Source organism: Pituophis catenifer, unplaced genomic scaffold (assembly GCF_029215685.1).
Source record: "Pituophis catenifer annectens isolate HBS135680 unplaced genomic scaffold, rPitCat1.0.hap2 SCAF_4, whole genome shotgun sequence".
NCBI lineage: Eukaryota > Metazoa > Chordata > Lepidosauria > Squamata > Colubridae > Pituophis > Pituophis catenifer.
The window spans coordinates 127,183,528-127,327,706 of record NW_027256884.1 but is presented as its reverse complement, the minus strand read 5'-3'; the positions used below and the strand labels follow the sequence as shown (position 1 = coordinate 127,327,706).

Sequence of the window (144,179 nt, the reverse complement as noted above, 5' to 3'; positions counted from 1 at the left end):
ACTCTGTACACACGAGAAAAAAACAAAACAAAACAAGTTTTTAAAAGACTTATAAGGAATCTGCAGGCTGAAAAGAGATCCGTTTAATTAAATCTGTCTTGAGGAGGGTAAATTATTCCCCACCCCCCACTTCCCACATTCCTGGATGGGAAAATAGGATTCAGCCCAAATAATTACGGTGAAAAAAAAAAATCTAAAATAATGCTACAGGGAATGCTCAGAAAAGTGTCTGCAGGCTGAAAAGGTGTTTATTTTTTCAAGTAACAATTTATTTATTTATTTATTTATTTATTATTATTATTTATTGGTCATATTTCTATGCCACCCACTCTCCGAGGACTCCAGGCGGCTTATACCAAAGACAGTATACTAAATAGCATATTGCCCCCAACAATCTGGGTCCTCATTTTACCCACCTCGGAAGGATGGAAGGCTGAGTCAACCTTGAGCCGGTGAGATTTGATCTGCTGAACTAGCAGTCAGCTGAAGTAGCTGCAGTACAGCACTCTAACCACTGCGCCACCTTGGCTTGGTGTCTCCTTTATACCTATCAATGAAGACAGAGTAATGAAAGGCTCCATAATGTCCATATCTTGTATATCCTCAGTCCTCAACTTACAACATTTTGTTTAATGACTGTTCAAAGTTACGACGACACTGGGAGAAGTGACTTATGACCGTTTTTCATACTTATGACCATTGCAGCATCCCCATGGTCACCTAATCAAAATTACAGTCAGCAACTGACTCGTATTTATGATGACTGCAGTGTCCGGGGGTCGCGTGATCCCCTTTTGCGACCTTCGGATGAGGAAAGTTAACGGGAAAGTCAGATTCACTTAACAACGGTGTCACTCATGTAACAGCTGCCATGATTTACTTAACAATGGGGGCAAGGAAATGTCGTAAAATGGGCCGGATTTTACTTCACAACTGTCTCGCTTAGCGACAGAAACCTGGGCCGCAATTGTGGTCGTAACCCAAGGACTAGCTGTATTGTGGATTTTGGCAAACAGGTCCATGTTCATGGAACAGTGTCTGAATCAGAATCAGAATCGAGCTGGAAGGGGCCCTGGAGGTCTTCTAGTCTAGCCCCCTATTTAAGCAGGAGATCACAGACAAGTGACTGTCCAGTCCAGGGGTGAAATCCTCCCGGTTCGCACTGGATCGGGCGATCCGGTAGCGATCGTGCCGGGTGGTTTGGTGATACGGTAGCGATGGTGGAGCAAACCTCCGCCGGCCCGCCTAAGTGTCATTAGTAATGTGTTCTTTACATTCTGTCCATGCGCAGAAGGTCTGTGCGTGCATGGGACATGCATGCATGCGAGAGCAAAGTGAGCACGAGCACGGGTCGCGTCCACTTCCGAACCGGTAAAGAAGATAAGTAGATTTCACCCCAGTCCAGTCTCTTCTTAAAAACCTCCAGTGATGAAGCCCCCCATGCCTCATGTATTTAACATACCGTGGTTTGTACCAGAGGTGGGATTCATATAATTTATCTACCGATTCGCCCAGCACCAAAAATGTGAGAGCGCGTGCTAGCTTCGCTTACACTCACCCGTACCCTTTATGCGCACAGGCTTCCGTGCATGCGCTTTTCTTGCATGCACGGATTGCCTGCATGCATGTGTTGTGGCTCCGTTACCTGAGCCTGTGTCATCAGCAGGAGAGGACTCCGAGAGTGAAGGAGAGGAGTTGGCAAGGCCTCCCTCTCCAGGACCCTCCTCTCTGGCAATGCCTTCGGTGTCCGCCGAAGGGCAAGAGATAGGGCCGGAGCCAAGCACGTCCACGCAGCCACAGGCGGACAGTGATGAGGGTAATGAGTCTTGGCTGGATCCTCGGCAGCGTCGCAGAGATAAGCGCGCGCAACAGAAGAAAAGGTGTGCCAGAGATTAGGCTGAGTCACTGGACCACACCCCACAGGATATAAAAGGGGGTGAGGTGGCCATTCAGACTCTGTGACGGACAAAACTAACTACTATCGAGTCACATTGCATCTGTGGAAACAACATTATCGGCCTTGGATTTATTTTACAAAATGGACAATTCTTGACTGTGTGTATTTTGTTTATGAGTAAAATTCTTGGCAAGCAGCTACTGGGTTGCTGCCAAGAGTCTTATGGGAAGAATTGGTTGTCTGCCAGTTTATTTAACCCCCGGCTGTCTGTTTGTGTGTGTGTGTGAGACGGGGACAGAACAGCATGTGGCTTGAAAACGTGGATAAATGGGATGGCTTAGCGCTGGGGCAGGTGGGCGGGGGCGGGCTCACCCACCCCCACCCGCAGGTCGGTACTACCGGTTTGCCCGAACTGGTACGAACTGGCTGAATACCACCATGCTACATTAAATTACATTGTGAGTTGCAGTGGCAATGCAGAAGACCATTGCTCTTCCAAGGATTTGAGTGACATAATTTGATTTCTATTCCCTAGAAATACTGCAAAAAAGTATTGGGCCAAAATTAGGAAATGGTTGGAAAAAGATAACCAACTAACCTATTGATTGGAAACATTTTTGTTGGAAATACTCAATAGAAAATATACTAAGGAAATAAAATATTTAATTCTACATATAATAACAGCCGCAAGAATATCATATGCACAGAATTGGAAAAAAGACAATACACCAAGAGAGGAAGAATTGATAAAGAAAATTTTAGATTGTGCCGAAATGGACAAATTAACAAAGGAAATTAAAGAAAAGGAAGATACAGAATACTATGCAGTACGGAACAACTGGTACAACTGGCTGGAGATTAGGGATAGTGGATAAAAATGGTTGGGGAAAAATTTCAAACGGAAAGCGTTTGTAGGATAATGTATACAATTAATATTATGTGTGAAGGAAGTTATAGAGCAATAAAGGATAAGGGGACAAGAAGGATATGTATATTATAAGTAGAGTGTTGTGGCCCGTCAGCGGCCTGCGCAGCTAGTAGCTGATTCCGACAGCGAGGAGGCTGGTGTGGTGATGCGCCAGCAGCCTGTGCAGCTGGCGCTTGAGTCAGACAATGAGAAGATGTGGTGCCAGAGGCGGGGATTCAGCCAGGACCTTCAGAACCTCCAGAAACTCCCTTAAGTGAAGAAGAAGAAGAGGAGGAGCCTCTTCTCGATGCACGAGCGCGCAGAGCTGCCAAAAGGCAGGAGTGGCTCCTGAGGAGGAGGTCTCCTCGAGAGTAAGGCTTGGGGCTAATTGGCCACTCCCTTAGCCTATTTAAGAAAGGACGACGACTGATGCAATTTGCAGGAAACAACTTCGTTCATATTCCTTTGTGTCTTGATTCCAGAAACGTCTGATCGGCTCTTGCTCCTTTCTTTGTCAGTTTTCCTGCAAATTGCTTCTGGGCATTCTGCCAACCACAGTAAGATTACGGTTATCTGAAATACTGTGCCTCAGAATTGAGTTATTATTCTTTGGATTCTTGTTGGCTGTTAATGAAGTTAAATTAACAGCCCTTGTTCAGAAAAGGCTGATTTAAACTACACTTGTGTTTGAACAACTACTAAGAAAGCTCATTAGTAGTCCTTAATTAGTAAACTAAGGTTTGTATGGATTTTGTGTGTGCTGCGTTCTTTGGGGTCCGTAGCTGGGGCAGAACAGTGGTGGGATTCACATACTGGATCACCCAGCACTGGAAATGTGAGCGCACGTGCGGACGCTCACTTGTGCGCCATCTGCACATGTGTGCGCCATCAAACGGCACGGCAATTCCCGCTCGTGTGGCCGTCTGCGCTTGCATGGGGTGTGAAAAACACAGCGATATAGGACGGGATTGCGCCCGGGCAGGTGGATAGTTCGCCACTATCGATTCACCTGAACCAATCCAAACCGGCTGAATACCATCTCTGTCTTAAACCAAGTTTAGATGCAAGATTTAAGCCATGGTTTTTTGACTAAGCTCCAAGTGGTTATGTTCACAGAACCATAGTTTCCAATCAAAGTTAGGGTCACATCGCATCCGATTTCAAAACCCAATAGCCCCCCCTTTTTTTTTGCTAAAACCGGGATCTCCAAACTTGACAACTTTAAGACTCGTCGACTTCAACTCCCAGAATTCCTCAGCCAGAGCCCTGTGCTACCGGTAGAACATGTCCCATGAAGCCATGAGAGATCCTCAACCATAAATGATGGCCATTATAGCTTGTTCAATAAACTACACTTAGAACAAGTCCTCACTTAGCACTGTTGAACTCCTATCTGAACAAAAACTGGAGGTCACATCCCACATCATCATCCCAGATGATTGAGGGAAGAATTCCCTGGAAATACCAAACTTCTCTCCAATTGGATGGACGCCTTCCAAAATTCCTGGAAGTCAAATCCAGAGAACTTCAAGTCATCCCTAGAAATTCTCTCTGTTGAAACTCCAGCACATTTGGAAAGCGAGTGACTCATGTTCCTGGTGATGTGTGCAATTCACCAGACTCATTTATTTATAATTTAGATTTAGAAGGCTGCCTCATTCCACACTGATGCTGTAGATATTCAAAACAAGCTCAACACTTAAATTAAAAAAAAAAACACCAAAAACCTAGAAGCAAATATGGCAAGGAACAGCAATACACAGTTAGTTCTCAACTTACGACTTCAATCGAGCCCAACATTTCCTTTGCTAAGTGAGACATTTGTTAAGTGAGTTTTGTTCCATTCGGAATGGGACTTTTGTCAGCGTTTCAACGCTGGCATGGAGAGCAGAGGAGAGCGAGAGATAAACTCTGGAACTTTTGCCTGCTAAATCCCTTTGAAGTCGGGTTGTCGTGGAAATGAGGGGAGGGGGCACATTCCTGGCGAATGAAGTCTGAAGAATGACTTGAAAGATAGCCAATGAGAAGCAGAGATTTGGGGATCGGAAAGGGAGGGATTGGGGGGCAAAAGGTCAGTCTTGTCCACGCAGAGTCATGATCCAGTGGCTGTGCTCAATTAAAGAAAGATTTCCTTAAAGATGGGCAGTTTGGAAATTCATTTAATTTTGAGATAGCATCGTAGTCTAACAACTTTTAATTTCCTACCCTTGGCTATGCCTCCTTCTCCCCCAACGTTACTCCTCGGGCAATTCTCCTCTGATGTTTCTCCTCGGCTGACATGCCCCTAGCTGTTCGCCCTGGCCAATGAGCCACGGCCCCTTCGTCCCACACGCTTCGGCGTGGCCGATTCGCAGAAGGACGGTTCGTCCTGGGTTTTTCACCACCTGGGACAGTTAGCCGCTGGCAGCTATAAGCCAAACGCTTGTTAGGAGAAGGAACGGGAGGGGATGGAAAGTAACAGGTTCTTATTTCCCCTCCCTTTGGATGAAACTGGGTACTTACTGCCCCTCCCCCCAGGGGTAAAATGTAAAATTTGTTACTACCGGTTCTGTGGGAGTGGCTTGGTTGGGGGGGGATAATGTGACTGTGCCTGCCTGCGAGTGTGTATGTGAATTTATTTCTAATACACTGATATCATGCTTTTTTTTTTAACCAACTGAGTTCTGTAAAAATGAATCCTATATTTATCCGTACAAAGGTTATTTATTTATTTATTGGTTCGATTTATATGCCGCCCTTCTCCGGAGATTCAGGGCGGCTTACAATGCTTTTAAGCAATAGCCTTCATACTTTTGTGTATACCTGCTTAGGGGGGCTTTCACCCCCCCCCAAGCGGTGTTCTTTTTTATACAAAGTCATCTTATTGCCCCCACAATCTGGGTCCTCATTTTACCTACCTCGAAAGAATGGAAGGCTGAGTCAACCTTGAGCCTTGGCGAGATTCGAACCTGCAGTAATTGCAGGCAGCTGGTCTTAATAACAGGGTTCCTTAGACCACTGTACTACCAAGGCTCTTTATGCATAAGTCTGCCTCATTCAACGGACTCTGTAGATATTCAAAAATAATGTTCGACGCTTAAAACAACAACAAAAAAATAATAATTTATATTTTTTTATTTTATTTATTTTTAAAAAGAAGCAAATACTGTGGGGAGGGACAGACACACACAGTACTCTAAGGAGAACAAACTTTGTGAGGGCAGACGGACGCATCTTAATATTTCCCAGATTTTGGAGGCGTGGAGGGCGGAACAGGTTTCAATGAATCATTTAAATGTTGGCAGGGCAATTGGAACCAGTTCTGTGGGACAGTTTGCCCCCTGAGATTTGGATGACCCCAACTAAAAGTCCTTTTATAAGACTCCGAAGAGCTGACTGTTCTTTCGGGGCACAAGGCCAGCGTGAGTCCATGTTTAGAGGGGCATAAATTCAGATCTCAGCTGCCACTTTGGTTTATGCTGGGATGCCGTTAGATTTTTATGATTTGTTCTTAATTGGTTTCAAAGCCACCCAGAGTTGTTATGAGTGAGGATGGAGGGATTAGAAAAAAGTTATTCTTCAGTCTTACAGAATGAACTTGTGTTGTGGTCCGCCAGCAGCCTGCAGAGCTGGCAGCGGAGTCGGACAGTGAGGAGGCTGGGGAGGAACATGGGCCAGTCCTGGAGTCAGGGGAAGGCCCGGATGAGGGCTCTGCGTTGGAGGCCAGGGCCATCTGGGAGTGATACGCGGACTCCGGAGTCTCCAGAGGCGGACAGCAGAGAGGCAAAGGAACAGGAGGAGCCTCTTCCTCGTGCATGCAGAAGGCAAGAACAGTTAAAACAAAAGGGACGACTCAGGAGTAAGGCCAGGAGATGACTGGCCCCTCCCATAAGGCTTAAAAGAGAAACAAAGGCACTTGGGCCTTTTGCAAGAAAGCAACGTTGCTAACTCTGTTTCCAGTCGGCATCTCTTGTTTGTTTCTGAACTTTGTGGGGCTTTGCCAAATAAGGCCTTTGGCAGGGTGTCAAAGAAGATAAAGGTTGGTGATTATCCCGAAGGACTTCTTCCGAAGGACTTGTTTTGCAACTAATTGGGACTCAGGTGGGAATGAACGTAATTCTCAGCTGTTACAATAAAATAAGTTTTTTGGGGACTAATTGTGTATTGCAATGACTTAGTAAGCCGAGGTCACAACAATTTGTGGATTTCTTTCCCACTGTGGGAAGCTATACCCTTCCTAGAAGAATGAAATATTTTGAGACACCTTCTGATACCGTCAGTGGGGCATCCAGATTCACTTAACAACCATTCCCAACTTAACAATGGGCGTGATTCGCTTAACAAAGGGAGCAAGACAGATCGTAAAATGTGGCAAAACTCACTTAACAATTGTCTTGCCTAGCAACAGGAATGTTGGGCTCAATTGTGGTCATAAATTGAAGTCTACCTGTAATCCAATCAATCAGAATAGAGCTGGAAGGGACCTTGGAGGTCTTCTAGTCCAACCCCCTTCCTCAAGCAGGAGACCGGGCCTATACCATTTCAGATAGGTAGCTGTCCACTTGTCCAGTCTTTTTTTAAAAACCTCCAATGATGATCCATCCTAATAATGGTTTATTCGGGGAAAAAAGTTACCACATGTGTTAATTCTGAGGTAAGGCCTACCTTTCTCAGGTATTCGTATTCTTTCGAACTACACACTTATTGCCTGGAAATTGGATTTAAAAAGTGGATTTTTCCCCCATTTGCCACTTAGTGCTAAAAGATATACGGTATTTTTCAGCGTGGAAAGATAAATATATGGATCCAATTATTTCACCCACCACAGAGTTGATGGGATTAGCAACCTACGAAGGAATCAGTGCTCAACATACTTCACTGTAGAGAATTGCAATGAAACACGGCTACTGGTTATAATGCCTGTGTAGAATTTTTATGTACATATATGCACCTGGCAATTATATGTGCCTATTTTTTGTTCTTTCCCTCCATAACTCTCTATTTTTTAGTATTATCATTCCTCCTGTTAACTATTTCGTTACTAATATAATATATAGAAGACAGATCAATAATTTGCAAAGGGATTGATTCGTTTAAGAATCTTATGGTGGGGGGGCTATTTCACAAGAGATGGGAACCAATGTTGAAGTAATGTATTAATCAGGATTCAATTAAGAGGGAATAATGTGCATATGCATTGGTTTTTATTTTTATTTTTATTTTTTTGATGCACCTTTTCCTTTTTTTTTAATGTTTCAATTGTTTTGTGTTTTTTTTTTTAATTTTTGGGGAGCTTTGTATTTTGAATTTTAACTTTTGTCTTGAATAACATATTCAAGACCAATTCAATAACATATAAATATATATTCAATAACGTATAAATATATATTATTTTGGGAAGCAGTGGGTCAGTGGCTAAGACGCTGAGCATGTTGGTTGAAAGGTCGGCAGTTCAGCGGTTCGAATCTCTAGTGTTGCGTAACGGGGTGAGCTCCCGTCCCTTGTCCCATCTTCTGCCAACCTAGCAGTTCGAAAGCAGGTAAAAAATGCAAATAGAAAAATAGAGACCGCCTTTGGTGGGAAGGGAACAGCGTTCCGTGCACCTTTGGTGTTGAGTCACGCAGGCCACATGACCACGGAGACGTCTTCGGACAGCGCTGGCTCTTCGGCTTTGAAACGGAGATGAGCATTGCCCCGTAGAGTCAGGAACGACTAGCACGCATGTGCGGGGTAACCGTTACCATTACCTTATATATTATTTTAACTTTGTCTTGAATAACATTATATATATATATATATATATATATATATATATATATATATATATATGTATGTATGTATATATATATATATATGTAGGTCTTTGGTTATTCGGGTTTTCTCTCGTGTAAAATTGGAGGTGTCTTCGCAACGTTTCGATGAAGTCTCATTCGTCATCTTCAGGCTGGTGTTCTCGGCTTCGTGCTTCTAGGAGCAATGTGTGTGATCGCAGCTGTTTCTTCCTTTTAACTGCCAGTGGGGGTGTGAACTGATTGGGTGGGAGCTTGGCTGTGTTCTGATTGGATGGGGGGGTTGGCTGTGCTCTGATTGGCTGGGTGTGTGTTCTGTTTAGGTGGGGGCTTAGTTGTGCTAATATTATATACAGGTAGTTAAAATGCAAAATACAAAGCTCCCATAAAATAAAAAAGACCAAAAAAACCAACGGAAAACAATTAAAACATTAAAAAAGGAAAAAGTGCATTTTTTAAAAGGGAAAAGGTGATATATTTGTGTGTGTGTGTACATTCAGTACACATACATATACACACACACACATACCATATTTTTCGAAATATAAGACGCTCCAGACTATAAGACGCACCTACCTTTTTTGGTGAGGAAAAGAAGAAAAAGAAATCTCCCTCTGCCTCTGAGCAATTTTGCCTCTTTGCAACAAACAGCCTGCTTTACTTTCATTTTCATTTTCAGCATAGCTTGATTAGCACAAGGGAAAAAAAAATCTGCTCCCAGCAATTTACCTCCTTGCAGCAAGCAGCAGAGCCCTGTGCAAAACAGCTGAGAGTAAAACAGCTGAGTCGGGAGGCCGATCCAATCAACTTGTGTTAATTAGGCTGTGCTGAAGCTGAAAGGAGCTGTTTTTTCTTGCTGTTTGCTTGCAAGGAGGTAACTGCTTGGAGGCAGAGGTCAAAGGGTGGGGGCCAGTGGGTGGACGGGGCTACATTCGGTGTATAAGACGCACCTAAATTTTCACCCCCTTTTAGGGGGGAAAAAGGTGCATCTTATACTCCAAACAATACGGTACATGGATACACACACTATTTTTAATTTTTTAAAAAAGGAAAAGCTATTCTATATGTGTGTCTGTGTGTGTGTCTTACATACACACATATACATATATACGCACATATATCAGTGGTGGGTTTCAAAATTTTTTACTACCAGTTCTGTGGGCGTGGCATGGTTTGGTGGGCGTGGCTTGGTGGGCGTGGCAGGGGAAGGATACTGTAAAATCTCCATTTCCTCCCGATCAGCTGGGACTCGGGAGGCAGAGAATAGATGGGGGCGGGGCCAGTCAGAATTTTTACTACCGGTTCTCTGAACTACTCAAAATTTCCGCTACCGGTTCTCCAGAACTGGTCAGAACCTGCTAAACCCACCTCTGACATATATTCTCCAGGCTCAAGGTCGACTCAGCCTTCCATCCTTTCTAAGGTGGGTAAAATGAGGACCCGGTTTGTGGGGGCAATAAGCTGACTTTGTATAAATATACAAAAGTATGAAAGCTATTGCTTAACGCATTGTAAGCCTCCCTGAGTCTCCGGAGAAGGGCGATATATAAATCAAATTTATATATATATATATATATATATATATATATATATATATATATATATATATATACAAACAATACACAGACTATTTTTAATTTTTTAAAAAGGAAAAGACGCATCAAATACACACAAACACACACACTATTTTTTCGTGTTTTGTTTTTCGTGTTCCGTTAATAAAAGAAACAAAGGGAGAAAAAGATTTTTTAAAAAATCAGGCTTTCTTCTTACAATCTTACAATCTCTGGTTTCTTTCCAACTCAGCTGCTGAATGCATTTGGATGCGGCCGGTCAGCAGACTAAGTTTTGATCTATAATTGGACAGGGTGAGTGCATTCTTTCTCTCTCTCTAAAAAAAGAAAAGCCTTGATGAATATAACATGTTTCCAAAAAAGGAGATAGCAAAAATATTTTTTTTTAAAAAAACCATCATTGTTAAACTGAAGAGCATTTTGGAGAAGTAAGGCCTGTCAAAGCATTGACGTCAGCCCGTATTTCTTGACCTTGGCAACTTGAAATCTGTCGACTTCAGCTCCCAGAATTCCCCAGCCAGCTAAATCCTGCCTGGGGAATTCTGGGAGTTGAAATCCACATAGATTGAGTCATATTTCTTTCTCTTGAATGCCATCACTCTGCAAAACAACTAATTCCCACAACACTGTCAAATTATTTACTATGATTCAGGGGTGGGTTGCTGGGGGTTCACAGGGGTTCGGGAGATAGGGTTGCCAGGTCTGCTTCCAAAAAATAGCGGACAAGCGGGGGGGGGGGGGGGGATTAAGTAGTAAAAAAATAAAAAAAAAATTACAATTAAATTATATATTTTCTTACAAACATTTTAACACGTATTAAAATAATCACTTCAAAACTTTACTTAAAATTCAAAACATCAAATATTTTTTATAATAATATGTAAAATATTAAATTGCATTTTACTTTGCTGTCATGTGTATTTTTTATTTGACTGCGCAGCTTTGATCAATTCTTTGTGTTTAAGGAATAATTCTTTAATTTCAGTACAACATTGAGAAATATTAAAAAATATACAATCAGAAAGCTTTTGAATAAAAAAAATGTCCACTATTTTGTGAAAAAAAATGTGAAAAAAGCAGACTGTCCGCTCAAATAGTGGACACCTGGCAACCTTATTCAACCCGAGAACTTCTAGCTAAGATTCTGTGCAGTTCGGAGAACCCCTGAATCCCACTCCTGGCTGGCTCCGCCCACCCCACCCTGCCCCTCCCAGGAGTCCCCACGCGGCCCGTTTTGGATGCAGGTAAATGCAGGGTGAGCACGGAGGCTCGGGGAGGGCGAAAAATGGGCCTACTGAAAGTTCCTGGTAGAGGGCCCCTGGAGCCTGGGGAGGCTGTTTTCGCCCTCCCGGAGGCTCAAGAAAAGCCTCCGGAGCCCAGGGAGGGCAAAAACACCCCCGCTGCCATGGTGCAGGAGGCCGACTGGGCCACGCCCACCATGGCCACGCCCACCCAGCAACTGGGCAGAGACCCCCTTGCTAAAATTTTTGAAGCCCACCCCTTCTAAGACTGTATAACTATTATTCTTCTCATCCTTCCTAATACCTATCTCTTCCCACTTATGGCTATAACCATGTTGCTTGTATCTTTACAATTTATATTGTTTTATAATATATGGTATGATTCGATTGCTTATTAGTATCCTATGACTATCACTAAGTGTTGTATCTTATGATTCTTGACGAATATATTTTATTTTTTCTTTTATGTACATGCACCAAAGACAAACTCCTCGTGTGTCCAATCACACTTGGCCAATAAAGAATTCAACTCAACTCAACCCAACCCAACCCAACCCAACGCAACTCAATGCAACTCAACTCAACTCAACCCAACCCAACCCAACCCAACCCAACCCAACCCTACTCTACTCTACTCTACTCTATTGACATAAACTGAGTTTCCATGGTTACAAATCGCACATAACACCACACCTTTGTCTCATTTCTCTAGTTGGGGCTGAATCAAATCAAACCTTTATTGTCAATGCACAACATATGTACAATCAAATTGAATGAAGACTATTTCAGCCAACGGTCTCCAGGATAAGTTTAATTAAGAATATTCTTAAGGTGAATACTTATGGCATGGCATTTCTAATAATAGAATAACAGAGTTGGAAGGGACCTCGGAGGTCTTCTAGTCCAACCCCCTGCTCAGGCAGGAAGCCCAATATCGTTCCAGACAAATGGTTGTCTAATCTCTTCTTAAAACTTCCAGCGTTTTAAGTGGGGCCACAGTGGTTAGAATGCAGTATTGCAGACTAAGGATAACTCCACAGCCAGGAGTTCAATCCTGACCGGCTCACGGTTGACTCAGCCTTCCACCCTTCCGAGGTCAGTAAAATGAGGACCCAGATTGTTGGGGGCAAGAAGCTGACTCTGTAAACTGCTTAGAGAGGGCTGTAAACCCTTGTGAAGTGTTATAACACATTGATTCAATAACAGAGTTGGAAGGGACCTTGGAGGTCTTCTAGTCCAACCCCCTGCACAGGCAGGAGACCCTATACCATTTCAGATAAATGGTTATCCAATCTCTTCTTTAAAACTTCCAGTGTTGGAGCAGTCACAACTTCTGGAGGTAAGTTATTCCACTGGTTAATTGTTCTCACTGTCAGGAAATTTCTCCTTAGTTCTAGGTTGCTTCTCTCCTTGGTTAGTTTCCATCCATTGCTTCTTGTCATGCTTTTGGGAGCTTTAGAGAATAGGTTGATCCCCTCTTCTTTGGGGCAGCCCCTCAAATGTTGGACCACTAAACTCTGCGGATTCCTACAAATTCACTCTTGACTATATTCAGAGAAAAAAAATTACTTGGTCCTTTCCAGGAAAAGTGCCTTAAAGACCAACAAATTTACAGTCCGGGCATATGATGAAGAAAGTATGAATTGTAAATATTTATGGCAGGATAAATGTGTTAATTTTTAAGCTTCATTGCCCTGTCTGGATCATATAGAGAGAGAAACAGAAGTGTTTTCCGTGAGTGTGAAGTGTTTGTGTATGGAAAAAACTTGTCCAAATAGTGGCTTCGCCGTAGTCCTCAACTTACAACCTCAACTGAGCTCCAAATTTCCATCGCTACGCAAAACTGTTGTTAAGTGAGTTTTGCTCCATTTTACGACCTTTCTTGCCACAGTTGTTAAGTGAATTACTTCGGTTGTGGTTAGTAAGACATTTGTTAAGTGAATTTGGCTCCCCCATTGACTTCGCTGGTCAGATGGTCGCAAAAGCGGATCATGTGATCCCGGGGACACTGCAACCGTCATAAGTACATGCCAGTTGCCAGGCATATGAATTTTTATCACGTGACCATCGCGGATGTTGCAACGGTCGTAACTGTGAAATGATGTTCATGTCACTTTTTTTCAGTGCCATTGTAACTTCGGACGGTCACTAAACGAATGGCTATAAATCAAGGACTACTGTATAATCTCTCTCTTGACTTTAAATTAATTCCTCCTACTTAATTAGCCAGGAATAAAATATAAATCTTTTCATAATACATAAATAAAACTTCCTAAAATACTGTATTCCCCACTCTCCTGAATGTTCAACTAATATATATATATATATATATATTTGCTTGCACTAACCTCTAATTATATTTAACGCTTCCTCATTAGCATTCTGCTGGTTTATGAAAGGACCTGCCAAAGAATTTAGCCTTTGCTGGTTTTATTTAGTAGCTGAAAGAATTTGATGCTATCAGAAAATGAAGGCTTTGAGAAGATTATGAGTATTTACTCTGAAAGTTGTATAAATTAATCCACACAGCCCAAACTCTGGTTATCGGCTCATTTAACCTAGCAGGACCAGAAAATTTAATGCATTGGAGCTGGATATTTACCAAAGCAGCTGATAAAGTGAAATTTTTGAATTAATTAATTAATTAAGATTAACAAGAGTTGGAAGGGACCTTGTAGGTCATCTAGTCCAACCCCATGGAGGAGACATATTCAGGAACGGGCAGTTGATTTTATAGCAATATTTATAAAATTGCATTATAAATAAATAAAATATGGAAGGCGTTTGTTACTGCCTTTTTCCAGATGTTTCTTGATTTTCCAGTCTGGCCGACAAAGCCTGGGATTTCCTGATGGGATTTCCATCCACATACAGGTTGTCCTTACAATAATTCATTTAGTGACTGCTAGAAGTTACAACAGCACTGAAAAACATGGCTTATGTCCATTTTTCACACTTAAGATCATTTTAGCATCCCCAGGGTCACGGGATTATCTCACATTTATGACGGTCGCAGCGTCCCCTGGGTCACGTGATTCCATTTTGCGACCTTTTGACAAGCTGTGCCCCTGGGGAAACCTGATTCACTTAACAACTGTGTTACTAATTTAACAACGGCAATGATTCGCTTAACAAATGTGGCAAGAACAGTCGTAAAAAGGGGGCAAAACCCGCTTAACAAATTCCTCACTTAGCAACATAAATTTTGGGCTCAATTGTGGTCGTACGTTGAGGATTACCTCAGAAGACCTCTGAGGTCCCTTCCCACTCTGTTCTCCTGTTATTAAGAATGCCACGTCGTAAGTACTTACCTTAAGAATATTCTTTTTTTTTTAAAAAAAAAAAAGTTTTTTATTTATAATACAAATTAAAAACAATGGACATAGCGTGACATCTCTGGTTGAAACATTTTCATCAAATTTTGACATGTAATTGATACACTTCTTTGTCTCTATACATATGTACACTAATGATCACAATTCGAAGACATATATTCTTTCATCCATTCTTAATTAAACTTATCCCTGAGACTGTTGGCTGAGGTCAGAGGTGGTATTCAGCTGGTTTGAACTGGTTCGCACGAACCGGTAGCGGAAATTGCGGGTGAGGTAGGCCCGCCTGCCCACCCGCCACGGCTCTATGCCATCCTATTTAGGCATGTTTTTGAAGCTGGGCGCATGCACGGAACGTGTGTGCGCGAGCAAAGCACATGCGTGGAAGGCCGGGCGCATCTATGGAAGGCAGGCACATGCGCAAACCGGGCTCCCGCGCATGAAGCGAGCATGCACGCAGGGGGCGAACCGGAAGTAACATAAGGTGAAAGCCACCGCTGGCTGAGGTAATTTCTATCTCTGTCCCAGTGGTGAAATCTGAACCGGTTTACCACTGGTTCGCTGGCTACGCATGCGCAGTGCGCACCACGCACCAAATGCGAGGTGCGCGTGTGCAGTCCAGGCCAAAAGGAGGCATGCGGTAAGTAGAACAGCGCACGAGGGGGGGGTGATCAGCTGTGGCGCGCAATCTTTTTTTTTTTACTTTTAAAAGCATTGCTTTTAAAAAAGTAAAAAAAAAAAAAGCCTCTGACGATCGTGCGGCTCAGCTGGGTATTGGGGGGGAGGGGCAGGGATTTTTGCTTCCGGTTCTCCGAACCACCCGCCGCCATCGCTACCGGATCAGGCGATCCGGTCCAAACCGGAAGCATTTCCCCCCTGGTCTGTCCCATATGGGTCAAGCATATGGTGTTATAAGTGCAAGGAACATTCACAAGTCACTTTTTTCTGCACCATTGTAACTCCAAATGGTTGTTAAATGAATCATCATCAATCAAGGTCTATTTGTACCTGGGACTTTCCCAGATCTACAGGTCGTCCTGAATGTACGACCGCAACTGAGCCCAAAGTTTCTGTTGCTAAACGAGACAGTTGTGAAGTGAGTTTTGCCCCATCTTACGAACTTCCTGGGCACAGTTGTTAAGTGAATCACTGCGGTTTGTTCGCTTAGTAACACGGTTGTGAAGTGAATCTGAATTTGGATGACGTGCCCGAGGGGATGCTGCAAAAGTCGTAACTATGAAAACAGTCGTAAGTCACTTTTTTCAATGCTGTTGAAACTTCGAACCGTCACTAAATGAACCGTTGTAAGTTGAGGACTACCTGTCATTGCAGTCCGATTTCGTGGTGCCTTTACTTCAAAGTAAATCTCTGTCCTCTGTAAGATTTACTAAAAGCAAAATTGCAGGGGCCTCAGCCATAATTGCACCGTTATGAAGCTTTCAAGGCGTAAATCTCCTCCTGGTTTTGTTGTGCAAACTTTTTTCCGCACGGATTAGCAGGTCGCGTAAATCCCTCGCTCTCTGCTTGCCTCCAGTTTCCCCTTCTGCAAATTTATCTTAATTAAACTGCAGGGAAGTTGAAGTCTAATAAACTAGCTCTTGGTCTGAATTCAAATCTCAGGCCAAGCAATTTAAAGAGCCCCGTAAATCAAATTGATGAAGCCTCTGCGAGAAACACTTCATTATGCTAGAGAAATGTCTTGTGTGTTTTCTATTTAGCAGCAACAAACCTGAAGCAATTTAAAAAAAAAAAACCCAGCCACCTCCCCTTAATGTGGTTTTAATTTTCTCTCTACAGGTCGCGATGGAGACCTGTAGCTTTTAAAACTTATAAAATGCCAAGGACTGCTTCCTGCATAACTCCATTAATTGGTGATTTATAGTTGCATGAATGCTAACCTCCTGTCTTCGCCTCTAGATCGGTTTTCAAGTAGAATGAGAGTAGAATAGAGACCCATTTATTTGTCTGGAAATAGAAATAGAATAACAGAGTTGGAAGGGACCTTGGAGGTCTTCTAGTCCAACCCCCTGCTTAGGCAGGAAATCCTACACCACTTCAGACACTTTACTTTTACTTTACTTTATTTTGGATTTATATACCGCCCTAGTCCTTTGGGAGCCAAAGGATAAAACACACAGAATACAAAATTTAAAAAACAATGTAAAAGCACATTAAATAACTTGGTCCATACAGATTAAAACACCCCTATTGTTTTAAAACAAATTTAAAATTAACAATTAAAAGGAAGTTAGGCCAGGCCAGCCTGTTGAAATAAAAAGGTCTTGAGGGCACGGCGGAAAATGCGTAAATCTGGGATCCTCCATATCTCCGGGGGGGGAGCTCGTTCCAAATGGCAGGTGCCCCCACAGAGAAGGCTCTCCTCCTGGGGGCCGCCAGTCGACACTGTTTGACCGATGGCACCCTGAGGAGCCCCTCTCTATAGGAGCGTACCGGCCGGTGGGAGGCTACTGGTGGCAGAAGGCGGTCTTGTAAGTACCCAGGTCCTAAGCCATGGAGCGCTCTAAAGGTGGTAACCAAGACCTTGAAGCACACCCGGAAGACCACCGGGAGCCAGTGCAGCTCGCACAGGAGAGGTGTTACATGGGAAGTCCACGTCGCTCCCATAACCACCCGCGCGGCCGCATTCTGGATCAGTTGGAGCCTCCGGGTGCTCCTCAAGGGGAGCCCCATGTAGACAGCATTACAGTAGTCCAGGTGGGAAGTGACGAGGGCATGAGTGACTGCGTAAGGAGTCCCGATCCAGAAAGGGACGTAACTGGTGGATCAGACAAATGGTTATCCAATCTCTTCTTAAAAACTTCCATTGTTGGAGCATTCCCAACTTTTGGAGGCAAGTTGTTCCACTGATTAATTGTTCTCACTGTCAGGAGTGCTGAGCTGCCTGATCGTCAGAGGCTTTTAAAAGCATTTTTTTTCTGCAACCTCTCAAGGTTGTAGAAAAAATGCTTTTAAAAGTTAAAAAAAAAAAAAGTTGGCCACGCCCACCCAGTCACATTAACCCCCACCCACCCACCAAGCCACGCCCACAGAACCGGTAGTAACAAATTTTACATTTCACTACTGGTGATACTCATTTCACAATTGCATTGATTCACTTAACAACCCGGGCACTAAAAGTCGTAAAATGGGGCAAAACTCACTTCACAATTGTCTTGCTTAGCCACGGGAATTTGGGGCTCAGTTGTGGTCATAAATTGAGGACTAGCAATAGTCAGACGGCAAGAGACTTGTACGGATCCTTGAAGACAAAACTCCAATATCCCCTTTATCTGTTTTCAAGAGAAAACATTCCGCTAATATAAAATGTTCCCATTTCGGCACCGCTGCTGGGTGAAGCGTGTTATTTGCTCGCTGAAAACATAATCCTTGTTATCTCGTCAAGAGGACGCGATACCTACAGTTGGAAAATAAATTTCTTTGCCTCAAATCTTACAAGCACCATTCCCAGACCGTCCTAGAAGAGAGAAGCAAACGTTTTGGCCAAGCTTAAAAAAAAGAAAAACAACTTTACAACCTTGTTACACATTGAAGAAGTCAGACAAACACACCAATCGTTCTTCCTCGGTTTTTTGGGGAACCGTTGGACAGCTGTGCTAATTGGGTTTCATCGTTTTAAACTGGGAATCCTGTGATTATTATCCACGGCGCGACAGACATCGGGAAAAGTCAGTAAATGAGGAGCTCTTGGTGCTCTCTGAGCTTGGGTAGACGTTTCATTACCCAGCTAAGTAACATCATCAGTGCTTGTAAGGAATGGGATTTTCTCTCAATTTATATCCTAATGCAGTGATGGTGAACTATTGTAACGCTCTCTACATGGGGCTCCCCTTGAGGAGCACTCGGAGGCTCCATCTGGCGTAGAGTGCAGCCGCGCGGGTGGTGATGGGTGTGACGTGGTGCTCCCATGTAACACCTCTCCTGCGTGAGCTGCACTGGCTCCCGGTGGTCTTCTGGGTGCGCTTCAAGGTTTTGGTTACCACCTTTAGAGCGCTCCATGGCTTAGGACCTGGTTATTTACGGGACCGCCTGCTACCACCAATAGCCTCCCACCGACCAGTACGCTCCCATAGAGAGGGGCTCCTCCGGGTGCCGTCGGTCAAACAGTGTCGACTGGCGGCCCCCAGGGGGAGAGCCTTCTCTGTGGGGGCACCTACTATCTGGAACGAGCTCCCCCCGGAGATACGGAGGATCCCGGATCTGCGTACCTTCCGTTGCGCGCTCAAGACTTTCTTGTTTCATCAGGCTGGCCAGACCTAAGTCTTTCCCCCTTTTTTAAATGGAAATTTTAAATTTGGTTTTAAATTATTGGGGTTTTAAATTTGTTCAGCCAAATTATTTAATTCATTTTATTCTATTTTAAATTTTGTATTTATATTGTTTTATTTTATGGCTGTTCACCGCCCTGAGTCCTTCAGGAGTAGGGCGGTATACAAATTTAATAAAACTAAACTAAACTAAACAAACTTTTGGCACCCAGTGCTCAAACCAGAACGCGTGTGCGTGCGTGCGCACCAGAGCACCGGAAACCCGAAGACCAGCTGACTGGCTCACACATGCCTGTTTTTTGGCTGGTTTTGGCCATTTTTCAGGCCGATTTCAGCCCGTTTTTCAGCCCATTTTGGGGCATTTTTCGGGCCTGGAAAACAGCCCAAAAAAACGGCCTGAAAATGACCCAGAAAGTGACCCAAAAAACTGCCTGTTTTTTGCCCATTTTTGCTCATTTTTGGGGTTGTTTTCCGGTGCTCCGGCACCCGTGAAGACCAGCTAGCTGGCGCACTGGAAACCAGAAGAGCAGCTGGCGACGGTGCAAGTGACTGTTAGGATATGGTATAAGTCTAACAAGTTGTCCAGGCATTATATGTGTTCTATAACTTTAAATGTATTCTGTAATTGTACTGCTGAGTCATTGTGATGACTAATGACTGCTGACTGACTGCTGACTGCAATTATACTAATTGTACTGTTGAGTCATTGCACTGCTGGCTTCACTTATCTTAAGTGGATAATTACTAGTGTAAACTGTATATAAGGAGGAAGCCGAGCTATAGTCATTGTTGGATCTGCTCTCATCATTGCTTGGCTTGCTGCTTGACTGGAACTGTTGATTGGAACTGTTATCGTCGTGTGTGAAGAAGTGGATGGATCTGCTACCATCGTGATTTGTTACCAGCGTTGAATTGCTGTTTCTCTGGTAAGAAGATATCTGTAACTTCGGACTGATTTGAATGGCTAAAGACTTGCATTGATTAAAAGACTATGCAATTGTTTTTCACTACAAAGTAAAAGCTTTGTTAAACCAGTTTGTATGTATTGTATTCATTGCTCTCAGTACCGTTTCTCTGTGCACTTACTCTGCTGGTTGGTAACACAACAATATCCTTAACAGTGACCATAAAGAGGGGTCTGCGTGCCACCTTTGGCACGCACGCCATAGGTTTGCCATCACGGTCCTAGTGGCTTTCCCTGTCAGCGTTGATGAGAATGGTCTTAGAATTTCTTTGGCTGGAATATAACCTGAGAGCAAACCCTACTCCTTACTAGCACTGATGATGTTGCCTAGCTGGGTAATGAAACCTCTGCAAGAAAACCACCAAGCCCAGAGAGCACCAAGCAGTGGTGGCTTGCCCCCGGTTCAGATCTGTTTGCACGAACCTGTAGTAAAACCGGCGGGAGGCTCTGCCCACTGACCCGGACGTCATCATAGGTGATTCTGCGCATGCGCAGAATCTTCTGCGTGGACGCATATGCAGAAGAGCGCGGGGGCGCGCAATGCAAACTGGTAGTAAACCAGTAGTAAAGGTAATACCAATAGTAAACCGGTAGTAAACCAGTAGTATTTATTTATTTATTTATTTCAAACTAGTAAAGGGATGCAAACCAGTAGTAAAGGTAAGTAGAACCCAGCCCTGGCACCAATGACCCACAATTGTCCTCCTCCTCTTTCTCCTCCTCCTCCACTCCATAAACCCCACTCCTTTCTAGCACTGATGACGTTCCCGAGTTGGGTAACGAAACGTCTGCAAGAAAACCACTAAGCTCAGAGAGCACCAAGGACCCCTCACTCACTTCAACCCTGAGCTATAAATATTCTCCTTTTAAAGTAAAGTAAAGTAAGGAAAATTTGACATTTGGGCACCCTGGGAGAATATTTACTCAAGATGCAACAATGGGTAGAGAAATTTCTGGTATACATAACCGTCGTGGGAAAATTTTGGGTTCGTTCTGAGGAATGCAGAGTTGTCAGAAAAAAAGAGACAAAAATATCAGAGGGTAACACCATGTCCCTGCTCCGTTTGTTATATAAAAGAAGAAAAAGAAAAGTGAGTTGAACGAAGTGGGAAGGAGGTTGATAAAAACGTGTATCAGAACAAGTGGGGGCTGAATAATGTAACTCAGTGTTTCTCAGCCTTGGTAACTTGTAGGTGTTTGGACTTCAAGTCTCAAGAATTCCCCAGCCAGTTGTAGCTCAGGACTGAACTGTGGGGTCCTTGGTAATCCTTGAGTTTGTTTTTTTTCTTGTAGACATTTCATTACCCAACTAGGTAACATCATCAATGTTAGGAGTGCAGTTTGTGGAATGAAGGATGGAGGATAATGAATGACAAATGATGAAGGGAAGGGGAGGAAGGATGGAGGATGGAGGATGGGGAGAACTAATGACAGATGATGGAGGGAAGAGGCGGAGGAGTGGAGGATGGAGGATGAGGGGAATGAATGACAGATGATAGAGGGAAGAGGAGGAGGAATGGAGGATGGAGGATGAGGGGAATGAATGACATGATGGAGGGAAGAGGAAGAGGAGTGGAGGATGAGGAGAATGAATGACAGATGATGGAGGGAAGAGGAGGAGGAGTGGCGGATGGAGGATGAGGGGAATGAATGACAGATGATGGAGGGAAGAGGAGGAGGAGTGGAGGATGGAGGAGGAGGAGAATGAATGACATGATGGAGGGAAGAGGAGGAGGAGGAGTGGAGGATGGAGGAGGAGGAGAAGACAGATGATAGAGGGAGGAGGAGGAGAACTGTGGGATCTTCAGTGCTCTCTGAGTTTGATTTTTTTCTTCCAGACGTTTCATTACCCAACTAGGTTACATCATCAATGCTAGGAGTGCAGTTTGTGGCGTGGAGGATGGAGGAGGAGGAGAACGAATGACAGATGATGGAGGGAGGAGGAGGAAGAGGAGGGGAGAATGGAGGAGGAGGAGACAGATGATGGAGGGAGGAGGAGGTGGAGGACTGTGGGGTCCTTGGTGGTCTCTGAGTTTGGTTCTTTTCTTGCAGACTAGATGTTACTACATGTTACCAACTAAGTAACATCATCAGTGCTAAAAGGGTTTGCCCTTATTTTCATATCTTAGTGGCTTGCCCTGTCAGTGTTGGTGGGAGCGTTCTTAATGGTTCCTTGATTAAGTGGTTCACTGTTTACTCAGTACACCCACTCTCCCTTCTAACACTGATGATGTTACCTAGTTGGGTCATAAAACGTCTGCAAGAAACCCCCCCCCCCCCTCGAGCTCCGAGAGGGCCAAGGAGCCCACTGATAGAAAATTATGGAGGGATATTATAATAAAAAACGCTGCTGTAGAATTATTATAATTTCCTTTTCTCATCTCCTGCTCTTCATTTGAAGGGGGGGGGGGGGTTCTTTCTTACTCTTGCTGGCTAGGGGATTCTGGGAGTTGAAGTCCAGACAGCTTAACATTGCTAAGATGGAGAAACATGATTGTATGGGTTACGTAATCTTGCCTCCCTTCTCGAGTGCCTGAGGGTTTTTTTTTAAAAAAAAAACCCTTTCGCGAAAGTTTGTTCTCACATCGTCAAGACGAAGGGCAGCAAATCTGACTGTCACAAAAACAAAAGGCAGATGGAGTTTGGGAAGGAGTCTGTTATGACAGGTGGGGAGAAAAATAGATGCAAAAGAGGTTGAACATGATTTCTATATTAAGGGATGGGCTTGAATAATAGCAGCTGCTGATATTCTCTACCACGGCTTCTTTCTGTCTTGAGTAAATCTTGATTTAGAATAGAAATAGAATAACAGAGTTGGAAGGGACCTTGGAGGTTGTCTAGTCCAACCCCCTGCTTAGGCAGGAAACCCTACACCACTTCAGACAAATGGTTATCCAAACTCTTCTTCTCTATGGGAGCCCCAGCCCTGTGGAATGAACTGCCCCCGGAAATACGTAAGATCCCCGACCTCCGGGTATTTCGCTGTGCACTGAAGACCCTGTTGTTCCGCCAGGCCGGGCTATCGACATGATAATTTTTAAATTGGGGTATTTTAAATTTCTGGGGTTTGAAATGGAGCCAAATTTATTTAATAATTTTAAATTTTAAATTGATGTTTGTCTTGTGTTTTTAAATAGGCTGTACACCGCCCTGAGTCCTTCGGGAGAAGGGCGGTATAGAAATAAAATAATAATAATAATAATAATAATAATAATAATAATAATAATAATAATTATTATTATTATTATTATTATTATTATTATTATTATTATTATTATTATTATTATTATTATTATTATTATTATTATTAACTTCCAGTGTTGGAGCATTCACAACTTCTGGTGGCAAGTTGTTCCACTGATTATAATTGTTCTCCCTGTCAGGAAATGTCTCCTTAGTTCTAAGTTGCTTCTCTCCTTGATTAGTTTCCATCCGTTGCTTCTTGTCCTGCCCTCAGGTGCTTCGGAGAATAGCTTGACTCCCTCTTCTTTGTGGCAGCTCCTGAGATATTGGAAGACTGTTATCATATCACCTCCTAGTCCTTCTTTTCATTAAACTGGACATACCCAGTTCCTCCAACCGTTCTTCATACGTTTTAAGCCTCCAGTCCAGGAGTGAAATCCAGCAGGTTCTGACAGGTTCTGGAAAACTGGTAGCAGAAATTTTGAGCAGTTTGGAGAACCGGTAGCGGAAATTTTGAGTAGTTCGGAGAACTGGCAAATGCCACCTCTGGCTGGTCCCAGAGTAGGGTGGGAATAGAGATTTTGCAGTATCTTTCCCCCAGGAGTGGGGAGGGAAAGGAGATTTTGCAGAATCTCTCCCCTGGATTGGGGTGAGAATGGAGATTTTGCAGTATCCTTCCCAAGCCGTGCCTACAGAACCGATAGTAAAAAATTTTGGATTTCACCACTGCTCCAGTCCCCTAATCACCTTGGTTGCTCTTCTCTGCACTCTTTCTAGAGTCTCCACATCTTTTTTACAAAATGGCGTCCAAAATTGGATGCATTATTCCAAGTGTGGCCTTACCAAGGCCTTATAAAGTGGTATTAACTCTTCACGTGATCTTGATTCTATCCCTCTGTTGATGCAGCCTAGAACTGTGTTGGCTTTTTTGGCAGCTGCTGCACACGGCTGGCTCCTATTTAAACTATCCACTAGGACTCCAAGATCCCTCTCACAGTTACTACTACTGAGCCCACCTATACTGTACCTGTGCATTTGGTTTTCCTTGCCTAAATGTAGAATTTTACTTTTTTCACCATTGAATTTTATTTATCTGAAGTTCTTGGTTTTTTGGGGGAAATCACCGTGGTGGTGATTTCCCGCCTGGTTTACATTATGCCATTTTAAAAAAAAAAAAGCTGAAAGAAAAGTGATGTTTTTCTTTTTTGTGTTACTTTTTGTTGTATGTATATATGTATGTTTGATTTTTAATGTGTTTTTAAATGTGTTTAAAATAAAAAACTTTTAAAATAAATTTTTTTTAAAAAAAATATGCAGCTAGTCCTCAACATACGACCACAATTGAGCCCAGAATTTCTCTTGCCAAGCGAGACACAATTGTTCAAGGGATTTGGGGAGAAAAAAAAGGGGACTTATGACTGTTTTTCACACTTATGACCACTGCAGCATCCCCATGGCCATGTGATCAAAATTCTCCTGCTTGGCCACTGACTCGTATTTATGACAGTTGCAGTCTCTTGGGGTCACGTGATCCCCTTTTGCGACCTTTGGACAAGCAAAGTCCACGGGGAAAGCCAGATTTACTGAACCGTCCTGTCACTAACTTAGCAGCTGACGCGATTCGCTTAACAACGGCAGCAAGGAAGGTCGTATAATGAGACGAAACTCACTTAAGGATTGTCTCACTTAGCACTGGAGATTTTGGGCTCGATTGTGGTCGTACGTCGAGGACAAGCGGTATGAGGCTTAACAGCAGGAAAAACAGGAATTCTATTCTCTATAAAGCTTTTTTTTTTTTTCGTGGCGCTTCTTCGAACTTCGAATTTCAGCCACGTAAGAATAAACTGATTTCATTGCTGATTTTTATCGCAGGCGTAAATGGGGAAAGTGAAAAAAAAACAAGAAAACACTTGGGTTGGTTGCCGGAAAAAAATAATTACTATAGCTTGCAACTGGTTTTCCTCTTGCAGCAACCTGTGTGGAGTGCTCGGGGGAGAAAACAAAACTACAACTACACACAACTTTAGAGCAGCTTTATGGTAAACATCCTGATGGGAAAAGGAAACACTTCCTCCCCTATAGAATGAAAGATAAGTTTCCTGACAGAGGCAAGAGATAGGAATAGCAACTGGACTTATGTGGTTGCTGAAAATGCGGGAATTGGATATGTCCGGTTTGATGAAAGGAAGGACTTGGGGTGACACGATGGCAGTCTTCCAATATTTGAGGGGCTCCCACAAAGAAGAGGGAGTTAAACTATTCTCAGTGGTGGGATTAAAAAAAAATTAACCACCGGTTCTCTGCCCTAATGACCGGCTGGGTGGGTGTGGCCATAGTGGGCGTGGCCAGGGGGTGTGACAGACAGCACTCAGCCTACTGCGCCCCTCTGGGAGCAAAAACGGGGCACGGGAGAGGCCATGATACACCCCCCGTGCCCCGTTTTGGGCCTAGTAGGCCTCCCTGCACTTACTTGGGAGCCAAAATGGGGGGCATGGGGACTCCTGGAAGGGGCGGGCCGGGGCGGGCCTACTGAACAATTTAACTACTGATTTGCCCGAACCGGCCTAAACTGGCTGAATCCCATCACTATTCTCCAAAGCACCTGAAGGCAGGACAAGAAGTAATGGATGGAAACCGATCAAGGAGAGAAGCAACTTAGAACAAAGGAGAAATTTCCTGACAGTGAAAACAATAAACCAGTGGGACGATTTATCTCCAGAAGTACTCCAAACACTGTAGGTTTTTAAGATAAATATTTGTCTGAAATAGGATTTCTTGCTTCAATATGGGGCTGGATTAGAAGACATCCAAGGTCTGTTCCAACTCTGTTACTCAGTTCTGTTATTCTCCAAAGCATCTGAAGGCCAGACAAAAAGAACTCGGAGCAGTCTTCCAATATTTGAGGGGTTGCCACAAAGAAGAGGGGGTGCACTTATTCTCCAAACACCAGAAGACAAGACAAAAATGGATGGGAACTAATCAAGGAGAGAAGCAATTTAGAACTAAGAAGAAATTTCCTGACAGTGAGAACAATTAATCAGTGGAACAATTTGCCTCCAGAAGTTGTGAATGCTCCAACATTGGAAGCTTTTAAGAAGATGTTGGACATCCATTTGTCTGAAGTGGTGTAGGGTTTCCTACTTAAGCAGGGGGTTGGACTAGAAGACCTCCAAGGTCCCTTCCAACTCTGTTATTGAATCAATGTGTTATAACACTTCACAAGGGTTTACAGCCCTCTCTAAGCAGTTTACAGAGTCAGCCTCTTGCCCCCAACAATCTGGGTCCTCATTTTACTGACCTCGGAAGGGTGGAAGGCTGAGTCAACCTTGAGCCAGTCAGGATCGAACTCCTGGCTGTGGAATTTTCCTTAGTCTGCAATACTCCATTCTAACCACTGTGACCCCACAGCTCCTTCCTTCCTTCCTTCCTTCCTTCCTTCCTTCCTTCCTTCCTTCCTTCCTTCCTTCCTTTTGCCCTAAGTGGTTTACAGAGTGAGCCTATTGCCCCCAACAATCTGGGTCCTCATTTTACCGACCTCGGAAGGACGGAAGGCTGAGTCAACCTTGAGCTGGTCAGGATCGAACTGCTGGCAGTGGGCAGAATTTGCCTGCAATGTTGCATTCTAAACGCTGCGCCACCAGGGCTCTGCATGGAAAGGCCATAGGTTCCACTCATACATGGAAGCTAAAATCCAATCTTTATTTCTGCACACATCTTGGACTCCAATTCCCATCCTCACCCAAGTGGAAATTACTGGGAGCCCTCAATTTACAACACTTCGTTTACTGACTCTTCAGTGTTACGACGACCCTGAAAAATGATCCTTTTTCACACTTACGACCACCTCAAGCGTCTCCACGATTGTGTGATCAAAATTCAGACGCTTGGCAACTGACTCATATTTACGATGGTGGCAGTATCCCTTTTGCAATCTTCTGACCAGCGAAGTCAAGGGGGGAAAGCCAGATTCACTGAACGACGGCGTTGCTAATTTTACAACTGCAGTGATTCCCTTAACAACGAGTGGCGGGAAAGATTGTAAAAGGGGGCAAGGTTCACTTAACAACTGTCTCGCTGAGCGATGGAAATGTTGGTCTCAATTGTGGTCGTACCTCGAGGACTTCCTGTACTTAGGACAGTGATGGCTAACCTTTTTGCCATCGCGTGCCAGGAAGGGGCGGGGACGGGGGGTGTCACGCGCGCACGTGCCCACACCCATAATTCTATGTGACCCACCCATCCCCCGCTCACGGCACGCAATGGCCCGGTAGGCCTGTTTTTCTTTCTCACCTGGCTCCACGACCTCTCTACGCGTCTGGGGAGGGCGAAAACAGCCTTCCCCATCTCTCCGGAGGCACTCCGGAGGCCAAAAATGGCCCGTTTGACAACTTCCAGTCCCATCGGAAGCTGAGCTTGCGTGCCCACTGATATGGTTACGTGTGCCACCTGTGGCACGCGTGCCATAAATTCGCCATCACGGACCTAGAAGAACTTGCTATCGGCCTACCAGTATGTAAGGCAGCAACGGAAGATGGCTAACTGAGAAATATTTCGCGCCCGGCACGTTTCAATGTTTTCCTGATAGTTTCCTAACCTCCTTTCCCTTCCTCTCCCGCTGCAATTATTACAGACATTAAACATGCAAGTTTTAAGGGGTGGGCGGCTTTCAGCTGTCACAAGTGTCACATTATTTGCACACACCCTTTATGGCGCATGTAGACATTTCCTTTCCAAATCACCACCAGGCTGACACCAGAACTCACCCCCCAAAAAACCAATTAGCTAATTGACCGATCTGTCCCCAAGGAGCAAAAAAATTCTTGCAAATAATCCTTCTTACAGACATGGCACGTTTTTAGCTGCTGCTCTTCTATTTTTTTTCCCCATCTCCCCGAGGTCGTTATTTAATTAGAAAAACTCCTCCAATAAATGAAAAGCGTGCCTCTACTTTTTTCATTTTATTTCCCCCCCCCCCCTGCACATCGCACCAAGTTTAACTTGGCTGGTTGAGAGGGTTAGAGAGTTAAATAGGAATAAACGGGGTGCAGGATTTGAGAGCCAAAAGGGACGAAAAAGGCCTTCTCTTTGCACAATGGCCAGAGTGAACCCCCCAATTTCAAAGGAGCGAAAAGTTTCGACGTAGTGATTAAAGTTTGAGAGCCAATTTGGTCTAATGGCAAAGGCACAAGACTAGAAACCAGGAGACTGTGAGTTCTAGTCCCGCCTTAGGCATGAAAGCTGGCAAGGTTACTTTGGGCCAGTCACTAGGAGTTGGTGAGTTCCAGTCCTGCCTTAGGCATGAAAATCGGCTGGGTGACTTTGGGCCAATCACCAGGAGACGGTGAGTTCTAGTGCTGTCTTAAGCATGAAAGCTGCCTGGGTGACATTGGCCCAATCACTAGGTGATGGTGAGTTCTAGCCCCACCTTAGCATGAAAGCCGGCTGGGTGACTTTGGACCAATCACCAGGAGACTGTGAGTTCTAGTCCCACCTTAGGTATGCTGGATGACTTTGAGCCAATCACCAGGAGATGGTGAGTTCTAGTCCTGCCATGGGTATGAAAGCCGGCTGGGTGACTTTGGGCACAGTTACTCTCTCTGAGCCCAGCCCACCTCACAGAATTGTTGTCGTGTGGAAAATATTTATCGCTTTGCGTTATTTATATAAATAACAAAGTCCTTGACTGTGCTGGCTGGGGAATTCTGGGAGTTGAAGTCCACTCATTTTAAAGGGGCCAAGCTTTGGAAACACTGCTTTAAAATGTCCTGCTCTTACGAATCCTGCTTGTAGCCTGTCCCGTGTTTGGGAACCGGTGGCTGGTGAGAATTGTAAATAAGTCGAAGGAGAGACGTGTGCATTAAAGCGGAGGGACTCCAGCTGACAACTTTAGGAGTTGAGTAAATGTCAAACAGGCCTGGGGATTTCGTTTATTAGGCGGGTTTATTCCTATCACGGAGGAGATTTTGCATCAGGGTGGTTTTAAGTGGCAATGCTTCATTCTGGCTGGTCGCTGCGACTTATGGCCTCCTGCTCTCCCGTGGCGCTAAGTGGAGCGCTGCTTTAAAGGTGGAAGGTATGGACAGAGACAATCATCCACAGCAGCTTTCTTTTTTTTTTTCCCTTGTGGAAAAAGGAAAGAGAGTAGGCGGATTGGGAAATAAGTGTTTTCTTGTTCCTAGAAAGGTGGGGGAAAAACCGTGGCAGTGGACAGGTGAGCAGTTTTGTTTATTTGTATCCTTCCTTTGTTATTTTTACAAATAAGGTGGCAAACATCTCCAATATATCCATCATCCTATTTTCCCTACAACAACAACCCTGTGAGGTGGACTGGGCTGAGAGAGAGAGAGAGAGGGATTGGCTCAAAATCATACAGCCACCTTGCATGCCTAAGGTGGGAGTAGAACTCATCATCTCCTGGTGATTGGCCCAGAGTCGCCCAATGTTGTGGCCCGTACGCGGCCTGTGCAGCTGGTAGCTGATTCTGACAGCGAGGAGGCTGGTGTGGTGCTGCGCCAGCAGCCTGTGCAGCTGGCACTCGAGTCGGACAATGAGGAGGCTGGAGAAGATGTGGTGCCAGAGGCGGGGATTCAGCCAGGGCCTTCAGAACCTCCAGAAGCTCCCTTAAGTGAAGAGGACGAAGAGGAGGAGCCTCTCCTCGATGCACGGGCGCACAGAGCTGCCAAAAGGCAGGAGTGGCTCCTGAGGAGGAGGTCTCCTCGAGAGTAAGGCTTGGGGGTAATTGGCCACTCCCTTAGCCTATTTAAGGAGGAACACCGACTGAAGCAATTTGCAGGGAACAACTTCATTCGCATACCTTCGTGTCTTGTCTTGCTTATCTTATCAGCTTCCTGCAAATTGCTTCTGGGCATTCTGCCAACCACAGTAAGCTTTCAGTTATTATTCTTTGAATTCGTGGTGGCTGTTAATGCAGTTAATTAACAGCCGTTGTGGTAAAAAACTGGTTTATTTAGTAAACTAAGGTTTGAACGGACTTTGTGTGTGCTGCGTTCTTTGGAGTCCGTAGCTGGGGCAGAACACTCAGTCGGCTTTCGTGCTTAAGGCGGGACTAGAACTCACCATCTCTTGGTGATTCGGCCGAAGAGGTTGTAGAAAAAATGCTTTTAAAAGGTTTTTTTTTTTAAAGGTTGACCACGCCCACTCAGTCACATTACCCCCCCACCAAGTCCCGCCCACAGAACCGGTAGTAACAAATTTTACATTTCACCACTGAACGGCGGGATCGTCTTTTGATATTTCCAGGCCGGCCCCGCCGGCCAGATTTATGCACCCCACGAGACGGACCCGGCCCGCAGGCCTTGAGTTTTGACACTCCTGGTTTAACCGGACTCACATGGCATCCATCAGATGAGTCCAGTGGTGGGTTCCTCCCGGTTCGGTCCGGTTCGGCCGAGCCGGTAGCGGTGACGATATGACGTCACCAAACTGGTTCTCCCCACCCACCTACCCTCCCACGTTATTCTTACCTTTTATTTGGTCCCACCCCCAATCCATTGCTTCCTCCTGAGTCCCAGCTGATGACTAGAGGGAAAAAAACTGTTTAAACTCTTGCCGCGGGGCTTCAAAGGGCCGCCCTACAGCTGATCAGTATTAAAAGCAAACAAATGAGTCGGGTCGTAAGTGCGAGGACTGGTCGTAAGTGTGAGGACCTTCCAGAAATGACTCTGACCAGCTAGCCACACCCACCTAGTCACATGATCTCCAAGCCACACCCACAAAATAAGCCACGCCCACAGAACCGGTAGTAAAATATTTAGAACCCACCCCTGGATGATTGTGGAAAGCTTTTTTTCACAAAATCCACGGTTTTTCGATCCCACTATAACAGATCTGTCCTGTGCAGGTATTTTTTTTTGATGCTGGCGTTTCTCAATTTAATTCATCCCCTAATTGTTAAGCGTCGGCTTCCTCTTCTTTTTTAGCACCCCGAGATACAGCGATGTTTAAATTGCAGAGACAGACGTATGTTTTACAGGTAATTAAAGCTAAATGTAATTGGGCTGGGTTGATTACTTATTTTTAGCTATCCTTTTTTTTTCCTTTTCCAATATATGGCATTAACATGTGGTATTCATTAGCAACTTCCTGTCAAACTCATCCGATCTTAAAAGAGTAAAGAAGAGTTCGTAACCCGGTTAGGAGTTGGGAAAAGAGACCACCGGGAGATCTGGGAAGTCAGCAACTTTCCCTTTCTGGACTATTTCGTCTTCTGCACTGTAGCAAGTTGATTCCACTGGAGGGCTTTTCTCTACCAATTTTGGGGTTTTGAGTCATCTATAGAAATGCCCCTTGCTGTGCCCTTGTAAGTTTGTTTGTCCATCGGCTTGGAGCTACAACGTAAACTTTTTGTGGGAAAGTTGTGTTGCTTTGCAAGATATGTGCAAAAATTTCCCTATCTAGGGTGCAATGCTCAAATCCGTTTGTCGGCTGAAGGACCCCAGCATTGTCCAAAGCCCCTTCTGTGGTCCTGTGGCCAACACGCCTCCAGAAATCATGGGCGCTCCTGTTGTGACTCCGACCTCCGAGGCCGACTTATCGGAGGGAGAAGGCTCCAAACTAGAAGGAGAGGAGTTGGCCAGGCCTCCCTCTCCAGGACCCTCCTCTCTAGCAATGCCTCAGGTGTCTCCCGAGGAAGAAGAGATTGGCCAGGAGCCAGGTATCTCCTCGCAGTCGGACAGTGACGGAGATAAGTCTTGGCTGGATCCACGCCAGCGTCGGAGAGACAAGCGCACGCAGCAGAAAAGGAGGCGTGCCAGAGATTAAGCTGAGTCACTGGACCACACCCCACAGGGGATATAAGGGGCTGAGGTGGCCATTCAGACTCTGTGACGGACAAAACTAACTACTAGCGAGTCACATTGTATCTTTGCAACAACGATATCTGCCTTGGATTTAATACGGACTGGACTTGACAATTTTTGAACTGTGTGTATCTTGTTTGGCTTTATCTGTTGGAGGAACAACCCCTCCCTTTATGGGTAAAGTTCTTGGCAAGCAGCTAGTGGGTTAGTGCTCTTATCGAAAGAATTTGTTGTCTGCCAGTTTTATTTAACCCCTGGATATCTGTTTGTGTGCATGTGTGAGACGGGGACAGAACAGCTCCATCACTGGATGTTTTTAAGATGAGACCGGACAGTCACTTGTCTGAAATGGTATACGTTTTCCTGCTTGAGCCGGGGGCTGGACTAGAGGACCTTCCAAGGTCCCTTCCAATTCATTCATTCTATTCTATACTATACGCCGAGATGCATGGAACGCTGTGACGTTCCCATTGAAGTGGTACCTATTGATCTACTCCAGTGGTGGGTTTCAAATTTTTTTTACTACCGGTTCTGTGGGTGTGGCTTGGTGGGCGTGGCATGGCTTGCTGGGCGTGGAAGGGGAAGGATACTATAAAATCTCCATTTCCACCCCACTCCAGGGGAAGGATACTGCAAAATCCCGATCAGCTGGGACTCGGGGGGCAGAGAATAGATGGGGGCGGGGCCTGTCAAGAATTTTTTACTACCGGTTTTTCAAACTACTCAAAATTTCCGCTACCAGTTCCCCAGAACTGGTCAGAACCTGCTGAAACCCACCTCTGATCTACTCGCATCGGCATGCTTTCGAACTGCTAAGCGGGTAGGAGCTGGAGCAAGGAACGGGAGCTCACCCCATCGGGCATTGCTCGGGTCTTGAACCCGGCTTTTCAAACTGACCCGGCTTTAACTGCTGAGCCATCGTGCCCCCGACCTTTTCGTAGTACGTGGATGCAAATTCTTTCCTGTAGTTCATATTTCTCTCTCCTTTCCTTATTTTTGCTTGCTTTTTTAATCCAGTCGTCTTCTTTTGGATGTTTGCTGAGATTCGATAGATAAACATCTAAGCTTTGTTTTTGCGAGCTGAGCCGTACTGGCGGGTGTAATCTGGATCTGGATAAAGGGGTTTTGGCTGGGAGTGGGCTGGGGGCAAACCAAACTGGAATTTACACGCTGTATCACTGCAAGAAAATTGCACCTGCAAGCTAAGGGACCCAGCAGCCAGAGCAGCTTACGTGACGGAATGTGGCAACTCCTACGGCTACTCAAACAGCTGTACGCTGGACCAGCTGGAATCTTCTGGAAGCTTTTCAAGGGCAGCCCCAGGGAAAGAGTGAGGGAATTGCAATCCTCCGCGACTTAAAACGCTAAGAGGAAGCTACTAACCAAGGGCCAATTTCTAAGCATCGTCCGTCGTTCCCAAGGAGCTGCTTTTAAAAGGCATTTTGAAAGTTTCCAGCCCAATGTGGCTCCTTTGCAAAGTTGGGAAGGGTTGCAAATTATGCAAAGATAGGACGGCAAAAAGAAAGAAAGGAAAGGAAAAAAAAGAAAGAAAGAAAGCATAAGGAAATTAACCCTGGTTGTTTTTTGGAAGGATCAATAAAGTAAAAGGTTCCCCTCGTACATATGTGCTACTCGTTCCCGACTCTAGAGGGCGGTGCTCATCTCCGTTTCAAAGCCAAAGAGCCAGCGCTGTCCGAAGACGTCTCCGTGGTCATGTGGCCAGCATGACTCAACGCCAAAGGCGCATGGAACACTGTTCCCTTCCCACCAAAGGTGGTCCCTATTTTTCTACTTGCATTTTTTTTTACGTGCTTTCGAACTGCTAGGTTGGCAGAAGCTGGGACAAGGAGCGGGAGCTCACCCCGTCACGCGACACCAGGGATTCGAACTGCTGAACTGCCGACCTTTTGATCAACAAGCTCAGCGTCTTAGCCACTGAGCCACCGCGTCCAGCCGGAAGGATAAATACTGAAGTTCAAATACTTTGGCCACCAAATAAGAAGAGAAGACTCCTTGGAGAAGGCCCTGATGTTAGGAAAGATGGAAGACAGAAAAAGTTTCAGAAGAAAACAGAACATTTAATTTGACTATAGATGCTAGTTTTGTGCCGCTTATGAAATAGTCAGGCACGGGAAGAGTTTTGTGGCTCCCGGAGTTTTCTTTTCTGTGGGAAACGGACCCAAATGGCTCTTTGAGTGTTTTAAGGTTGCAGAGCCCTGGTCTAGTTTGATGAAAAGTAGAATGAGGGGAGACATGATAGCAGTCTTCCAATATCTCAGGGGCTGCCCCAAAGAAGAGGGAGTCAAGCTATTCTCCAAAGCACCTGAAGGCAGGACAAGAAGTACAGGTAATCCTCGACTTACAACGGTTCATTTAGCGACCGTTCAAAGCTACAATGGAAAAAAAAGATTTATGACCGTTTTTGGCACTTACGAGCATTGCAACATCCCTATGGTCACATGACGCAAATTCGGACGCTTGGCAACGGGTTCATATTCATGACGGTCACATGATCTGCTTTTGTGACTTTCTGACAAGCAACAGGGAAGCCAGATTCACTTAACAACCATGTTACTAACTTAACAAGGGCCTGGATAGCTCTGCAGACAAAGGCACTGTAATTTAACACCAGCTGTCTGCAATTACTGCAGGTTCGAATCTTATCAGGCTCAAGGTTGACTCAGCCTTCTGTCCTTTCTAAGGTGGGTAAAATGAGGACCCGGTTTGTGGGGGCAATAAGCTGACTTTGTATAAATATACAAAAGGATGAAGGCTATTGCTTAACGCATTGTAAGCCGCCCTGAGTCTCCGGAGAAGGGCGGCATATAAATCAAATTAAAAAAACAAAAAACAAAAAACAACTGCCGTGATTCAACTGTGGGCAGAAAGTTCGTAAAATGGGACAAACTCATTTAATAAATGTTTTATTTAGCAACATAAATGTTGGGCTCAATTGTGTTCGCAACTGGAGGACTATCTGTAACGGATGGAAACTAATCAAGGAGAGAAGCAACCTAGAACTAAGGAGAAATTTCCTGACAGTTAGATTAATTTAACTGACATTAATCAGTGGAACGACTTGCCACCAGAAGTTGTGAATGCTTTAACACTGGAAGTTTTTAAGAAGATATTGGATAACCATTTGTCTGAAGTGGTGTAGGGTTTCCTGCCTGAGCAGGGGGTTGGACTAGACGACCTCCAAGGTCCCTTCCAACTCTGTTATTCTATTCTATTTGAAGGAAGGAAGGAAGGAAGGAAGGAAGGAAGGAAGGAAGGAAGGAAGGAAGGAAGGAAGGAAGGAAGGAAGGAAGGATGAAAGAAAAGGAGGGAGGGAGGGAGGGAAGGAAGGAAAGAAGGAAGGAAAGATGAAAGGAAGGAAGGAGGGAGGGAGGAAGGGAAGGAAGGAAGGAGGGAGGGAGGGAGAGAAGGAATGGAAAGAGACTACAAGGAAGGAAGGAAGGAAGGAAGGAAGGAAGGAAGGAAGGAAGGAAGGAAGGAAGGAAGGAAAGAAAAGGGACTGCAAGGGTAGGACAAGAAGCACTGGGTGGAAACTAATCAAGGAGAGAAGCAACTGAGAACTAAGGAGAAATTTCCTGACAGTTAGAACAATTAACCAGTGGAACTACTTGCCACCAGAAGTTGTAAATCCTCCAACACTGGCAATTTTTAAGAAGAGATTGGATAACCTTTGTCTGAAGTGGTGTAGGGATTCCTGCCTGGTTGGACTAGAAGACCTCCAAGGTCCCTTCCAACTCTGTTATTCTATTCTATTCTAACAATTATTATTCACTAAACTTGCATGCCAGTCAACAAGGGTCTGCCTTACAACGATCAAAGAAATTATAATAAAGTGAATAAAAAGACAAACGATGGGCAGTGTGAGGAAGCAAGGGATCTAACGTCCAGCAGGCTTACTCAGTGAGTAAACTTTTTCTGTGCTGGATACCGTACTGAGCTTAATGAAATATATGATGGGTGTCTGAGTACATACAATCCATCTGAGCGCACGGGGGCGTGAAAATCCAATCGCACGCTAGGTGCACTAACAATTAGGCGCCCAAGATCAAGAGAAGATCAAAAGGATGATTGATGAATCAAAATACGAAAAGCCAGCCAAGTTGACTCAGGCAACGTCCTTGACCACGAGAACTTCAAAAAGAGGGAGTCGAGCTATTCTCCAAAGCACCTGAAGGCAGGATAAGAAACAAGGGATGGAAACTCATCAAGGAGAGAAGCAACTTGGAACCAAGGAGGAATTTTCTGATAGTGAGAACAATTAACCAATTAACGAGTGTCTCACTTCGCAAGAGAAATTTTGGGCTTGATTACAATCGTAAGTCGAGGACTAGCTGTGTTGCGTACCGCCAAATTCGGGGGGAGGCTTTAACCCCCTGAAACAAAGACCTTGAGGTAGAAAGGGGAAGGGTTTCTAAGTTCTCCCCCTCCCTGGTATAAATATTTTTTTTATATCACAAATTCCATTTCTATATTGAACAGCGTGTTTTCTAGGAGTCCAAAGTGTTAAAATATAAACATCATCATAGTCACTATAACCCTGTACATATAAACATATATTCGATAATACCAATCGTTATTGAAAAGTATACTATCTTCCATTATGGTATCAAATAATAATAATAATAATAATAATAATAATAATAATAATAATAATAATAATAATAATAATAATAATAATTTTATTTCTATACCGCCCTTCTCCCGAAGGACTCAGGGCGGTGTACAGCCTATTTAAAAACACAAGACAAAACAGCAATTAAAATTTAAAATGATTAAATAAATTTGGCTCAATTAAAACCCCAGAAATTTAAAATACCCCAATTTAAAACTATTATGTTGATAGCCCGGCTATTATATAACCATCAAAATATTTACTCATCAGTTTTCCTTTCTCATGTAGTCCATATTTCATATAAATTCACTCCTCTAACCTCTGTATCGGGGGTGAAATCCAGAAGGTTCCGACAGGTTCTGGAGAACCGGTAACGGAAATTTTGAGCAGTTCGGAGAACCGGCAAATACCCCCTCTGGCTGGGGTGGGAATGGAGATTTTGCAATATCCTTCCCCCAGGACTGGGGAGGGAATGAAGATTTTGCAGCATCCTTCCCCTAGAGTGGGGTGGGAATGGAGATTTTGCAGTATCCTTCCCTCAGGAGTGGGGTGGGAATGGAGATTTTGCAGTATCCTTCCCCTGGAGTGGGGTGGGAAGGGAGATTTTGCAATATCCTTCCCCCAGGAGTGGGGAGGGAATGGAGATTTTGCAGTATCCTTCCCTCAGGAGTGGGATGGGAATGGAGATTTTGCAGAATCCTTCCCCTGGAGTGGGGAGGGAATGGAGATTTTGCAGCATCCTTCCCTCAGGAGCGAAGTAGGAATGGGGATTCTGCAGTATCCTTCCCTTGGAGTGGGGAGGGAATGGAGATTTTGCAGCATCTTTCCCTCAGGAGCGAAGTAGGAATGGGGATTCTGCAGTATCCTTCCCTTGGAGTGGGGAGGGAATGGAGATTTTGCAGCATCCTTCCCCTGCCACGCCCACCAAGCCACACCCATAGAACCGGTAGTAAAAAAAAAAATTGGATTTCACCCTTGCTCTGTATCTGTCAGCTAACCGTTTATAGAAAAGTCCCCATGTTATGAAATATTCCGATTCTTCTTTTTCTTTGATTTTTAGAGTTAATATATCCATCTCTGCACATTCCAGTTCTTCCCACTCCTTAAATGAGCAGCCATACCCGGCCAGTCCCAAGTCTTCCAAAATTACATCCGCTCTCTTGGCACGGACTCGCAAGGCGAGAGACATGTGGTTTGATTCAAAGCCCATTATCAAAATTGCATTAAACCCCGTTGTGTGGCATCCTTAATTAAGGCCAAGCTGCCTCTCCTTCTGTGGTACACGCAGGTTCCTCACTCAGCTGCCTTTCAGAGAAAGAAAGAAAGCAGATTAAAATCTCTCTGAATCCCAATCACTTTTTTCCTTTTTCTTCTTCTGCGGAACTGGCAGAACAGATCAGGTTCGAGCCGTTACGCCGTTTCTTCCTCCTCAAAATTTCATCCCTTCTTTTTTTTTTTTTTTTTTGGCCACCGTTCCCGAAAGGCCAAAACGCACCGACAAGAAATGCCTTTTGGTTTGCATCACACACCGCTGAGACAAAACAGACACGCAGGAAAGACAACGGGGGTAGGGATGGGTGGGTGGGGAAAGGGCCTTGCAAGAAACACTGCAAATTATGTTTTTTTTTTAAACTCATCCCAGGAAATGATATTTATAGCTCCGGAAAAGAATAGGAGAGGTCATTCCTATTGCCGCGAAGAGGTGAATATCGAAGGAGCGGCTTTGAGACAACTGTGAGCCAGTGGTGGGTTCCTCCCGGTTCGGCCCGGTTCGCGAGAGCCGGTAGCGGTGATGATATGACGTCACCGAACCAGTTCTCTGTCTTCGGGAGCTGGGCCCTCCCGCCCGCCCCGGCGTTATGCCGACCTTAAATTTCTTCTTTTTTCGCCCAGCTGAGAGGTGCAGCAGAGCGGATTGCCGCACCTCAGCTGGGCAGATTCACAACGTGCTTGCGCAAAGCGCAAGTTTGGCACGCAGGCGAGCAAACCGAGCATGCGCACGGCGATCGCGCACAAAGTGTGTGACCGAAGAGGCGATCACGCGTGAAGTGCGCGCACAAAGAGAACCCGTAGTAAAGCCGGTTAGAACCCACCCCTGCCGTGAGCCCATTGGGTCATATCTCAGGCCTGATTCTAGAGTCCTCAACCCTGCCCAGCCCACCTCACAGGGTTGTTGTTTTGGGGGAAATCGGAGGAGGAAGGTGCGTGTTGGATACGTTTGCCACCTTGTTTGTAGCAATAGCAATAGCCCTTAAGACTTATATCGCGCTTCACAGTGGTTTACAGCCCTCTCTTAGCGATTTACAGAGTCAGCCTCTTGCCCCCAACAATCTGAGTCCTCATTTGACCGACCATGGAAGGATGGAAGGCTGAGTCAACCTTGAGCTGGTCAGGATCGAACTGCTGGCAGTGGGCAGAGTTAGCCTGCAATACTGCATTCTAACCACTGCGCCACCACAGCTCCTTCCTTCCTTTCCTTCCTTCGCAATAGCCTTTAGACTTATATACCGCTTTGCAGTGCTTCCCAGCCCTCTCTTTCTAAGTACCTTCTTAAGATATACGATGTTCCAAGTAGCGCAGTTTTTTGCAGTTCCGCTGGTGTTATTGCAGGAAGCTGCAATTTGCTGATGTATCTTATAAAATCCTTGGACATGGTACCAAGTGCCCTGATGACAATGGGTATCACTGTCACAGGTTTCATCCATAATCGCGTAGTTTCGATGGCCAGGTCGCGATATTTCGTGATTTTTTCCAGTTCTTTTTCTTCGACTCTGGCATCTCCTGGTACCACAATGTCAATAAATTGTACGTTTCGTTTTTGGACAACAGTGATATCTGGCGTGTTGTGTTCCAAGTGACGATCCGTCTGTATTTGAAAGTCCCACAAGATCTTCACCTTCTCATTTTCTATAACATTATTATTATTGGTTAATCTGTAGTGAGATTCACAGCCTTTGAAGCTGGTTAATAGCTCAGCAGCTCGAGTCCTAACCAAGGACCTAGGAACTGTTAAGGTATCATCGGAGGATGTAAGCTGTTCCGAGTATAAGGTGGTTTTTTGTAGAGTCAAAATGTTCAAGTCTGGCAAATTTAGAATTGCTAAATAGCGGGGTAGCCCTTAGGGTATTGCTCCAAGGGCTCCAATTACAATCGGGACAACACACGATTTCTTTTTCCACAGTCGCTCAACTTCAATTTGCAAGTCCCGGTACTTTGTGATTTTTTCTTGCTGCTTATCTTCAATCCGTGCATCACCAGGTATTGCAATGTCAATGAACCATACTTTTTTCTTTTCAACTATTGTTATGTCAGGTGTGTTGTGGACCAAGTGCCTGTCAGTCTGAATCCTAAAGTCCCACAAGATCTTGAGTTTCTCATTCTCTAAAACTTTCTCAACCTGATGTTCCCAGTGGTTTTTGCTGTACTCAAATCCAAACTTCTGGCACAATTTCCAGCGAATGATCTTAGCAACACGGTCATGGCATTGTAGATAGTCAGTTTGTGAAATTTTGCTGCACCCACTGATCAGGTGGTCGACTGTCTCATCTTTCTCATTGCAGAGGCGGCATTTGCTGTTGGTGGTAACATGTTGAATTTTTGCCTTCATGCAGTTTGTGGCTAGGGCTTGTTCTTGAGCTGCCAAAATAAAGCTTTCGGTTTCTTTTTTCAGTACTCCTGATCTTAACCAGTTCCAAGTTAGTTTCTGGTCAGCTTTGCCTTCAATACTTTTCCAGTATTGGCCATGCAGAGCTTTGTGTTTCCAATTTTCAGCTCGCTGCTCAATTACTTCTTTCTTATATTCTGCTTTTGTTTTAGTTGTCTTTAAAAGGCCTCCTTTATTTACTTCCTTAATCATTGGTTCTTCACTTTTCTGGATGTAATCATTCAAGCTGCATTTTTCTTCTTCCACAATCTGCTTTACTTGTAGGAGTCCTCGACCACCCTCTGCTCTTGGTAAATATTATTATTATTATTATTATTATTATTATTATTATTATTATTATTATTATTATTATTGCTATTTGTATCAAAATGAATTATACCCAGTGGCCACGCTGTTCATGGATTGATATTGATGTATATTTAAAAATAAAAAATCCAATAAAACTTTTTTTAAAAAAAGCCAGTTTAGCACTGCCTGTGCCGATAGCTAGCTAAGGCAAAAAACATTGCTTTGTTTATCTAATGCTTCGACAGCATTGCTCTGTTTTATGACGTTGTACAGAACAGGGCGACCCTGAACATTCTCCTCTCGTTAATTCTTTCTCTCTTCTTCAAAGATTGCAAGCTGGTAGCAATCTCTTGGGAGTCAAAGTCAAGTTTACAGGACAAATGCAAAAGTTCACAAATGCGCACTGAAGAAAATCAGGAGGCAAATTAACACCCTCCTTCTGCCTCCCTTTTCCTTCTCAAGCAACCAAATGCCTTTATTGATTTGAGTGCAGAGTGAATATTTCTTGGTGCGGGAAGATGCTCTCCCTCAGCGGCAAAAGAATAAATAGATTAAAAGGTAAAATGAAGGCCGCTGGATCTTAGGCAGAGGATTGCAAATAATCCATGCATCCTTTTCGAGATGATATTTTGAGATTCCAGAAAGAATAGAGTAGAGTAGAGTAGAGTAGAGTAGAGTAGAGTAGAGTAGAATAGAATAGAATAGAATAGAATAGAATAGAATAGAATAGAATAGAATAGAATGGAAAGAATGGAATGGAATGGAATGGAATGGAATAGAATAGAATAGAATAGAATAGAATAGAATAGAATGGAATGGAATGGAATGGAATGGAATGGAATGGAATGGAATGGAATGGAATGGAATGGAATAGAATAGAATAGAATAGAATAGAATAGAATAGAATAGAATAGAATAGAATAGAATAGAAGGAATGGAATGGAATGGAATGGAATGGAATGGAATGGAATGGAATGGAATGGAATGGAATGGAATGGAATAGAATAGAATAGAATAGAATAGAATAGAATAGAATAGAATAGAAAGAATGGAATGGAATGGAATGGAATGGAATGGAATGGAATGGAATAGAATAGAATAGAATAGAATAGAATAGAATAGAATAGAATAGAATAGAATTTTTTATTGGTCAAGTGTGATTGGACACACAAGGAATTTGTCTTGGTGCATATGCTCTCAGTGTACATAAAAAGAAAAGAATGCAGAGAAGAGCAACAAAGAGGATTAGGGGACTGGAGGCTAAAACATATGAAGAACGGTTGCAGGAACTGGGTATGTCTAGTTTAATGAAAAGGACTAGGGGAGACATGATAGCAGTCTTCCAATATCTCAGGGGCTGCCCCAAAGAAGGAGGGAGTCAAGCTATTCTCCAAAGCACCTGAAGGCAGGACAAGAAGCAATGGGTGGAAACTAAATCAAGGAGAGAAGCAACTTAGAACTAAGGAGAAATTTCCTGACAGTTAGGACGATACATTCATGGAATGAGTTGTTATCAGAAGGAAGAGAGGAAGGAAGGAAGGAAGGAAGGAAGGAAGGAAGGAAGGAAGGAAGGACGGAAGGAAGGAAGGAAGGAAGGAAGGAAGGAAGGAAGGAAGGAAGGAATACATTTATTATTCCTTATTTATTTCAAGGTTAAGATGATAATCTTGGGTACTTTTGCATTTATCATTTGATTGGGCACCCTCTGATTCTGGGCATTTGCGCTTTTGTGTGAAAAAGATTTACCGTATTTTTCAGAGTATAAGATGCACCTTTTCCCCCAAAAAAAGAGGGTGAAGATCTGGGTGCATCTTATACTCCGAATGTAGCCCTGCCCAGCTTCTCAAATGGAGGCTGAAAAAAGCATCAGAAACGAAGCTTCAGAAAATAAACCCCCAAACAGAGTTTCAGAGGCTTTTTTTTTCTGAAGCTCTGTTTTGGAGGCTTTCAGAAACAGGAAAAAAAGTTTTTTCTGAAACAGAGTTTCAGAAGTTTCAGAGGCAGAAAAATAAGCAAAAAAAAAGCAAGGCACAGAGCTCACAACCAAGGAACCTGTTGCTAAAATTCACCTCTGGGAACAGCTGATTGGGGGTATTCCAGGAGGCCGATCCACCCGCCACTCAGCTTTTTTCTTATTTTCCTCCCCAAAAACTAAGGTGCGTCTTATACTCCGAAAAATACGGTAAGTTTTAAGAAGAGACTGGACAGCCAATTTGTCTAAAATGGCACAGGGTTTCCTGCTTGAGCAGGGAGATAGACTAGATGACCTCCAAAGCCCCTTCCAACTCTGTTATTCTGATCAAACCATTCAAGCGTCTTCGGGGACGGCCAATTTTTGCTTCGCAAATCAAGTTTCTTTCTCGCCGCACGATTCCGACACTCGGGTGATTTGACGGCTTCTTTAAAAACCGATTGCTTCCACTGCTGGGGAGAATCATGTTGCCGAGTGGGCAAGAATTCCACATGACAGCCCACGCCCCTCTGGGTCATCTGCATCAGTCTGACAAGCTATCATCCGCTTCCCCGTTCCGGCAAATTATGACTTGTTTCTTTCCAACGAGAAAGCCGTTTTCACGCCTGCTCGGTGGAGTGAGAAGGAGAAAGGGGGAGAAAGGAAATGCAGGAGGAGAAGACAAGGATAATGGTCTGCTGATCGTGACTCTTTGCAAAACGCTGATGGGGGTGGGGGCGGAAATTATCTATGGATAGTCCTCGACTTACGACTAAGGCAGGGATGGCTAACCTTTTTGCCATCTTGTGTCAGGAGGGGAGGGGGCAGGGGAGGTTCACGCGTGCACATGCCCACACCCATAATTCTATGCGCCCCACCCTGTGCATGCACACACAACCCCCCTCCTCCCCGCTCCTGTCACGCGATGGCCCGGTAGGCCTGTTTTTCTTTCTCACCTGGCTCCAGATCCTCTCTATGCATCTGGGGAGGGCAAAAACAGCCTTCCCCACTCCCTTGGAGGCCTGAAACGGCCCATTTCCCAACTCCTGGTTGGACAGGAAATGACATTTTTTGCTGTCCCCAGCCTCCAGAGCCTCTCTAGGAGTCTAGGGTCTAGACTGGACCCTCCCCAGATGCATAGAGAGGATCTGGAGCCAGGTGAGAAAGAAAAACGGCCCTCCTCCCAGGCCCTCTGGAGGCAGGAAACAGCCTGTTTCCCTACCTCTGGTAGGCCCAGAAGGCCCAAAAATCAGCTGGCCGGCGCACACATGCGCGCCAGAGCTGAGCTGGCGTGCCCACTGATATGGCTACATGCGTGCCATAAGTTCACCATCATGGGACTAAGGTCTAAGTGCTATGGCTATTGCTTTCCTGTTTTTCTTTTTCAATTTTTTTCTGTTCTTTTTTTTTTTTCCTTTAAATGAGGTGATAAAATAGGATTCCGCCACCAGTGCTGGTATTCAGCCGGTTCGGACTGGTTTATCCTATTTAGCCACATTTTCAAGGTTGGGCGCATTCGCAGAAGCACGTGCGAGAAAAGCGCACGTGCGGAAGGCCGGATGCATGCGCGGAAGATGCACAGGCACGTGAAGCATGCGTGCGCACGGGGGGCGAACCAGTGGTGAGCATATGTGAAACCCACCTCTGTCCGCCACCTGATGCACCTTCCGCAGCCAAACTAGCTTTCTAACAGCGGGCCAAGGTCAAAAACTATGAGCTTCCCAAGCGCAGCCAAAATTGCCACTTAGCTCTGCGAAAACCCTCGTTGTTTTGATGCGCCAGGGCTCATTAAGGAAACGCTTGGCTGATACGCCCAATGCTCGGTTGGGAGCGATGTTCAGTTCACTGCGATAATCACCCAGCTGTGTGTCACCCTCCCCGAACAGCCATTTATCCTTGCGAAAATGCAGGTTCATTTTTAGCTGCCAAGGCATTTAGGCGGATCACGCTCAGCGCCAACCAGCAACGATTTATCTGCCTTTGCAGATCAATTTAAGGACAAGAACAGGTAGGTGTTTTTTTTTTTTCAGGAGGCAACTGGACTTCCTTGTTTTTTTCTTTTGAAGACGTTTCGCTTCTCATCCAAGAAGCTTCTTCAGCTCTGACTGGACGGTGAAGGATGGAAGGATTTATACTCCTTGCAGCCAGTTGGTCATTTGCATCCTTTTTAGAGAGTCGTTGAGGCCACTTGGTGATTTGTCTGTATCCTCAGCAGAGGTGGTATTCAGCTGGTTCGGGCCGGTTCGCCCAAACCGGTAGCAGAAATCAAAGGTGGGCCCGCCCACAAATGCAAACCCTTAATTAGTGTGGTAAGTCCATGTCTTACAACCACAATTGTCGAACCCAACATTTCTGTTGCTAAGCGAAAGGTTAAATGAATTTCGCCCCATTTTACGACTTTTCTTGCCACCGTTGTTAAGTGAATCACTGCAGTTAAATTAGTCACACGGTTGTTAAGTGAATCTGGCTTCCCCGTTGACTTTGCTCGCCAGAAGGCCGCAAAAGTTGGTCGCGTGACCCCAGGATATTGCAACCATCATAGATACGAGTCCGTTGCCACGGGTCCGAATTTTGATCACGTAATTGTGGGGATCCCACAACGGTCATAAGTGTGAAAAACAGTCATAAGTCACTTTGTAACTTTGAATCATCACTAAATGAAAGGTTGCACGTTCTAGCTGTAATTTGTCCAAGGATTTTACATTTTTAAGCTCTTTTGGCTAAAGGACAGACAATATGTTTCCACGTTGTAAAATGACAATACCGGCAACAGGAGGGCAATTCGGGTTTTATTCCTTTCCTGATTAAAAGCTTCCCCGTTTCCCAAAGATACGATTTGCTCCGTTTCACTGAATTTTAATTGCGTCATTAACCGTACACCAGGGTAGACCCTGCTGGTATTTGTGGACATCAAAAATATCTATCGTATCGTAACTCTTAATTTATAAGGTCTGCTTTTTTTTTCAACCCCCAGCAGTCAGTGAGATGCATCTCATTTTTGGCGTTGATATTTTCCCCTCCTTAAATCACGTAGATATTTTTTTTAAAAAAAATCCCCAAAGTCCCCATTCCCACAGGAATCGCAACTTTTAAACGCAAGTTTTAAAAGGAATTAAAAACTCCCCAAATTATCTTACGCGGTGAGATACGGTTAGAATTAGAGGCGCAGCTGACATTTTCTTGCATTCCTGCTCTTTTTTTTTTTTTTTTCCTTTTTCTTTCCAAAACATGTTTCTGAGCTGCTTCTTGGCAGCGAGTTCGTATTATGCATCCCAACGGCAGGAAGTCAGCAGGGGAAAAAAAAAAAAACATGGTTTGTTTTGCATCCTCTGTTTCATTATGCTACTTTTTGTTTTTAAGCTTCTCTCCGCTCCGGTTCTTCCTTCATTCTTCTGTCTAGCCGCGCATCGAGCATCAAATTTGAATTTCCAATGGATCGGATTGATATTAAAAAACCCAGAAGCGCATTGATTCACAGGTTTACAGAATGTGATGTCAGAGTACATTGCAACAGCTGCATTGTATCCTCTATTTCCACCACCACCAGCCCACTCTCTCCAGAGCTAAATCCTCCCACTCAAGAGACCTATTGCAGGCAGTGGAGGGCCTACATCTGGTACAACATCTGGAATGGATGCACGCCCCTTGTCAAGCCACACCATGTTGTTATTAACAGCTTCCAAGCTGGAGAGATGCTTTGACTTTACGGTGCGAACCATCGACAATTGCTTTTTAAAAACAGCAAGGACTCAAAAATGCACTCGGGATCAGAGCACACATTAAATTGGATGGAATGAATGAAATTCCATGAAATTCACTGCAGGTAGCTGCTAAAACAGGACAGTGCTTCTCAAACTTAGCAGCTTGAAGATGTGTGGAGTTGAAGTCCGCGCATCTTCGAACGGTCAAGGTTGAGAAATATATTGCAATAAGATTTTACTCTTTTGTTAACACGATGCAAAAAAATAGCAGATTGGTAAAAGCTTAAAAACCTGAGATGCAGGCAGTCCTCGGCTTACGACCACAAAAATGGAGCCCCAAATTTCTCGTGGCTAAGCGAGACCTGGGTTCAGTGAGCTTTGCTCTATTTTACAACGTTTCTCGTTTTTGTTAAGTGCATCGCTGAAGTTGTGACGTGAGAAACAGGGTTGTTAAGGTGAATCTGGCTTCTCCCTTGATTTTGATTGTCAGAAAGTCGGAAAAGGGGACTGCATGACCGCGGGGTACACTGCAACCGTCAGATATACAAGTCCACTGCCAAGCATCTGTATTTTGACCACATGACCCCAGGACAGTGCAAATGTCATAAATATGAACCAAGCATCTGAATTTTGATCGAATGACGATGGTAATTACTGCAACAGTCTCATAACTGTGAAAATCGGTCCTAAGGTGCTTTTTTTTCACTGTCGTTGTAACTCCGAACGGTCATTAAATGAACTTTTTGTAAGTGGAGGTAAATTACCTTACCAATTTACGGCCATTTGTTTAGTGACCGTTCACAGTTAAAAAAAAACCACCATAAATTCTAGTTATGTGACCACAGGTAAAATGGTGGTCAATCTGGATCAGTTGCCAAGCAACCAAAATATGGTCATGTGACCATGAGAGACAGGACAGGCCTCGGAACTTTGAATGAGAGTGATAAGTCCCGTTTTTTTAACTTTAATTTTATTTTATATCCTGCCTTTTACAATTCACTCAAACCTTCAGAGTCCGTCCTAGGTTCGAAGGGTCATTAAGCAGCCAGTTGTAAGTCGAACACTAACTGCATACAGGAGTCCTCGACTTACGACCCCAATCGAGCCCTACATTTCCATCGTAAAATGAAACCTTTTTGGGTTTTACCCCATTTTACGACTTTTCTCGCCACAGTCGTCGAGTGAATTACTGAAGTTGTTAAATTAGTAACATGGGTTGTTAAGTGAGTCTGGATTTCCCCATCGATTTTGCTTGTCAAAAGTTCACAAAAAGTGATCCTATGACCCCGGGACACTGCAACCGTTGTAAGTACAAGTCGGCTGCCAAGCATCTGAATTTTGATCATATAAATGTGAGGAATACTGCAACGGTCATCAGTGTGAAAATCGGTCACAAGTCACTTTTTTCCCATCCCACTGTAACTGCGAACGGTCACTAAATGAACTGTCGTACGTCGAGGACTGTTACGTTTGCCACCTTGAGTTACTTATAAAGTACGTAACGGCTGGACAAAAATCCGATCTACCGATAAAATAAAAATACACAACCCGCTCCAGAGGTTGTGACCTGCATAAGTCAGGACAATGGTTACTCCTTCCTGTCTTTAGGCAAAATATTTACTAATGGTCTCTGCAAACGGGCTACTACTACATTAAGCTGCTAATTTAAGCAGGGGGGAAAAATATTTAAATATTGTGGTCTCACAGCCGACCGAGTGTCTCTTTCGGATTGCAAAGTAGAAAAACAGATTCGGCTGCGGGTGCTGCTTATTCGAGAAATCCCACTCACGCAAACATCTGACACTTTAATTTTGGGTGGATGCCAAAAGAAAGGCCCGTCCGTACCCCTCCTATAAATCCATCTTTGGCAAAATATTTACACAACAGTCGGTGGAGCTGTTTCAACACCCCGGGAAAGGTAACCAGGAACGAGAGGTGCTATGAAATATTGTCTTTCTTCTTCTTCTTCCTTTGTTAAAAATATATTTAAAATGACTCAGACCAGATTTAACAGACTGAACAAATTAACAGAGTTGGAAGCAGGGGTGAAATTCAGCAGGTTCTGGAGAACCGGTAGCGGAAATTTTGAGTTGTTCAGAGAACCGGCAAATACCACCTCTGGCTGGCCCCAAAGTGGGGATTTTGCAGTATCCTTCCCCTGGAGTGGGGTGGGAATGGAGATTTTACAGTATCCTTCCCCTGCCTGTTGTGGTCCGTCAGTGGCCTGTGCAGCTAGTAGCTGATTCCGACAGCGAGGAGGCTGGTGTGGTGCTGCGCCAGCAGCCTGTGCAGCTGGCACTCGAGTCAGACAATGAGGAGGCTGGAGATGATGTGGTGCCAGAGGCGGGGATTCAGCCAGGGCCTTCAGAACCTCCAGAAGCTCCCTTAAGTGAAGAGGATGAAGAGGAGGAGCCTCTTCTCGATGCACGGGCGCGCAGAGCTGCCAAAAGGCAGGAGTGGCTCCTCAGGAGGCGGTCTCCTCGAGAGTAAGGCTTGGGGCTAATTGACCACTCCCTTAGCCTATTTAAGGAGGAACGCCGACTGAGGCAATTTGTAGGGAACAACTTCGTTTACTCTCCTTCGCGTCTTGATCTTAGTTCTTTGCAAATTGCTTCTGGGCTTTCTGTCAACCATAGTAAGATTACGATTATTTATTCTTTGGATTCTTGTAGGCTGTTAAGAAAGTTAATTAACAGCCTTTGTTTGAAAAAAACTGATTTAATTTAGTAAACTAAGGTTTGTACAGACTTTGTGTGTGCTGCGTTTTTTGGGGTCCGTAGCTGGGGCAGAACACTGCCACACCGACCAAGCCACCCCACGCCCATCAAGCCACGCCCACAGAACCGGTAGTAAAAAAATTGAATTTCTCCACCGGTTAGAAGGGACCTCGTTCGTCATCTAGTCCAAACCCACACCCAAGCAGGAGACCCTACACCATTTCTGACAGATTTAACCAGAAAGAGTAATCGATTAAAGACCAATAAAAACCTGATGTGAAAAGATTTCCCAGTGTAGGAAAAAGAATTCAGGAGTTCATTAGCACCTTTTCAGACTAAGCCCATTTCAATCGTCATAAGAAATGAACTGTAATCAACGAATAATTATTTTTCAACTTGAAAGAGTGCTAACCACACTTCAGATTTGGGGATTACACTGGATTTACACCCAACGTCCCTTGGGCAGGAAGGATAGTGAGAGAAATAGCAGGGGAAAAGTTGGAATTAAAATAATAGGCTATAAAATAGGGAAGAATTGGCCTTCTAGGCTCAGAAAAACACACAGAGAAAGATACACTGAATTCTTTTTCATCTCCTGTTTTATACGACTTGGGCCAATCTTAGTGTGGAATATTCTTTCAGTTTCGAGCAATTCAGGGAGGGTTTTAACAGAATAACAGAGTTTGAAGGGACCTTGGAGGTCTTCTAGTCCAACCCCCTGCTCAGGCAGGAAACCCTATACAGGACAGGCAGCCCTTGACTTGTTCAAAGTTACAAGGGCATTGAAAAATGTGACTTATGACCATTTTTCACAGTTATATTGATCGTGATTTATCACTTGTTGCTTGCGTGTATACTGAGAGCTTGTCCGCCGGAGACAAATTCCTTGTGTGTCCAATCACACTTGGCCAATAAAGAATATTCTATTCCTGTGACGGCGAACCTGTGGCACACGGAGCCATTTCTGTAGGCATGGGAGCCGTCGCCCTAGATTAGCTCCACCGTGGTTCCGCGCGTGCCTCCCGCCGGCAAGCTGATTTTGGGGTTGCTGCCGTGCATGCGGGAGACGTGCGCGCATGCCCATGCCGCCCTCCCCCTTCCAGGAGTCTCCATGCAGCCCGTTTTGGATGCCAGGTAAGAACAGGGCTCGCGTGGAGGCTCTGGGAGGGCAAAAACCACGCCTATCGGAAGTCTGGAAACGGGCTATTTCCGGCCTCCAGAGGGCTGGGGGAGGCTGTTTTCATCCCTCTGGAGGCTCCAGGAAAGCCTCCGGAGCTTCCGGAGCTTGTGGAGGGTGAAAAACGGGCCTACCGGAAGTCTGGAAACAGGCCGTTTCTGGCCTCCAAAGGGCTGGGGGAGGCCATTTTTGTCCCTCTGGAGGCTCCAGGAAAGCCTCCGGAGCTTCCAGAGCTTGTGGAGGATGAAAAACGGGCTTACCGGAAGTCTGGAAACGGGCCGTTTCTGGCCTCCAAAGGGCTGGGGTAGGCCGTTTTTGTCCCACTGGAGGCTCCAGGAAAGCCTCCGGAGCTTCCGGAGCTTGTGGAGGGTGAAAAACGGGCCTACCGGAAGTCTGGAAACGGGCCGTTTCTGGCCTCCAAAGGACTAGGGGAGGCCGTTTTTGTCCCTCTGGAGGCTCCAGGAAAGCCTCCAGAGCTTCCGGAGCTTGTGGAGGGTGAAAAACGGGCCTACCGGAAGTCTGGAAACGGGCCGTTTCTGGCCTCCAAAGGACTGGGGGAGGCCGTTTTTGTCCCTCTGGAGGCTCCAGGAAAGCCTCCAGAGCTTCTGGAGCTTGTGGAGGGTGAAAAACGGGCCTACCGGAAGTCTGGAAATGGGCCGTTTCTGGCCTCCGGAGGCTTTAGGAAGGCCAGCTAGGCCCAAAACGGGGTATTTTTTTGGGAGGGGGGGGTTGCGCCAGTGGTGGGTTGCTCCCAGTTTGGTCCGGTTCTATAGAACCAGTAGTAAAACCGGCGGGAGGCTCTGCCCACCCGCCACAACGTGTGTGATCCACATACGCGGTCCTGTTGCGAACCGATAGTAAAGGTAAGTAGAACCCACCCCTGGGTCGCGTGCATATGCACGGAGTGGTGGTGGAGGAGTGCAGGAGGGATTGTGCGTGCATACGCAGGGGGGCAGGGCATGTGTGTGGGGGCATTGCATTATGGGTGTGGACTTTTAGGACCTGAGGTGTCAAAGGTTAACAATCACTGTTCTATTCTATTCTATTCTATTCTATTCTATTCTATTCTATTCTATTCTAAATAGTTCTATTTCTATTAATTATTTTATTCTATTCTAAGTATTATTCTATTCTATTCTATTCTATTCTATTCTATTCTATTCTATTCTATTCTATTCTATTCTATTCTATTCTATTCTAATTATTCTTTCTCTATCCTATCCTATCCTAGCTCTAAGCCACTGTCTCAGCAATGAATTGACTTCCCAAGCTTGAGAAACACGCTCTATAACTAAGACTTAAAACGGGCATTTCTTGCATTCTTGAGATAACACTAGCCCATCCTTCCCCCACACGATCCCTCCGATGTTCGGAAGACTTAAAATCCCATCGCTGGGAATCCCGGGTGTGGAAATCCACATATCTGAAGAATGAGCCTCTTTGCAAACATTTGCAACCTCGTGCAATTTTACACGACTGCCTGCATGCTGCCCTAAAAATCCATCCACATCAAAACTTCTCCAAAACTCGCAAAGTTTTTAAAAAAGCACATAAGCTCCGATTGGTTATCTAGTTAACTGCTCACTGGAGAATTCAATAGCCCATGGTTCTCAACTTTGACAGCTTGAAGATGTGTGGACTTCAACAGCGTTGAAAAAAAAATGCGACTTATGACCATTTTTCACAGTTATAACCTTTGCGGCCTCCCGGTGATCAACATTCAGACGCTTGGCCACTGACTCGCACTTATGACCGTTGCAGCGTCCCAGGAGGTCACGCGATCGATCGCCTTTTGCGACCGTCTGACAAGCAAAGTCAACGGGGAAATCGGATTCACTTAACAACCAGGGTTACTAACTCATCCGCTGCAGAGCGATTCACTTAATAGCTGTGGTCAGAAAGGCCGTCAAATGGGGCCAAATTCGCTTCACGCATGTCTCACTTAACGACAGAAACGTTGGGGCTCCATTGTGGTCGTACGTCGAGGACTGCCTGTACGTGCCAGTCGCCACGCGTCTGAATTTTGATCACGGGTGTGTGAGCATGCGGCAAGTGTGAAAACCGGTCCTAAGTCACTTTTTTCAGCACCATTGTCGCTCTGAACTGTCACTAAACGGGCGGTTGTTAGGCGAGGACTACCAGCAGTCCTGTGAAACTGGTTTCAAGTTTCTTTTTTTAAAAAAAAAAACGCTAAACCGTAAATCACCTTGGGACTCCCTCATACCGAGAGCGATGCTCCTCGCGGGTGTGACACACTTAACAAAATGTAAACAGACTCGGAAAGAGTTAAGTGTGTCGGTGGATAATTGTGGCAAAGATTTTGCTTGATCTGCCAGAGCTGCAGGCAAGATAAAACAGCTTTTCATATTAAGTAGATCACAAACCGATTCTTTTCAACTCCTTGCTATGGATTACTGCAGCCCGTTTTAATAATATTTCAGAATATCCTTTGTGCCTGAATATTCATTCTCAGGGCCGAGAATAATTTGGCCACAGACTTTTGATCCTTTCCAGACTCCTACACCAATTGGCTTTTAAAAAAAAAATGCTTAAAGGATTATCTTAATTTTAAACAAAATTAAGAGGAGCAGATGGCATCCTTCGGGCCTTGTTTGCATTGGCCAGATCGCTCCTGAGGATTAGAAATGGCCTTGAGGAATTCTTAAACATAGAAGTTGGGGTGGCCTTTGCTAGGATGTGGGTTAAGATATCTGGGACAGTGATCAAAATACAGGTATCCTCGAATTACCACAATTGAACCCAACATTTCTGTTGCTAAACGAGACGGTGAGTTTTGCCTCATTTTACAAACTTTCTTGCAACAACTGTTCAGTGAATCGTTCTCCCCCTCCTCCTCCTCTCCACAAACCCTTCTTCCTTGTAGCACTGATGATGTTACCTAGTTGGGTCAAGAAATGTCTGCAAAAAATAACCAAGCTCAGAGAGCACCAAGGACCCCGCAGCCTTCCTCCTCCTCCTCTCCACAAACCCTTCTTCCTTGTAGCACTGATGATGTTACCTAGTTGGGTCATGAAATGTCTGCAAAACATAACCAAGCTCAGAGAGCACCAAGGACCCCTCGACAGTTCAGCTCTGAGCTACAGAGCTGAACTACAGATCCTGTAGTACAGTGGACTAAAGCACTGTTATTAACATCTGCAGCTTGCAATTACTGCAAGTTCAAATCTCACCAGGCTCAAGGTTGACTCAGCCTTCCATCCTTTCAAAGGTAGGTAAAATGAGGACCCAGATTGTGGGGGCAATAAGCTGACTTTGTATAAAATATACATAAGTATGAAGGCTATTGCTTAACGTATTGTAAGCCGCCCTGAGTCTCCGGAGAAGGGCGGCATATAAATTAAAGCAAAAACAAAAAAACAAAACAAAACAAAATATTCCCTTCTAAAGGAGATTCTCACAGTGAGAATTGAAAATATTTTCCTTCTCCCTTTCAACGAACCGATCTCCCTCATTTCATTGCAAGGAAGAGGCTTCAACCTTCCACCCTGCTCTTACTTTAAAAAAAAAATAATTTTAATGGTGCTGGGATATTTTAGAGCCCCTGAGAATCCAATCTATTAGGAACGCACAGTTCCCGACGTCGATGCGTTTTGACTAATTGTGGCCAAGCCACATCCATCACTACACTCCTGGCAGGAGAATCTGGCCAGACCATAGTCAAAAGAGTTTGCTGATTCATAATACCTCATTTACACTGCAAAATCTGTGCACATTCGCAGTGCCGGGGTGGGGGTGGGAGAGGTCGTGTGAATAGACCTGCATGGGAAGGTTATATTCACATAAGGAGCCTTGGTGGAGCAGCGGACTAAAGTGCTGTTAAGTAGCACTTAGCTGCCAGCTGCCTGCAATTACTGTGAGTTCAAATCTCACCAGGCTCAAGGTTGACTCAGCCTTCCATCCTTCCCAGGTAGGTAAAATGAGGACCCGGATTGTGGGGGCAATAAGCTGACTTTGTATAAAAAAGAACACTGCTTGGGGGGGCCCCGAAAGCCCTACTAAGCAGGTATATACAAAAGTATGAAGTCTATTGCTTAACGCATTGTAAGCCGCCCTGAGTCTCCGGAGAAGGGCGGCATATAAATCGAACCAATAAATAAGATAAATAAGGTTGGTTCTGAATTTATTATCTCTGACATTAGGGCATTTTTTTCTCCCCCTCAATCTCGGCATCTTTAAGGCCGGTGGATTTCAACAGAGGGATAGAATCAAGATCACGTGACGTATTAGTACCCCTTTATAAAGCCCTTAGTAAGGCCACACTTGGAATCCTGCATCCAGTTTTGGTCACCATATTATAAAAAAAAAAGATGTTGAGACTCTGGAAAGAGTGCAGAGAAGAGCAACGAAGAGGATTAGGGGACTGGAGGCTAAAACGTACGAAGTACGTTTGCAGGAATTGGGTAGATCTAATTTAAGGAAAAGAAGGACTAAGGGGTGACATGATAGCAGCCTTCCAATATCTTAGGGGCTGCCCCAAAGAAGAGGGAGTCAAGCTATTCTCCAAAGCACCTGAAGGCAGGACAAAAATGGATGGGAACTAATCAAGGAGAGAAGCAACCTAGAACTAAGGAGAAATTTCCTGACAGTGAGAACAATTAACCAGTGGAACTACTTGCCACCAGAAGTTGTGGGTGCTCCCAAAAGTGGAAGTTTTTAAGAAAAGATTGGACAACCACTTGTCTAGAATGATATAGGGTCTCTCGCTTGATCAGGGGGTTGGACTAGAAGACTTCCAAGGTCCCATCCAATTCTGTCATTCTGTTAACTCCCAGAACTGCAACCATCATAAATATGAGTCGTTTTTTTTTTTATTGAAAAAGTTTTAGAACAAACACAATTTCCCCACAGCCCTCCCACCCAACCCCCCCTCCCCCTCCCTGACTTCCCAGAGCGGAACACAAGGTATTTCTATTAACTTTAAAACAATAAACTAAATTGCTTAACCAATCATTAAACTAACACCCTCTAAAACAAATTCTTAACCTCCCATAGATAAAATAATAATAATAATAATAATAATTTTATTTCTATACCGCCCTTCTCCCGAAGGACTCAAGGCGGTGTACAGCCAATTTACCCAAAATCCTACTTCTTGGACATAAAACTTCTAATATCACTTATATAACGCTTATACAGCTAAAAGAAATCATTCATAAGCTATTTGAAATTTTTTGGTCTGATACTTATTTTGAATATAATCAATCCATCTTCTCCAGTCCTGTATATACCTTTCTTGTGTATGGTCCTTCAAATATGCTGAAATTTTAGCCATTTCAGCTAAATTAGTTACTTTCAATATCCAGTCATCAATAGTAGGCAAAAAATCCTTCTTCCAATGTTGTGCTATCAGCAATCTTGCTGCTGTTATCAAGTTCAAAATCAGTTTAGTCTCTGCAACTGTACAGTCCGTAGTTATACCCAGTAAAAACAACTGTGGAGTAAATTTCAGTCTTTTTTTAAAAATGTTCTGCATCACCCACCAAATCTTTATCCAAAAATATGAGTCAATTGTTAAGTGTCTGAATTTTGATCACATGACGATTGGGCTTCTACAACGGTTATAATGGTGTGAAAATGGTCATAAATCACTTTAGTGCTGTTGTAACTTCAAATGGTCACTAAATGAATGGTTGTAAGTCAAGGACTACCTGTATTCCTGGCCAAAGACCCATTCCCATGTATTCTCTGGAAAAAAACAACAACAATTGGGAGGAATTGAATTGAGAGGATGGTCCAGTTGATGCCACACCGAAAGAGAAGGTGCGTCCCTCAAGAGAAAGGAGAGGAGACCATCAGGAAATGCCAGAGTCATAGACTAGACTGCAAACTTGAAAAAACAATTCCCCGTCATAAGAAAACATTTCTCTTGTCAAGAAAACCACAAGGTTTTGTTTCTGGGCTCAACTCCAAAGAGACATCATTTTTTTTATCACTCCTTTTTTGAGCCGACGGCAAATTCATACCAAATTTTATGGATGTCGTTTTATGAGTTACAGCAAGAAAGGTGGGAACAGGATGGAAGGAAAAGGGGTTCCGATCGCAGCCGCCTATCCAGAGGGGCAAAACCCTTCCAGGAAGAATAACAGAATAACCGAGTCAAAAGGGACCTTGGAAGTCTTCTAGTCAACCACTCAGCCTTCTGTCCTTCCGAGGTGTGTAAAACGAGGACCCAGATTGTTGGGGGGCAAGAGGCTGACTCTGTAAACTGCTTAGAGAGGGCTGGAAAGCACTGTGAAGCGGTATATAAGTCTAAGTGCTATTGGGAAGGAAGGAAGGAAGGAAGGAAGGAAGGAAGGAAGGAAGGAAGGAAGGAAGGAAGGAAGGATAAAAGGAAGGAAGGAAGGAAGGAAGGAAGATGGTACAGTGGTTAGAATGCAGTAGTTCACTGCTCCCTGCCAGGAGTTCGATCCTGATTGGCTCAAGATTGATTCAGCTTTCTGTCCTTCCGAGGTGTGTAAAATGAGGACCCAGATTGTTGCAGGGCAATAGGCTGAGTCTGTAAACTGCTTAGAGAGGGCTGGAAAGCACTGTGAAGCGATATATAAGTCTAAGTGCTATTGGGAAGGAAGGAAGGAAGGAAGGAAGGAAGGGGAAGAGAGGAAGGAAGGAAGATGGAAGGAAGGAAGGAAGGAAGGAAGGAAGGAAGGAAGGAAGGAAGGAAGGAAGGAAGGAAGGAAGGAAGATGGAAGGATAGAAGGAAGATGCCACAGTGGTTATTAGGATGCAGTAATTTACTGCTCCCTGTCAGGAGTTCGATCCTGATTGGCTCAAGGTTGACTCAGCCTTCTGTCCTTCTGAGGTGTGTAAAATGAGGACCTAGATTGTTGGGGGGCAAGAGGCTGTCTCTACAAACCGCTTAGAGAAGGCTGGAAAGCATTGTGAAGCGGTATATAAGTCTAAGTGCTATTGGGAGGGAGGGAAGGAAGGAAGGAAGGGGAAGAGAGGAAGGAAGGAAGGAAGGAAGGAAGGGGAAGAGAGGAAAGAAGGAAGATGAAGGATAAAAGGAAGGAAGGAAGGAAGGAAGATGCCACAGTGGTTATTAGGATGCAGTAATTCACTGCTCCCTGCTAGGAGTTCAATCCTGACCGGCTCAAGGTTGACTCAGCCTTCTGTCCTTCCGAGGTGTGTAAAATGAGGACCCAGATTGTTGGGGGCAAAGGAGGCAGAGAGAGGGCTGTGAAGCGGTATGTAAGTCTAAGCCTGGTGCCATCTGTATGGGAGCCTGCAAAAGGCAGCCCAGCCACCGCTGAACCGAAGCCAGCTTCCTTTCCATTCCAGGCAGGCAAACTCCGCGGTTAAAGAATAACTTCAGCCGGCAACCGGCTGGAAAACCCAGAGGGAGAAAGTGCCATAAATCAGGCGGCGACTCCAACGCGCGTTCCGCCCCAGGGCCTCGCCCCACCGCAGGTGCACAACAAGCCGAACCTGGTTAGCCAGTTAACACGCTACTCCGACCCAATGGGAACAGCGGCGGCAGCTCAGCTCAGCCAAGCCCGGAGCGCGAAGGCAACGGCGCGGCTCGATCCCGGATGACCCGCGCGGTCGTGGGAACGCGATCCAGGTCGCGATCCTTGCAACCCCATCCAGGTCGAGATCCTGGGAACCCGATCCAGGTCGCGATCGTGGGAACCCCATCTAGGTCGGGATCCTGGGAACCCCATCTAGGTCGCGATCGTGGGAACGCGATCCAGGTCACGATCCTGGGAATCCGATCCAGGTCTCAGTCGTAGGAACCTCATCCAGGTCGCGATCCTAAGAACCCGATCCAGGTCGCAATCGTGGGAACCCCATCCATTTCGCGGTCGTGGGAAAGCGATCCAGGTCGCGATCCTGGAAACCCCATCCACGTCGCGGTCGTGGGAACCCCATCTAGGTCGCGATCCTGGAAACCCCATCCAGGTCGCGATCCTGGGAACCCTATCCAGGTCGTGGGAACCCCATCCAGGTCGCGATCCTGGGAACCCGATCCAGATCGAGATCGTGGGAACTCCATCTAGGTCGCGATCCTAAGAACCCCATCCAGGTCGCGATCGTGGGAACTGCATCTAGGTCGCGATCCTAGGAACCCGATCCCGGTCTCCCGAAAGTCGGCCTTGGAGGGGGTGGGGGGGGGTTCGAGCGGCCGCGTTTCCCACGGTCGCCGGTAGGGGGCGGGCTGCCGCCAGGCAAAGCCAACCACCCCAACCCAAACAACGCCGCCGCTGCCACCTGTAGCAGCCGCCGCCGCCGCCGCCCGGCTCACCCCCGCCCCGGGAAGGGGAGAGCCCCGCTCCGCCCAGGACGCGGCGGCGGCGGCGGCGGGGGTCATCTGCCCGACGCCCCACCGGCGGCTCCACCCTGCTGCCCGGCTGCAACAGAGCCCGGGAAAGTGGGTGGGGGGGGCCCGATGGCCGCCTCCGCCGCCCCTTCCCCAGCTGGACCGGAGGAGGGAACGTCGCCAACCCAGCTGCCCGGATAGCAACAACCCCCCGGGCCGCTCAGCTTGCTCTCGGGATCCCGCGCCTCTTTGCAGCCGAGGAGCAAAGGAAAGGGGGTCCTCCCCGGCCGGTAACCCCGATTGTGGTCGCGGGGGCAGCCTCCCCCTGGAAGGGCAGCAGGATGCAAGGGAGGGGAGGGGATGCACCTGCTCTCCTGGCCCCCCAGCCCCGCCTCGCCTCTCCTCGCAGCCCTTGCCGGGGGCCGGATGGAAGGAGGGAGGAAGGAGGGAGGGTCGCAGCGGGCGAGGGTCCCTCCGACTCCGAGCGAAAGGGAGCGGCTGCCGGGCTTCCAGCTCCCTCCCCTCCTCTGGCCGCCCTTGACTTCCAGCCTCCCCGGCAGGGATCCAGGATCAGGGTGAAGAAATAGCCAGGGAGAGAGAGAGAGAGGGAGGGGATCGGATCTAGGGAAGCCCCCCACCCTCCCTTCCCTTCTTCCCTCCCCCCGGTCGCTGATCCCCATCCCCATGCCTTGAAAAGTCCCGGCCGGCCAGTGGAGGAGAGGAGAGAGAGAGACGGGGGGGGGGTGTCACGCAAAAGACCCTCCCTAATGGAAACTGCCCCCCCCTCACCCCCACCCCCGCCCCCATTTTCAACCCAGAGCCCGGGACTTACGTATCGCCTTAACTTCTTCTCCGGAGGCGATTTGCGGAGCCAGCCGGAGCAAACCACTTCGCCGCTGCCGCTGCCGGTGCCTCCGCCGCCGGCGCTGCTGCTCATCCTGGAAGGGTTCGATGGTCCGGAGTCGGCCACCCGGAGCCGCATCCGAACCGGGGCCGCAAGAGTGAGCGCCGCCGCCGCCGCCGCCGGGAAGAAGCTAAGCGGCCAGCGGTTTTCTCCATCGTCCTTGCCCGGCCAGCTGTTCGCTTTCCCCGGGCGCCGCCTCCATGCTCCTCCGGGCTTCTCCTCCTCCTCCTCCTCCTGCTAGCTGCTCGTCCTCCCCTCCGGCCGGATCGCTCCGCCGACTCGCACTTCCCCGGGAAGCGAAGACGCGCCACCCCGCCCGGCCACACCACGCCTCCCCGCTGACTTGCAAAGAGGAGGCGAAGCTGGCTTGGCCGGAGGCGGCTTCGGCTGCCGGCTCTTTTCCCGGTGGGGAGGGGTGGGGGGGGCTTCGCTCCTCCGCCTGCCCCCTCCCCTCTCCCCACCATCATCATCATCATCATCATCATCCCCCCCTCCCCACGCGGAATCCGGACCCTTCCCATTCCCTCCCACCCACCCACCCACTTGACTTGGATCAAGCGATTCCCTTTGGGAATCAAACCCGACTCGGGTTCACACGACCTGCTGGGACGGAGAGAGAGAGAGAGAGAGCGAGCGCTTGAAATGCGCAAGATTCTACACGCGTGTGTGCGCCCAGCCGACCTGCGGAGCGCTTTGGGGAGAGAGGGGAGGCTTGGAGGAAGGGGGGAGTTAAGGGCAGTGGTGAAATCCCAATTTTTTTTACTACCGGTTCTGCGGACGGGGCGGGGCTTGGTGGGCTTGGCAGGGGAAGGATACTGCAAAATCTCCATTCCCACCCTACTCCAGGGGAAGGATACTGCAAAATCCCCATTCCCTCCCCACTCCTGGGGGAAGGATACTGCAAAATCTCCATTCCCACCCCACTCCAGGGGAAGGATACTGCAAAATCCCCATTCCCTCCCCACTCCTGGGGGAAGGATATTGCAAAATCTCCATTCCCACCCCACTCCAGGGGAAGGGTACTGCAAAATCCCCACTCCCACCCCACTCCAGGGGAAGGATACTGCAAAATCCCCACTCCCTCCCCACTCCTGGGTGTGGGATATTGCAAAATCTCCATTCCCACCCCACTCTGGGACCAGCCAGAGGTGGCATTTGCCAGTTCTCCGAACTACTCAACATTTCCGCTACCAGTTCTCTTGAACTGCTCAAAATTTCCACTACCGGTTCGCCAGAACCTGTCAGAATCTGCTGGACTTCACCCCCCTGGTTAGGGGGCACTTTGGGGTTCGCTTAAATGGAGGGTTGCAAACTTGGGGGTGGGGTGGGGAGGGAGGGGGGAGGCTAAGGATGAATTCCTTGCCCCTGGGGTCTCGGGGTAAAAAAAAAAAAGTTGATCCGGAGTCTTTGGGATTTGGGGAAGGAAAAGTAAAAGTAAAATGAAAACCTCCCCCGAATTACTAGTTCCATTAAAAAATTGCTGTCGTTGAGGGCGGATGGATGGATTCCTATTGCCGCAAAGAAGTGAAAATCAAAGGACTCGCTTTGAGACAACTGTGAGCCCATCTCAAGACTGATTCTAGGATCCTCAGCCTAGCCCACCTCACAGGGTTGTTGTTTTGGGGAAAATAGGAGGAGGAAGATTGTGTGTAGAATGTTTGCATTCTTCAGTTATTATAGACGTGCATATATACGCTGTATATATGATAGATGGATGGATGGACGGATGGATATGGATGGAAGAGAGAGAGTTAGAGATAGATGATAGATAGTTAATAAATTATAGATATAGATAATAAGATGGTAGATGGATGGATGGATGGATAGGGATGGATGATAGGGATAGAGAGTTAGTGATAGATGATATATAGTTAATAGATTATAGATAAGATGGTGGATGGATGGATGGATGGATGGATGGATGGATGGATGGATAGATGGATATGGATGGATGATAGGGATAGAGAGTTAGAGATAGATGATAGATAGTTAATAGATTATAGATGATATAGATAATAAAATGATGGATGGATGGATGGATCTGGATGGATGGATGATAGGGATAGAGAGTTAGAGATAGATGATAGTTAATAGATTATAGATGATATAGATAAGATGATAGATGGATGGATGGATGGATAGGGATGGATGATAGGGATAGAGAGTTAGCAATAGATGATATATAGTTAATAGATGATATAGATAATAAGATGATGGATGGATGGATGGATGGATGGATAGGGATGGATGATAGGGATAGAGAGTTAGCGATAGATGATATATAGTTAATAGATTATAGATAAGATGGTGGATGGATGGATGGATGGATGGATGGATGGATGGATGGATAGATGGATATGGATGGATGATAGGGATAGAGAGTTAGAGATAGATGATAGATAGTTAATAGATTATAGATGATATAGATAATAAAATGATGGATGGATGGATGGATCTGGATGGATGGATGATAGGGATAGAGAGTTAGAGATAGATGATAGTTAATAGATTATAGATGATATAGATAAGATGATAGATGGATGGATGGATGGATGGATGGATATGGATGGAAGAGATAGATGATAGATAGTTAATAGATTATAGATGATATAGATAATAAGATGGTAGATGGATGGATGGATGGATAGGGATGGATGATAGGGATAGAGAGTTAGAGACAGATGATAGATAGTTAATAGATTATAGATGATATAGATAATAAGATGATGGATGGATAGGGATGGATGATAGGGATAGAGAGTTAGAGATAGATGATATATAGTTAATAGATTATAGATAAGATGGTGGATGGATGGATGGATGGATATGGATGGATGATAGGAATAGAGAGTTAGAGATGATAGTTAATAGATTATAGATGATATAGATAAGATGATAGATGGATGGATGGATAGATGATAAAGAGATAGATAAGAGTATAGTTAGAAATATAGATATAGATGAGATGACAAACAGACGATAGAATGGCTGGATGAGAATAAAAAGAGCAGAAGAACACAGAAATGATAGCTAGGCAGACAGACAGATTAAATAAATAAATAAAATAGAGAGAGAATATTGGAAGGGAGGGGGAGACAAGGATAACACAAAAGGGGCCACCCCTGAGCCACACACAGCCTTGCAGACCCCAAGCGGGTGGGCTCATCAGCAAAATATCCTCACCTGCACAGCCTTCTGGTTTCTCACTTTATGGGGGAATTCAGGGAGCAAATGGGGGGGGGGAAGGGAAGGGTCTGGAATCCCATTCTAAATTTGGAGGAAAGGGCCACCCACTGATGTCTTAAAAAGCCAAAAATCATTTCTCTCCAGGCTGCAGAAAAAAAGTCTGCGTGATTGGCCCAAATGCCTTTATGCATAAATGGTTTTTTTTTTTTTTTAAACCAAAATCTAGGGCAATTAAAATCCCCAGTGAAACTTGAGAACAACTGTCTGGGTCCCAAAATGGCACTTTTCAAGCAGACAAAGTGCCTGTACTTAAAACTGATCAGGATCCAGCTCCTAAAATAGGAATCGGAGCTGCAGCAGCCGTCTTGCTGGTGTCATTTGCATCACTTTCCTGGCAGAAAAAGAAAAAAAAAACCCACTCGTTTCTGTCCCAATTTTTTCTGGTGCTTTACAGATTTAAGAATTGGAAGGGACCTTGTAGGTCATCTAGTCCAACCCCACGCCCAAGCAGGAGACCCTACACCATTTTTGACAGGTGGCAGTCCAATCTCTTCTTGAAAGCCTCCAGGGATGAAGCTCCCACAACTTCTGAAGGCAACTTCTGTTCCATGGATTGATTGTTCTCACTATCAGGAAATTCCTCCTTATTTCCAGGTTGAATCTCTCCTTAATCAGTTTCCAACCATTATTCCTTGTCTGGCCTTCGGGGGCTTTGGAGAATAGCTTGACCCCTTTCCTCCTCTCTGTACAGCCCCTCAAATATTGGAAGATGCTCTCATGTCTCCCCTGGTCCTTCTCTTCAGTAGACTAGCCAGGCCCAGTTCCTGAAACTGTCCATCATATGTTTTAGCCTTCCAGTCCCATTTCAACCAATAACCAGAGCTGGCCCTGCTGGCTGATTGACATTTTGGCTCCAAAGTGGTGCCCTGATTTAGGGACAAGCAATGTTATGGATTTGGGCTGATCCCTCAAATCAAGCGGAATCAGAAAGAGTCCATTCCATTCTCCAAATGAATTTGGAAAGATGGGATCTATTTAAACCCATTTAAGTGCATGACAACCCCACATCCCTCCTCCTCCTCCTCTTCTTTATCTCTTTTTATTCTTCCTTCTCTTCTCCTTTCCTCCTTCTCTTTCCTCATCCTCCCTCTTCACCTCCTTCTCCCCTCCTTTTCCTCCTCTCCTCCTTCCTTCTCCAAACTCACCCAGTTGGCTTTTGTGCCTAAGGCGGAACTAGAACTCACCGTCTCCTGGTGTTTGGCCCAAAATCACCCAGCCATATTTCATGCCTAAGGTAGAACCAGAACTCACTGCCTCCTGGTGATTGGTCCAAAATCACCCAGCCATATTTCATGCCTAAGGCGGAACTAGAACTCACCATCTCCTGGTGTTTGGCCCAAAATCACCCAGCCATATTTTATGCCTAAGGCAGAACTAGAACTCACTGTCTCCTGGTGTTTGGCCCAAAATCACCCAGCCATATTTTATGCCTAAGGCAGAACTAGAACTCACCGTCTCCTGGTGATTGGTCCAAAATCAGCCAGCCAGATTTCATGCCTAAGGCGGAACTAGAACTCACCGTCTCCTGGTGTTTGGCCCAAAATCACCCAGCCATATTTCATGCCTAAGGCGGAACTAGAACTCACCCTCTCCTGGTGTTTGGCCCAAAATCACCCAGCCATATTTCATGCCTAAGGCGGAACTAGAACTCACCGTCTCCTGATGATTGGCCCAAAGTCACCCAGCCATATTCATGCCTAAGGCGGAACTAGAACTCACCGTCTCCTTGTGTTTGGTCCAAAATCACCCAGCCATATTTTATGCCTAAGGCGGAACTAGAACTCACCGTCTCCTGGTGATTGGCCCAAGATCACCCAGCCAGATTTCATGCCTAAGGCGGAACTAGAACTCACCGTCTCCTGGTGTTTGGCCCAAAATCACCCAGCCATATTTCATGCCTAAGGCGGAACTAGAACTCACCGTCTCCTGGTGTTTGGCCCAAAATCACCCAGCCATATTTCATCCTAAGGCGAAACTAGAACTCACCGTCTCCTGGTGATTGGCCCAAAATCACCCAGCCATATTTCATGCCTAAGGCGGAACTAGAACTCACCGTCTCCTGGTGTTTGGCCCAAAATCACCCAGCCAGATTTCATGCCTAAGGCGGAACTAGAACTCACCGTCTCCTGGTGTTTGGCCCAAAGTCACCCAGCCATATTTCATGCCTAAGACAGGACTCTAACTCGCCTTCTTTCAGTTTCTAGGTTAGCACCTTAACCACTCGGCCAAATTGGCTGGCTGTCAGTTGGTAAAGGACTCCCCCCCCCCATTTATTTCATTTATTAATTTTCCGTTTGTTTGTTTTCAACCAATATGTTGGATGTGCGTGTCAATTATTGCCATTCCTTAGTTTCTATATGAGAGGGAGGGCAAATTTTGGTCATGGCTCCTAATATAGAACAGAAGAGGAAGCAGTAGAGGTAGTCCTTGCCTTACGACCATTTGTCTAGTGACCATGCAAAGTTACAACAGCACTGGAAAAAGTGACTTTTTTCCTCACTTAATGACCGTTGCAGCATCTCCATGATCATGTGGTCAAAATTCAGATGCTTGGCCACTGACTCATATTTGGGGGCGGTTGCTGGATCTCAAGGTCACGCGGTCCCCCTTTTACGACCTTCTGACAAGCAAAGTCAATGGGGAAGCCAGATTCACTTAACAACGGTGCGACTAACTTGACGGCTGCAGCGGATTCACTTAACAACGGTGGCAAGAAAGATGGCAAAACAGGTCAAAACTCACTTAACAACTGTTTTCGCAACAATCGTGGTCGTAAATCGAGGATTAGTAGAGTTGGCGATGGCTGGACGCAAGGGCCAATATTAGGAATGAAACCCTCAATTGTTTTTTCCCAGTAAACGGCCTACCACGAAGAAAGGCGCATAGCGTCTGCGGAGGAAGTTCAAACGTTTTTCCTTACCGCCAGCTTCTGTCTCCTGACAGTGTCACTTCCTGATGCCAACCGCAGGATTTCTTCACTGTCAAGAAATCACACAGGCAACCAACACGGTTGGTCATGCAATCGGGGCTCTCTGTGTATCACTGGGGCATCCCTGAGCCTGAGTGGCGTAGGAGGCTAATGCCTCCTACTAAGGCAGCATTTTTTTTTTTTTTAATTTGATTTATATGCCGCCCTTCTCCGGAGACTCAGGGCGGCTTACAATGCATTAAGCAATAGCCTTCATACTTTTGTATATTTTATACAAAGTCAGCTTATTCCCCCCACAATCCGGGTCCTCATTTCACCTACCTTAGAAAGGATGGAAGGCTGAGTCGACCTTGAGCCTTGGCGAGATTCGAACCCTGCAGTAATTGCAGGCAGCTGGTCTTAATAACCAGCTTAATAACAGGGTGCCTTAAACCACTGTACTACCAAGGCTCTTTAACTGATTTAACATCCAGCTGCCTGCAATTACTGCGAGTTCAATTCTCACCAGGCTCAAGGTTGACTCAGCCTTCCATCCTTTCTAAGGTGGGTAAAATGAAGACCTGGTTTGTGGGGGCAATAAGATGACTTTGTATAAAATATGCAAAAGTATGAAGGCTATTGCTTAACGCATTGTAAGCCGCCCTGAGTCTCCGGAGAAGGGCGGCATATAAAAATAAAAAAAATAAATAAAATCCCTGCCCAGTTTGAGCAGCTTATGAAAAGTTCTAACTCAAAGGGGGTCAAACTGTGGCTATTTGAAGAGGGATGAACTTCAACTCCCAGAATTCCCCAGCTAGCTTGGCTGGCTGGGAAATTCTGGGAGTTGAAGTTCACACATCTTGAAACATGCTGGCTGGGGAATTCTGGGAGTTGAAGTCCATGCATCTTGAAGCATGCCGGCTGGGGGATTCTGGGAGTTGAAGTTCACGCATCTTGAAGTATGCCGGTTGGGGGATTCTGGGAGTTGAAGTCTACACATCTTGAAGCATGCCGGCTGGGGGATTCTGGGAGTTGAAGTTCATACATTTTGAAGTATGCCGGGTAGGGGATTCTGGGAGTTGAAGTCCATACATCTTGAAACATGCTGGCTGGGGGATTCTGGGAGTTGAAGTCCACGCCTCTTGAAGCATGCCGGCTGGGGGATTCTGGGAGTTCTATATATACTTTTTTCAGTGCTGCTGTAACTCTGAACAGTCACTAAACGGTACTACCAGAGCCTTGGTAGTACAGTGGTCTAAAGCACCCTGTTATTAAGACCAGCTGCCTGCAATTACTGCAGGTTCGAATCTCGCCAGGCTCAAGGTTGACTCAGCCGTCCATCCTTTCTAAGGTAGGTAAATTGAGGATCCAGTTTGTGGGGGCAATAAGCTGACTTTGTATAAATATACAAAAGGATGAAGGCTATTGCTTAGCCCATTGTAAGCCGCCCTGAGTCTCTGGAGAAGGGCGGCATATAAATCATTTTTTTTTAAAAAAATGAATAGTTGCAAGTGAAAGGCTACTTCTACTAGATCCATGGCTGATGACTCCATCTTAAAAGGTTGGAAGGACCAGGCCCCAACCCCCAATTCAATGTCACTTCAGTTGAAATGAAATAAAACACAGGTAACGTCATCTAATCGTATTCCTTTTCTGTAGCGTGAAAACCTCGTACCCCGAGAAAAAACTGTGGAGAAGATTTGGCAGCCACGGCCACCGTTCTTTGAGGTGACACATATTTTTCTGAACCTCTTGTTTCCTTCCCTGGGCCTCATACTTCCAGGTCATAAAGGTGATGGAATTATCCCACAGGCCAGCTTCCTTAGAAAAAGCTGCTGGATTAGCTGGATAAACAATTCATTCTTCCATAGAGCCCGCAACATCCTACATGGCCACTAGAGAGCAGCAAAGAACTACAGAAGCTACTCACCTTTTGCTGCCCTCTAGTGGTGATCTACATCGTCGCAGGCCACATACACGTAGTCCTCAAATTACATTTATTTACTGAATGTTCGGAGTTAGAACGGCACTGGAAAAAGTGACTAACGACGATTTTTCACACTTATGACCGTTGCAGCATCTGCAGGGTCATGTGACCACAATTCAGATGCTTGGCAACTGGCATGTATTTATGTCAGTTGCAGCGTCCAGGATCATCACCTATTGCAACCTTGTGTCAAGCGAAATCAGTGGGGAAGCCAGATTCACTTAACAACCGTGGCAAGAAAGGTTGTAAAATAGGGCAAACCTCACTTAAGAACCGTCTTGCTTAGAAATAGAAATGTTGGCTTCAATAGTCAAGGACTATCCGTACAGCTCATCTCTTACCAAAAGCCCTTCCAATGCAACAATGCTAAGCAGTCGTGCTAAAATCTTATCAATAAATAACCATTCTGAATTATTAAGTTATAATGACCGAATTGCACACCACTTCTTTTCTTTACAATTTTTTAAAGAAAATTTCCATCCTGGCCAGCAAGATTTGTAGGATTAAAGACATGAAATTTTGCACTCAAAAGCAAGCATATAGTTCCATGACCTACGAGCACATCAGAACCCAATATTTATGTTGCTAAGGAAGACAGATGATAATAATCAGAATAAAGCTGGAAGGGACCTTGGAGGTCTTCTAGTCCAGCCCCCTGTTCAAGCAGGAGACCCCATACCATTTCAGACAGTGGCTGTACAGTCTTTTCTTAAAAACCTCCAGTGATGAGCCACAACTTCTGGTGGCAAGTTGTTCCATTGGTTAATTGTTCTCACTGTTAGAAAGTTTCTCCTTAATTCTAGCTGGCTTCTTTCCTTGATTACTTTTCATCTATTGCTTCTTGTCCTGCCTTCTGGTGCTTTGGAGAATAGCTGGACTCCCTCTTCTTTGGGGCAGCCCCTGAGATATTGGAAGACTGCTATCATGTCTCCCCTAGTCCTTTTTTTCACCAAACTAGACATACTCAATTCCAGCAACCGTTCTTCATGTGTTTTAGTCTCCAGACCTTTGATCCTCTTAGTTGCTCTTCTCTGCACTTTTTCCAAAGTCTCAACATTTTTATTGTTAACGTGGTGGCCAAAACTGGACGCATTATTCCAGGTGTGGCCTTACTTTATAAAGCGGTACTAAAACTTAACGTGATTTTGATTCTATGCCTCTGTTTATACAACCAAGGATTGTATTCGCTTTTTTGGCTGCTGCCGCACACGGCTGGCTCATGTTTAAACAATCGTCAACTAGGACGATAGATGGATGGATGGTGGATGGATGGACAGACAAATGCCTTTGGGGGACTTTGCGTCAGTCTCTGCCTCTCAGTCCACAAACCGGGGTGTGTGGCCTTCTGGAGAAGATGCTGGATCAGAAGTGAAGAGATCAAGGTTCTAGTCCTCCTTGGTTGCACCCGTTCCCTGTTACTCTCTTGTGGGAAAATGCGGGGAGTGAAATATCAGACTTGTAATCCACCTTTTTGCATGAAATTGGGAATCCCGACCTCATAGGAGCCTGAGTGGCGTAGGAGGCTAATGCCTCCTACTAAGGCAGCATTTAACATCCAGCTGCCTGCAATTACTGCGAGTTCAGTTCTCACCAGGCTCAAGGTCGACTCAGCCTTCCGTCCTTTCTAAGGTGGGTAAAATGAGGACCCGGTTTGTGGGGGCAATAAGCTGACTTTGTATAAATATACAAAAGGATGAAGGCTATTGCTGAGCACATTGTAAGCCGCCCTGAGTCTCCGGAGAAGGGCGGCATATAAATCAAATTTAAATATATATATATATATATATATAAAAGTAGGAAGGCTATTGCTTAACGCATTGTAAGCAGCCCTGAGTCTCCGGAGAAGGGCGGCATATAAAAATAAATTAAAAAAAAAAAATTCGCACATGCACACCCTAACTTCTTCTCTCGTAACAAAGGCAGAAAAAAAAAACACACGCCTTGGAAATTGACAGCAATCTTATTAGCATTTTTTCCTCATCAGGAAGGAATGAATGGAGCGGCTTACACAAATGTTTACAGGCATTGCCAGGTTACAAAAAAGGCCAGGAAGATTTTCCTCCCTCCAACACGCTCCTGTGTGACAGAGAATTCTTTCGGCTTGCCAACATTTTCTCCTAATGCAAAATCAGCAGAATATTGCCCGGTGCAAACCAGGAACCAAACGAAGACAGTGAAGCAAGAACTCAAAAGAGTTCCTTCGTGTCTGCCGGCTGAGAAAAATAAGGCCTGATTCTGCTCACCGGTGTTGTGTCATCTGTGAGTCAAGCATCCCCACCCACCATGGCATCATGAGATGATGTCGCTCTTTTGGTATCGGTGAGAGCCGGGAAACAATTTATGTGTTGCCCAGAGAAATTTTCCCACAGTTCCTTCTTCCCCAAATATTACAGGTAGTCCTCGGCATACGACCACGATCGAGCCCAACATTTATGTTGCTTAAGTGAAACATTTGTTCGGGGAGTTTTTGCCCCATGTTATGACCTTTCTTGCCACCGTTGTTAAACGAATCCCTCCGCTTGTGAAGCCAGTCACACGGTTGTTAAGTGAATCTGGCTTTCCCCGTTGACCTGGCTTGTCAGAAGGTCGCCAAAATCTGATCACATGACATTACAACCGTCATAAATAAACGAGATCTGAATTTTGATCATGCGACCACAGGGAGGCTACAAAGGTAAGTGTGAAAAACGGTCGTAAGCAGAGGTGGTATCCTATTTAGGCACGTTTTTGAGGCCTGGTTCGCATGCGCGAAAGGCGGGCGCATGCGAATCAGGCACGCCTGCGCACGAAGCAAGCATGCGGACGCGGGGCGAACCAGTAGTACCATAATAAGAAACCCACCGCTGGGCGTAAGTCACTTTTTCAGTGCCATTGTAACTTTGAATGTCACTAAAGGAATAGTTGCTAAGTCGAGGACTCTCTGTATTTAGGAGAGAATTGCAGGGAGATTTTCGTGCGCAGGGAGGGTGCAGCTTCCTTGCACCCAAGGCCAAGATCATCATAGAAAATAGTAGAGCTGAAAGGACCTTGGAGGTCTTCTAGTCCAACCCCGTTTAGGGAAGGGAACCTTATAATATCCCAGTCAAATAGTTCTTCAGTCTATTTTTGAAATCCTCCAATGATGGAGCACCCACAATTCCGGGAGCCAAGCAATTCCATCAATTAACTCACGATTATGATGGTTATTATTTAAACTTGCATACCGCTCAACTGCCAAGGATCTCTGTGGTTTATATCATCACCCAATTTTCTCACCAAACTCCCACTCGTTGTGCCCGCGTGACGCCCCTCCTGCGCGAGCTGCACTGGCTCCCAGTGGTCTTCCGGGTGCGATTCAAGGTGTTGGTTACCACCTTTAAAGCGCTCCATGGCATAGGACCCGGGTACCTTCGAGACCGTCTTCTGCCACCAATAGCCTCCCACCGACCAGTCTGTTCCCACAGAGAGGGTCTCCTCAGGGTGCCATCAACCAAGTTATGTCGGCTGGCGACCCCCAGGGGGAGGGCCTTCTCTGTGGGAGCCCCAGCCCTGTGGAATGAACTGCCCCCGGAAATACGTAAGATCTCCGACCTCCGGGTGTTCCGCTGCGCACTGAAGACCCTTTTGTTCCGCCAGGCAGGGCTGTCAATATAATAATTTTAAATTGGGGTATTTTAATTTTTAGGGTTTTGAATCGGCCAAGTCTATTTAATTATTTTAATTTTTAATTATTGTTGTGTCTTGTGTTTTTAAATTGGCTGTACACCACCCTGAGTCCTTCGGGAGAAGGGCGGTATAGAAATAAAATAATAATAATAATAATAATAATAATAATAATAATAATAATAATAATTATTATTATTATTATTATTATTATCTCAATAAACACCAGAGTTGTTTATAGGTAGTCCTTGACTTGCAGCCATTCGCTTAGCGACCGAAGTTTCGACACCACTGAAAAAAACATGACTCATGACTGGGCGTCACGCTTAATGACTGTTGCAGCATCGCCACAGTCACGTGGTCAAAATTCAGGTGTTTGGTAATCGGCCTTTATTTATGATGCCTGCAACACCTTGGGGTCATGCGATCACCAATCGACCCAGAATTCTTCTTGTTGCCTGGGAATTCTGGGAGTCGAAGTTCATGTGTCTTAAAATTGACAGCTGGAGATGTGCCAATGCAGTCCTAGGCTGCATTAACAGTAGGACAGAATCAAGATCACGCAAAGTGTTAATACCACTTTATAAGGTCACACTTGGAATACTGCATCCAGTTGTGGTCCCAACGATATAAAAAAAAAGATGTGGAGACTCTAGAAAGAGTGCAGAGAAAAGCAGCAAGAATGATTAGGGGACTGGAGGACAAAACATATGAAGAACGGTTGCAGGAACTGGGTATGTCTAATTTAAGGACTGGGGGTGACATGATAGCAATGTTCCAATATTTGAGGGGCTGCTACAAAGAAGATGGGGGTCAACTTATTCTCCAAAGCACCTGAAGGCAGGACAAGAAGGCACCAAGAGCCTTGGTGGCGCAGCAGACTAAAGTGCTATTAAGTAGCACTAGCTGCCTGCAATTACTGCAAGTTCGAATCTCACCAGGCTCAAGGTTGACTCAGCCTTCCATCTTTTCGAGGTAGGTAAAACGAGGACCCGGATTGTGGGGGCAATAAGCTGACTTTGTATAAAAAAGAACACCACTTAGGGGGCCCAAAAGCCCTACTAATTAAGCAGGTATATACAAAAGTATGAAGGCTATTGCTTAACGCATTGTAAGCCGCCCTGAGTCTCCGGAGAAGGGCGGCATATAAATCGAACCAATAAATAAAATAAATAAATAAATAAGAAGGATGGAAACTTATCAAGGGGAGAACTAACCAAGAACGAAGAAGAAATTTGGGGAACTTTTCAAATTTGCACATGATACTAAGATGGCAGGAATAGCCAACACCCCTAGGGTTTCCTGCCTGTGAAGAGGGTTGGACTAGAGGACCTCCAAGGTCCCTTCCAACTCCATTATTCTGTTAAACACTGATCTATTGCACCCCAGATTTGGTGAGCTAAAATTTCCAGTTAGCCTCATTCCCTACATCCAGTAGGGAGGTATGCTAGTAACTGTAATTCAGTGGTAACGGCCTGCTTCCAATTTACACCCCCTCTATTTCACTGAATTGCCGTTGCAAACGATGATTCCCCAGAAGCATCCCATTAATTTTAAAGCCCTTCTAAAGAAGCTTTATATTATTGGGAGAGAGAAAAAAAAGCATTTGGGCTTCTTCCAAATCTTTTCTAAAAAATTTTTGCCAACTCTATTTACTGTATGCTGGATTGTAACTCGAGTTTCCCTATCCTCCGTCAATGGAGATCCTATTGCCGTGATGGCGAATCCATGGCACATGTGCCACAGCTGGCACGCGGAGCCCTTTCTGTGGGTACGCGAGCCGTCGCCCAGCTCAGCTCCACCGCACATGTGCGCACACCTCCTGCCAGCCAGCTGATTTTTGGAATGCGCAGGGAGCACATGCGGGAGACGCGCATGCATGCGTGGGTTGCGTGTGCATGCGTGGGGGCGGGGGGAAGCACGGGGGGCAGAGCACTCCCTTGCGGCCTGTTTTTGGGCCCAGGAGGCTGCAGGGAGGCCTACTAGGCCCAAAATGGGGCGTGGGGGGGGTGCAGCATGCCCCCCCCAAATGGCCCGTTTTTGGCTGCAGGAGGCCCTATTAGGCCCAAAACGGGGCATGGGGCGCATGGCGCCCCCCCCCCCAAGGCCTGTTTTTGGGCCCAGGAGGCTGCAGTGAGGCCTACTAGGCCAAAAATGGGATGTGGGAGGGGGGTGCAGCATGGCACCCCCAAATGGCCCGTTTTTCGGCCCAGGAGGCTGCAGGGAGGTCTATTGGGCCCAAAACGGGGCATTGGGGGTATGGCCTCCCCCCCAAGGCTTATTTTTGGGCCCAGGAGGCTGCAGCGAGGCCTACTAGGCCCAAAACGGGGCATGGGGGATGAAGCACGGGGTCCCCCCAAATGGCCCATTTTTGTGCTCAGGAGGCTGCAGGGAGGTCTATTAGGCCCAAAATGGGGACGGGGGGGGGTCGCCTGCGCATGTGGGGAGGTGTTGAGGGGGGCACTGGGGGGGGTCACATGCGCATCCCCGAGGATGCAGGCAGAGCATGGCGGATTGTGCGCGCATGCACAGGTGGGGCCACATTGCATTATGGATGCTGGCACGCATATGCGCGCGCTTTCGGCACACGAGAAAAAAAATAGCCATTACTGTCCTATCACAAGAGCCACTTATAAACCTGGTTAACACTCTAAACCCTAACCTGGTTTAACCACATGCAAATGCCATATTCATAGATCGCACTCTACCCAGACAAAGAAAACATATTACAACATATGGCATATGTTGTCCTTACTCATAACCATTCATTTAGTGACTGTTCCAAGTTACAACGGTAGTGAAAAAAGTAACGTAGGACCGTTTTTTTCACACTTACAACTATTGCGACATCCACAAGGTCGCCTGATCAAAATTCAGAGGCTTGGAAACTGGCATGTATTTATGTCGGTTGTGGTTTTCCTGGAGGTCGTTTTCTGTAACCTTCTCATAAGCAAATTATTTCACAATTGTGTTGCTGACTTAATTCACTTAACAACGGCGGCAAGAAAAGTGGTAAAACGGGACACAACTCACTTAACAACGGTCTTGCTTAGCAACAGAAATTTCGGGCTCAATTGCGGCGGTTAAGTCGAGGACAATCGGTATGGCTTAACAGCTTGGATCTTCCACTATAAGATCGCACGACATGCTGGATTCACACAACTAAAATTTAAGATTAAAATTTAGTCTCCCATGAGCTGAGTTCAACTTTGGGTGAACATGTTGTCATGTTTTTTTGGCCACAAGGAGGAAATGACTTGCCACAGCCTTCTCTTGGGTTCTTCTAATTTCCCAGTCGAGACTGCGGGTAGAAGGTTTCCTGGTGGTCTCCTATCCATATAGAACTCGTTTTAGGTTTTTTTTTCAAGATCAGCCCAAGACAGCTCCGTGCTGCCATCTGTTGGCGCAAACTGCTCGGTGTCATTATCCCTTTTTATTGACTTCCCTCCTTCTCTTGACATACAGGTAGTTCTTGACTTACGACTGGTTGCTTAGCAACCTCTTGGCAGTTGGAGTTATGACCCAGTTCCGAAGGTCTGATGGCTGCCTCCTGGGTTGGGTGACTGACCACACTTTGGCCACCTTTAAAGCTTTTCATGTGATCGTAGAGATAGTCCTCTACATACAACAGTTCATTTAGTGACCATTCAAAGTTACAACATCACTGAAAAGAAGTGACTTAGGACCATTTTTCACACTTGCAACCGTTGTAGTGTCTCCATGATAACGTGATCAAAATTCAGATTCTGGGCAACTGACTCATATTTATGACGCTTGTAGTGTCCCGGGATCACATGATCCCCTTTTGCGACCTTCGGACAAGCAAAGTCAATGGGGAAACCAGATTCACATAACAACCGTGTTACTGACTTAACAACTGCAGTGATTCACTTAACAACCATGGTAAAATGGGGCAAAACTCACTTAACAAATGTCTCACTTAGCAACATAAATTTTGGACTCAAATTTGAGGGGCTTCAGAGAATACGTTGACCCCTCTTCTTTTGTGGCAGTCCCTCAAATATTTGAAGATTGCTATGGTAGCTCAGTGGCTAAGACGCTGAGCTTGTCGATCGAAAGGTCGGCAGTTCAGCGGTTCGAGTCCCTAGTGCCGCGTAACAGGGTGAGCTCCCGTGACTTGTCCCAGCTTCTGCCAACCTAGCAGTTGGAAAGCACATAAAAAATGCAAGTAGAAAAATAGGGACCATCTTTGGTGGGAAGGTAACAGCGTTCCGTGCGCCTTTGGCGCTGAGTCATGCCGTCCACATGACCACAGAGACATCTTCGGACAGCGCTGGCTCTTCAGCTTTGAAACGGAGATGAGCAACACCCCCTAGAGTCAGGAACGAGTAGCACATATGTGCGAGGGGAACCTTTACCTTTACTTTATCATGTCACCCCTAGTCCCACCTTTCATTAAACTAGACATACCCAATTCTAGCAATCGTTCTTCAGGTGTTTGTTTCCAGGCCTTTGATCATCTTTGTTGCTCTTCTTTGCACTTTTTCCAAAGTCTCAACATCTTTTTTTCTAATGTGATGACCAAAGCTGGATGCTGTATTCCAGGTGTGGCCTTACTAAAGGCTTTGTTGCTTCTAACGTGGCAATGTTGTTGAGCCGTATGAGTTTTGTTTTATTGCAACGAAGCATGGAACAACTCTGAATGAAAAGCAGGTTAAATATGATTTGTCAAGAACTTAATGTGTTCAAGAAGCACAGCGAGTAAGCCTCCTGCAAGGACAGAAAATTCCCATTCTTGCATTCTCTTGACCCAAGTAATCATTATGCCAGTACTTTTTATCTATTAGAATTAGATTATCAGATTTTTAACTTTCTTCTAAGGTGGTGAATGTACCTAACGCTCCTTCCTCCTGCTGTTTTCCACTTAACAACTACCCTGTGATGCGGGTTGGACTGAGTAGAGGGACTGGCCTAAGATCACTCAACTGGCTTTCATGCCTAAGGTGGCAGTAGAACTCACAGTCACCTGGTGATGGGCCCAAAGTCACCCAGCTGGCTTTCATGCCTAAAATAGAACTAGAATTTACAGTCGCCTGGTGATGGGCCCAAAGTCATCCAGCTGGCTTTCATACCTAAGGCAGGGCTAGAACTCACAGTCTCCTGGTGACTGACTCAAAGTCACCCACCTGTCTTTCATGTCTAAGGCAGAACTAGAACTCACAGTCTCCTGGTGATGGGCCCAAAGTCACCCAGCTGGCTTTCACGGCTAAGGCAGAACTAGAACTCACAGTCTCCTGGTGATGGGCCCAAAGTCACCCACCTGTCTTTCATGGCTAAGGCAGAACTAGAACTCACAGTCTCCTGGTGATGGGCCCAAAGTCACCCAGCTGGCTTTCATGCCTAAAATAGAACTAGAACTTAGTCGCCTGGTGATGGGCCCAAAATCATCCAGCTGGCTTTCATGCCTAAGGCAGGGCTAGAACTCACAGTCTCCTGGTGACTGACCTGTCTTTCATGGCTAAGGCAGAACTAGAACTCACAGTCTCCTGGTGATGGGCCCAAAGTCACCCAGCTGGCTTTTATGGCTAAAATGGGACTAGAACTCAGAGTCTCCTAGTGAAAAGTCGTTCATGCCTAAAATGGGATTAGAACTCACGGTCTCTGGTATACCAATTTCTGGCATTTTGTTTTTTTTTTTTCAAACTTACCAAATCAGAATATAATTCGAAATGTTAATTAGGGGAATCCCAAAGTTAAAGTGGAAAGTTGAAAAACAAAAACCAAGAATCAGATTGGAAATCAGGTGATGGGAAATCAGCTTTGTGGCTAAGAAAGCTACGCAGTCTTTTTTTTTTTCTGAAGTCACGAAGACTCAAACGCATCTTGAAGGAGATTTTTATCTTTTTAATCTTGATAAGGCCGAGTCGAAAGCTCAGATGCGTTTGAATTTTACAATTTCAAAGCGGCGGCGCCGAACAATTTTGCAGCTGCTTGAATCCTCGCTTTATCCAGTCGCAACTTAATTAAACTTCTTGCTTTTTCAGGCTCTGAGCTCTCTCAGCTGCGCTCGAATTCCCTTAGCTGGTAGATGAAGACCTTGGGAAAAGCTTGAATATATTCAATTTAGGTAGTCCTCGATTTGCAAACCACAACGAGGACTAGAATTTCTGTCACTAAGCGGAGAGGTTCTTAAGTGAGTCACGCCCGATTTTACTATCCTTTTCGGCACGGCTGTTCAAGGAATCGTGGCAGTTGTTAAGTGAACGACATGGTCGTTAAGCCCCGCGCGCCTTCCGTGCATGCACCTGGCCTTGAAAACGTGGCTAAATAGCGTTGGGGCGAGTCAGCAGGCCCACCCACACTCACCGCTACCGCTTTGCCCAAACCGGCTGAATACCACCTCTAGTCGTGCGTGTGAAGAGCGGTGATAAGTTGTTGGTTTTTTTCAGTAGCTTCGAACGGTCACTAAAGGAACAGTCGTAACTCGAGGATGACCTGTGTAACCGGTCTTCACCCAAGGCAGGTTTCATAAGGTTAAAAGGGCCGTTTTTAAAAGCTGACTAAAAATAAAAAAATACTGTGTTTCCCCGAAAATAAGACCCTGTCTTATATTTTTTTGAACCCCGAAATAAGAACTTGGCCTTGTTTTCTGGGAGGTCTCATTATTTGGGGCACGTTGAGGAAACCAGAGGAAATGGCGGGGGCTGGCATCGCATGCGTTTAAATATTTTCAGGGAGGGCTTATTTTCAAGGGGGGGGCTTATTTTAGCGCATGCTCTCAAAAGCCCGATTGGGCTTATTATCAGGGGATGTCTTATTTTCAGGGAAACAGGGTAGAATATATACATGAAAAAATACATTTGCAGACAGGGCAGCATTCAGACCTGAGGTTTCAAATTCTCTTTAGTGGAAAAAGGAAAAAAAAAATACAAAAAAAGAAACAGACAGGAAAAAAAAAAAGGGAAGTCTCTTCTTTTTTTCTCTCTCTAAATGTTGCATGCTGCGAATTTACGAGAGAAGCAAAACAGAAGTTGGGACGAAGAGCTATAAAACGCACGAATGGGGAAATCGCGGGAACGGGATGACGTCCTTAATATTCTGAACTCCCAGGATGCACTGCAGGTACCGCTCAAACCCCATTCCGAAACCTCCGTGGGGGGTTGATCCAAATTGGCGCAGTTCTATGTACCTGCACATCAAGGAAATGGGATCATTTAGCCTCGGCCTTATTTTCCAATCAATCACTTATTATCTGCAATCAAAGCTTCCTGTTTACTATAGAGCTGCAGCACCCGACATTCTTTTAAAACTTTCTCAGTTAACAAAATTTTAAATTAAAAAAACAAACAAACACACCCTAAGAAAAACTGAAGGGAGACAAACTTAAAAACACCAGCTCAGGAAAAAAAAATAATAATCTGCAATATTTTATACTAGCTGGATGCCCGTGCTTCGCTACGAAACTATGTGCTCGGGCTTGATAAATTGACACTTAAAAGCCTGAAACTTAATGTAGAATGTGTAACTCCGTAGCATCAGAGCGTGTTAATTAATATAAGGCAACTGGCACTTGGAACAGAGGGGGAGGGGGGAATACAATGGCCCAGCCCACAGGCCGGCTGAGACACGTGCTGGCCACGCCCACGCCCGATTTAGCGAAGGGGTAGCATCAGAGCGTGTTAATATAAGGCAACTGGCAGTTGGAACAGAGTTCTTTTCAGGTGGGGAGGGGGAGTAGAATGTTTAGCTCCTTAGCATCAGAGCGTGTGAATATAATACTGTATATATGAAATACTAATGATCTGATAGTCATTTCGAAAAATCCTTTCTTAGCGAGCACCTAGAAGCCAAGAGGAACATACGTGCCAAATTTCAAGTTTGTAGGCTTTACGGTTCTGGAGATTTCGTGATTACGGCATGCTTTTATATACAGTATATAGATTTTGTGTTTAGCAATAGTCACTGGTTTACTAATGAATATATTCCTCTAATACAGTGTTTTTCAATCATGGCAGCTTCAAGATGGGTTTTGCTCCTTTGAGATATTCTCTGCTTCTCGAAAAATTTAAGAATCACCGGCAGAGGAGTTATCTCAGAGGAGTTGAATGTGGGATTTTTTTTTTTTTTTTGCCTTTGCAGATTTTTGTAAATTTGGAAAGAAAGAAGGAAATGATGTCATGGAGCAGAATTGGGGGAGGGAGAGAAAAATGAAGGATAGAGGAAAAGAAAGGGGAACTGTGACAAATGTAAAAATATCTTTAATTTGGTGTCTGGAAAGCTTTGTTATGTCCTCTGACTTGGTTTTTTTATGCCTTCAGTGGAAAACTCAGATCGCCTTTTCAACTTTACCTTCAAGAGGACTTGAAACTTTTCACGCTTCAAAAGTTAACAAGCACAGACGGTCCTCGACTTAAGACCACAACGGAGCCCAAAATCTCCGTTGCTAAGCGAGACTGTTCAGGGGAGCTTTACCCCCGTTTTACGACAGTTCTTTGCCACTGTTGTTCAGTGAATCACTGCAGTTGTTAAGTTAATGACACCGTCGTAAAGTGAATTTGGCTTCCCCATTGACTTCGGTTGTCAGAAGGTCGCAAGAGGGGAGCACGTGACCCCCGGAACGCTCCAACCGTCATAACTACGAACCAAGCATCTGAATTATGACCATGTGACTATGGAGATGCTGCAATGGTCGTTAAGTGTGAAAAATAGTCATAACTCACTTTTTTCAGTGCCGTTTTAACTTCGAATGGTCACTAAATGAACTGTTGTAAGTCCAGGACTACTTGTAATGTGCTAAGGGCTATTTACGACCCAGATTCAAAATTCCAACCAACTCATGGTTATGTCCAATCACATTTTCGCCGATTGGCAACCCGCCTGCATTTAGTGTAATCCTGTGATCACATGACCGAAATTTACGTTTTGGAAGGAAATCAGGATTTTACTTCCATTTTCCAGCAAAAATGCCCATTGTTGACAATGGATTTGCTTGACGACTGCGCCGTTTGCTTTATAACAGCCGCCTTCACTTAACAACTGCTGCAAAGAAGGTTGCAAAATCAGGCAGTCATGCGGTGCTCCATTTAGTGGCTGGCATGACTAATTAGGGTCTAATTATGGTCATAAGTCAAGAACAGTGTGTGTCCCTTGGTTAATTTTTTTAAAAAAAGGACTTTCTTGTGTCCCACCTGGTGGCATTTCATCACATTTATTATAAAGGGCCATCAACTAATATAAATGTTGGCTTCTGGTAGAATTGAGAATTTATTTGCTTTTTCTCAGATGATTTCCCAAGCTAATGAAAGAGATGAATAATATCTAGGAAATATATCTTACCACTGATAGGTGTCTTCAAGCATTAACCTGTAGAAAAAAAACAAAATAATATTTTCTCAACCAGAGGAATGAATTCTAGGAAGTTTGCAAAAATATCAGATTTGCACGCTGCCTAGAGCTGACATGCAAATAATATTATAATTAAATTAATATCAATGTTTGAAGTTTTGTAGCATCTTAAAAATGTTCAGCTGAAGGCAGCTAGGGTCATCTCCAGCCAGGATAAAATATGGGCTATAACAGCCGTGTGTTTGCGGAATTTTGTTTTACTTTAAATGCGAAGATACTTAAAAAAACCTGAAAAGCATCTTTTTCTGTTCAGACATTGAACGAGTTTCAAAGAGCAAAGTGATGGACAAAGGCGATCATTTTCCCATGCTTGTGGACGGTGAATTTTTTTTTTCTCCCAACAAGATTTTACAACAAATTTGTAAAGGAAGACAGGAAAGAATATATGGTAATCTCTCGTTCTATTAATGAAGTCAACACACAGCTGAGTCCGGTAGTGTATGATATTGGTTTACCAGCCTAAGATGGAACTAGAATTCTCCATCTCCTGGTGATTGGCCCAGAGTCACCCAACTGGCTTACATGCCTAAGGCGGGACTAGAATTCTCCATCTCCTGGTGATTGGTCCAAAGTCACTCAAGTGTCTTGCGTGCCTAAGGCGGGAATAGAACTCACCATCTAGTGGTGATTGGCTGAAAGTCACCCAGCCAGTTTTCATGCCCAATGACCAGTTCTCCTGAACCGGTGCGAACCGGCTGAATCCTACCGCCGAGCATACCAATTTTTAGCCTGAGGCCTTAATCTTATTCTTAAAATAGAAAAAAATAAATGAAATGTAGAATTTTTGAAGATTTTATAATTGGGTAGTTCTAGAACTGGCTTGTAATAATTATAAGTAAAGTTAAAAAAAAAAAGTTGTCACTTAACATCTATCCCATTTAAGAACAGAAATTTTGGGCTCAATTGCGGTCGTAATTTGAGGACTACACCCGTACTGTTTTGGAAAGAATCAACACTTTTTTCTTTTCTCCTTCTTTTTTTAAAAAAAATCTATATTTCCTCCTCTTTTTTCCTTCATCTTTATTTTCATTATATTTTGTGTTCTAATAAAGCTCAATTAAAAAAAAAAACCATGATTAAAAAAAGCAGTAGGACTCAGCCTAAACTGAGTCTAAAATGGGTTGATTATGTGCTGTCAAATTAGTGTTGATTCTTAGTGACCAGGTAAGGTAAAGCTCAGTGCCTAAGACGCTGAGCTTGTCGATCAAAAGGTCGGCAGTTCGGCAGTTCGAATCCCTAGTGCCGCGTAACGGGGTGAGCTCCCGTTCCTTGTCCCAGCTTCTGCCAACCTAATAGTTCGAAAGCAGGTTAAAAAATGCAAGTAGAAAAAATAGGGACCACTTCTGGTAGGAAGGGAACAGCGTTCCGTGCGCCTTTGGCGTTTAGTCCTGCCGGCCACATGACCACGGAGACGTCTTCGGACAGCGCTGGCTCTTCGGCTTTGAAACGGAGATGAGCACCCACCCCCTAGAGTCGGGAACGACCAGCACGTATGTACGAGGGGAACCTTTACCTTTTTAAGATGACAGACTAGAGAATTGCAGAGATAAATTGGAACAGAGAAGGCAAGAACTAAGATAATAAAAGGAGAAAGTAAACAACAGCTCAGCTCCACAGGAGGGTGTGTAGGAATCAACCACGCCTTCCATTCCGGCTTTCTCAGAAGGGCAGTATGTGATCAGTATGAGATGGAAGCGCCTGCCAAATGGCTGGGGGAAATCCCTAAGTGCTTTCTGGAATCCTGTGGAATCCCTTTGATGCCGGGCGTGGAGCACTTCTGCAGAAGAATTTGTGAGCCACAGCTGGACAGAAAAGCTGAAAAACCACCCCAGAAAAAAAAAAAAAAACAGCGGCGCACATCCGTGAACGTCAACTAGCAAGTCAGAAGTCACAAGGACAACTCCTTTAATTTTGTAACGTACGGACGGACTCCATCACGGTTTCAACTGGGAAACGGTGAGCAACTAGACCAGGTTAACAGGTTCACAGAGCTGGCGTTGGAAGGGACCCTGTAGGTCATCTAGTCCAACCCCCCACCCAAGCAGGAAACTCCACACCATTTCTGACAGATGGCAGTCCAGTCTCTTCTTGAAAGCTACCAGTGATGAAGCTCCCACAACTTCTGAAGGCAACTTCTGTTCCATGGGTTGATTGTTCTCGCTGTCAGAAAAATTCTCCTTATTCCCAGGTTGAGTCTCTCCTTGATCAGTTTCCATCCATTATTCCTTGTCTGGCCTTCAGGTGCCTTGGGAAAATAGTTTGACCCCCTTCTCTCTGTGGCAGCCCCTCAAATAATATTGGAAGATGCTCTCATGTCTCCCCTGGTCCTTCTCTTCACTAGACTAGCCATGCCCAGTTCCTGCAACCATTCATCGTATGTTTTAGCCTACAGTCCCCTAATCATCCTGGTTGCTCTTCTCTGCACACTTTCTAGAATCTCCACATCTTTTTTATAGTGTGGGGACCAAAACTGGATGCAGTATTCTTAATTAATAATTCTAGGTGTGATCTTATTAATTCAAACCAAATTAATTCCCCCAAATGCTTGAAAATTCACGGAAGCTTGGCATTCAGACAAATGAGCCATCAACAGACACACAGAGATAAAAGCACATTTCTACGCCATTCAAAAGGGACAAGAACAAAAAAAACTAAGAAGGAAACAAAACGACCGTCACGTATCATCTCCAGCAGCCTACACCCAGATAAGCATGGATTAAGACAAGACAAACAACCAAGTGGAAAAGAATATCCTAATCAAGGCACTACCAAGGACAAAAACCACATTCCACCAATACCACACTGCAAGCTTCTCTATATAAACAGGGAGCAAACGCCGCACTCATCAGCACTGATAATGTTACGTAGTCGGGTAATGAAATGTCTGTAAATATCTTGCAAAAGAATTTGTGACTCATAGTTTGACATGAAAGGAAAGTTGAAAAAAACCCTCCCAAAAAGGAGGCAAGGCCAACCACAATCTGCAGTTCCAAAAAAAAAGCATCAGAATAACCTTATTTCTTGTAATTTCCCAAAACGGCATGTCCTTCCCTAATCCAAAATTCAGCAATGCAGAAAAACGGGACTTTGAACATCGCTTTTGAAAAAGAGACTCAAAGAACATCTGCGCTGGAAACACCATACAGTAGTCCTTGAGATACGACCACAGTTGAGCCAAAAATTTCTGTGGTGAAGTGACACATTCGTTAAGTGCTGTTTTGCTCCATTTTACGACCTTTCCTGCCACAGCTGTTAAGGGAATCGCTGCAGTTGTTATGTTAGTAACCCGGTCATTAAGTGAATCTGGCTTCCCCATGGACTTTTGTTACTCTGAAGGTCACAAAAGGGGATCACATGACCCCGGGACACTGCAAACTGTCATAAGTACATGCCAGTTGCCAAGCGTCGGAATTTTGATCACGCGACATGGGGATCCTGCAATGGTCATTAAGTGTGAAAAACGGTCATTTCAGTGCCTTTGTAACTTTGAAGGGTCAGTAAATGAACAATTTTAAATCGAGGACTACCTGTATTGTAACCACTTATAGGAGATGGGATCACTAGCAAGCAGATTCCCCATATATCCTCTCCTGCCTGAGCCCCCTGCCTCTTCTTCATCCTATTAATTTTTGACTATCATCTTCTTTTAAAGACCCCGTAATCTCTTGTGGGGTGGAGTCTGGGCAACTGAAGGGAGCTAGCAGAGTGTTTTAATGGCCAGATGCCTTTCCTGTCGCCGATGAGGAGTTTTGTTTAGCAGATATATTCTCCTTGTGCCCAGAGAGAGAAATATCTGCCTCTACCTAGGATCGAACTCACAGCCTCCTGATTGTGGAGGTGAGAGCTCCACCTCTAGGCCACTGCACCACTCATCCTATTAATTTTTGATGTTTTTCACAAAAAAACCCCTCTTTGGTTACATATCAAGCGGTACCCAGCCCCTTCCCCAACAAGCCAGGCAGAGAAATCCCCACTACCTCCGTAAGCGAGACTGTAGAAAATCCACACGATCTTCTCTCAAACTTCCACCGAAAAGTTCTCCAACTTCTGGGACCAGTAGATCAACCGCTGCTACCTTTTAGGGAACAGAAGGTCAGAGGTTACACCAAAATCTCTCCCTGTGTGAAGGTACATAACCACCAGGTAGTCCCCAAGAAGCATTTCCTGAATGGTTAAAGGTAAACGTTTCTCCTGTCCAGTCATGTCTGACTGTAGGGGGCAGCACTCATCTCCGTTTCTTGGCCGAGGGAACCAGCATTGTCCGAAGACACTTCCGTGGTCATGTGGCCAGCATGACTATACACCGAGGTCAGTGGTGGGATTCAAATAATTTAACAACTGGTTCTCTGCCCTAATGACCGGCTGGGTGGGCGTGGCCATGGTGGGCATGGCCAGGGGGTGTGACAGGCAGCATTCTGCCTCCTGCACCCCCCTGGGAGCAAAAATGGGCCGCAGGGGGGATGCGCCGCCCCCCGGTGGCCCATTTTGGGCCTAGTAGGCCTCCCTGCAGCCTCCTGGGAGCAAAAACAGGCCACGGGGGGGACGCGCCCTCCTCCCACACCCTGTTTTGGACCTAATAGTCCTCCCTGCAGTGTCTTGGGAGCGAAAATGGGCCGCGGAGGGCCTGCGCCAGCCAGCAATTTAACTACTGGCTCGCCCGAGCCGGCTGACTCCTATCAATGACCGAGGTGCACGTAATACTGTGACTTTCCCACCGAAGTGGTACCTATTTATCTACTTGTATGCTTTCGAACTGCTAGGTGGGCAGGAGCTGGAGCAAGGGACGGGAGCTCACCCCGTCACGTGATGCCTGGGTCTCAAACCTGGGCTGCCAGCTTTTCAGCTGAAAGGCGTGTTTAGCCGCCAAGTCATTGCGCACCCTTATCAAAATATGATTTCTCTGGCAACAGAAGGAAAGTTGAATTTGAGTACAGGTAGTCCTTGATTTACAACAGTTCACTTAGTGACTGTTCGAAGTTACAACGACACTAAAAAATTTTCACACTTATGGCCATGGCAGCATCCCATGGTTATGTAATTTGCATTTGGATGCTTGGCAACTGGTTCATATTTATGACGGTTGCAATATCCCGGGGGGGGGGGGTCACGTGATCCCATTTTGCGACCTTCAGACAAGCAAAGTCAATGGCGAAGCCAGATTTACTTAACAACTGTGTTATTGATTTAACAACTGTGTTATTGATTTAAGAGCCTGGTAGCGCAGCAGACTAAAGCACTGTTATTAACATCAACTGCCTGCAATTACTGCAAGTTCAAATCTTACCAGGCTCAAGGTTGACTCAGCCTTCCATCCTTTCTAAGGTAGGTAAAATGAGGACCCAGTTTGTGGGGGCAATAAGCTGACTTTGTATAAATATACAAAAGTATGAAGGCTATTGCTTAACGCATTGTAAGCCGCCCTGAGTCTCCGGAGAAGGGCGGCATATAAATCAAATTAAAAAAAAAAGAAAAAAAAACCCAACTGCAGTGATTCACTTAACAAATGTGGCAAGAAAAGTCTTGCCACATTTGTTAAGTGAATCACTGAAGTTGTTAAATGAACTTGGAACAAAATGGGACAAAACCCACTTAACAAATTTCTCACTTAACAGCATAAATTTTGGGCTCAATTGTGATTGTAAGTTGAGGACTACCTGTAAAAACTTAGCCACAGATAGTCCTCGATTTACGACCACAATGGAGTCAAAAATTTCTGTCGCTAAGCGAGACAGGGGCGCAGTGAGTTTTACCCCATGTTATGACCTTTCTTGCCACAACTGAATCACTGCACTTGTTAAATTAGTAACATGGGTATTCAGTAAATCTGACTCTTCTCCGCTGGCTTGTCAGAAGGCCACATGCAACCGTCATAAATGTTGAGTCAGGTTGCCAAGCATCTGAATTTTGATCACATGGCCATGGGGATGCTGCAGTCGTAAGTGTGAAAAACGGCCACTTTGCTCAGTGCTGTTGTCACTTTGTACGGGTCACTAAATGAACCGTTGTAAGTCGAGGACCCGCCTGCATTTTCTAAATTGCAAAATTCTGCTCAGGTGGTTTTTTACAATAAAGTAGGATTAGTTCAGCTACGTGCGTTCCTGTATGGTCTACCTGGTCAGCTGACCCCCCCCTTATTAACCAGTGGAACAGCCTGCCTCAAGAAGTTGTGGCTGCTCTAACACTGGAGGTTTCTAAGACGAGACTGGGCAACCATTTTTCTGGAATGGAATAGGGTCTCCTGCTTGAGTAGGGGGTTAAACTAGGTTAAACCTTGGGACTCCGAGGTCCCAAAGACCTCCGGCTCTGTCTGTCTTTCTCTCTTTCTTTCTCTCTCTCTTTCCTTCCTTCTCTTTCTCTCTTTCTTTCTTTTTCTCTTTCTCTCTTTCCTTCCTCCTCTTTCTTTTTTCCTTTCCCTTCCTTTCTTTCCCTTTCTTTCTTTCTCTTTCTTTCTTTCTTTCTCTCTTTCTTTCTCTCTCTCTTTCCTTCCTTCTCTTTCTTTCTTTCTTTTTCTCTTTCTCTCTTTCCTTCCTCCTCTTTCTTTTTTCCTTTCCCTTCCTTTCTTTCCCTTTCTTTCTTTCCCTTCCTTCCTTCCTTTCTTTCTTTCTCTCTTTCTTTCTCTCTCTTTCCTTCCTTCTTTCTTTCTTTCTTTTTCTCTTTCTCTCTTTCCTTCCTCCTCTTTCTTTTTTCCTTTCCCTTCCTTTCTTTCCCTTTCTTTCTTTCTCTCTTTCTTTCTTTCTTTCTCTTTCTTTCTCTCTCTTTCCTTCCTTCTCTTTCTTTCTTTTTCTCTTTCTCTCTTTCCTTCCTCCTCTTTCTTTTTTCCTTTCCCTTCCTTTCTTTCCCTTTCTTTCTTCTTTCTTTCTTTCTTTCTTTCTTTCTTTCTTTCTTTCTTTCTTCCTTCCTTCCTTCCTTTCCTTCCTTCCTTCCTTCCTTCCTTCCTTCCTTTTCTTTCTTTTTTTCCACCTTACCTAGCATTAAACAGGCCCCAAATTTATTTATTTATTTATTTATTTATTTATTTATTTATTTATTTATTTATTTATTTATTTAATTAATTTGTATACCGCCCTTCTCCAACAGGACTCAGGGCAGTGAACAGCCACGGTAAAAACACAACATATAAAATTTAAAAACAATTTAAAAAACATTAAATACTTTTGGCCGTCAATTTAAAATAACCCAATTAAAACCAATTATAAATTTAAAACCGTTAAGGATTTAAATTTATAACTGGATTTATAATAAGGATTTAAAATGCAGTGTAAACGTTTGCAGCACAAACCAATTTCCCCCGAAAAGAGAATTTTATTTCATTTCAAAAAAGTTTAAAGAGCGTAACAAGAAGCGAAGAGGAAATGGGTGCCTTGACCAAAAGAATTTTAATGAATAAGTTCTTACAGTCCTACAAGGTCCATCTTCGTTGTCTCGCATGTAGAATGGCTTAAGGTCGTAGGGATAGTCGTACACGAAAACAGGAATATCACCGCAGTGTCGCACCAGGTACTTTTCGTGTTCGCTCTGGAGATCCTGCCCCCACTAAGGAAAGAGTTTGAAAAACACCAAGTTTTAAAATAAACAAACCATGTTAACCGCAGGCTGTTTTAGGTTTGCAAACTACTTGAAAGCATTATTTATTTATTATTTATTTATTTATTAAATTTATATACCGCCCTATTCCTGAGGGACTCAGGGCGGTGAACAGCGAACGATAAAAATACATGTAATACAGACGTTAAAAAAAACCAATTAAAATATACTAAACACTCTGGTCCTAGATAATTCAAGACATCCCAGTTTCAAATAAAATCAAAAGCAATATAAAGGGAAAGTTAGGCCAGGCGGGCCTGCTGAAACAGGAATGTTTTGAGGGCACGGCGGAAAGTGCGCAGATCCGGAATCTTCTGTATCTCTGGGGGGAGCTCATTCCAGATGGTGGGTGCCCTCACAGAAAAGGCTCTCCCCCTGGGGGCCGCCAGTCGACACTGTTTGGCTGACGGCACCCTGAGAAGCCCCTCTCTATGGGAGCGTACTGGGCGGTGAGAGGCTATTGGTGGCAGAAGGCGGTCTCGTAAATACCCCGGTCCTAAGCCATGGAGCGCTCTAAAGGTGATAACTAAGACCTTGAAGCGCACCCGGAAGACCACAGGGAGCCAGCGCAGCTCGCGCAGGAGGGGAGCCACATGGGAGCGCCATGCTGCTCCCATAACTACCCGCGCGGGCCGCATTCTGGACCAGCTGGAGCCTCCGGGTGCTCCTCAAGGGGAGCCCCATGTAGAGAGCATTACAGTAGTCCAGGCGTGAAGTGACGAGGGCATTATGAATGTTCTATACCAGTGATGGCTAACCTTTTTGCCATTGCATGCCAGGAGCGTGTGTGTGTGTGTGTGTGTCAACTTCCAGGCCCACCGGAAGTTGGCAAATGGGCCGTTTCTGGCCTCTGGAGGGCCTCCAGGGGGGTGGGGAAGGCCGTTTTCACCCTCCCCAGACTCCTAGAAAGGCTCTGGAGGCTGGGGGAGAGAGAAAAAACGGGCCTTCCCCACCACCCCCACCCCCCGAGGCCCTCCGGAGGCAGAAAACAGCCTATTTCCCTACTTCTGGTGGGCCCAGAAGACCCAAAACTCAGCTGGCCGGCACACACACGCACGCCGGAGCTGAGCTCGCGTGCCCACCAATATGGCTACGCGTGCCACCTGTGGCACGCTTGCCGTAGGTTCGTCATCACGGTTCTATATTTTCTCAGATTGCTCTGATGATTAGGTTACAGACTTGCATTCAGATCTCCAAAATCAGGGTTTATGAACTTTGCGAAATGTTAAAGCTGTGTGGACTTCAACTCCCAGAATTCCCCAGCCAGCAAAGCTGGCTGAGGAATTCTGGGAATTGAAGTCCGCATCGCGTAAAATTGCTAAGCTTGAGAGATTAGACTGCTCTAAATAGACAGAATAACAGAGTTGGAAGGGACCTTGGAGGTCTTCTAGTCCAACCCCCTGCCTAGGCAGGAAACCCTATACCACTTCAGATAAATGGTTGTCCAATCTCTTCTTAAAAGCTTCCAGTGTTGGAGCATTCACAACTTCTGAAGGCAAGTTGTTCCACTGGTTAATTGTTCTAACTGTCAGGAAATTTCTCCTTAGTTCTAAATTGCTTCTCTCCTTGATTAGTTTCCACCATTGCTTCTTGTCCTGCCCTCAGGTGCTTTGGAGAATAGCTTGACTGCCTCTTCTTTGGGGCAGCCCCTGAGATATTGAAAGACTGCGTCTCCCCTAATCCTTCTTTTCATCAAACTAGAGACATACTCAATTACTGCAGCCATTCTTCATATGTTTTAGCCTCCAGTCCCCTCATCCTCTTTGTTGCTCTTCTCTGCACTCTTTCCAGAGTCTCCACATCTTTTTTACATCGTGGTGACCAAACCTGGATGCAGGATTCCAAGTGTGGCCTTACCAAGGCCTTATAAAGTGGTATTAACACTTCACGTGACCTTGATTCTATCCCTCTGTTAATGTTAATCTTAATGAAGCCTAGGAAACGTTCGCTTTTTTGGCCAATTTACTATGAAACAGCGTCCTGGCCTCCTCCATGCTGACATTTCTGAAACTGCTGAAGAAAAGGCAGATCTTTTGGGGAATCCTTCTCTGATGTTAGGAATCTATCTTTGATGTTCATTGTTATTGTTTTGACCTCGCGGTTTTAGACTCGTTACTGCTTTCATGGTGTTTACTTCTACAGTTTTTGGCTTATCGGGGATGTTTTAAATTGTTCGGCCGTGTTCTGCGTAAGATGTGGAATGTTGTTTTATTTTGTTCCAGCAGCGTAGAAATGTTTAAATAAATAGAATCGGTTATGTAATTATACCGATAGTAAAACGGTAAGCTACACACAATAAATACAGAGACGTCCAATTCACAAGGAAAGCATCACCTTGGGAATTGCAAAGATTTGTAGGTTAGGGCGACACAGAATGTACTCTAATCCACAACAGTGAAAGTTGGAACTGGACTGATTATTGTGATGTGGTGTATATATCTGCACAACTGGGCTGCTGAGCAGATGTCCCCCACTTACACAGGTAGTCCTTGACATATGACCACAATTGATCCCAAAATTTCTGTTGCTCAGTGAGATCTTTAAGTGAGTTTCGCCCCATTTTACAACCTTTGTTGCCATAGTCGTTAAGCGAAACATTGCCATTAAGTTTGTAACACAGTTGTTAAATGAATCTGGCTTCCCCCACTGATAAAAAGGACCAAACTTCTTATGTCAGCACTTCAAGCTGCATTTACTCTAGTGCTGACATAAGAAGGAGAAGCGGAGGCATTTGGAAAGGGACGTTTGACTTTTCACCTACTTATTTTCCCTGGAGATAATATCACCTAGGAGATGGGATGGGAGGGGGGAAATTCCCTTGAGCTGGAGCAGTAGATTAGGGGTAGAGTGACTTGGAAGATGGCCAATGAGTGCAGAGGAGTGAGGAACGGAAAGGGAGGGTTATGGGTCTAGAAGTCAGTGTTGGCTCCGATAGAGTCGGAGTTAGAATGTCGTGCTTAATAAATGGAAGTTTTTCATCAAAGACTTCGTTTGAAATGCAATTTATTTGAGACGACCTCGAAACCTGACACTGGCTTCCTGAATACTTGAGATACAAATTTTTATTTCTCTCACACTTTTCTATCAGCCTACTAAATATACCTGAGTTTTATCAAAACCCCCATCAAAAAATCTCCGAAAAATACTCACGGCTGGTTTGTAAGTGAATTCTTGCCGACTTCTCTCCAAAATTTCGATAGCTTCAGTATAGGACATTCTTTAAAAAAAAAAGGATTGGCAATTATTTTAAAGATTTGTACCCTGAATCCCAACAAAATTATTGGTGTAGTAGTAGAAGAACAGGCATTAATTTGGGGGGGTAGAGTTAAGCATGTCATCAGCTTAGAATCTTTCGCTGTGCCCTCAAAACCGTATTGTTCCGCCAGGCTGGGCTATCAATGTAAAGATTTTAATCGGTTTTAAATGGGATTTTAAATTTGGGGTTTTTAAATTGGGCCTATTATTTAATAATTTTAATTATTTTTAAATTTTGTCTGTCTTTGTGTTTTTAATTAGGCTGTACACCGCCCTGAGTCCTTCGGGAGAAGGGCGGTATAGAAATAAAATTAATAAATAAATAATAAATTAATAAATAGAATCATTGTGTTGCCACAAATGTTCTAAGCCAAGGGTATCAAAACTTGATTCCATTGAGGGCCACATCAGGGTTGTGTTTGACCTCGGGGGGCGTGGTCAGCATGCCATCACTCATGTTGGGGGGCGTCTGTGGCGGCCCAAGCGCTCGGCCAGAGAAAACAGGCTCCCAAGCTCCATTTTCAGCCTCCTGCAATCCTCTGCCAGTGAAAACGGAGCTCAGGGGGGCCGTGTGCAGCCCTCGTGAGCTCCATTTTCAGCTGTGATGGCCTCCTGCAACCCTCTGCCAGCGAAAACGGGGCTCGGGAGAGCTGCGCGCGGTCGTCCCAAGCTCCGTTTTTGCTGGCAGAAGCCCTGTAGGCTGGTCCTTCACTGTTTCCAGGGTGGCCCCGCAGGCCAGATCTAAGCACCCCGCAGGCCGAATCTTGCCCCCAGTCCTTGAGTTTGACACCTTTGTTCTAAGCCCAACTCCCCTTAAATTCTGCTGTCCCTTCTCTGACGCCAAGTTAATATTGAACTTTAGTTAATTAAAAACATTAGACTGTGCGGAAATGGATAGGAAATTATCCTTAAAGATAAAGGATAAAGAGGATACAGAATACTACTTAACATGGGATTTGTTTTACAAATGGTTAGACAGCAGAGGTAGAAATTAGAAGTTGGAAGAATACTACTATATACAAGTAAAGATTGTTATTATTATTCATATTATGTATAGATAAATTGACTCAGACATTACACTGTTTATTAAGCACTCGTGTATGTTAAAGAAAAGTGTACAAAAAATCTTATTAAAAAAAAAGAACTTTAGTTAACTAGATTCTTGAGCAAGATTCTCCAAACTTGGCAACTTTAAGATTTGTGGACTTCAACTCCCAGAATTCCCCAGCCATCATTGGAGATCCCTGGGCTTAAGCAATAAGTTTTCTGAACTGCAACTTAATGTTTTGATCGAGATTCTAAGATCTTCCTGGTGGTCTCCCATCCAAATCCGAACCAAATCCAATTCCAATTCACTTTTTTCCCAAGACGAGTCAAAATTATTACATACTGAGAAATGTTAACTCAAAATTACTCATAAATTACACTTGTAAGTTAAGCAACAACGACAAAACACTTTCCACCCCCAACATACTTACGTTATAAATGGGTTCTTCAGCATTTTTTCTAATTTGGCCTAAAGAGGAAAGGGAAAGGGAAAATTAATAGACAGTTAACGTCAGAAATAGCTTAGTTTTTAAAACAAAAATGTTTTGCGGAAATAGTTGAGACAACAACTATTGCGCAAAGGGATCAAATTGAAAGCAAACAATTTTCAGTTTCGAGAGAAATTGAGAGAAAAAAAAACATGAGAAAATTTAAAAAGAAAAAGAAAATTTGCTAAGAAAAAACTTAGCAAAATCGAAAGAGTCAAAGGAAAGCAAATTTTGCATCAAGATAAGCCCGGCTGAACCATTTCTAATGTGGTTTGAACTAATAAAGCACGTTGCATATAATAACGCATATTGCCTATACAATTTCAAACATGGGAAAACATTTGTGTACTTTTAAACAAACTATATTGATTTACACAAAAAGCTTGTCTAATTCAGTGGTCAGGGCAGCCAATTAGATGCCCCCAAGAATATGTTCACCGTCAGGAGATGAACAAATTACAGGTAGTCCTTGATTTACGACCACGATTAGAGCTCAAAATTTATGTTGCTAAGGGAGACATTTGTTAAGTGAATTTTGCCCCATTTTACGACCTTTCTTGCCACACCTGTTAAGTGAATCACTGCAGTGGTTAAGTTGTTAAGTGAATCTGGCATCCCCATTGACTTTACTTATCGGAAATTGCCAAAAGGGGATGACAAGATCCTAGGACATTGCAACTGTCATAATACGAGTAAGTTGCCGGGCATCCAAATTTTGATCACATGACGGCGAGGATGCTGCAAGGCTTGTAAGTGTGAAAAATGACGTAACTGACGTAACTTCGAATAGTCACTAAATGAACTGTTGTAAGACGAGGACTACATATAAGGATGTCCCATGTTCGCCATCAGTATAATCAATGACAATAGTTGTTGTCACAGAAATAATACCCTGTTTCCCCGAAAATAAGACATCCCCTGATAATAAGCCCAATTGGGGCTTTTGAGTACATGAGGTAAAATAAGCCCCCCCCCTCCGAAAATATTTAAACACAGAGCTGGAAATCATGTAAGACGGCAAGAGGAGCCCCATCTTGCTCCACGCGCCCCAAAATAATAAGACCTCCGCGAAAATAAGGCCAAGTGCTTATTTCGGGGTTCAAAAAAATATAATACAGGGTCTTATTTTCGGAGAAACACGGTAGCTGTTAGTATCTGGATTTTTCTCCATATACAGGGAATCCCCGAGTTATAACTATTTCTTTAGCGAGATTTATGACTGATCCTTGCATTTAAGACCGTTGCAGCCGATCATAAGACTGTCATAAGACTGAAATTTGGGTGCACGGTAACCAGTATACATTTATGATGGTTGTTAGCAACCTGGGATCATGTACAGGTAGTCCTCAACGTACGACCACAATTGAGCCCAAAATTTATGTGGCTAAGTGAGAAATTTGTTACGTGAGTTTTGCCCCATTTTATGACTCGCCCCATTTGTTAAGTGAATCACTGCAGTTCTTAAATTAGTAACCCTTTGTTAAGTGAATCTAGTCTTCCTTTGCTGGTCAGAAGATCGTAAATATCTCAAATGTCATAAGTATGAGTCAGTTGTCAAGCATCCAATTGTCATGGGGATGGTCATAAGTCTGAAAAATGGTCATAAGTCACTTTTGTCCATGCCGTTGTAACTTAGAATGGTCACTGTTTTAAGTCAAAGACTACCTGTAATCCCCATTTGTGACCACGCTAGATGGCTTCTGACAAGGGGGGGTGAGCCAAATTCATTTAATGACCACATGATTCACTTAACAACTGCAGTGCTTCACTTTGTGACAAAACAAGGCTGTAAAGTTGAACAATCGCCTTGTTTAGTGACAGAAATAGTGTTCCCAATTGTTGTCGTAAATTGAGGACTATTTGTAGACTGAAAAATCTGAAGGTCCTGGAAAATTATAGACATATTAGAAAAATATTTACCTCATGGCCAGGAGCGATACGTTTATGGAAAAGGGCCGCATCTTGAGGGCAGTTGGAGACAACTCGGTCTGTCACGGTTTTGAAAATATCTTCTATAACCTAAGGAAAAAGGAAGGGGGAAAAAAATCAGGTTACAAGAGAAAGAAGCAAGAATATTTCCCGTTCCAGACAAGATGATAACCCCCAGTACAGGTAGTCCTCGACTTACGACCGCAGCTGAGGCCAGAATTTATGTGGCCAAGTATGAAATTTGTGAAGCGAGCTCTGTCCCATTTTGCGACTTTCCTTGCCACTTTTGTGAAGTTTATTTTATTTATTTATTTATTTTTCATATTTGTATACTGCCCTACTTCCGAAGGACTCAGGGCGGTGAACAGCCATAATAAATACAAATACATATAGAAGTTAAAAACTATTAAGGAACAGATTAAGTAATTTAGGCTCAAAGATTAAAAACATCCAAATTTATCTAATTTAAGATGTTTAAAACCCAATTTAAAAGCCAGTTTAAAAGCCAATTAAAAAGGGAGAGTTAGGCCAGACCAGCTTGTTGGAATAGAAATGTTTTCAGGGCATGGCGGAATATGCGTTAAGTCTTGGATGTTTCGTAACTCCGGGGGAAAGCCCGTTCCAGATGGTAGGTGCCCCCACAGAAAAGGCTCTCCCCCTGGGGGCCATCAGTCGACATTGTTTGGCCGACGGCACCCTGAGGAGTCCCTCTCTATGGGAGCGAACTGGTCGGTGAGAGGCTATTGGTGGCAGGAGGCGGTCTCGTAAGTACCCAGGTCCTGAGCCATGGAGCGCTCTAAAGATAGTAACCAAAACCTTGAAGCGCACCCGGAAGACCACTGGGAGCCAGAGCAGCTCGCGCAGGAGGGGGGTTACATGAGAGCGCCACATTGCTCCCATTACCACCCGCGCGGCCGCATTCTGGACCAGTTGGAGCCTTCGGGTGCTTCTCAAGGGGAGCCCCATGTAGAGAGGATTACAATAATCCAGGCGTGAGGTGACAAGGGCGTGAGTGACCGTGCGTAACGAGTCCCGATCCAGAAAGGGATGCAACTGGCGAATCAGGCGAACCTGATAAAAAGTCCTCCTGGCTACGGCCGTCATATGCTCTTCAAAAGACAGCCGTGAGTCCAGGAGGATGCCCAAGTTGCGAACTCCATCTGTGGGGGCCAACGACTCGCCCCCAATAGTCAGAGATGGCGCCAACTGACTATATCGGGACGACGGAAACCACAGCCACTCGGTCTTGGATGGGTTGAGTCTGAGTTTGTTCCTCCCCATCCAGATCCGTACGGCCTCCAGGCATCGGGACATCACCTCGAGGGCATCATTGGGGTGGTCTGGAGTGGAGATGTACAGCTGGGTGTCATCAGCGTACTGATGGTACTTCACCCCAAAACCACGGATGATCTCACCCAGCGGCTTCACATAAATGTTGAATAGAAGGGGCGAGAGGACCGATCCTTGTGGCACCTCACATATAAGGGGCCTCGGGGTCGACCTCTGCCCCCCTGTCAACACAGACTGCGACCGGTCAGAGAGAAAGGAGGAGAACCACTGTAGAACAGTGCCCCCCACCCCCAACCCTTCCAACCGGTGCAGCATGATATCATGATCGATGGTATCAAAAGCCGCTGAGAGGTCTAGTAGGACCAGGACAGAGGAGCAACCCCTGTCCCGAGCCCTCCAGAGATCATCAACCAATGCGACCAATGCTGTTTCTGTGCTGTACCCGGGCCTGAATCCCGACTGGAACGGATCTAGATAATTCGATTCATCCAGGTACTGAGGCAGTTGTCGTGCAACCACACTCTCAACAACCTTTGCAACAAAGCGAAGGTTGGAGACAGGATGATAATTTGCTAATACAGCTGGATCCAGGGAGGGCTTCTTGAGGAGGGGCCTCACCACCGCCTCTTTCAAGACGGTGGGAAAGACACCCTCACTCAAAGAAGCATTTATAATCTCCTGGAGCCAGCCTCGCGTCACCTCCCGGGAGGCCAGTACCAACCAGGATGGACACGGGTCCAATAAACATGTGGTCGCATTTAGTCTGTTCAGTATCCTGTCCACGCTTTCGGGAGTCACAGGATCAAACTCTTCCCAAATAATATTCTCAGGACCTGCCCCTGTCATCTCCTCTGGATCAATCAAGTTGAATTGCTGCAGTTGTTAAAATGAGCGACAGGGTTGTTGAGTGAATCTTGTCAGAAGGTTGCAAAAAAAAAAAAAAAAAAGGAGATCACGTGACCCCGGGAACAGGCCAACGCGTCGTAAATGTGAGACAATGGCCAAGCCTCTGAATTTTGATCACGAGATCGTGGGGATGATGCCCAGGTCATAAATGAAGAAGGGTTGTAAGTCACATTTTTCAGTGCTGCTATAACTTCAAACGGTCACTAAACAAACTGTTGTAAGTCTGAGGACTGTCTGTAGATGTCCCTTTTATAGATAAATAAGTAATAAATCAATTGCAAGCAGGTTTATCAATCCTCAGCTGCTCCCAAGCAATTTTCCCCAAGTTAGTGCCTGTAGAAATGCTAGACCACAGCCTCAATCTAGGTAGTCCTTGACTTATGACCACAACTGAATCCCAAATGTCTGTTGCTAAACGAGGCAATTGTCAAGTGAATTTTGCCCCGTTTTGCAACCTTTCTTGCCACCGTTAAGTGAATCACTGCAGTTGTTAATTAGTCACACGGTTGTTAAGTGAATCTGGCTTCCCCATTGATTTTGTTTGATCTGAAGGTCGCAAAAGCAGATCATGTGACCCTCAAGATACTGCAACCGGCATGAGTACGTGCTCGTTGCCAAGCGTTTGAATTTTGATCACATGACCACGGGGATGCAGCGATGGTCATAAGTGTGAAAAACGGTCATAAGTCACTTTGTTCAGTATTCCTCTACTGCGCCTCAGAGCTGGTAGATGTAAACATGTCACACTTTTTTATTTCCCAAACAAGAGAGAGAGAGAAAGAGAGGGAGGAGAGGGAGGGAGAGAGGGGGGGGGAGAGGGAGAAAGAGAGAGAGAGAGGGGGAAAAGGAGAAAGAGAGAGGGGGAGAGAGGGAGAGAGAGGGGGAGAGAGAGAGAAAGAGGGAAAGGGGTGACGGAGAAAGAGGTGGGAGAGGGAGAGGGGAGAGGGAGAGAAAGAAAGAGAGAGGGAGAAAGAGGGGGAGAGATGGGGATTGAAAGAGAGAAGGGGAGAGAGAGAAAAAGGGGGGAGAGAGAGGGAGAAAGAGAGAGGGGGGTTGAAAGAGAGAGGGGGAGAAGAGAGAGAAAAAAAAGAGAGGGAGAAAGAGGGGGAGAGATGGGGTATTGAAAGAGAGAAGGGGGAGAAGGAGAGGGGGAGAGAGAAGGAGAAAGAGAGAGGGGAGAGAGGGACAGGGAGGGGGGAGAGGGAGAGAGGGGGGAGAGAGGGAGAGAAAGAGAGACGGGGAGAGAAAGAAAGAGAGAGGGAGAAAGAGGGGAGAGATGGGGGATTGAAAGAGAGAAGGGGGAGAAGGAGAGGGGGAGAGAGAGAAAAAGGGGGAGAGAGGGGGAAAAAGAGAGAAAGAGAGGGGGGAGAGAGGACAGGGAGGGGGATAGGGAAAGGGAGAGAGGGGGAGAAAGAGAGAGGGGGAGAGAAAGAAAGAGAGAGGGAGAAAGAGGGGAGAGATGGGGGATTGAAAGAGAGAAGGGGGAGAAGGAGAGGGGGAGAGAGAGAAAAAGGGGGAGAGAGGGGGAGAAAGAGAGAAAGAGAGGGGGGAGAGAGGGAGAGAAAGAGAGAGTGGGGGTTTTCTGTTGCACTGTGTGAGAACGGGATGGCGAACTTGTGGCTAAAAAACGCTTCCGTTTCCTCGAAAGAGGAACTTTCCATTCCACAAACTTCCACCGTGAGCAAAACTACACGGTCAACAAAAGCCGGCAAATATTTCCATTCATCTCTGCTGAAATTAATTCCAGGAAACCATTTTTTAAAATTGTAAAAAACCCTTTTATTTTTCCAGCGAAGAGTGGTACGTATCCTAGTCCTGGAGTCAGCAGCATGAAAATGGCTATCAAGAAAAAGGAGAACAAGGGAGATATATAAAAGTAGTCCTCGGCTTACGACCGCAATGGACCCCAAAATTTATGTTGCTAAGCAAAACAGTCGTTAAGCGAGCTTTGCCCCATTTAACCACCCTTCTTGCCACAGCAGTGAAGTGAATTGCGGCAGTTGTTAAGTTAGTCGCGCAGTTTTCAGTGAATCTGGTTTCCCTATTAACTGTGCTTGTCAGATCGCATCGGGACACTGCAACAGACATAAGTACATGCCAGTTGCCAAGCGCTTGAATTTTGATCACGTGGCAAAACAGCTGAGAGCAAAACAGCTGAGAGTCGGGAGGCCGATCCAATCAACTTGTGCTAATTAGGCTGTGCTGAACCTGAAAGGAGCTGTTTCTTCTTGCTGCTTGGTGCAAGGAGGTAAACTGCTGGGAGGCAGAGGCCAAAGGGTGGAGGCCAGTAGGTGGGCGGGGCTACATTTGGTGTATAAGACGCACCCAAATTTTCACCCCCTTTTAGGGGGGAAAAAGATGTGTCTTATACTCCCAAAAATACGGTAAATTAAATGTGTAAAACCTGCAACCCTCACACCCAGAAAAAGCTCTATTTAGGATTTCTCCCGGGAAATCTTACCTGCATTATATCCTGAAGCGTGTCCACAAAAAATAATTCGGCCTCCACCATATAAAACTCGGCCAGGTGTCTGCGGGTTCGAGAATTGTCTGCTCGGAAGGTCGGTCCAAAAGTGAATACTTTCGTAAACGCCCTGCAAGGTGTAAAACAACATAAACAATTTGAGCTGCTGCCCACTGGCTAGTGTGAAATGATGCTGAGACACACCTGAACATGGAAATGATCACATACAGGTAGTCCTTGACTTAGGACTGTCCGGTAGCCAGATAATCTGAATCTTTCTTTCTGAATCTTAGCAAAGTTTTGAAGCAAGTGACATTCCAATAGGTTGCCACAGAGAAGAGGGGGGTCAACCTATTCTCCAAAGCACCTGAGGGCAGGACAAGAAGTAATGGATGGAAACTAATCAAGGAGAGAAGCAACCTAGAACTAAGGAGAAATTTCCTGACAGTGAGAACAATTCACCAGAGGAACAACTTGCCTCCAGAAGTTGTGAATGTTCCAACACTGGAAGTTTTTAAGAAGAGACTGGATAACCATTTGTCTGAAGTGGTGTAGGGTTTCCTGCCTAGGTAGGGGGTTGGACTAGAAGACCTCCAAGGTCCCTTCCAACTCTATTATACTATTAGAACTAAGGAAAAATTTCCTGACAGTTAGAACAATTAATCGGTGGAACGACTTGCCTCCCGAAGTTGTGAATTCTCCAACACTGGAAGTTTTTAAGAAGAGATTGGATAGCCATTTGTCTGAAGTGGTGTGTTCTGTCCCCAACCACACGCACACACACCAACAGACGTTCAAGAGTTAAAGACCAAACCAGCTGGCAAAATGCTTTTCTTTATGATAATGGAACTTGGCAACAACCTAGTGGCTGCCTGCCAAGAGTTTATTATTTACGAAGAGGAGAGATAACTTCTCCCCACTTCTGATACATCAAAAGAAACAGCTCAATAATTACGGAGTTAATCAAGTCCAGAGATAATCCAGTAAAGTCTATAGCAAAAGTCCGGCAATGCAGAATTGCGTGGAAGCTTTCAGCTTTGTTCGTCACAAGGTTTGACTGGCTACCACACTCCCTTTTATATCCTGTGGGGTGTGGTCCAGTGACTCAGCCTAATCTCGGGCACGCCTTTTCTTCTGTTGCGCGCGCTTATCTCTGCGACGCTGGCGTGGATCCAGCCAAGACTCATTACCCTCATCACTGTCGATCTGTGGCTGCGTGGACGTGCTTGGTCCCGGCCCTATCTCTTGCCCTTCGGCGGACACCGAAGGCATTGCCAGAGAGGAGGGTCCTGGAGAGGGAGGCCTTGCCAACTCCTCTCCTTCACTCTCGGAGTCCTCTCCTGCCGATGACACAGGCTCAGGTAATGGAGCCACAACACGGTGTAGGGTTTCCTGCCTTGGCAGGGGGTTGGACTAGAAGACCTCCAAGGTCCCTTTCTTAAGGGATTATTCTTATAATCAACAAGAAAAGCGATTAAGGTAACCAATGCATGAGAGATTCTGAAGACAAGACAAAGGAGGAACTGGAAATATCAAGACTTGATCCTAGAGAAAAATAGACAGGGCACAAAAGAAAGAAAGAAATGAAAATGCGACGTGGGTGAGGTTATGCTAATTGTAGATATGAAAAGAAGCACCTGGTGAAATGAGGATGTCAACCAGAAAAAAAAAAAAATGAATATACAGGAAATTGATTACTGCAAAAAAAAAAAAAAATGCCGAGCGCAAGAAAGCCGTGTAATGTATGGGGGAAAAGAAAGAATGGGAAAAAATGCGATTAATATATAATTATTCCCAGAATGAAGTCCACGCATCTTAAAAGTTGCCAAGTTTGAAAAGCACTGATCTGAACGGAATGAAATGAGGATTGAAAATGGAAAACAAATACAGGAAGGAAGAGAGAACGGGTTGAGAGAAAAACTGGGTTGGCTGGAGTAATGAAACTCTTCAAAAACTGGAAAGTTTAAAGGAAGGCAATATACAGATTTAACAGATTGACAAGAGCTGGAAGGGAACTTGTAGATCATCTAGTCCAACCCCCACCGCTCAAGCAGGAGACCCAGAGTTGGATATGACTTGGTTGTTAGGCTACAAAGGTGAGATATAAACCAGGTTTAGCTACCTTCCTTCTCTTTTTTTTACCTCATGGATTTCAGGTAGTCCTCGACTTACGACCAGAATCGGGATCAGAATTTCCACTGCTAAGCAAGGTGGTTAAGTGAGCCGGGCATCTGTTTTACCTTTTTATGGTCGTTGGTCGTTAAGTGAGTTGCTGCAATCATTTAAGTGAATGACTGGGAAGGGCTCAAACTGGGATCATGTGATCTCTGCATGCTGCACCCGTCGTAAATACAGGGCAGTTGCCAAGCTCCCAAATTCTGATCGCGTTGACTGTGGAGATGCTATGATGGTCGTAAGTAGAAAGACCAATCGTAAGATATTTTTTTTCCAGTGCTGTTGTATTTCCCAATGACAGTCGTAAATCGAGGACTACCTTTAATCATTCCAACATGGCATTGGTATAGATCCAAATAACATATTAAAGCAAAAATTCTTCATTTAACAACGAAACAGGTTTCCTTATTCAGAAGACGCTTCTCAGACGATAGGGGTTGAAAAAATGAAGATAACAGTTTTCTTCCTATTTTACTATTATCAATTACTACATTTAATTACTTAAATGACTACATTACATGATACGTTTTGTGAGAGAGGATGGATAAACTCCAATCCAAAATATGTAGGTAGTTCTCGACTTATGACCACAATGGAGACCAAAATTTCCGTTGTGAGCAAAAGAGTTCTTAAAAGAAGAGTTGTGTCCCATTTTACGACCCTTCTTGCCACAGCGGTTAAGTGAATCACTGCAGTTGTTCAGTTAGTCACACGGTTGTTAAGTGAATCTACCTTTCCCATTGACTTTGCTCGTCAGAAAGTCACAACCGTCATAAGTACATGCCAGTTGCCAAGCATCTGAATTTTGATCCTGCGATCATGGAGCTGCTGCAATGGCCGTTAAGTGTGAAAAATGGTCAAAAATTGCTATTTTTAGTGCCGTTGTAACTTTTAAACGGTCACTAAACGGATGGCCGTAAATCGAGAACTAACTGTGTCTTTAAAAATATGTTTTTCTCCCTAAAATATCATCCACATCCACCTAATTTGTCTGTTATAATCCATTAAAGGTTGAGTTGAAGATCTTAGAAGTGGCATTTTGTCTCTGATTGAAGGAATTCTCTTCAAATATATATATATATATATATATATATATATATATATATATATATATATATATATATATATATATATATATATATATATATATATATAATATATATCCAGTGGTGGTATTCAGCCGGTTCGGAATGGTTTGGGCGAACCAGCACTATGCCGTCCTATTTAGCCACGTTTTCGGAAAAAACAGGCTGCATAAAGCCCCAAAAATGGGCCGCAAAAAGCCTAGAAAACACCACTTCAAAAGCCTCGAAAACAGGTCAAAACCCCCCCAAAAACAGGCCGACAAAAGCCTCAAGAATGGGTCAACAAAAGCCTTGAAAACGAGCTGAAAAAAGCCCCCAAAATGGGCCGAAAAAACTCTCAAAAATAGGCTGCAAGAAGCCTCAAAAACAGACCGAAAAAAGCCCCATAAAATGGGCCGCAAAAAGCCTAGAAAACGCCACTCCAAAAGCCTCGAAAACAGGCCAAAACCCCCCCAAAAACAGGCCGACAAAAGCCTCAAAAATGGACCAACAAAAGCCTTGAAAACGAGCTGAAAAAAGCCCCCAAAATGGGCCGAAAAAAGTCTCAAAAATAGGCTGCAAGCAGCCTCTAAAACAGACCGAAAAAGCCCCATAAAATGAGCCGCAAAAAGCCTAGAAAATGGCCCTCCAAAAGCCTTGAAAACAGGCCAAAAAAAGCCCCCAAAATGGGCCAAAAAAGTCTCAAAAATGGGCCCCCAAAAGCCTCAAAAACGGGCCGCAAAAAGCCTCGAAAGTGGGCCAGCAAAAACCATGAAAACGGGCTGAAAAAAGTCCCCAAAACAGGCCAAAAAAGCCTCAAAAATAGGCTGAAAAAAGCCCCGGAAACAGGAAAAGGCCAGAAAAAAGATAGGCCAAAAACTTATTTTGTTTTGTTTTCCTCTTCTAAATTTAGGTGCGTCTTATAGTCCAAAAAACACGGCATCTATAGCTCCTCTAAATTTAGTTTGCATTTGATCTATTTAGAAGACCTCTGTTTGTTTGGGGTTTTTCAAAATAAAAAAGGAACAAGTTGTTGAAGAACAAAGTGTGAAGCACAAACCCAACATCCTGTATTGTACACCAAACAGCCTGTTTATTTATTCTACCGCGTGACGCTGTAAACAGGCCGAGATGACATCAGAGTAGAGATTTTGAACAACGTTAAAAGAATTAGCTGGATTATTTTACTGATTATTACAGGTGGTCTTTACAACCATTCGTTTAGTGACCATTCGAAGTTACAACGGCACTGAAAAAAGTGACATATGACCATTTCCACACTTACGACCAATGCAGCATCCCCACGGTCACACGATCAAAATTCAGACGCTTGACAACTGACTCGCATTTACGACGGTTGCAGTGTTCCAGGGTTACGTGATCCCCTTTTGCGACCTTCTGACAAGCCAAGTCAAGGGGGAAGCCGGACTCACTTAACAACTGTGTCACTAACATAGCAGCAGTGATTCATTTAACAACTTGGCAACTTGGTCATTAAATGGGGGCAAAACTCAACTGTCTCACTTAGTAACAGAAATTTTGGGTTCAATTCTGATAATAAATCGAGGACTATTGGTATCACAGACTAAAATCATGCTTAAAATCCCATGAGCCATACCCACTCATGACTTCCAAATGGAGTTGTCCGGAAACTGTGAGAAACGCTGGAATATTGAAGAAGTGATTTTCTTCTCCCGGTGTTTGCTCTTCATTTGCAGGCTGCAGGAATTAAATAGTAGGAAAAAATTACAATTAATCCATTCTGGAATTGGGTTAATCTTTCCCCCAAAGGCAGCCAAACACCAGCCCTCCGAGTATTTTTAAACACGTGGCTTGCGAAGGAATGTACTGAAATCAAAATAAATAAATTTAACAGTGTAGCCTAGCAACGAGTGTGAAAAAGTCACCTTTTGTCTTAAAAAAGATCAGCTCTTCAGAAAGAGCTATACAGCAGGGGTGTGAAACTCAAGACCCGGGGGCCGGATCTGGCCCACGGGGCCACCCTAGAAACAGCAAAGGACCAGCCTGCCAGTGAAAACAGAACTCGCAAGGGCCATGTGTGACCCTCCCAGCCCCCGTTTTGGGCCGTGACGGCCTCCTGCAGCCCTCTGCCAGCAAAATTGGAGCTCCGTTGTCACTAGCAGAGGGCTGCAGGAGGCTGTTGTGGCCGAAAATGGAGCCCGGGGGGGGGCACACCTGAGCTCCGTTTTCGCAGGCAGAGGGGTGCACGAGGCCATCGCAGCCGAAAACAGATAAAAATTAGAAATAAAAGTAGATGAGCAAAATATAGAAAATACAGTTAATAGAGTTAAGCAAATTAAGAAGAGGATTAAAGTATTAGATATTTAATGTATTGGTATTAAGTTAAGAACAGAATAATGAATATGATTGTAAATTTTAACTGTTATTGCACAAACATTGGTACCCAGATGACACACTGTTTAATGGAAGATGGATTATTTGTACTAAAATAAAATTAAAAAAAATAAAATAAAAAGAAAGGTCATAAAATCAAGCGAGAGTCACTTAAAACCAGGGGTGAAATGTTCCTGGATCGGACTGGATCGCCTGATCCGGTAGCGATTTTTCCCTGTGGTTTGGCAATCCGGTAGCAATCACCGCCCGGGTGTCATTATTTCTTGGTTTTAACCAGGAAGTAATCATGTGCGCGCACACATGATGCGTCCGTGTGCTTTCGAACTGGTAAGGAAGGTAAGTAGATTTCACCCCTGCTTAAAACTCCCGTCTTGCTTAGCAACAGAAATTCTGCTCTCAATTGGGGTCGTAAATCGAGGACTTGCATGTAGGCCGGGAAGTCTGAAGCACCTCAACCAATCCTCTTTTCTTCCAAGCCGCCGAACTCGTTCGGCCAGCAAACGGTGCCAAAATTTAAGCCAAGGAAGGCTGGTCTCTCATTTTGCAAAGATAATCGCTTGTTTATACAAAAGGTTGGAAGTGACCGGATCAGAAGAAAGAGGCGGCTCAATGGAATGGCTTTTTAGAAATAAAATAACTCTTTAAAAAAAAAAAAAAGCTTCTATCCAACCCTTAAGACATTTGGCATACCCGGTGTGTTTGTGTGTGTGTGTGAATTGGTTCATTTTCGCTCCGGGAGCAATGAAACCTGCTAAGCATGTTAATTTAACGTTTTCATAAATTAAGTTCATCTGTTTTAAAAATCGAGCGCTGGGAAAAGAAAAAAAACCCTTTTGAGTTTTGCCCTGCAAGGATTTTATTGCTCTGATTTTTCTGACTGTCCCCTTAAACCAGGGGTCTCCAATCTTAAACACCCAAAGAGCCATTTGGACACATTTCCCACAGAAAAGAAAACACCGGGAGCCACAAAACCTAGGTGGGTGTGGCCAACTTGACATCACTCACTCCCACCCAGTCACATGACACAGACACACCCACAGCCAACTATGCCGACCCAGGTTTTGTGACTGGAAGGGGAGCGTGAGGGGTAGGTTTAGCCGACAGGGAGCCACAGCAAGGGGACGAAAGAGCCACATGCGGCTCCAGAGCCGCGGGTTGCCGACCCCCGCCTTAAACCATCATCGATGTCACAGACGAACAAAGAGCAAGGAGACTCTTCTATACGTGCAGAGACACGAAACGATAAACAAGAATCCAAAATTTTGCATCCAAATGAAGGAGACGAACGGAGTGCCAACCAAAACGGGCAGCGTGTGAGCCGTAAACCAGCTAATTATCAGTTTTGATGTTGTGATGGGCCTGAACGAGGCGGGAAGCCAGATCTACCGTGTGGATGTAGCATGGAGACTGAGAATCTCTCTCTTCCTAATATTTATTATTTCTATCCTGCCTTATTTTCAGAAATAACTCAGCAGACATATCCAACATAACTTCCTCCACTTCTTTTCCACACAACAATCTGTGAGGTGGGTTGGGATGGGAGTGAGAGGCATGCTCAGCTGGTTTCATGCCTAAGTCTATACTAGAACTCACAGTCTCCTGGTGATTGGTCCAAACTCACTCAATTGACTTTCATGCCTGAGGCGGGACTAGAACTCACCGTCTCCTGATGATTGGCCCAAACTCACCCAGTCAGCTTTCATGCCTCAGGCGGAACTAGAATTCACTGTCTCCTGATGATTTGCCCAAAGTCACCTAGTCGGCTTTCATGCCTAAGGCGGGACTAGAACTCACAATCTCCTTGTGATTGGCTCAAAATCACTTGGCTTTCGTGCCTAAGGATGAACTAGAACTCACAGTCTCCGGATAATTGGCCCAAAGTCACCTAGTCAGCTTTCATGCCTAGGGCGGAACTAGAACTCACAGTCCTCTGGTAATTGACCCAATTGTGACTGGACACTCAGTTGTTAAGTGGTTGTGAAGTGACCATGCTTAAGGACTTTCTCCATTTTTCCTTCGCTTTCCAGACCTGTGACGGTCATAAGAGTGAAGACAGACTGCCAAATTCCCTTATCCTAACTGTCTTAACTGCGAACAGTCGCTGTACGAGGCAGCCACTAAATGAGGACAACCTGTGCCATTTTCCAATTGAGCTATCCAGGGTCTATATTGCGATGGGCGGCTATAGAAATTCAATAAATACAGAAATAATGTTATACACAACTCAAAAAAACAAAAGAGATTAAAACCCCCTTTTAAAAGCCAGACAGGTTGATAGACATCAGACGCGCTTATTAAATTGCAAATTGAACTAATAGACAATTTGGCAAGAGATTAAAAGCTTCACGTCACAGCTGGACGAAAACATCTGGGAAGACGATAAAAGTTTGCAGCTGTCAACCCCATCCTTTCTAATCCCTCCCCTCTTTTAAAGTTTAGTTTCTAACTCCGATGGCAAAAAAAAAAAAAACCCATAAATTCGTTTTGTTGCAAAACGAAGGCTTCCTTTGAAGGCTTCCAAGATCCAACCACAACTTTCAAATACAACAAGGAACGGGAGAAAAAAATCAGCTTTTTTTTGTGTGTGTGCGTGTCCTTCTTTTAACATCCCACCTGGAAATACAGCTGGGGGGGGGAGAGAAAAATAAGTTTGCTTTTTTTTTTTATTATCTTCCCGCAGATTCAAAGCTGTTCCTTGATCTTTTGAAACATTCCTGTATCCCTATCAGTCCTCGCTTTTTAAAAAAAAGACAAATCTGGAACTTTCTCTTTAAAGACATTAACAAAGTTGAGGATCTCGTGATAAAAAGAAAGGCCTATATAAGTCTTTGATAAAACTTCCAGACAAGAAAAAAAAAGATTTTACTTCATGAAGATAAACTGGAAGGAGTGACTTAAACTTAATGAGTTAACTGGATTTTCCCTGTGCTTGATATGTGCAACTGAAAAGAAGGTTTAACCCAAAATTTGAAAATGTAATTTTTTTACATTTGCTTAAGTAATTTTTAAAGGAGGCAAAAGATATTGTAAATGTATTTGAGAGCACCTGTATGAAGAGAAAGTTAAAGAAAATGATGTACCAGTTCAAAGAAAACTGTGCGTTAAAAAGGATGTTTATAAAAGAAAACAATATATATTATTCTACAGTAGTGGCCAAAATTGTGGAAACCTTTTGGTAAAAGTATATTTTCTAAAACTAGCTAATAACAGCGCTTTTTTTTTTGGAGTAGTACTATATCAGTGGAAAGATAATTTAATCAAGAATGTAATGCAATCACTTTTATGAAGGATTTGCTCTTAGAATAGCAGTTACAGTATAAAGAAGAAAAGGGAAACACGTAGAAAAAACGAGATGTACAAAAATCACCATAGAAAAAAATGGCCAAAATTGTGGAAACCTTTTGGAAAAAGTATATTTTTGAGGTTTGATGGCTAATAACATCACTTTTTTTGGGGGGGGGGGGAAGTTTCAAGATAATCCTATTCCACTGCTGGAATGGCCTGGGAATAGCCCAGACCTTAACCCAATGGAAAATCTATGGAGCCGACTAAAGAAACTTGTTAGTCAGAAGCGACCCAGCAATAAAACCCAGTTAATAGAAGCCATCATTCCATCTTGGTTTCGCATTAGAACAGCTGCAGAACTAAAAGACTTGGTTCACTTCATGGGAAGATGTTATAAGGCCATCATTCATGCTAAAGGTTACCCAACTAAGGATTAACTGACATGGGGATCATTTTTTGTATAGCTCATTTTTTCTATGGTGATAATTTTTGTATATCTCGTTTTTTTTCTACGTGTTTCACTTTTCTTCTTTATACTGTAACTGCTCTTCTAATAGCAAATCCTTCATAAAAGTCACTGCATTACATTCTTGATTAAATTATCTTTCTATTGATATATAATCTTATGGTACTATTCCACAAAAAGGCGGTGTTATTAGCTAGTTTTAGAAAACACACTTTCCCCAAAAGGTTTCCACAATTTGGGCCACTCCTGCAGTAGTCCTTTGATACAACAAATTAATATTTTTAATATTTTAGGTCTGCCTTTCTATAAGAGGACAGTAAGTTGCTCGCTGAAACGATGCCGCTTGTCGATCAGAAACATTTAAATTTGTAAACAGCAGGAAGAAAATCTAATCTAGAAGGCAAAGCTTGAACGCGGACATCTTATCCAAGTCACAAATATTTTAACGGACTTTTTCAAGATCAGAGAAGTTAAGGAGTCATTGCAGCTAAACCAGCTGATCTAAGCAAGATTTCTGCTGCAGCAGGAAATGCTCAGAGATGGAAATGGATAGGAAAGCTGGCCAACATGGTGTAACCACTGAGAAAAACTCCCGTTTTTACAACTGCTCTTTAGATGTATATTGGTGCTATCGTTCTAGGTTACAGGAAAGGCCGCAATCAAACCTGAAATATCTGCCGTTCCAAGCAAAAGCAGCTGTTAAGGGAGTTTTGTCCCGTTTTACGACCTTCCTTGCCCCCGTTGTTAAGTGAATCACTGCAGTTGCTAAGTTGATAATATAGTCATTAAGCGAATCTGGTTTTCTCACTGACTTTGCTTGTCAGAAGGCTGCAAAAAGGGATCATGTTAACACACACACCCCTCCGGGACACTGCTACCGTCATAAATACGAGTCATTTTGCCAAGCATTTGGATCACGTGACCATGGGAATTGCTGCGATGGTCCTAAGGGTGAAAAACGGCCGTAAGTCCCTTTTTTCCAGTGCCGCTGTAACTTTGAGCACACGGTTATAAGTCCAGGACTGGCTTGTACTCTTCTATAATAATAGATTATTTTATGATGTATTTTTTGTCTGCCTTTGTTAGAGATAGATCCGACCCCAGAGGGGGGGGTCAGTCTAGATGACCTCTGAGGGAACCCTTCCAGCTCTGATATTCTATGAATCTGGATGGGGAAATGATAGCAGTTGCATACCCCCCAAAAGCCCGAATCCTGGTCCCGACAAAACCCCTTTTATTAAACGAACAGTGAATTCCTCTCATTCACATCCAGCGAAGTCTTTCAAGGGAGAATTTACAGTCACAGACCTTATCTGTCTTGGAGAGCTGCCAGGCCGATATCTTCAAAACATGGCAAGGAGTCTCGGAGAGTCCCGAACCAATTAAGCGAATGAATTGTCACCTGCAAACTCCACTCCCCTTTTGCTCCTCTTTTATTCCCTCATTCATCGTCCACCTGTGGCTTTACTCCTGAGTCGACCCTTGTTCTTTAGCTGTTCCCTTCGTCTGGCAGCTCTGTGCATGCGAACACTGGGAACAGGCTCCAGCTGTTCATCTGCCTTACTGATGTCTGACTCCGAAGGCAGCTGATAACTGGCATACGGCCCTGGCCCCCTCTCTAACTCCGACGCAGAGCCCTCGTCAGAGCCTTCCCCAGACTCCAAGACTGGCCCATGTTCCTCCCCAACCTCCTCACTGTCCAAATCTGCTGCCAGCTGTGCTGGCTGCTGGCAGGCCACAACAAAAATGCTACTGTACCAATGGGCATTGAGTGAGACCAAATGTAGGAGGCTCGGTGATCCAGACTCTTACCTTAAGTTTGAAGACTTCGCCCGCACCCTCACAGTCATTGGCAGTAATTATCGGGGTGTGTATATGGGTGTACCCATTTTCCTAAAAGGAAAGAGAAAGAAAAGGGAGAGAAAGAAACAGAGTTATTTTGATCACGGCTGATTTGAGATTTAAGAATGGTTTATCCATTCATCAAGTGGAACCTGGCCAGTAACAGATTAACAGAGTTGGAAGGGACCTTGTAGATCATCTAGTCTAACCCACCGACCGCCCAAGCAGGAGACCCTACACCATTTCTGACTGACATTATCCAGACTCCATCAGAGTTGGGCAGCTATTAAAAATGTAAATGATTTTGATTTATTTTGCGCTGTATGGCACATCTACAAAGCTGATTCAATCAATGATATTCAGGGGTGAAATCCAGTAGGTTCTGACAGGTTCTGGAGAACCGGTAGCAGAAATTTTGAGCAGTTCGGAGAACCGGCAAATACCACCTCTGGCTGGTCCCAGAATGGGAATGGGGATTTTGCAATATCCTTCCCCTGGAGTGGGGTGGGAATGGAGATTTTACAATATCCTTCCCCTGGAGTGGGGAGGGAATGGAGATTTTGCAGTATCCTTCCCTTGCCATGCCCACCAAGCCACGCCCACCAAGCCACACCCACAGAACCGGTAGTAAAAAAATTTTGGATTTCACCACTGATGATAATCCTTGGTTTACGACCACAATCGATCCCGTTTATGTTGCTATGTGAGAGAGCTGTTAAGTGATTTTCCCCCCCTCCCCCATTTTATGACCTTTTTTTGCCACATTTAAAAGTTAACCAATGCGGTTGTTAAATGAATCTCGCTTCCCCCGTGGACTTCGCTTGTCAGAAGGTCACAAAAGAAGGTCACACAATCCGGGGGGCTCTGCGACCGTCATAAATATGAACCACTTGCCGAGCATTCGAATTTCGAACACGCAGCCACGGGGTTGCTGCAACGGTCGTTAAGGGTGAAAAACAGTCATAAGTCATTTGTTTCAGCAATGTAATTTGGAATGGTCACTAAATGAACTGTAAGTCGAGGACTAACTGTAATAAATGACATTATGCCTACAGACCCAAATATAAGTTTAGATAAAGCATCAGCAAATATATAAATATAGTTATTTTTCCAGCAAGAACTTGAAGGTGTACAAATGCTGCCCTCTGGTGGTCGAATGTATGAATATTCTTTAATTCACAACTGGGTTAATTTATTTTAAGACTGCCCCATTCAAAAGGAAGAACAGCTAATATATAATAATATTATAAGGCTGGTGCAACACCTGTTCTTGCTCACCTATAGTGAAGTTTGGCTAAAAACACAAGTAGCCCTTGAGTGACAACCATTCGTTTAGTGACCGTGGAAAATTATCACGGCACTGAAAAAAGAGATTTATAATCGTTTTTCACAGGAACGTAGTGGCTTCTCCCATCGTCATGTGATCAAAATTCAGATACTTGGAAACTGGCTCATATTTATGACGGTCATAATATCCCAGGGTCATGTGATCCCCTTTTGCAACCTCCTGACAAGCAAAGTCAAGGGGGGGAGGGAGGGAGGGAGGAAGGAAGATGGAAGGAAGGAAAGAAGGGTAAAAGGAAGGAAGGAAGATGGAAGGAAGGAAGGAAAGAAGGAAGGAAGGAAGGATAAAAGGAAGGTAGGAAGGAAGGAAGAAAGATGGAAGGATAAAAGGAAGGAAGGTAAGAAGGAAGATGGAAGGATAAAAGGAAGGAAGTTAAGAAGGAAGGAAGATGGAAGGATAAAAGGAAGGAAGGTAGGAAGAAAGGAAGATGGAAGGATAAAAGAAAGGAAGATGGAAGGATAAAAGGAAGGAAGATAGGAACGAAGGAAGGAAGATGGAAGGATAAAAGGAAGTAAGGAAGAAGGAAGGAAGGAAGATGGAAGGATAAAAGGAATGAAGGAAGATGGAAGGAAGATGGAAGGGAGGAAGGAAGGGAGGGAGGAAAGAAGGAAGGAAGGAAGGAAGGAAGGAAGGATAAAAGGAAGGAAGATGGAAGGATAAAAGGAAGGAAGGTAGGAACAAAGGAAGGAAGGAAGAAAGATGGAAGGATAAAAGGAAGGAAGGAAGATGGAAGGATAAAAGGAAGGAAGATGGAAGGATGGATGGAAGGAAGGAAGGAAGGAAGGAAGGAAGATGGCATAGTGAGCTGGAAAGCATTGTGAAGGGGTATACAACCCTTTTGATCCAATCCAGAAGGCCAATTCATCTTGCAGTCTGCAGTCTCACAAGCCCCAGTGTGGCCACCGAGGATGTCCACCTACTGAAGAACCCCAACTATTATCTGCAGGAGCCCAAGGAAGATAATGCATCATTATTTTTAACAGCCAGTTTGGTATAGAGGTTAAGGCACCAGGCTAGAAAGCAGGTGACTGTGAGTTCTAGTCCCGCCTTAGGCAAAAAAGCCAGCTGGGTGACTCTGGGCCAGTCACTGCCTCTCAGACCTAGGAAGGAGGCAATGGCAAACCAGTACCAAGCTTGGACAATCTTGCCCCCCCCAAAAAAACCCTGTAGGAGCTTACAAGGAGATCATCAGAAGTCACGACTGACTTGAAGGCAAATACAGAAAAAAAATAAAAATAAAAATCAATTTTAATGGTGCAATTCTTGTAGAACCAGGAACTTCGGATGGCCAAAAGATTTAGCGTTCTCACAAGGTTCGAATCACTAAAATGTTCTCGTATAAGGAAAGCCAGGTATTTTTTTTTTTTTGGCAACCGTTGCTCTGAATGTTTTTACGTTTTAATTGTTAATTACTTCATACGCACCTAGACGTGCTTGTGAAGCTGCTAACGCAGCAGGAAAACTTAATCTATCTTAATCTATCACAGCCTAAAATCAGCAAAACGGTTGCACCTTTTCAGCCGAACAAATTTGATTAAAAGGCACGCGTTTTTTTTAGCTCGCGAAAAGCGTCTGCTTTTAATCAAATTTGCGAGTTTGAGAAAGGCGTCACCAGACAGCTGATTTTTGAGCTAGCTAATGAACCGATAAAATTACATATGTAATATTTACCGATTATCCAGTCCTTGTCAACTCTTAACCACAACATAAAATTGAATTTCTCCATAATAAGCTCTTCCTAATCAGGTTCTTCAGATCTTCATATATTGACATAAAATACATTTAGCTAAATTAACACACGAGTGTAAGAATCTATCGGGTCGCCCTTTGACTTACAATCATAATGGAACCTGCCATTACAAGTCATCAATTGTGACGGTCGTAAAGCAGGTCACGCACATGACTGATCTGGTTTGACAACTTTTTTTTTTTTTTTTTTTTTTGCAGAGGTCATGAAGTGAACACCAGAGTTGTTAAACGAATCCATTGTTTGCTATGGGGTGTTTTTGCTGAAAACCTGAGGTAAACAAAATTTTACTGAGGTAAACAAAATTTTTGCTGATTTTTCAACAAAATTGTGGTCACATGAAGTGGGATGCTTAAAACACCTGTAAATGCAGGCTTGTTTCCAAGGGCCCAAAATGCAGTCATATGATTATATATATATTGTGTGTGTGTGTGTGTGTGTCAGAATTTCAAAACCAGATTCTAAAGTACAGGCTGTCCTTGACTTACAACAGTTCATTTAGTGACCATTCGAAGTTACGACGACACTAAAAAAAGGACCGTTTTCCACACTTACGACCGTTGCAGCATCCCCATGGTTACGTGACCAAAATTTAGACGCTTGGAAACTGACTCGTATTTATGACGGTGCACGGTCCTGGGGTCATATGATCTTTTGCGACCTTTTGACGAACAAAGTCAATGGGGAAGCCAGATTCGCTTAACAACCGGGTTACTAACTTAAGAACTGCAGTGATTCACGGTGGCAAGAAAGGTCGTAAAATGGGGGGAAAACTCAATAAATTTTGCTTACCAATAGAAATTATAGGCTCAATCGGGGTCATAAGTCAAGGACTACCTGTATATGGGTCTCCCGGTTAGCAGCCACTTCTATCAATGAATTGGCAGCTTTATGACTTGATGGTCATACATCCTGTGGCAGGCAGTTCCCAAGACCGGAATTACCTTGAAATAGGAGTGGATCGCTGCCGTGGCTTCACTGCGTACCCGCAACAGGGCGCCCAGTACATTGCTTCTGCATCGGACGTGAGGCAGCTCCCGGAGATAATCCAGAGAGTGATGGACTTTGTATTTCAGAGGGAAGGCCTAAAGAAGGGAGAATGTATACAAAGAACATACAGAGGCAGTTTGGTCTAGTGGTTAAGGCACCTAAGCTAGAATACAGGTGACTGTGAGTTCTAGTCCCACGTTAGGCATGAAAGCCAGCTGGGTGACTTTGGGCCAATCACCAGGAGACGGTGAGTTCTAGTTCCACCTTAAGCATGAAAGCCAATTAGGTGACTTTGGGTCAATCACCAGGAGACGGTGCGTTCTAGTCCCATGTTCGGCATGAAAGCTGGTTTTAATTTGAAATTAATTTTAAGTGGGTTGTAAATCAATCAATCAATCAATCAATCAATCAATCAATCAATAAAGCCAGCTAGGTGACTTTGGGACAATCACCAGGAGACTGTGAGTTCTGGTCCTGACGTAGGCATGCAAGCCGACTGGATGACTTTGAACCAATCAGCAGGAGGCGGTGAATTCTAGTCTCTCCTTCGGCATGAAATCCAGCTGGGTGACTTGGGCCTATCACCAGGAGCCTGTGACTTTTAGTCCCACCTTCAGCATGAAAGCCGACTGGGTGACTTTGGGCCAATTACCAGGAGACGGTGAGTTCTACTCCCGCCTTCGCCCTGAAAGCCGACTGGATGACTTTGAACCAATCATGAGGAGACTTCACGTTCTAGTCCCTCCTTAGCCGCGAAAACCAGCTGGATGACTTTGAGCCAGTCCCTCTCTCTCTCTCTCAGAGCAACCCACCTCACAGGTTGTTGTTGTGGGAAAAATAGGAGGAGGAAGGAGTATTAGACACATTCACAGCCTGGAGTTGTTGATAAAAAATAATAAAGGTTGGGTAAATAAAGATAAAAGGTTCCCCTCGCACATATGTGCCAGTCGTTCCCAACTCTAGGGGGCGGTGCTCATCTCCGTTTCAAAGCCGAAGAGACAGCGCTGTCCGAAGACGTCTCCGTGGTCATGTGACCGGCATGACTCAACGCCAAAGGTGCACGGAACGCTGTTCCCTTCCCACCAAAGGTGGTTCCTATTTTTCTACTTGCATTTTTTAACGTGCTTTTGAACTGCTAGGCTGGCAGAAGCTGGAACAAATCATGGGAGCTCACCCCGTTACGCGGCGCTAGGGATTCGAACCCCTGGACTGCCAACCTTTCGATCGACAAGCTTAGCCTTAGCCACTGAGCAAGTAACGGGAGCTCACCCCATTACGCGGCACTAGGGATTCGAACCGCTGGACTGCCGACCTTTCGATCGACAAGCTCAGCGTCTTAGCCACTGAGCCACCGCGTCCCTCAGGGTCCATATAAACAAACAAACACAGTTATCTTTATTCAAGGATAAGCTATCCGAGCCTGCAACTGAATTCCTTTGCAGAAAAGGCTTGCAGCAAAAAACCTAGCTCCACGGGAGAATAATTGAATAATTGCCTCACCAAAACGTCACAAGGTCCCACCACACGAATATTCTCCGCTGCCAACTCCACCTCTTGTCCCTTGTGTGGACTTTTCACCAGCTTCCCTCGCACTTCCACGGAACTGCCAAAAGTCAGCGTCCTGGAATGAAACCACAAACCGTTTTACGGCAAAACGTCGACCGAAGGACTTCGAATCGGGGGGGGAGGGGTGTTCTGAAGCACAAATTCTCTACAATTTCAGACAAATGGATTTCCAATTTCTTCTTTAAAAAAAAAAAACCCTCCAGGGATGGATCATCTATAACTTCTGGAGGCAAGTCGATCCACAGATTGATTGTTCTCACTGTCAAGAGGAAATTTTTCTTTATTTCTAGGTGGGATCTCTCTTTAAGGATCTTCCATCTGGTGTTTGTCCTGACCGACAGATGCAATGAATCAGTGGAACTCCTTGCCACTAGAAGTTGTGGGTGCTCCATCCCTGGAGGTTTTTAAGAAGAGACTGGACAGCCACTTGTCTGAAATGGTCTCAGGACTCAAACAAGGGTGTCAAACTCCAGGCCTGGAGGCCAGATCTAGCTTGCATGGTTCTTAGATCTGGCTCGCGTGGCTGCCCTGGAAACAGTGAAGGATTGGCCTGCGGTGCGTCTGCCAGTGAAAACATTGCTCGTTGTTGTTGTCCGCCAGCAGTCTGCAGAGCTGGCAGCGGAGTCGGACAGTGAGGAGGCTGGGGGTGGGGGGGGGAGAACATGGGCCAGTCCTGGAGTCTGGGGAAGGCCCAGATGATTGCTCTGTGTCCGAGGCAGAGATGGCACCAGGGCCATCTGGGAGTGATGCCCGGACTCCAGAGCCTCCAGAGTCGGACATCAGAGAGACAGAGGAACAGGAGGAGCCTGTTCTTAGTGCGCGCATGCGCAGAGCTGCCAGAAGGCACAGTTAAAGCAAAAGGGACAACTCGGGAGTAAAGTCTGGAGATGATTGGCCCCTCCCATAAGGTTTAAAAGAGGAGCAAAGGCACGTGAGCCCTTTGCAGGAAGGCAACGTTGTTAATTCTGTTCCCAGTCGGCATCTCTGATTCTGGAATCCGTGTGGCTTTGCCAAATAAGTATTTGGCAGAGTGTCAAGGGAGATAAAGGTTGGTGATTATCCCGAAGGACTTTTTGCAACTAATTGGGACTCAGCTGTGAATGAACGTAATTCACAACTGTTGCAATAAAAGAGGTTTTTGGGGCTACTCGTGCGTTTTAAGGACTCAGGAAACCTAGGTCACAACACTCGTGAGGGCCGCACATGGTCCTCCCAAGCTCCATTTTCGCTGGCAGAGGGCTGCAGGAGGCCATTTTGCAGTCGAAAACAGAGCCCGGGAAGGCCGCGTGCTGCTCTCATGAGCTCCGTTTTCGCTGAGAGAGCGCTGCAGGAGGCTGTTGCAGCTGAAAATGGACCCGGGAGGGCCACACCGCCCCCAGCTCCCCCGAGGTCAAACACAACCCTAAATGCGGCCCTCAATGAAATTGAGTTTCACCCCCCTAGAGTAGAAGACCTCCAAGGTCCCTTCCATTTCTCTGTTATGCTGTTGTGGGCCGCCAGCGGCCTGCGCGGATCGTGGCTGATCCCGACGAAGAGGAGGCTGGTGTGGTGTCGCGCCAGCAGCCGGCACAGCCGGCGCTCGCGTCAGACAGCGAGGAGGCTGAAGAGGATGTGGTGCCAGAGGCAGAGACTCAGCCGGGGCCTTCAGAACCTCCAGAGGCTCCTTCAAGTGGAGAGAGCGAAGTGGAGGAGCCTCTCCTCAATGCTCAAGCACGCAGGGCTGACAAAAGGCAGGAGTGGCTACTCAGGAGGAGGAGGTCTACTCAAGAGTAGGGCTTGAGGATAATTGGCCACTCCCTTAGCCTATTTAAGTCACACGCAGCTAGTGCTTTCTTGCTGGAAACAACTCGTATTTATTATCAGAGTATTTTGGTTTATCGTATCTTGTTTTCTGAGCTGGTTGTCAACCTTTGCCGGTCTTGTTTATTCTTGCTACTTAATAAATTTGATAAGGACCGTTGGTGTGTGTCAATATCCTCGGAAATCCGGAGCTGGGGCAGAACATATGCTTTGTTTGCATCCTAAAATAGTGTGGGCCCACCCCTCGGCCCCATCCAGCTACCCAGAGAAGATGACTCAACCTGGACTCCAATCGTGGATCTGCCACCACCTGGAGATACTCCAACGAAGAGCCATCGCTGACATGGAGAAACAAAACCCCTTTCTGAGACCGGACCGAACGGACCCAACCCTGGATAGAAAAAAAAAGCAGGAATGAATTGGATCTCTAGCCCAGGAGTTAGTTTATTTTATTTTAGTTTGATTTGATTTATATACCACCCTAATCCCGAAGGACTCAGGGCGGTGAACAGCCACAAGATAAAACACATAAATACAAAATTTAAAAGCAAACTAAAACCGAATTAAACAATTTGGCCGCAGGGTGGATAAAAATCAATGATTTTTTTTAAAAAAAATCAAAAAAATCAGATTTTTTAAAATTTAAATCGGATTTTTTTTATTTAAATCGGATTTTGTTTTATTTTTATCGAATTTATTTTAATAAAAGACTTTTGAGGTAAAAATCTATCGTAAGATAGTTTTCTATTTAAGATACATAAATAATTTAGTTTATTCAGCATGAAATGGAGCTTAGTTATGTAGCAGGAGGCTGTATATTCTGCAACACTGGGACTATCGGTGAGTCAACAGTGGGTCAAAGGAGGAGCAGAGATGACAGTTGCTCTTTAAAAATTGTGATTTAAATCGAGTTGATTTAAATCAAGCCTTTTTACTAGTGATTTAAATCATGATTTAAATTGTGATTTAAATCAACTCGATTTAAATCAAATCCACCCTGTTTGGCCGAAGACAGATTTAAAACACCCCACTAATTAAAACAAATTAAAATTTGCATTTTAAAAAGGGAAAAAAAGGAAAAAGGGAAAAATTAGGTCAGGCCCGCCTGATGGAATAAAAAGGTCTTGAGAGCGCAGCGGAAGGTGCGTAGATCCGGGATCCTCCGTATCTCCGGGGGGAACTCATTCCAGATAGTACGTGCCCCCACAGAGAAGGCTCTCTCCCTGGGGGCTGCCAGTCGACATTGTTTGGCCGACGGCACCCGGAGGAGCCCCTCTCTAAGAGAGGAGGGACTTAAGACAGAGCTCTAGAGCTGGAAAAAGATTTTTTAAAATATAGTTTCGTAGTATTCTTTTCTATAGTTTTATTTTTTAATCTTGTAAAATGCCCAGAGTTACCCTGCGGTTAAGATGGGCAGCCAATTAGATAGATAGATAGATAGATAGATAGATAGATAGATAGATAGATAGATAGATAGATAGATGATAGATAGATAGATAGATAGATAGATAGATAGATAGATAGATAGATGGATAGATGATAGATATCTGCCACATACCTGAATTTTAACATCATGTCCAGTTGGATCTTGGACCTCCAATGCCTCCCGGATTGGGAGCAGCCTGGGAGCCACAATACTCTTTGCGGATGGAACCGAGGAGGAACAGCGCCGAAGAACCAAGCGGGCACAACGGGCCCCAAACATCTAACAGTTTAAGAGACAAGCGGGAAATAAAATGCAAACTTAACAGAATGACAAAGAGTTGGAAGGGACCTTGGAGGTCTTCTAGTCCAACCCCCTGCTCAGGCAGGAGACCCTTATGCCATTTCAGACAAATGCTTGTCCAGTCTCTTCTTAAAACTTAAATCTTTTGCCCACAAAAGCGCAAATGCCCAGAACAAGAGGGTATCCAAATCAAATGATATATGCAAAAGTACCCAAGATTATCATCTTAACCTTGAAATAAATAAGGAATAATTTCTTTCTTTCTTTCTCTTTCCTTTCTTTCTCTTCCCTTCCTTCCTCTCCCCTTCCTTCCTTTTTCTTTTCTTCCCCCCTTTTCTCCCTCCTTTCTCTCCTCCCTCCCTCCTTTTCGTTCCTTCCTTCCTTCCTTTCATTTACTCTCCTTCCTTCCTTCTCTTTTCCTTCCCTTTTTTCCTTACTTCATTCCTTCCTTCTCCCCTCCCTCCCTCTTTTCCTTACTTCATTCCTTCCTTCTCCCCTCCCTCCCTCTTTTCCTTACTTCATTCCTTCCTTCTCCCCTCCCTCCCTCTTTTCCTTACTTAATTCCTTCATTCCTTCCTTCTCTTCTTCCTTCCTTACATACTTCCTTCCCTCCTTCCCTCCTTTTCTCCCTTTCTCTCCTCTCTCCCTTTTTCCTCCCTTCCTTTCCTTCTTTCGCTTTCTTCCTTCTTCCTTTTTCCCCTCTTTCCTTCCTTCCTCTTTTCTTCCTCTTTCTTTCCTTCCTCTCTCTCTTTCCCCGTCTCTTCCTCTCTCTTCCTTTTTCTCACCACAAAACCAACTCAGCTTAAAGTTTACACTAAAGTTTAAAACTAAGCTAAACTTATACTAAACTTTATTGATTTACTTTTTCTATTTTTATTTTGATACCTTTTTCTACTTTGGATTCCAGTTCCTTTGCAACCCACTTTCTCCAAGCGGGCGCCCCACAGTTAGGGATACCCCAAACTGCAAAATGCCAGGGAATCACTCGAAGGAGCAAAGCAATGCAATGAATCCCAGCTCTCTGCTGCTCTCTAGCGCCCGTCTGGATGGTTGCAGCTCAAGCATAAATCCCAGCATGCCCAACCGCCCGCGCATTATGGGTTCTGCTTCTACCCCGCATTGCCCCACCGCAAAATTGAATTTCTGCCCCCCCGACTGGCTGCAAAGCGCTTCAATCTGATGCAAACCAGGAATTGCAAAGAATTCTCTCCTCCCCCTTTCAGCCCCAGGACGGGTCGCCCGGCAGCCAATGAGAATGGAGAGATGGGCTGTAGGTCAGCCAATCGCGAGAAGGAAATTCTTTGAGGAAGTGACGCCTCTCGCAAGCGCGCTGGCTCACGGGCGTTGTAGTTCGTGGCTTCCCCATCACGGGAAGTCGGGAGGAGGCGGGAGGCGGACGAATGAGAGAATGAACGAATGAATAAATAAATAAACATTTTTACTTCGTTTGCAACACAATAAATAATCTGACCTATATTGTACATGGAGATACATATAAATAACAAATGAGTAATCTAATAATAACAATAAAATGATAATATAGCCACAATAAATGAAGAATAGAAACATAAACAAATTTCAGTCATATTAATTATATGATTAAAATTTGTTTATGTTTCTATTCTTCATTTATTATGGCTATATTAATTATATCATAATAGTATATCATACAATTAAAATAATAAGCAATATATTAACTAATACACATTCATTTAGTAATTATAATTCCATATATTAAATTTTTTTGTTGTTAGGATTGTATTTATTTGTTCATATCTCACCTTTATTATCTTTATAAATAATTCCAAGGTGGCATACTCACACAATTATTTATAAAAACTTTATTACACGGCAATGATAATAATAGAAAGAAATCCCCACGAAGATTTTGCTCCACCTGTTGTGGCAATGAAGTACAGATAAGTCCTTGACTTGCAACCACAATTGAGCTCAAAATTTATGTTGCTAAGCGAGACCGTTGTTAAGTGAATTTTTGATCCGTTTTATGACCTTTCTTGCCACAGCTGTTAAGTGAATCACTGCAGTAGTTAAGTTAGCAATCTCCTCTCCTCTGCCTTCTGCGCATCTAAGCGTCAAGCACTGGACCCAGCTGTTCCTCCTCTTCCTCATCAGCCACCTCCAGACCTGGGGGCTATTTTTTTTTTTTTTAAATTTGATTTATATGCCGCCCTTCTCCGAAGACTCAGGGCGGCTTACAATGCGTTAAGCAATAGCCTTCATCCTTTTGTATATTTATACAAAGTCAGCTTATTGCCCCCACAAACTGGGTCCTCATTTCACCTACCTTAGAAAGGATGGAAGGCTGAGTCAACCTTGAGCCTTGGCGAGATTCGAACCCTGCAGTAATTGCAGGCAGCTGGTCTTAAGCAGCTTAATAACAGGGTGCCTTAAACCCTTGTACTACCAAGGCTATTGACCACAACATCAACAGGGAAGCAAAATTCGCTTAACAATCATGTTACCAACTTAACAGCTGCGGTGATTCACTTAACAGCGGAAATGTCAAAATGTCATAAAACAGAGCAAAATTCACTTAACAACGGTCCCGCTTAGCAACAGAAATTTCTGTACTTCATTGCCACGACTGCCCTAGTGGTACAAAGAAATCGTTTTCATGAAAGGTAAAAGCTCAGGATAATTACCAGATAATCTGCCAGAAGTATATCAGTTTGGCGCTAGGAAAACTTATATTTATTTTTATCAAAACATGGTGTTGGAAGAAATGTCCATCTGGGTGCAGTTCCAAGTGGGGAGAAAGATACTGGAAATATGGAAGCTGTTTGGAAAGATGGTTTAATGGTGGACAGGACCACATGAGGTTTTTGGGTCCTGGGCAAAATTTATTTATTTATTATTAATTTTATTTCTATACCGCCCTTCTCCTGAAGGACTCAGGGCGGTGTACAGCCTAATTAAAAACACAAAGACAGACAAAATTTAAAAATAATTAAAATTATTAAATAATAGTCTCAATTTAAAAACCCCAAATTTAAAATCCCATTTAAAACCAATTAAAATCTTTACGTTGATAGCCCAGCCTGGCGAAACAACATGGTTTTGAGGGCACAGTGAAATACACGGAGCACAAAATGAGCACATGGGTGAGAGAGAGAGAGAGAGAGAGAGAGAGATTTATATCCTCTCTTGGGCTTGGAATTGGAGCTTCCTGTTCCTGTGGCAAGCTATTGGCTGCTGTAGAGGTCATAGCTAACCTTGTAGGTTTTCTGAGTCAAGCTTGGTTGAATCTTGCTGGGTGATGATCAGGAGTAAAATCCTCCCGGTTCGGACCGGATCACCCGATCCGGTAGCGATGGAGGTGGGTGGTTCGGAGAACCAGTAACAAAAATCCCTGCGCACGGCCCCCCATGCCCAGCTGAGCCTTTTTAAAAGAGGCTTTTTAAAAAAAAATTTTAAAGCATTTTTTTTACAACCTCTTCGGCCGAAAAAATGCTTTTAAAAGTAAAAAAAAGAAAGCCTCTGATGATCGTGCGGCTCAGCTGGGATCGTCAAAGCCTCTGACGATCCAAGCTGAGTTGCCTGATCGGCAGAGGCTTTTTTTCTTTTAAATGCCTCTGACGATCCCAGCTGAGTTTCCTGATCGGCAGAGGCTTTTAAAAGAAAAAAAGCCTCTGCCGATCAGGCAACTCAGCTGGGATCGTCAGAGCCTTTTGAAAGCCTTTTTTTACAACCTCTTCGCCGAAGAGGTTGTAGAAAAAATGGTTTTAAAAGTTTTTTTTAAAAAAAATTGGCCACGCCCACCCAGTCACATTACCCCCCCCCACCAAGCCACGCCCACAGAACTGGTAGTAACAAATTTTAGATTTCACCACTAATGATGATGTAATGAAGGGGCTTTGGGCCATTCTTATTATGGCTTAATGGTTTTGTCCTGGTTTGGCTCTTGAGTAAGGCCTAATCCTATCATGTCCTGAGGGCCAGGTCTTTTGTGTTGTAGATAAGCTGGCCCAACCTTTGTCTTGTAGATAGATTGGCACCAAAATATCTGCTGCGGGGGTGAGCAGGGAGCTGAGGTTCTGAGTTTATGTCTTTAGAAACATGTTTCTCCTTTAGGGAAAATATAATATTCTGCCTTTTTAATATTTCCTAGAATATGTCATTTTTCCAGGAGAAAGGTGGGTGCTAACTTCCTACAAAGGAATAACCTTTCCTTTGGGAATTTGGCTGGAAAGTACATTGAAGTTTAGGATGACAGAAAAGCATTGGCAGGATTTCGTGCGGAGGAAATCAAGAGGAGATAGTGACCAATTTAAATTACAACAATACTAAACAATATGAACAGTGGTGGGATTCAAATAATTTAACAACTGGTTCTCTGCCCTAATGACCAGTTGGATAGGCGTGGCTGGGTCGTCATGTGACCGTGAGGGTGTGGTCACTCACGTCGCTGGGCACTTTGCCTTAGCTGTTACAATGTAGTAAGGGTTAACCAGAGAGGCAGTTTCTGTAAACAGGGCGATAAAGGTTAGGCTAGAAACACAACCAGAATGTTTCCTTCCTGCCTTCCTTACAGGATTAGCCCTGCAAAGTGGAAAAAAACAAAATGAGACTCCTTCCAACAACCGGTTCTCCCGAATAGGTGCGAAGTGAATCCCATCCCTGAATATGAACCTCCTTTTGCGACCTTCTGACAAGCAAAGTCAATAGGGAAGCGGGATTCGCTGAACAACCGTGTGTGGCTAATTTAACAACGGTAGTGATTCACTTAACAAACCTGGCGAGGAAAGTCCTCAATTGGGGCAAAACTCACTTAAAGGCTGTCTTGCTCAATAGCATCCATTTTGGGCTCAGTTACTAAGGATACTGCAAAATCACCATTCCCTCCCACTCCTGGGGAAGGATACTGCAAAATCTCCATTCCCTCCCCACTCCTGGGGGAAGGATATTGCAAAATCCCCATTCTCACCCCACTCCAGGAAAAGGATAATCTCCATTCCCACCTCACTCCAGGGGAAGGATAATGCAAAATCTCCATTCCCACCCCACTCCTGGGGAAGGATATTGCAAAATCTCAATTCCCACCCAACTCTGGGGCCAGCCAGAGGTGGCATTTGCCGCTCCTCCGAACTACTCAAAATTTTCGCTACAAGTTCTCCAGAACCTGTCAGAACCTGCTGGATTTCACCCCTGAAATGCTTGGGAGGATTGGATATATATTTTGAAGATTAACCTACTGTATAACTCGAAGAGTAATCCTGCAATTTTTTTGAATGTCAAAAGGGAGCTAGCCTGGCATTCTTTCCTAATGAAACAGATGGTTAAAATGCATAGAGATTTAAATTAACATGCTAATCAAAGCTAACAGTTTGTATACCCTGGATGTGAAAAAAAGAAAAAAAATAGGCATTTAGAAGCTTTAAGCTCCTTAGTGAGGACATTTTTGGAATTGGCTACTAATCCCCTCCTCTCCAGGGTTTACTTAATCCTGGTCAACCGACAATACAATTCCGGATTAAAGATTTTTCAACCCTAGCAAAATAGAGATTAGCTTCACAGTTGTTTTCTTTTAAAGACTGCATTCCTTTGAGCTTTCTCCAAAACCTGTGTTGTCCTCCAGGTATCTGCCCACTGAAGATGGAAACCTTGCTAGAAAGAGTGCAGAGAAGAGCAAGAAAGTTGATAATAAGACCACACCTAGAGTACTGCATCCAGCTTTGGTCACCACACTATAGAAAAAAGATGTTGAGATTCTAGAAAGAGTGCAGAGAAGAGCAATCAGGAAGATGAGGGGACTGGAGGATGAAACATACGATGAACGGTTGCAGGAACTGGGCCTGGCTAGCCTAGTGAAGAGAAGGACCAGGGGAGACAGGATAGCATCTTCCAATATTTGAGGGGCTGCCACAGAGAGGAGGAAAGGGGCTCAAGCTGTTTTCCAAAGCACCCGAAAGCCAGACAAGGAATAACGGATGGAAACTGAACAAGGAGAGATTCAACCTTAGAAATAAGGAGAAATTTTCTGGCAGTGAGAACAATCAAGCCATGGAACAGAAGTTGCCTTCAGAAGTCGTGGGAGCTTCATCCCTGGAGGCTTTCAAGAAGAGACTGGACTGCCATCTGTCAGAAATGGTGCATGGCCTCCTGTTTGGCGTGGGGTTGGACTAGATGACCTACAAGGTCCCTTCCAACTCTGTTAATCTGATTTGGGGAACGGGACTAAACCAGGGGTGAAATCCAGCAGGCTCTAACAGGTTCTAGAGAACCGGTAGCGGAAATTTTGAGTAGTTCAGAGAACCGACAAAAACCACCTCTGGCTGGTCGGGAATCCTCTGTATCTCGGGGGGCAATTCGTTTCAGAGGGCAGGTGCCCCCACAGAGAAGGCTCTCCCCCTTTTAGCACTATGAGTCGATTTTCGGTGTTCTATCATGTGAGTCCCAAGAATGAAAAGACCGAAGAGGAACCGTCGAAGACAGAAGTGAGAAAAATGAAAGGGTCGCCCCCCCCAGAGGTGGGGGGGTGTCACATACCGTAACAACCAGTTCGCCCAGCACCGGAAATCTGAGCGCACCGTCCGTGCATGTGTGCAGCATCAGAAAACACGGGAATTTCTGTGTGCGTACCGCATATGCATGTAGCATCAGAAAACACGGGAATTCAGCGGCATCAGCCCACCATTGCACACACAGCCCACACGAAAATGGGGTTTCTCTGGCTAAAACTAGCTGTGTAATCAGTCCTCCATGGTCATCTGAAGCAGAAGTCTACAATGAATTTTTATTTACAAAAGCCGTCAACCATCTAATTTAATTTCTTCCCTTGGAAGGAAACACTCGTGGGATCTACAAACTGCTATTTTATTTTTTTAAGCATTTAGGAGGCCTAAAACATACGAAGAACGATTATAGGAATTAGATATGTCTAGTCCAGGCGTCAGCAACCTGCAGCTCCGGAGCCACATGTGGCTCTTTCACCCCTCTGCTGAGGCTCCCTATCACTCAAAATATCACTCACAACCGCCAATGTGCGACACTTGCCAGCATGCAATTTATTGAGCTTTTCAACCCCTGGTAGGCCAACCATGGATAAATCCATGAAAAGAAAAGTTTCAGAAGAAAACAGAACATTTAATTCGACTACAGATGCTAGTTTTGCATATAAATTAAAGCAGCAAAAAATAAATAAATAAATAAATAAATAAATAAATAAATAAATAAATAAATAAATTAAATTAAATTAAAGCAGCAAACTCTTATTATTTTACATTCTGTTTTTGAAGATTTCTTTCAGAGGCAACATACCAATCTCCGAAAGATGGCAGTGTTACACAATGAAAGAACAAAACTGTCTGTGCAAAAAAGAAACTTTTATCTCCGGAGAGGGTTTTTGTGTTTTGCAGCTAAACCTTTCCTCTCGTATTTGTAAGACGATATTTTCCCAGCCATCTCTTCTGTTTGGAGAATTGCTGCAGAAACACAACACCTTCATTAACTTCCCTTGTATTTTTTTTCTAAAGCAAAGCCGGTGCTGATTACATTTTATGGACATTTTAGAAAAATCCGTGCTTGGCCACTTACTAGGCCTCCAGATATATATATATATATATGTAAAACCTGGCTAGAAAGAATATGCACATAAAAGCCTACGCAAAAGGAAAAAAGACATATATATATATATATATATATATATATATATATATATATATATATATATATATATATGTTTTCTCAGGTTTTCGCGGGTGTTTGTATGTAGGTCTTCGGTTATTCGGGTCTTCTCCCACGTAAAATTGAAAGTGTCTTGGCGACGTTTCGACGAAGTCTTAGTCGTCATCTTCAGGCTGGTGTTCTCGGCTTCGTGCTTCCAGGAGCAATTTGCTCCTGGAAGCACGAAGCCGAGAACACCAGCCTGAAGATGACGAATGAGACTTCGTCGAAACGTCGCCAAGACACTTTCAATTTTACGTGGGAGAAGACCCGAATAACCGAAGACCTACATATATATATATATATACACACACACACACACACACACGTGTGTGTGTGTGTGTGTTTTTTTTTTTTTTCTTTTAGCCAGGTTTCTCCTACGTAGCCAAGATTTTTCTACAGCCCTAGCTCAGTGGAGTCACATCCACTCGATTCTGGGCTTTTTTTTCTTCTGGCAGCCAGCAGGCCCTATGCTGCCCTATGCTGTTTAGTGCCAAGAAACCTCCAATTTTACGAGGGAGAAAACCCGAATAACCAAAGACCTACACACACACACACACACACACACACATATATATGTATGTATGTATGTATGTATGTATGTGTGTATATATATATATATATATATATATATATATATATATATATGTATATATATGTATATATATGTATATATATGTATGTATTTGTTTTTCTTTCTTTTTCGTAGGTTTTATGTGTATGTCTCTTTAGCCAGGTTCTACCTACGTAAACCAAGATATTATGCAGCCCTAGTTCAGTGAAATCACAATTCACTAGTTTCTGGACTTTTTTTTTTTTTTTTTCTGGCAGCCAGCAGACCCTTTGCTGCCCATTGGGAGACTAAGATAGATTTATTTCGGCCTTATAAGGCCTCATCAGTTAGCCACACCGGAAACAAAGAAAAACAAATATTGTACCTTTACAGGGAGGATACATGAGTTGAGGGTGTAGTGTAGGGCATGCGTGGAAGCTCGGGAGGGTGAAAAACGGGCCTACCGAAAGTTCAGGAAGGCCGGAAATAGGCCCGTTTCTGGCCTCCAGAGGGCTTCCGGAGCCTGGGGAGGCCGTTTTCGCCCTCCCGGAGGCTCAAGGAAAGCCTCTGGAGCCCGGGGAGGATAAAAACGCCCTCACACGCCGTTGTGCAGGAGGCCGACTAGGCCACGCCCACTATGGCCACGCCCACGCAGCAATCTGGCAGAAAATCCCTTGCTAAAATTTTTGAAGCCCACTCCTGGGATGATGCAACAGTCATAAGTGTGAAAACCAGTCACAAGTCACTTCTTTCAGTGCCATTGTAACAACAGTCACTAAGCGAGGATTATCTGGACAAGTATTACATTTTGCGGATGATGCCGGAAAGGGAATTGAACTCAGTCCAAGTACAAATCAGGTTTCCAAGCAAGTTAGGATGGCTCTGGAGGGAAATCAGCCTATGGAGCTGTTGGCTTTGAAATGAAAAGTGGGCAAACAATTTCCAAGTCAAAATATTCCCCGTTTTGAAGATCAGGATGCTTGTTTCGAGTTTGACACGGTTTCTTCCAATCTTACTGGAAGTCTTCCAATGTTGTCGTGATCATTCCTGCCGTCTTTTCGCTTGCTTCAAAGTGGAGCATTCAAGCTTTGGAGCTCTTCCAGAACGATTGGAAGAGTGTTGGCAAACTTCCAGCGAGGTTGGAACCATCAACGTTGACCTCAAAACATTTCAAAGACAACATGTTTTGCATATCGCTATTTTTGAACGTAGTGAAAAGCTTGTAGCGTGTCTATGTCCACTTTTCATTTCTTCATTATCTCAGCCTTACTTCAGTCTTTAAGAGAGAGAGAGAGAGAGGGAGGGAGGGAGGGAGGGGGAGAGGGAGAGGGAGAGGGAGGGAGGTAGAGAGATATGATAGAAATAGATATAGATGATAGCAATAGATAGGTATAGATAGATATAGGTAGGTAGGTAGGAAGGTAGGAAAGTAGATAGATAGATAGGTAGATAGATAGATAGACAGACAGACAGACAGACCGACAGATAGACAGATAGATGATAGATAGACGATAGATAGAGACATATGGATGGATAGTTGATTGATTGATATATGGATGATAGATAGATAGAGATAGATAGATAGCAATAGCTCTTAGACTTATATACAGGGGTGAAATCCAGCAGGTTCTGGAGAACCAGCAGCGGAAATTTTGAGCAGTTCGGAGCAGGGGAAGGATACTGCAAAATCCCCATTCCCACCCCACTCTGGGGCCAGCCAGAGGTGGCATTTGCTGGTTCTCCAAACTACTCAAATTTTCCACTACCGGTTCTCCGAACTACTCAAAATTTCCATTACCAGTTCTCCGAACTACTCAAAATTTTCGCTACCGGTTCTCCGAACTACTCAAAATTTCTGCTACCGGTTCTTCAAACTACTCAAAATTTCCACTACCAGTTCTTTGAACTACTCAAAATTTCCACTACCAGTTCTCCAAACTACTCAAAATTTCTGCTACCGGTTTTCCGCACTACTCAAAATTTCCGCTACCAGTTCTCTGAACTACTCAAAATTTTCGCTACTGGTTCTCTGAACTACTCAAAATTTTCGCTACTGGTTCTCCAAACTACTCAAAATTTCTGCTACTGGTTCTCCAAACTACTCAAAATTTCTGCTACTGGTTTTCCGAACTACTCAAAATTTCCGCTACCGGTTCTCCGAACTACTCAAAATTTCCGCTACCAGTTCGCCGAACTACTCAAAATTTCCACTACCGGTTTTCCAGAACCTGTCAGAACCTGTTGGATTTCACCCGATTAAAAGAATTGCAACCGTCCTGCAAGCCACCGACGAAGTCTTAAAACGGGTTTGTTTAGGTGTGTTTGATCTAAACATGAACTACTAGGCCAAGCAAAGTTGCAAATTGGCCTCAGCAAAAGAACCAAGCCAATCTATGAAATATGATGGCAGGCAGGCAGACTCCTCAGCAATCTCCTGCGAAGCTCAGGAAGGTACTTAGGACGGCCTTGATTTTAGCTCCGGGAGGAGGAAAAACTGGAAGATGGATCGCTAGTATTCATCAGGGCCTCCGTCAGATACTATTTTAAATATTTTAAGCGCTTCTTAAATTATTGGTTTTCTTCTTCCTAGGGTGCTCGGGATTGTATTTCTGGGAAGGCTGATTGTAATTACTCCTGTGTGTCATTCGCCTGGTTTTTGTGTGTATATTTATTCGCTGGGAAATCAGCACGGATCTGGAGACCAAAAGCTGCTAAATAAAACCAGCTCTTCGGCTGAAAGATTTATACGCTCCCCCCTTCCCTCCCTCCCGTCTTCAGAGGCGTCTCTTCGGCAAAGTTGTTGAAAGGTAACGTAACTATTGATGAAAGCTTTTCTTTTCTTTCTTTTGGGAAAATGCCTGAACTCTCCCGATTCAGCTTGCTTCGTTTGAGAACTGTGTGGAGGCCGCTGCGTTTATGAATCAGAACCATTTCTGTTATTCGGATTTATAAAGTCAGCGGAAACAAAAGATTGAAGAGAAGATGAAACCTTTTCATCAATATTCCAAGGAACATCTTTCTTTGTTTCTTTGTTTCTTTGTTTCGTTGTTTCTTTCTTTCTTTCTTTCTTTCTTTCTTTCTTTCTTTCATTCTTTCTTTCTTTCTTTCTTTCTTTCTTTCTTTCTTTCTTTCCTTCCTTTTTCTCTTTCTCTCTTTCTTTCTCTCTCTCTCCCTTTCTTTTCCTTCCTTCCCTTCCCTTCTTTTTCTTTTCTTTTCTTTTTTCTTTTTCTCCTTCCTTCCTCTTTCTCTCTCTCTCTCTCTTTCTTTCTCTCTCCCTTTCTTTCTTTTCCTTCCTTCCCTTCCCTTCTTTTTCTTTTCTTTTTCTTTTTTCTTTTTCTCCTTCCTCCCTCCCTCCCTCCCTCCCTCCCTCCTCTTTCTTTCTTTCTTTCTTTCTTTCTTTCTTTCTTTCTTTCTCTTTTTCTTTCTTCTTCCTTTTTCTTCCTTTTTCTCTTTCTTTCTTTCTTTCCTTCCTTCCCTCGCCCCTCTCTCTTTCTTCTTCCTTCCTTCCTTCCTCTTTCTTTCTTTCTTTTTTTGTCAACTCAAGGCAGCAAACATATCTAACCCTCTGTCTTCTTTTTCTCCTCACAACAACAACCCTGTGAGGTGGATTGGGCCACGAGAGAGGGGACTGACCTGAAATCACTCAGTTAGTTCCTAAGACGGGACTAGAACCAGTAGTAGGATTCAGCCAGTTCTCTCCAGATCGCTCGAACCGGTAGCGGCAACTGCGGGAGGCTCCTCCCACCCGCTCAGACGTAATGCACGACTACTGTGCATGCGCAGAAGGACGTGTGCATGTGCAGAGGTGGTGCGTGCACACTCACATTTGCAAGCCGGTAAGGAAGGTAAGTGAATCCCACTTCTCACTAGAACTCACCGTCTCCTGGTGATTGGCCCAAAGTCACCCAGCAGGCTTCCATGCCTAAAACAGAACTCACCATCTATTAGTGTTTGACCAAAAGTCAACAAGCCAGCTTTCCTGCCTAATGTGGGACTAGAACTCACCGTCTCCTGGTGATTGGCCCAAAGTCACCCTGCTGGCTTTCATGCCTAAGGCAGAACTACAACTCACCGTCTCCTAGTTTCTTTCAACCTTCAAACTGGCCTTGTTTTACAGTACCTTCCAAATTTTGCAAAAAGACGCCTTCCTTCTCTTCATAATTAAGGCTAGTTTTGACGTGGCTATATGGCTATCCTCAGAGTATAAGAAATTGATGTGGAAGACCCTTCCTGCCTCCCCTTCCCCCCAACCCCCTCCCCCCCATTGTGCTCCTTGGTGTAATTGCAGTTGGCAGTTCAGAATAACCTAACAGGCATTAAGTCTGAGAGATGACAGTTAAAAGCTGGTCTGTTATAACACAGGCGTTTCCAGGGCTTTGCGGAGATCAAAGATGGAGGTTAAGAAAAGCCGCACAGATGGTTTAAATCAAGTAAAAAAAAAAAAAAGAGAGAGAGAGAGAGAGAGACACCAATCCACTTTGTGGAACGGATCCAGGAATCAGTTTCACCATTATGTCTAAGGGTACTTAATACTTATTTACAAATGTGTGGCTTGTGGAAGAAGATACTAAACAAGTTTGCAAGTCAGGCTTCTCTTCGTTTGGTATTTCAGTTCCCGTCATCCTCAGTCAACACGGAGAACAGTATGGTGCCGTACATGCAGCCTGACCCAAAATTTGGTCATGTGGCTATGTGTGGGTGTGGGGTGGGGAAAGCATCCTGTCAACTCGCAAAGCATCCCTGGCCTGCTCTCGAGTTGCCATAGGCCAGGGGGGAATGAGAAACTGGTGAAACTGCACAGCAGCCAATAACAGATGCACATTCCACGCTTATCTCCCTCAAGGCTGTATCCCAGGGATACCTACAGTAGTCGAAGGGGAGTGACTTCTACAACCCATGAAATTGCTCCGTTGGGAATGTGATTGATGACACACCCTGGGGAGAGCGGGGAAGCAGGGTCATAATTGGAGCATAAATTACGTAGGGTCAGAGCTGGCTTCACTTGGGAACTGCCGACATGAAGCTCCTAATAAATGACTGGATTTCTTTTGAAGCTTGGCTCAAGACTCATGATTTAATTAGGGCATCCGTCGCAACCTTGACACAACCATTGTAACTTCGAATGACCGCTAAGCAATCTGTCATAAGTTGAGGACTACCTGTAGAGAAGCTGTAGCATCTGTGTGATGATGATGTCATTCAGGCTTTACGCTCCCATTTGTCCCTCTGTGGACGACTCCATTCCCCATTGTTGTTTATAAGCCCGATATTTGTTTACTCCATTAAGCAACCAACCTTTCTATCAGGTTCGCCTGATCCGCCAGTTGCATCCCTTTCTGGATTGGGACTCCTTACGCACAGTCACTCATGCCCTCGTCACTTCCCGCCTGGACTACTGTAATGTTCTCTACATGGGGCTCCCCTTGAGGAGCACCCGGAGGCTCCAACTGGTCCAGAATGCGGCCGTGCGGGTGGTTATGGGAGCGACGTGGTGTTCTCATGTAACACCACTCCTGCGCGAGCTGCACTGGCTCCCAGTGGTCTTCCGGGTGCGCTTCAAGGTCTTGGTTACCACCTTTAGAGCGTTCCATGGCTTAGGACCTGGGTACTTACGAGACCGCCTTCTGCCACCAGTAGCCTCTCACCGGCCAGTACGCTCCTATAGAGAGGGGCTCCTCAGGGTGCCATCGGTCAAACAGTGTCGACTGGCGGTCCCCAGGGGGAGAGCCTTCTCTGTGGGGGCACCTGCCATTTGGAACGAGCTCCCCCCAGAGATACGGAGGATCCCGGATTTACGCACTTTCTGCCGTGCCCTCAGACCTTTTTATTTCAGCAGGCTGGCCTGGCCTAACTTCCTTTTAATTGTTAATTTTAAATTTGTTTTAAAACAATAGGGGTGTTTTAATCTGTATGGGCCAAATTATTTAATGTGCTTTTACATTGTTTTTAAATTTTGTATTATGTGTGTTTTATCTTTTGGCTGTTCACTGCCCTGAGTCCTTCGGGAGTAGGGCGGTATATAAATCCAAAATAAAGTAAAGTAAAGTAAAAAAAAGAGGCCAAACGTCTTCAAGGAAAAAGCAAGAAAGTCCATGTCAGGCCCGGAAGCCATCTTTTGCATTGGGCCTTCAGGCCTGCCACATTTACTGCTGTGGGAAACTGGGAGGGGGGGATTGTATGGAGCGTTGGTGATCACCTTTAAAGCGCTCCATGGCTTAGGGCCAGGGTACTTACAGGACCGCCTTCTGCCACCAATAGCCTCCCACCGGCCAGTTCGCTCCCACAGAGAGGGCCTCCTCAGGGTGCCGTCGGCTAGACAATGCCGGCTGGCGACTCCCAGGGGGAGAGCCTTCTCTGTGGTGGCACCTACCCTTTGGAACAATCTACCCCCAGAGATACGAGTGATCTCCGACCTCCGGACCTTTCGTCGGGCCCTAAAAACTCATCTCTTTCAGTTAGCCAGTCTCTCTTGATTTTATGATTTTATGGTTGGTTTTAAATTTTGATATGGATTTTAAATTGATAAATTTTAAACTATGGGCCAAATTTAATTATTTTTAATCTATTTTTAATCGTATTTATGTATAAATGTTTTTATTTTTGGCTGTTCACCGCCCTGAGTCCGAAAGGAGAAGGGCGGTATAGAAATTTGAATAATAATAATAATAATAATAATAATAATAATAATAATAATAATAATAATAATAATAATATAGTCATAATAACATTCTTTTCTCAGAGAGTCAAGGACATCTTGCCCTGCACCTGGAAGGCTGGAACTGGGAGGCATCTCCAGTTGGGACGGTGCTTTGATTGGGCAAACATGATGGGCATGTGGGGTACTGGGCAGGGACTTGAACTTTCCTTTGGGTGGGGAAAACCTGGAAGCTTTCAGATTTGGGTTTTCCCAGATGTGCCAATATGACATCTCTAATAAAATGGAACTTTGAGGAAGTTCAAGACTCGGAGTCTTCTTTCGTTGGGGGAGTAACTTGGAACCTGACAGTCTGCTTGCTTCTTGAAAAAGCACTTTTTTTGGGACATACATGACTGAGAATCTCCACAGAGACTTATGACAGACCTTACATTGCAAGAAAATCTGGTGTGGGTCTCACAACACCTTTGCTTTGGGCGTTCAGCCCCCCACCCCCACCCCGATTTACCCTTAAACCTTTCCATGCTTCGTATCTCTACACACACCGAGGGAAACAGTCACAAAAAGAGGAAGAAGTGAGTCTATGGGTCAGATTTCCCACGTAACTCGTGCCATCTGTTTTCAGCTGTTTGAAGAGGCACCCACCGAAAATTCACACTACCGCTGTCTCCTGTGCCGAGGTGGCAAGAAGTAATTTCAGAAGTTTTCAGAGTTTTCAAAAGCAGCAATTATATCACAAGCCCAGAGCAATAGTGGCAGTGGGAAAAACTGTATTTCCACCACTGTTGTGACCAAGGCTTACTGAGTCATTACAAGACACAATTAGTCCCAAACAAACCTATATTATTGTAACAGCTGAGAATTACGTTCGTTCCCAGAATTACGTCCTTTGGAAGAAATCCTTCGGGATAATCACCAACCTTTATCTTCTTTGACACCCTGCCAAAGGCCTTACTTGGCAAAGCCCCACGGAGTTCAGAAACAAACAAGAGATGCCGACTGGAAACAGAGTTAGCAATGTTGCTTTCTAGCAAAAGGCCCCAGTGCCTTTGTTTCCTTTTAAAGCCTTATGGGAGGAGCCAATCATCTCCTGGACTTACTCCCGAGTTGTCCCTTTTGCTTTAGCTGCTCTTGTCTTCTGGCAGCTCTGCACATGCGTGCACTAGGAACAGGCTCCTCCTGTTCCTCTGCCTCTCTGCTGGCCTCTGGAGCCTCCAGATGCTCCAGAGTCCGCGCATCACTCCCAGATGGCCCTGGCTCCATCTCTGCCTCTGACGCAGAGCCCTCGTCCGAGCCTTCCCCAAACTCCAGGACTGGCCCATGTTCCTTCCCAGCCTCCTCACTATCCGACTCTGCTGCCAGCTCCTCAGGCTGCTGGCAGACCACAACAACTACTCTGTTTCATGGTAATAATGTAGCTTGGGATTTGTGATGGTGGATTGTTGACCAACAATCTTATTCTTAAAAAGAGTAAATGGACAGTTTCTCAAATCTGATTTTTCAGCCCCCAAGGTGAGACGTCACAATATCTATTCCTACTCAAAGTGTCCTTACAGCCACTGTTCCTTTGGCTGGTTTGAATTATTTTGAACAGGGGGAAGAGAAGGAAAAGAGTTCTGGAGAAGAAAATGGGAGTTCTAAATTTCATTTATCTTCTTCTATAAATATAAAAATGGCTGTGTGTGTGTGTGTGTTCCAGCATAACTCTGGAATGCCTCGAGTAATTTCAAACAAACTTGGTACACAGATGACTTACACTCTGGAAAAAAAATACTGTGGGGGTAAGACACCCCTAATACCCCTCGGGGTGTGTGTGTCTGGGTGTGTGTGTGTTCCAGCATAACTCTGGAACGCCTGGGCAGCTGAAATGAAAAGGAATGAATTATATCTATAGTGTCAAATCACAGTACTTTTGACAGTGATAGTGTGCATTTTGGATTCACGTTCTGTTAAGATACAGCCTGTCGTGCCTTAAAATGGCTTCTACTGTACAGCACAGTGGAGTTGCCATGGTGACGGCTTCACAGTACTCCACAAGGGGGCTCCCTCTGGTAAGTGGGATTGATTTGAACCTGTAGATACAATTCATTCCTTTTCCTGTATAATACAGGATTGGGATAAATAAATACCCGGGCAATGCCGGGTTATCAGATAGTATGGTATAAATTCGGAATAAATACTCTACATCTTTTAGTAGAAACTCTACTAAAACTCTACTAAAGGCCTTTGAACTCTGGTGCTGGAGAAAACTCCTGCGAGTCCCTTGGACTGCAAGGCGATCAAACCAGTCAGTGCTAGCGATCAACCCTGACTGCTCTTTAGAAGGCCAGATCCTGAAGAAGAAACTCAAATCGTTTGGCCACCTAATGAGAAGGAAGGACTGCCTGGAGAAGAGCCTAATGCTAGGAACGATGGAGGGCAAAAGAAGAAGGGGACGGCAGAGAATGAGGTGGCTGGATGGCGTTACTGAAGCAGTCGGTGTGAGCTTAAATGGACTCCAGAGGATGGTAGAGGACAGGAAGGCCTGGAGGAACGTAGCCCATGGGGTCACGTTGGGTTGGACAAGACTTCGCAACTAACAACAACGACGAAGTAGAAACTCTGATGAGCTCTAGCTACAGATAGTCCTTGATGTACGACCACAGCTGAGCCCAAAATTTCCATTGCTAATTGAGACAGTTGTTAAGTGAATTTTGCCCCATTTCACAGCCCTTCCTGCCACAATTGTTAGGCAAATCAGTGTGGTTCTTACGTTAGTAACAGAAGAACAAATTTAGAAGGGACCTTGGAGGTCTTCTAGTCCAACCCCCTGCTCACGTAGGAGACCCTATAACATTTCAGAGAAATGGTTGTCCAATCTCTTCTTAAAAAACCTCCAGTGTTGGAGCACCCACAACTTCTGGTGGCAAGCTGTTCCACTGTTTAATTGTTCTGTCAGGAAATTTCTACTTAGTTCTAGATTGCGTCTCTCCTTGATTAGTTTCCATCCGTTGCTTCTTGTCCTGCCTTTTGATGCTTCGGAACACTGCTATCATGTTACCCCTACTCCTTCTTTTCATTAAACTAGACATACCCAATTCATTAAACTAGACATACCCAATTCAAATAGGGATGCGGTGGCTCAGTGGCTAAGACGCTGAGCTTGTCGATCGAAAGGTCGGCAGTTCAGCGGTTCGAATCCCTAGTGCCGCGTAACGGGGTGAGCTCCCGTTCCTTGTCCCAGCTTCTGCCAACCTAGCAGTTCGAAAGCACGTAAAAAAATGCAAGTAGAAAAATAGGGACCACCTTTGGTGGGAAGGTCACAGCGTTCTGTGCGCCTTTGGCGTTGAGTCATGCTGGCCACAATGACCACGGAGACGTCTTCGGATAACGCTGGCTCTTCGGCTTTGAAACGGAGATGAGCACCGCCCCCTAGAGTCGGGAACGACTAGCACATATGTGCGAGGGGAATCTTTACCTTTACTTACCCAATTCTAGCAACCGTTCTTTACTTGTTAAGTAATATTATCTAGCTGATCCATTTTTCCTTGGGAAGCTGGACTCCCAAGATTGTAGGTTAAAGTGTAAAGTTAAAAAACTGTCCCAGAAAGAGAAAAAAAAAAAAGATTTCCACATTGTTGGAATCTAAAAACTATGTGGTTTAGTTCACATAGATTCAACAGAATAGACTTTTAACAGACTAACAAAAGTTGAAAGGGACTTTGGAGGTCTTCTAGTTCAACCCCGTGCTCAAGCAAAGATTTGACGTTTTACCCGCTGTTTTGAACTCCGAACCTGGATCTAGAAACCGCCAAAGCAAACTCCGCGCAGTCAAAAACCGTTTCCACTCCTTTTTTTTTTTTTTTAAACACAAAATATTCTTTTTATTTGTCACCGAAGGCTACACGTGGTCACTTTTCTGGTCTGAGAGAATTTTTTTTTTTTTTTTGCCGTCGTTTTGATTTTTGTTTTCTAGAAGGTATCTACATCTGCATGTATTTACAAGGTCGGTTTATTTACAGTCAAGAATACAGTGTTAGAAACACAAAAGTGTCGAAGAGGAAAAAAAAAAATTCTCAAGAAAAAGATCAGTTCCAGACCTCTAGGAAATTTACACACAGTAACAAGAACAGATTTTTTATTTATTTTTGTCAGTGCTGGGATTGGAATTGTGATTTTGACAGAAAAGTCTTCTTCTCAAACCTGCCTGAGGGCAAATGTTTCCCTTTATATAAAGTGTTTTTTTTTTAATTTATCACAGATAAAATAGACCCATTATACTGTCCTAACAGTTATCGTAACTTTCCTCTATTCCTTGGTGTGTGTGTGTAAATATATTCTCACACAGATATTTTAATTGTCGGTTCATAGGTTTGTTAAGTTTGTTGTTACAAACGTTGTTGTGGGATTGTCACCATCTTAAATTTCAGGATAAATTCTGGCTGGATCCTTCTACTCTGAAAATAATAACACCCAGTTTATTTAATATTCTTGAGGCTCATTTATAAAAGATTCAAAGAGGGCATTTAGGGTGAGACACGGATGGATGTGTATGGAGATTCTCAATCATCCAGCTCATGAGGCCACTGGACTTTATTGGGTTTTTTCCTTGAAGACATTTTGTTTCTTCAGAACTGGAGAAGCTTCTTAGACGAGAAGCGAAATGTCTTCAAGGAAAAACGAAATCCAGTCGCCTCTTGAAAAAACACCTTTGGGACAAGCAGACCGACAGTCCATCCAAGGCAGGGGTGAAATGCTACCGGTTTGCTCCGGTTTGAGCAAACTGGTAGCGGCAAATGGTTTGGTGAACTGGTAGTGGCGGCAGAGCGAGGCTCCGCCCACCCACCCGCCCAATGTTACTTCCTGGTTTTAACCAGGAAGTAACCTGTTTTTGACCCTCTGCGCATGCACAGACTTTGTGCATGCGCAGAGGGTCTAAAATCGGACGTGACAATGACGCGCACACTTCCGAACTGGTAGAGAAGGTAAGTAGATTTCATCCCTGATCCAAGGATACTCTGGATTAAGGTCTTCTTGTCGCAATTTTGACCGGGCTGATCACAAAACCATCTTGAAATGAAGTGGAATCTACAAAGATTTTCAACTTCGGTTAACCTCCACTGAGATCTTTTTCTGTAGATAATCATTTTATTAAATTCATTATAAATGCCCTACGCTAATTGGGCCTAGCTATTTTTCTTTTCAATTTTCTTTTCTTTTTTTAAATAAACTTTTTGTCTTTTCTCTTGTTTTGTTTCAAAATGTTTTTTGGATCGGAGTTGTTTTGGATAGAACACAAAGAAAGCATGCCTATTTATTTTAACAGATTTATACAGATCGTCCTCGACCTTCAACAGTTCGTTTAGTGACCGTTTGAAGTTACAAGGGCACTGAAAAAAGTGACCATTTTTCACACTTATGACCATTGCAGCATCTCCATGGTCATGTGATTTACATTCAGATGCTTGACAACTGACTCACACTTATGACGGTTGCAATGTGACTCCTGGGGTCATGTGGCCAACTTTTGGGACCTTCTGACAAGCAATGGGGAAGCCATATTCACCTAACAATCGTGTTATTAATTTAACAACTGCGGTGGTTCACTTAACAACGGTGGCAACGAAAGTCGTAAAGTGGGACAAACTTCACAAATGTCTCACTTAGAAACATACGTTCTCGGTAACAATTGTGGTCGTAAATCGAGGACTACCTGTGAACGTCTGATTGGATGGTTCTGTTTCAAACATCACCCAGTGGTTTTTATATCCCAGGGTCTCACATGCATCAATTTTATCAGGTGCTGATGCTATATTAGAAAACACATTTTAATGGCATTTTTCACACTGCTCAGCATGTGTGCATAATTATGTGCTCTGTCACTAGAATAATTCTTCAGTTTGAGATATTCAGCAATAAAGGAGCATCGAATCAGGGCTCCCTGTCAGAGAAAACTAGATTCCAATGTTTGCTGGAATTTTGTCCACATTTTCACAACTTTTTCCTCACGTTGGGTAAAGCGGTCATGTGTGTGGAGGTGCACAAGTGTGTGAACAGAGAAATATTGTCTTATTTCTTGTCTCGGAGGCAAAATCAGGATGGTGGGGATTGTTTGATCTGAAAAGCGAGGTTTTTGTCGCCGTCTGGAGAAAAAAAATGGCTGAATGGTGGCTACAAAATTGGCAAACCAAAGAAGTGACATTGGATTGGTGGTTGAAGGAGGGAGATGCCAATCTTTGTATTAATTTACAATACACCTCAAAATCTTTGCTGAAGAAACACGTAGTCACAATTTTCAAAGGATTGCTAGCAGTTTTGCCTAAACTGACTCCGTAGGGCACGGGTGTCCAGTCTTGGCAACTTTTAAGACTTGTGGACTTCAACTCCCAGAATTCCCCAGCTCACCATACTTGTGGACTTCAACCCCCAGAATTCCCCAGCCTGCCATATTTGTGGACTTCAACTCCCAGAGTTCCCCAGCCTGGAGAATTCTGGGAGTTGAAATCCACAAGTCTTAAAGTTGCCAAGACTGGATACCCTGATGTAATTGTTACTCGCAACTCCTACTACAAGTACTAGCTCAATCCCAATATTCAAAGGAGCTAGGATTGGGGAGAATTACTCTAACGAATGTTAGTTTAATCAAATCCATGTTTTTTTTTTAGCAGGGACATGCAAGAAGCAATGATGAGGAAAAATACCACTATTGTGATCTGTTTTGGCAATTCTAGTGGAGAAATATTGTGTGTTCTAGGACTGAAAACGAGTAACAACAGGGATTATTTTGGTTCCTTAACAGCCCATGTGAAAGAGTTCCTGCTATGTAGGAAGAACAATGAGTATGCCACAGAAGTAGCACTAAACCACGCTAAACTACTGTAATTGTGCCAAACTCCTCTCATAGGAACTCCTGATTTTTATTCATGATAACGTCTGAGACGGAAGCCAAACTATAAATTGCTATTCAAGGTTCTATTGCATTTCTTTTTTGCCTCTTTTAAAATAAATTTTGCTTTATTTTCTGGCCGGAGAATTCTAGGAGTTGAAGTCCACACATCTTAAAAGTTGCCAAGGTTGAGAAACACTGTACTAGACTCTGGAATGGAGATTTTGCAATATTTTTCCCCCAGGAGTGTGGAGAGAATGGGGATTTTGCAGTTTCCTTCCCCTGCCGCGCCTACCAAGCCATACCACGCCCATCAAGCCACGCCCACAGAACTGGTAGTAAAATAAATTGGATTTCACCACTGGCCTAGATATACCCCCGACATGCAAAATCTGGAAGTGCCATCTTTGTAAAAAGTTGCCAAGTCTAGAAACACCAGGAAAATTGCCGCAGGCGCTGAATAGACAAATATGTTTTTGGAGGTCTTAGTTGAACAGGTTGAAATCCTTCGCGATCGTTTATCACAGTTCCCCAAATTTTAACCAAATTATTCTGGTTGTCCACAAGGAACCAAGTCATGAAACCATAGGCTTCTCAAAAACTCAAGTTTTAATTCAGTGACTCTTGAAAAGTTCTGGCTTAGTCTTCAGGGATCACTGGGTGTCCGTCACCTATTTATTTACTTGGATAGGATAATGCTCATATTTTGTTGCACACTTATCTTGCAATCACCACCTTCATCTGATAAAATCAAGCATCACAACCATTAATAAACTTGGGTTCCTCCTGGTGCTTTGGATTTTAATTCTCCATTTCCCAACCTATAGCCACGTGGGTTGAAATCTGGTTAAATGTATCTGGTTTCTTGTACAGTAGTGGCCAAAATCGTGGAAATCTTTTGGGAAAAGTGTATTTTTGAGGTTTGATGGCTAATAACATCACTTTTTTGGGGGAGTTTCAAGATAATCCTATTCCATTGCTGGAATGGCCTGGGAATAGACCAGACCTTCACTCAATGGAAAATCTATGGATCCGACTAAAGAAACTTGTTAGTTGGAAGCGACCCAGCAATAAAACCCAGTTAATAGAAGCCATCATTCCATCTTGGTTTCACATTAGAACAGCTGCAGAACTCAAAGACTTGATTCACTCCATGGGAAGACATTGTAAGGCCGTAATTCATGCTAAAGGTTACCTAATTAAGAATTAACTGACATGGGGATCATTTTTGTATATCTCGTTTTTTTCTATGGTGATCATTTTTGTATATCTCGTTTTTTCTACGTGTTTCACTTTTCTTCTTTATACCGTAACTGCTCTTCTGATAGCAAATCCTTCATAAAAGGTATTGCATTACATTCTTGATTAAATTATCTTTCCATTGATGTATAATTTTATGGTACGACTCCCCCCCAAAAAGTGGTGTTATTAGCTAGTTTTAGAAAATACACTTTTCCCAAAAGGTTTCCACAATTTTGGCCACTACTGTGGGTGGGTTAAAGAGAGTTTTTCATTCCAAAAACGTCATTTTTAGAAATCACACAGGGATGATGTGTTCTTGGTCTCAAGAAAAACTAATTAAAAAAGCTATCTTGGGCTAACCTTTCTTCTTGTCGTACTCAAACACACATTTTCTTTCGCTCAGCCCCAAAACCTGGATTGATAAGGTCCTCCTTTAGTGTAGAAAGAACATGTTTCTTCCCATTGTAAGAATTTTCATTTATATATATGCAGTTCACCTTGATACATCTATCAGGATTTTTTAAAATAGAAGCAGCTTTGGATAGATTTTAATCTCACGATACGAAGCCTTGCGGTTCTACTCGGAAAGCTTTAAGTATCCATGGGGGTTTCTGTGTGAAAAACAATGTAAAACTATGAAGTTGAGATGAGGCAAAAAAAGAAGAAGAGAGGACAGCATCTGCTTAACATTTGTGTCATGCCTGCCCTTCAGCTCACCCACTGCCACTCATTTCCAGATGTTTCCATTTGGCTAGCCCTATCTCACAACCGCATCAGGGTCTTTGGAAATCTCTTTATGTTGGATGGAAATAATTTATAGACAAAAGCAACTGATCGAGGCACATCTGGGTAACACTATTTCCAGCAGTCCCGGGGAATAGATTTTCTTTGCCAAGAGCAGTACAGTTAGTCCTCGACTTGCAACAAATTTACTTAGTGACCGTTCAGATTTACGACGAAAAAAGTGATTTACGACCATTTTTCACACTTTACAACCATTGCAGCAGCAGGTCACGTGACTTACGTTCGACTGCTTGACCGCTGACTTGCATTTACGACGGTTGTGGTATCGGATCACGGGATCCCTATTTTACGACCTTCTGACAAGCAAAGTCAATGGGGGAAGCCAGACTCACTTAACAAACCGTGTTGCTGATTTTAAGAACTGCAGTGATTTCACTTAACAAATGTGGCGAGAAAGGTCGTAAAATGGGGACAAAACTCCCTCAACAAATTTCTCACTCAGCAACGTAAATTTTGGGCTCAATGATGGCCGTAAGTTGAGGACTACCTGTAAAAGCCATCCCAGTTTTGAAATCGTGGGACAGAATGCAGCTGGATGCATGACACCGTCCTTCTCTAGCTAAGATGTTCTTGTTTCCTAATGCCCTAAATTTAATCCTGTT

At 44.5% G+C, this 144,179-nt stretch overlaps 2 protein-coding genes across 2 annotated transcripts in view; both read right to left on the bottom strand.

Moving 5' to 3' along the window:
- Positions 1–59,314, bottom strand: part of GAB2 (GRB2 associated binding protein 2) — a 158,467-nt gene extending 99,153 nt beyond the window's left edge. The window contains exon 1 of the mRNA XM_070944059.1: positions 59,210–59,314. Coding sequence (XP_070800160.1) covers positions 59,210–59,314 — 105 coding nt within the window. The remainder of the gene's footprint in view (positions 1–59,209) is intronic.
- Positions 59,315–77,910: 18,596 nt separating this feature from the next.
- NARS2 (asparaginyl-tRNA synthetase 2, mitochondrial) lies at positions 77,911–120,946 on the bottom strand. The gene is made up of 15 exons (XM_070944058.1): positions 120,661–120,946; positions 119,608–119,754; positions 118,331–118,440; positions 116,184–116,304; positions 114,638–114,778; positions 110,572–110,652; positions 104,251–104,351; positions 99,391–99,523; positions 94,725–94,823; positions 92,748–92,785; positions 91,165–91,231; positions 87,826–87,963; positions 84,408–84,505; positions 80,362–80,388; positions 77,911–78,214 (listed from the first exon to the last, which is right to left on the bottom strand). Exons 2-15 carry the CDS (start codon positions 119,752–119,754, stop codon positions 78,070–78,072), a joined length of 1,446 nt encoding a protein of 481 aa, XP_070800159.1. The 5' UTR covers positions 120,661–120,946; the 3' UTR covers positions 77,911–78,069.
- Positions 120,947–144,179: the final 23,233 nt, after the last annotated feature.

What these genes read in the sequence shown, in the direction of transcription:
- NARS2 (XM_070944058.1), bottom strand. Translation starts at nt 119,754, where the DNA reads ATGTTTGGGGCCCGTTGTGCCCGCTTGGTTCTTCGGCGCTGTTCCTCC. An exon ending in TGGGACCTTGTGACGTTTTG is followed by an intron (nt 114,779 to 116,183) that starts GTGAGGCAATTA and finishes TCCCTTCTTTAG; the next exon opens with GCCTTCCCTCTGAAATACAA. An exon ending in GCGAAGTCTTCAAACTTAAG is followed by an intron (nt 104,352 to 110,571) that starts GTAAGAGTCTGG and finishes TAATTCCTGCAG; the next exon opens with CCTGCAAATGAAGAGCAAAC.